The sequence below is a fragment of the Sus scrofa genome, chromosome 1 (genome assembly GCF_000003025.6).
Source record: "Sus scrofa isolate TJ Tabasco breed Duroc chromosome 1, Sscrofa11.1, whole genome shotgun sequence".
NCBI lineage: Eukaryota > Metazoa > Chordata > Mammalia > Artiodactyla > Suidae > Sus > Sus scrofa.
Genome location: NC_010443.5, coordinates 10730769 through 10874947, shown reverse-complemented (window position 1 = coordinate 10874947; position 144179 = coordinate 10730769). Strand labels below are relative to the sequence as shown.

Sequence of the window (144179 nt, the reverse complement as noted above, 5' to 3'; positions counted from 1 at the left end):
TGCATGGACGTATGTTTTAAATACCCTCCAGTCTTTACCTAGGAGTGGAATTTTTGAGTCAAATAATTCTGTTTAACTTTTTGAGGAACTGCCAGCCTGTTTCCCAAAGTGGCTGCATACTTTGTGTTCCCATCAGCAGTTTAGCAGGGTTCCAATTTCTCCACATCCTCACCAATACCTTCTATTACGTGACTTTTTGATTCTAGTGATGTGTAGTATTTCGTTGTAGTTTTGATTTGCATTTCCGTAATAACTAATAATGCTAAGCATTTTTTTGTGTGTGATTATTGGTCATTTGCATCTTCTTTGAAGAAATTTCTACTTGACTCCTTTGCCCATTTTTAAATTGGGCTATTTTTCTTATTATTATTGAGTTGTGAGAGTTTTTAACATATTCTAAATACAAGTCCTTTATCAGACATACAATTTGCAGGTATTTTCTGCCATTCATTGGATTGTCTTTTTACTTTCTTGATAGTGTCCTTTGATGCACACATTTTTTAATTTTGATGAATCCTAAGTTATTTATTTTTTTTCCCTTTTGTCCCCAGCACTTTTATTGTCATGTCTAAGACACCACCACTAGATCCAAGCTCACAAACATTTACCCTCATGTTTTCTTCTACGGTTTTTATAGCTTTAGCTCTTACATTTAGGTCTTTGCTCCATTTTGAGTTAATTTTTGTACATGCTTTAAGAGAGAGATCTACATTCATTCTTTTGCAGGTAGATGCCCAGTTGTCCCAGCACCATTTGCTAAAAAGATTATTCTTTCCCCATAAATTGTCTTAGCACCAATGTTGAAATTAATTGATCATAAATGTGAGGCAAAACTCCTATACTTTTGCTCTTATGTTTCTAAAGATTTTTTGAAGTTTTTGAATTTAAATATTTATTTCATCTGTAACTTATTTTGTGGTATGATATGAGGTAGAGGTCTATTATTTTCTAAGTCGATGGCTGATTGTGATGACGTCATGTTTGGTGAACAGATTTTCTTTCCTCACTAACTTGAAAATTCGCCTTAACTCATGCCATATTTTCTCATATACGCAGGTCTGTTTAAGAACTTTACATTGTGAAAGCTCCATGTCCACATGTTTGTCCTGGTAACGTTATTGTTCTTAGGAACTGGTAGGACATTTCAGCCTAAAAACTTGCTTCTTTTTTCAGTGATACTATTTTCTTATCTTGTTTTGTGAGTAATTTTTCTCTTACATTGTCTCTAATCTCTTCTTCAGTAAGAAATGGGTACTTTGGGATCCATCCCTTATGCTTTAACTTTTGTTTCATGTTTTCTAACTCTTGGTGCATTTCCATTATTTTCTGGAAAAATTCTTTAATTTAATAATTGCACCGATTTACTCTTCATTTGTGTGTGTGGGTGCACACATGTGTATCATGTTTTAATTTCCAAATTCTATGCTTGATTTTGTTTTAATAAATGATTTTGTTTAAGTAAATGAATATAATTTCTTCTCACGTGTTTCTGAGGGAGGATATTAACAATTGTAAAAGCCATTGGCCAAGCCTCTGTAGTCAGCTCTGTCTCTGTGCCTTGGTATATCTTCTTACCCTTAATGAAAACATGCACACAAAGCAACTGTTGGCACTATTTCATTGCCTAATGTCTTTCTCTTGCCTTTAATACCTGCATTGCTGCCAAAATCACAGGCTTGAGGAGTTGAGGAATTAACTGTGGGAGTTTCAACCAATCACTGGTGGGAAGTGGTCAGCTGGTGTGCAATTACCCCAACTCCCTCACCCTCAGGTTTGGTCACTCTGACGCATGTCTGACCCTGGATCCAGTTTCCCTGGTGGAACTAAGTCCAGTGGCCACAGTGCTTGCTGGCTTCATGTCATTCCCTGTGACTACTTTTCTGTGCTGGCTTCACTTCCTCCCTCTTCCTGCTCTTTCCTTCACCTTCCAATGAATTACTTACATTTGCATTTTTGTCTCTGAGTCTGCTTCAGGGGGAATCCAAACTAAGACATACCTTCACCATTCACTGCATATGGCTGGGCTTTAGTTCTTTTATACTCTGTTTTATGCCTCTAGTTTGGGTGGCTGGTGGTTCTTATTTGTTTAATTGTCTTTGTGTTTGAGATTCTCTGCTGCTTTATCTGTCGAGGCTGGGAAGCTTGCCTTAAAGGAAAAAAGTTATTGTATGCATTTCTTTTCTAATCGCATCTCTTCTCCCCTCGAACCCCAGGTCCCTAGTCAGGGAATACTGCTCTATTTCCTGCTTAAGGAAATGGGTGAACTCTGAAAATGCCAGCGAGAACAAGGCAGCCATTGCTCAGCTTTAGTTCCAAATGAGACTCCTTTTAAGTATAAAGTGATATCACTGTCTTGAGAACTAGGGTTTGTTAAGAGAGAAATGGTTTCTAGACTCCAAAATCTCTCTTTGGCTTATCAAGGGGATAACTTCTGGAATGATAGAGATTGGCCAAGAGAAGTTTCCATCTCACCTTAGAAAGAATGAGGAATTTTTCTAGCCTTAGATGTAGGAAAAGGAGAGGAAAAGAAGAGGTGCAGAAGATGTCGGCATGGAAGTTCTTCCTCCAGCTACAATCCTGGTTGGTGTGTGTGTGTGTGTGTGTGTGTGTGTGTGTTGGGATGGGGGTGGGGTGGGGGGTGGGCTCTGGGAAGCGGGAGGGGGGGTCCCAGAACCGTGAACCTCTACATCACCTTATCTAATACTTTCACAGATGGTGATAATATCAAAAGTCCTTATATAAGTGTTATGTCCAACAAGGTACCAACCACACGGAGGTCAAAAATGACCAAAGGGAAAATCTCGTCATAGACAGGACTGGGGGTGTGTCCTATGTGTCTCCTCGACCTCCTTGTGTGTTTCTCTAGCACACGTTTGTGTACCCAACAAAAAGCAAGGCCACACAAACCCAAACGTCAGGGTTGGGAGCAGAGAAAGTTTTACTGCAGGGCCATGCAAAGAGACAGATAGCTATGTTCCCGGCCCCAGAAAACCCAAACTCCCTGAAGGGTTTTCAGCAATGCATTTTTAAAAGCCAGTGAGGGAGGAGGGTTGCAGGGTATAGGATCGGCTCATGCACAATTCTGATTGGCTGATGGTGAGGTAATAGGCTGGGGTCACAGGGGTTACCATTATCAACCCCAATGCTCCAGGAGGCCTGGTGGCTCTGTGCGCATGGTCAGCAAGTAATTAAGTCCTTCCATCTTGGAGGGGAAGGAGGCATTCGCTTTTGTAGCACAACTCAGGAAAGGTGCGTGAGATACTTCGGAGAGGAGCGAAAGCAGAGGATGTGGGGGAGGAGCCTGTCCCGGGAAGGCCCCACTGGGTCCTGCTCAGTTACAAACACTTACCATGTTTTACGGTGGATGCGCAGGACAGGCTCCAGCAACTGCAAAGTTTTGCAGGCACTTGGGGTACATACCGTGAACTCTGAGAGCATCTCAGACCTCCAGAATGCAGCTACAAATGACCACATTCTAGGACATTTATGTGTCTCTTGGAAGTGTCTCAAAATACATGTTCTGGATTTCCTGCTTCAGCCTCAAATTCTCATCACCATTCTTTCTCTCACTAAATGGCTGAATTTTAGTGAATTTGAGTGAAACGACTGAGAGTTTCCAATGGGAAAGAAGCTAGCCTGCAGAGCTGAGGAGCAGTGGACCTGCCATGACAAGCCTGCTGGAAGGTGAACTGTCCTTGTAACAGCTGCCGCAGGCAGGTCAGCTCCTCTAGGAGGAGGATGGAAGGTGTGAAACCGTACAACTCAGATTGAGACCTGAACTCATGTGCTGGGACTCTAGCCCAGCAAGACTCAGATTGGGACTCAAACCCAAACTCCACAGTCCTTTAATTAGAATCATTCACTTGGTGTCAAGGCTTATGGGGACTCAGGTTCTTTGTGTCTCAGCACAGAAGGAATTCGGCAAAAGGCAAAGTGATAGGCAAGAAGTAGATTTACTAATATAGGATGCTTGTGAAGTATACAGGCAGGCAGGCAGGGGGGCTCTGCCCGGAGAATTAAGCAAGCTGCGTTTTTATAGTCAAAGGAGCGTGGGGAGGGAAGATCACCTTCTGCCTCATTCTCTGTAGACATCAGGCTTCCATCACTAGCTCCTCCTTCACTTTAGGAAGCAAGGACAGTGTTGACCCCATAAGGTCAAACTAGGACTGTCATGGCACTTATTCTTGTCAGCAGAAGGGTAGTAACTCATGCTAAAATGTGTTCAGTCTTCTTAGATTTCAGTAGAATGAGGGTCACTCCTTTAGACCTCCACCCTTCCCTTCTATTCCTGTCCTTGCTTCTAAGGATCATTGTCTTGCTGGACTCAACCACCAGGATGCAGGACTCATTCTTTCACTTAATGGCCAGGGGCATAGCTTGTGTTTCTACTGGTTATGCCTACTTCACTTCACCATGTTCTGATAGCTTTCTCGGGGGATCATTAACTTACAGAGGTTCCCCCCCCCCACAAAGTTCCCTCTCTATCTAGAATCCCCTAGTGGAATTTCTAAAACTACCTGTGTATCTACCCTACTCTATCCCTATCAGATTCAGCTGAGATCCAAAGGAGAGACATCCGGTGCCAAGGTCAAGGGCGTTGGTCCTGAGGAGGGAAGGGTTGTGTTCCCCAGGGAAGAAGCCAGTGTGGACCCGGCTCTGTGGCAAGGAGAGAAAGACACTGCCCTCTGGCCAGTGAGAGGCAGAGGAGGACATGCCTTCTCCCTATGCCCAGATACCACCCTGGCGAGGAGAAGGGAAAGAGAAGCCCTAAAAGCTGAAACATTTACCTGAGAGAAACTGAATTAACCCCAAGATATACTTTTAGAGGAAAGAAATCCATTTACATGTCACAGGCAGTTTTTTCCCCATCCACAAAAGGATGGGGCCCCAAGCAGAAGATAAGATAGGTTACAGAAAATTAAAGAAAACTATATTTTCCTTTGCGCTGAAAACTCATTTCAGTGTATCATCAGCCACACTGCACAGACTAATCTGTGGCAAATACCTCCAGGCATCGCATGGCTCTGGTTGGAAAGGTTTTTGGTTGTTTGTTTGTTTGTTTGCTTTTATGGCTGCACCTGTGGCATATGGAAGTTCCCAGAAGAGCGGTTGAATCGGAGCTGCAGCTGCCAGCCTACACCACAGCCACAGCAACGTGGGATTCAAGCCTTGTCTGTGCCCTATACCACAGCTCACAGCAACACACAGCAAACCAGATCCTTAACCCACTAAGCGGGGCCAGGATCAAACCTGCATCCTCATGGATACTAGTCAGGTTTGTTACCACTGAGCCTCTGGTCAGAAATTTTTTGAAGTTTACATGCTAGATTTTACTACTAATATTGACAATGAAACATTCTGTATCTTTAGTGTCCCAGACATCAGGAAATGACAAGGTGCTCTGCTTTGCCCTTATTTTCCATGTCTGCTGCAGTTACTAGCCCAGGGGGTGGAAACGTGGTTGAAAAGGGGAAAGCCCATGGTCCTTACAGACCATCAGTGACTTTCTTTAACTGTAATTAGAGTGGGAGAACAAAGCTTTTAGGCTTCTCTTAGTTCCCCTACACGCTCCTTCCTCGGGAGGCACTTTTAGATGCTGCTGTAGATGGTCTCTCAGCAGTAAAAGGCTATTAGTGGGATTGCGAGACAGCCAGTGTTGCAGCAAAGTGCATCTTCACTTGTGTGAAGGATGGGGAGGTTTCTAATGGACCAGCATTAGGGAGGCCGGCTTGGGAGCACTGGGAGTGCCCGACAATATTAACACAAAAGGCCCTCAACTGTGTGCGGGACACTGGCTCTCAGGGTCAGGAAAGGCTGAGGTCCTGTTCAGCCTGTAAGTGAAAGGACTGCTTGGGCCAATTAAGGGGAGCAGGACAAAGCTGAAATGACAGAAAGAGATAATCATGGTTACAGCTTGGAGTCGTAAAAGCAGAGGAAGGAAAGAGAAGTGGGGAGGAATACAGGGGAAAACACTATTAAGGAAAATATTGTTTCCAAAGAGCCCAGCACGAAAAGCAGCAGAGAATAAAACCAAAAAGGGCACTTCCTTCCTTCCTCACTTCTAGGACTACTGCCTGCAGCCACTTCAAAGGGGATAACAATGGGGTCCCATCCCCAGAGATGGCTCCCATTCTCTAGTATCCTATCTCTATGCTCCCCGAGTTCCGGCAGCTTCTAGAAAGTTCTCCCAGACCTTAGGCAGACTTAATGAGGTGTTGAGGATTAAGGGCCCTATTCCTATTTATAATTTTCCCAGTTGCTAAAAGTCATGAATGAACTATCTTTGAAACCCTAAACCCTCAGAAGCAGCCCACAGGATTCAATACTGAGCTACAGGGAAAAGCCAGGGATGGGCCAATTCAATTAGGCTTCTAGAAATAATGTTCTCCTAATCAGGTGCTTCCTGGCAGTTAATGACCAGCTGTGCCGACTTCTACAGCTAGTCATTAAGTTCACAGTGACCTTCCCAGTTGCTATGAATACTTAAGTGCTTTAAAAGATAATAAGCAGAATAAATAGCACATGTGCTCTAAAATTGGCAGTAGGAGTTCAACAATGATGCAACTTAATTTGGGTATATTATATGGAAACATTAAGTCCAGAACAAGTATTTCAAACCAGGAACCCTTCCTAGAGAGATATAACGTCTTAGAATGTAGCTGACTATAGCTTCTTACATATGGCAGCTTTGAACCAGAGGCTGAGTTCTTGGTTTGCACCCTGAGTCCTCGAGAAACTTTGGGATTATCGGAGACTGTCCTATGTTTTGAATGCAAAACATAGCAAGTATCTTTGGCCTACAAAAACAGAAGGGACAGGAGAGTTCAGAGTCTGCAGAAACCAGCCAGAAGGGTGCCTCCAGCATGCCCTGGGTGTGGTCCAGCTCTCCAGACCCTCAACTCACATGCAGCTAAGTATGAATTTTGTGCCTGGAACCATGGTGAATATGTACTGATGTATTATCTGATTTAATCTCACTGATGCTATGATGTAATTAGTATTTTCATTTTCCAGAAAAAGAAAATGGAACTCCAGGAGGTAAAGTAACTTACCTATGATTACAGATGTAGCGATGGGAGAGTGGTATTTCAAATCCAACCTGCCTGGCTCCAAAGCCCACACTTGGGACTCTTTCCTGGGAGCCTATGGCTGCATGCTGGCTCTCACTCCTGGATCTGAATACAGCCTGACACAGACCCTGTCACCGACCCAGCCCTTACAGTAACCCAAGGTGAAGTCCAAGGCCACATCCTGAGACCCCCACCCTAGGTACGAGGATACCCACACCTCCCCCAGAAACATTACACTGCCTGATGCTGAAATGAAAAAAGCCCACAGCATCAAATACAAAGCTGCAGCCTTTCATGAGATTCTTTATATCTTTTCTAAATTACAATATATACTCATAGGCAACATTCACATTTTATGAATATTATTTTTTCCCAAATCAGCATGGCTCTTCTGTTGATATACTGGTCACTAAAGCTGTTTGTGGACCATAGTTCCATATGATCCCCAGCTGGAAAATACCACTTATGCTCTTTGATGGTCTAATTTCATGATCACTTAAAGGACTGTGACTTTGGCACCATGGCTTATTCACACTTTCCCTGCCTGGCTATTTAGAAAGCCTCCCCTTTCATGGACAAGAAGAAAGCACATGTGCAGAGGTTTGCTCCTCTTTTATTTCTGAATATGCACTGCTACAGTTGGCCAACGAGGGTGCCACAGGCTGCTGTTGCTATGAGCGGAAGCAAACTTGCTGAGTTGCGAGATACACCATCTACATTTGATGGGGACAGATATCATCAAGGAAACGAAAAGTAAAGAAAGGGCGCGTGGTCCTTGGTGGACCCTTGGTCTAGAAGACTGGGAATCTGGAATCTTTTAAAACTTTTAGTATAAAATTTGGCAACACTTTTAGATTCATGATTTTTAAAATAAGAACCTCTCTGGACATTACCTGAAAAACACATTCTTGCAGAAAAATAAGGGGACTCTGTAGTGGAACAAGGAATGACAATGATGATAAGAAAAATAATAACCACAAAGCCTCTTTGGTGAAAGGTCAGATCACACGGACTTACTGGACACTGAGATATAAAACACATTATTAAGAGACTATTACATGGATGAACCTAGAGATTCTCATACTAAGTGAAGTCAGAAAGAGAAAAACAAGTACCATATGATATCGCTTATATGTGAATCTAAAATATGTCACAGATGAACCTATCTACAGAACAGAAACAGATTCACAGACATGGAGGACAGACTTGTGGTTGCCAAGGGGGAGAGGGAGGGCCTGGGATGGACTGGGAGTTTGGGGTTAGTAGGAGCAAACTATTACATTTAGAATCAATAAGTAATGAGCTCCTGCTGTATAGTGCAGGGAACTATATCCAATCACTTGTGATAAAACATGAAGGTAATATGAGAAAATGAATGAATATATATGTATGACTGGGTCACTTTGTTGTATAGCAACTGATAGAACATTCTAAATCAACTATAATAAAAATTTTAAAAAACAGATTATTAATTAATGCAATATGACACAGCATCAATCAGTGTCTAACCAGTGGACCAGAAAGCACTGTAGGCATGTCGAACAGAGAATTTAATATAGGGAATGAGTTACATAATGATGGGTGAATTGAGAAGCCAAACAAGGGACACTGAGGCAACTCAGACCTTTTCATTAGAGGGGAGTTATGATCATTGGAAAGACCTTGGGTCCAAAGGAGAACCCAGACTACCCTCCCAGCCTGTTCTCACAGGGAGCGGTTGCCCAGGTAAGCAACACCTCTGCAGGAGGCACCACCCAACACAGAAAGAAACGGGAAGAGATACCCCGGCTTTTCCAGGCTCCCACCCTCCAATCTCCTGCTGGCACCCCCCCCCACAGGTTGAACCTCACCAGCAACTAGAAGGTCAGGGACCCAGGAGGCAGAGATCCCCCAAATTCAGAGCCAATCAGTAAGTGCCAGGAGAGGATCTGAGAAGAAGCAGAGAAACGGCCAGCATGGAACCTGAGGGGGTTCTTCACATATCAGGAAATGTTTGGAATTGATTTTCACTCACCAGAAATGAAAAAAAAAACTTTTAAAGTAACAAATTTAGATTTTCAGACAGAAGAGTGTTGATGTTATAATCGCTGGTATTTACATTTGAAACACTGTGACCAGGCAGTACACACACCTTAACGATGTGGATACAAAACAATAATATAGACAGTCTTACCTCTTTGGAGTGAAAACAAGAACTTTTTCCACTGTGTTTCATTTTAGAGTCATAGAGTCAGCTTTACCTTGTATTTCCCTGGAGTCCTGAAATCAGACTCTACCCTTCATCTCAGAGTCCATGTCTTGTGGTCATAGCACTTGCCCTTGGGTGTCTCAGAAACTCCCTTGGTTTGGAGTTAACACAGCGCCATTCTTAGTCAGTTTAACTCTCTGGGATAGTTGTTTGTGAGACAAACTCATTTCAAAAAAAAAAAAAAGTTAATTAATGACCTTAAAAAATTAGGAAGAGTGCTGTCGTGGTAGACGTCTCCTCAAACTTACTTTGAGAGGGACCATGACAGGTACATTCACTCTGAGTAGCTGATGGTTCTTTAGCCTGAATTATTAACTCTCAGAAAGAAAAAGGGATTTTTGTGACCGAACACACACTTTCTTTGATTAATTGGCCACCAGCTCTTTCTGGGTTTCTTTTCGTGACCTGCACCCCTTAGGTTTATAGGACAATATCTTTCTGTAAGAAGGTGGCAATGAGAACATTTTTATTACCTTTTTTCCTGGAGGTGTAAGTGATTCTTATAATGCCCATTTATTAGCTTTATTAGTGATGAAACATGGCAATTATTACTGATCAGTAAATCTTAAACTTATTTTTAATTATCAGGTCACACTCAATGCAAAACCAACTGCTTTGTTAGCTCCCCGTTAAATCCTTTTATAAGCACAACTGAAATACATCAGAAAAGATCTTTAATGTGAATTTCCTGGGACCCCATGTCTACTCAGCATTTCCCTTTCTTCTGATTGTTCTGGGTCACCTGTTGCTTCTGCAGTGAGTCCCTTATGCCTTTGATCACTACACTGCTGGGGCTTTTATCACACTTGATATTTATAATCAGAGAGCTGCATGCGGGTTATTGTTACATATTCAGAATGTGCTTTTCCTTTCAATGAGAATGGGAAGTATTCCCCTGGTAACACCAGGAGCGGTAGAGGCAGTCAATGGAAAAAGTGAGACTCCTGTAGGACCACCTGGAATTTAGGTACATGGGGACAGGCTCTTGCTTTGCCCGGAATGATGGACGTTGGCTGGTATCTACTGAAGAGGAAAGTGAAATGAGATCACATGAAATGAAGGCAAACTTTTATCTACTACAGAGAAAGAACCTCCTGGGAAAATATGGGTCTGCTAGGAAATGGGACTGGGTAGCAAAGGTGATTTATGCTTCCTGTAGTCAGTTCTGAACTAATTCCCAGAACGGCGTGAAGGGATGCCAATTTGAACAGAAGACAAACTGTGCTCTATGTCCATTTGAAATCACATCACCTATAAGAGTAATACAAATGGCTGGGATTTTTTACAGTCACTTCCTTCTAAGGAGGTCCAAGGGCTCTCCACCCATGATGTCATTTACTAGCACACTGTGAACTCTACTCTCCCACGTGCAAGAGCATTGCAACGTCCCTGGAGCAGAAAGGAACTTCCTCTATCTATTCCTCTCTCTCTTTTAACCCCTGTGCCGGCAAAGAGGGAAATATGCCCACAGGGTTCCCCCAAAGAGCAGGATCTTTTGAGCCAGATGTCACAGACCTAAATCTGGGTTTACCCTGCCACTTTCCATCTGGATGACCTTGACTGAGTCATTTGACCTCTCCGGGCCTCAGTTTCTTCATCTATAAAATAGATGCAGGGATCCCTACCTTAAGGGATTGTCATGCAGAATGGAACTGAAACAGGTAAAATACCTTGAGCAGGATTTGGCATATGTTTGGTGTTCAATAAATAGTGTCATTTGTTAATATTACATATTTCGTTGACCCTGAGCCCAGCACCAGGCCTGCTTCCTTTTTCCCCTGTCCACCCTGCATTCCTCTCTTTCAGGCTTACTTTGTGATACAAATTTAGAAAGATGGCAGAGCAGAGGTCTGGATAAGCCTAGGTGAGGCCCAGGCCAGGCATGCCCCACCCCCACCATAAATGGGCACAGACACAAGTTCCTCCTCTTTACCCCTCTGCTCTTGCAGAGAGTGGGGAGAAAGTTGCATTCATCCTCCGAAATCTTTCAACCAATACTCTCATAATAATCTCCAATGATAAACATCTCCAAAATAATAATAATTATCTCCAATAATCTCCGGAGTTCCTGCTCAGTGTGTTAAGAACTGGACATGGTGTCCATGAGGATGCAGGTTCAATCCTTGGCCTTGCTCAGTCAATCAAGGATCTGGTATTGCCACCAGCTGTGGTGTAGGTTGCAGATGTGGCTCGGATCTGGTCTTGTCATAGTTGTGGCATAGGCCAGCAGCTGCAGCTCTGATTTAACCCCTAGCCTGGGGACTTTCATACGCTGCAAGTTCAGACTTAAAAAGAAAAAAAAAAAAAAAAAAAAAAAGGCAACTCATACCCATTGCTATCAGGGAGGTAGAGGAATTTCCAGAAAGATAAAAGTCAGTTCTTAAAGCCCCCTCAAGGCTAAGGATCTAGTCGGTTGTGTAAAACTGATGTGGCTTGCTAAGGGGATCTCACACATGTTAATTTCTTCGATGTCTCATTTTCTGGTGACTGCAATATGCAGTACCATGCACTGTCCTGGACCCTAGGAGTCAGAGCCCTACCCTTGAGAATATCACATATTGTGGGGGAAATAACATATTCACAAGTATGGAAAAGACAGTGACCTCCACAGAGGTGCCAGCATATCTTCATTCCTAGCCAACCTCCACTTGCTACAGAATGGAGCTGGGGGAGGCAAGCAGTGATACCCAGAGCCCTGTTTTGTCATTCAGCATTTCCACTTACATCCTAAGATTTTTTAGAGGACAATAACCATTAGCTTTGGCAAAAATAAATTACAGAGACATCATCACTGTTTTGTTTTTCCCTGACTCCCCCTTGGCATTACAAATTAGTTCTCACATCACTTAGGAAAACAGTCTGAACTTTATAAACCTAATACAACTTAATTATCCCTTCCTAAAGTGGTTTCCACACTTTCAGGAACCACTGAATGAAGATGTATTTCCAGGGTTATGCATTCACATACAAAAATAGCTATTATTATTATCATGAGTTTCATTGGGATGTTTCTTGGTACCAAAAATATTCCTTTCCTAGAGAATAAAAATTAAAACTGACTTGTTTCCCTGTGCCTTCACTGCAGACCAAACATCAGTGTTGCAAATCAGTTTGTAAAGAATGCGTTCCTAATAGACACAACCCTTTCTAGAAGTTGCCTGGGAGTATCCCAAGCCCTGCTGGAAAATTCCATAATAAAATAACATCAAGGATCCCCACACCTCCTTCTCTGTTTGGCTGCCTCTCTGCTGGATTTACCCTGACATTTTCTAAACAGACTGTATGAAAGAGGTGTCTTGTCTGGTTTTGCTGGTTATCATTCTCTTTTTTTCAGAACGATTTCAGAAAAGACCATAAGCTTGTGACAGAGTGAATTTGTGATCTTATCCCATCATCTGGGCTGTTTGCAAAACTTCAGTAGGTGGCAGCGTTTTGTTGATAAATGTTTTGTTAGCCAAGTGATCTCATTTAGTGCAACTGTTGCAATATTAATAAACTGAACTTATGATCGTGTTTGCCAGGACTGAAAAGATTGCCGTTCTATCCAGCGGGTGCTCTTATCTGAACTGACAGCAGCATTCATTGCATCAGAGGTAGGGAGGGGGGACTCGGTGCAACTGTATGTGTGCTATGATGAGGAGAAAGGAACGGAGGCAGGGGAGAAAAAGCGTTGGGAACCAGGGCTTGAGGTGAAGAAAGGGAACGTAAAGGAACGAAAAGATGAGGTTACACCCTGTACCTGGCTGGTTCTGACAAAACACTGGGCTGGCCCGTGTGTGCGCTCCTTCCTCGGTGCCCCCTTATGGTCCGTACTGACCATAAAAGTGATCCCTGAGGTCCCAGGGAAACTAGGTGAGGGCCGCTGGCTATTAGCAAGCATCTCAGGTCCCTGCAGCAACCACAGGAGAGCTCACAGGAGCTGAATCCCCTCTACATCCACTTTCTGAGGCCAGTCAGTGCTCCAGATGTGTCCCCAAGCTTCCCAGGGCTGGGACAGACATGATCTATGCTCTCTCCAAATCAGAACAACCTCTGCTAGACCGATCACGACCGTTAGGACAAGTCCCAGAGTGGCCTCTAGAAAGAGGAGGCAGCGCCTCCTTTACCAAAAGCTTCAGCCTGTCACTCAGGGCTCTGCAATCTGACCCCAACCATCCATTGTCTCACCTTTTTTCATTCCCCTTGGTAAATAACACCTTCCTTTGCAGGTTGTAAAGATCTGCCTGGTGAACAGATCCTTGGGGACTCTTGAGGAAGTGCCCACTTTGACTGGAGACCTATGGAAGCTACCATTACACTAGAAGGTTTCCAGAGCCACCTAGACCAGCATTTCAGGACTGTTCCTTGTGAGAAACCTAGACACTGAGCCCAGAATCTGCCCTACACTTTGCCGATTCCAGAACTTTGCCACTGACAATGCTTTTACCCACTTGTGATGTCTCTTATTCTCTCACCTTCATCTCTCAAAATGACAAATTTCATGAGCAGACCCAAACCCTTCCTCAGTGATAAAGTCTTCTCTGATCACCCCAGCTGGAATGTACATCTTTCTTGCACGAACACCCACTGCAGTCATCAGTGACCACTATGCCAGCTGCCTCACATTGCTTTAGACCAGGAAGAGGAGGACGTCACTGCTGCAACCGGCCTACTCTTTCTGAAAGCATGAGGACCTGTCCCACATGTTTCTATAGGCGCTCAATGAAAACCTGGTTGGTGCCTCATGTGCACTGCTTTCCATTTACATTTTTTAGGCCATTTATTTTTTGGCCTTATATTAAAATCCTAAAACTGCTCTACTTGCAATGCCCACTTTCCTCTCCAGACTGTCAATGCCTCACATGCAAAGGCCTATTGTTATCTTTGTATAACCCTAACACCCAGCACAATGTCTTACCAAAAATGTCTTTCAAATTAATTAGTGATGAAATAATGCCTCAATAGTCAAATTACCACGCCAGGCAGTCTCACTGCCATCTGAGAAGACCTCCCTCAAATCTCTTTTTTGAGAAGTCACTTCTCTAAGATCCCAGGATTGAATTCCTCAGCACGGCAAGACCCACACAGTCCATCCCAGCCTCTACCCCACAAAACCTAGGCCTCTGAACAGTTACCCTAAGGACTTCATGAACGGATTAAAAATTATAAACTGCCTTTGTCTCCAAAACAGCAGAAAGCCATTTTTTTAACATCAGTTACTAATCTTTGTTCATTCCATTCATAATTTCTTGTTTATGCTTATGGTTTCTTATTTCTGCTTGTAATTTCTAAGGCAAAACAATGACCATTCATTTCCATGAAGACATTCACCTCTTCCTTCCTTTCTAAGTCTTCCTATTAAAGCTAATCAGGAGTTTGGGAAGATGCTGGAACTAGTTGTAGAATAATTTAGATCATCCCATGGGACTCAGAAGAGCACGTCCTCTTCCCTAAGGGTATCCCAGGTTGGTACTTGGTATAAGTTATAATAAAGCCCACCCTTGCACAATGTCTATTGCCCAACAGAATGTGCTTTAGCAACACCGTTTTATCAGCTAGTTCATCATGTCAGAGTGGGTGAAGTAAATTTAGGAGGGCATGGCCTCCCATTTACAGGAGGCATCATCATTACATCCAAATATCTTCTGAGAACCTACAGTGAGCACAGGGATGTCTTTGCCAAAAGCTCTTGGACAGAGATGGAAAAGATGGCATGGTTCAGAAAATGGATTTGCGTGCTTAAGCAACAGGCATTTATAAAGAAACCATGATTTCTTGCCTTCTCTTAGGCAAAGAGTCTGAGGCAGGAAGGAAGAGAAAAGGGCTCTGGTGGCATTATTAAATCCCTCCAATATGTCTCCGGGTACTTCAGAGATCTTTTGTGATAAAACCCTCTCGAGGTTTGTGTAGGGAAACAACCACCCTTCAGCTTCTATCCTACATTCCACAGGGCTGTGTTCCTTCAGATAATATTAGAGTTCAGATAACTAGATTTCCTCCAACTCAATCCCTCCCCACAAAAACCAATCCATTGTGGTGCATGTACAAGCACACACACACACACACACACACACATATACATGCACACACAGATACATATCCTTTGATCTGTAGATGTTTCCAGCAAGAACTACGCATTCATGGTGAGGCTGAAAATAAAGCTTTGCTTTAACAAAGATGTCCCAGGTGTGCATGTCACAGAAACAAAGTAATGTGGGTGTTCCCTCTCCAGATTTAGCCTCACAGCCAGACTCCCTTGGGACCAAATCACCATCAAATATCTACACTAGCCAATTAAACCATGCTCATTCATTCTACTTAAGCTTCTAAGCTGCACTTCCCTGGAAACTTTGCATTTAAGTCAACTTGCCTGTGATTCACTTCAGAGTGTCCTTTAATGTAGTCAAATCCCATCAGATAATCAGTCATTACATTCAGGGAACAGCCCATGGCGCCATTCTCCCATGCTTCAGCCCACACAATTCCCAACTTGCTGAAGCAAATGAAGAACTACATGATGAGGAGTTCCTATCGTGGTGCAGGGAAAATGAATCCGACTGGGAACCATGAGGTTGTGGGTTCGATCCCTGGCTTCGCTCAGTGGGTTACAGATCTGGCATGGCAGTGAGCTGTGGTGTAGGTCGCAGATGTGGCTCGGATCCTGCATTGCCGTGGCTGTGGTGTAGGTGGGCAGCTGTAGCTCCAATTTGACCCTTAGCCTGGGAACCTCCATATGCCATGAGTGTGGCCCTAAAAGGTAATAAAAAATAAATAAAAAAAAAGAATTACACTATGTACTGAAGAAAAAAGTACATCACAGGGCATGTTAATCCATTCATGGAAATGACAAAAAATTATCTACATAATAATGGGATACTAAGCAAAACTTTTTCATGACTTTCCCTCATAATTGTTTTGTCTTCATACTGTTATGTCCCATGTAGTTTCACCATTATTGCTGGGGAATTAAAATTATTATATAGCGGATAGCACGCTACTCCCCTGTTTTCACATTTAACATTAATCAGCCTAATGGAAGGTCTAGAATTCACACTGCCATTGACGTCTTACACGAGTGGCCAGGGGACACAGTACAAGTACAATTCTTAATTTTAAGATGTAGCTTTATAACATGTTATGTCATGGAAAGGATAAGGGGTCTGATGGTGATTGTAAACTTGAAAATTCTCTCTATTGTACTGATTGTGCTGATTATTGATGAAATCTTAAATCTGACATCTCAGCTAGAGCCATTTTTTACTTCACAGTTAAGAGAAGTTGTGCAGTTGTCTTGAATCCAAGAAACCAGCTGAGAGATGTGCCAGAAGGAGCAGTGGGCAGGAGTTTCAAATCTGGGTACCAGCCTCACTTCCATCCCAAATTAGATGGCTTTATGCAAATCAATTTTCTTCTCTGGGCTTCTGTTGTCTTACTGGCAAGATGAAGCCAGACATTTGCTAAGGATCCTCCATTTTTAACATTCAGTGATGCTATTAGCATTCTATGATGCTAATTCTGGAAGTCACAAAGATTTTGGTTAACCACCAAAGCCCACACAATTCTTGGAAACCTTTCCAAACATACAAAGCCAAAGTTGACCAGCTAGCCAGAGTGATAACAGGGGCCACTGGAGTCATATCCACAAAGGACTCAAGTAGGTAAGTGACAGTGGTGAAGAACAAACATTCTATTATTTCTACCATCTTGGGAAAAAAACAAACAACTTTCTTTTCTATATGCTACTTCTTTGCTCTTCATTACAGCAAAAATCCTTGGAAGGTTTGTCTATACTTAACTGTCCCCAACTCCTCTTCTCTCATTCTCTCTCTCTCTCTCTCTGTCTCTACCTTTTTTTTTTTTTCTTCTTCTTCTTTTTATGACTGCACCTGTGGCATATGGAAGTTTCCAGGCTAGGGGACTATATCAGAGCTGTAGCTGCCAGCCTATGCCACAGCCACAGCCACAGCAACACTGGATCTGAGCTGCATCTGTGAATTACACCACAGCTTGCAGCAACACTTGATCCTTAGTCCACTGAGTGAGGCCAGGGATTGAACCCACATCCTCACAGAGACAACACTGAGCCATAACAGGAACTCCTCTCAATCTCTCTTAAAATCCCAGTGGTAGCCTTCACCTATGCCAGTCCACTCCACTCCTGTTGCTCTTGTCAATGTCAACAAAGACTTCCATGTTGCTAAATCCAGTCATCAGTTCTCAGTGTTCACCTTATTTGACCCTTCTGAACATCCTCCCCTCCTCCTTCTTGAAATACTTTTCTTACTTAGCTTCCATGACACCAGACTGCCTTGGTTTTTCTAACAACCCACTGTCCTTTGCCATTTTCTCTACACCTCTCCAAACATCTCTCTAATCTCTCATTTATGGTGTACTCCAAGATTCATTTCTTGAATTTCTTTATCAATAACTTTACTCTACTCTAAAGGCTATGCATATATTCTATCAGACACCATTTTTTTTTTTAATCACTAGCTGAGATAGGTCCCTTGAACTTTAGTCTCAGATGTTCATCTGCCTATTACTCTTTGGATGTTCAGTAGTATAAACAGATTCTACATCAAAAACTAAAGTCTCAATGTCTCTATTTAAATCTCCCCCATCTCAGAAAGGGCTGCTTAATTCTTCCAGATGTTCAGGCCAAAAAATCATGGTGCTAACCTTGACTTCATTCTTTCTCTCACCTCCCTCAGGCAGTCAGTTAATAATGCCATTGGTTTTACCTTCAAAATACATAAAGAATGAAATCACTTTCTACCATCTCCACCACTACAACCCTGATCTGAGTGGCCATCATGTCTTTTCCGAGTTACTGCAATTGCCTTCTGATGGATTTTTCTACTTCCACCTTTCCTCTCTACAGACTATAGTCAATATGACAATTGAGCGATTTTCGTCTAAGGTAACTCAGACCACATCATTCCTCTGCTTAAAACCATGCAGGGATTTCCCATCTCACTCAGATTAGAGATCAGAAGCTTCCATAAGGCCTACAAGCAACAAGCAATCTCCTTCATCATTGATTCCCTGATCCTGTCTCCATGTTACCTCTTCCCCATGGCTCACTCAGCCCCAACTGCCTGTCCTACCGGCCTCCTTGCTCCTGGAACACACCTGATATAATCCTGTCTCTAGGCCTTTAGCAGCTATTTCCTTGGCCTGGGACTCTCTGTTCATATCTTGTTCCTACATATCCTTCAAGTATTTGCTCAATGTCACCTTCTTAGCGAAGGCTACATGGGCTCTGACTTATAATTTATAATTACAATCCATCCATACTCCTTGCTTCATTTCCCATCCGTGGTGTATGTTTGTCACAGCGCTGGTAGCCTTCGAACATTACATACACACACAGACACATATACATATATATACACACATATATATAACATACAAACTTCTAACACATAATTACCCCCACTAGAAGGTAAGACTTGAAAACTTTCTCTACTTGACTGCTATAACCTCAGCAACTAGAAAAGTTCCTGGCACATAGTAGGAACACAATATTATTGAAGGACTGAGTCTCTTCATCCCTTGTTCCCCAATGGCATAGCATTCAGATATTACAGTTTATGATAATCTTCCCTAATATAAATTGGGGGGATTGATGTGGGAAGGGACTAACTTTTTATCTAAGTATTTTATGTATAGAAATTGGAGTTTTATTTCACTTAGTATAGTGGAAAGATGTTAAATTTGAAGCCAAGTTAGAAAGACTTCAAATTTTGATCATATCATTTGTCAACTAAATAACCTTCAGAAAAAAGTTTTAAGCCAACTGTGGAATTGATACAAGGGAGGCTGTTACTCAAGGTTTTTGAGAAAATGATATGTGTTGACCTATATAAAGCACCTGGCAAAGTGTCAGTACAGAATAGCTGCTCAGTAAAAATGGTCTCAAATGTTTGAAACTGCATGAATTAATCAGGTGGTCTAGAACTCACATAAAGTTTAGTATATAATCCTGTTCCTGCTAGAGAGTGCTTTGATCCAAAGGAGGAAATCTTACAGGAGAAATTTCTAGTATCAGAAACAATGGAGGAGATTTTTTTTTTTTTTTTTTTGGTTATGGAAGGAAAGACAAGAAAGAGAGGGATGGGGTGGGCTGAGCAATACCCCCCAGACCCCCTCACATTCCCTGGGAAATGGCTCTCCTCGGAACCCTCAGTATCTATGCATCTCTGTGCCTTAATGAGGTAAGAGATTGATTCAGGAGCACAGCCATGACTTCTGTGACACAGAGATGGACTGTCTTTGAAGATTAAAATCCTACTAGAATGTCCCCCACAGAGATTAAATGCTGGAAGAGAGAAAAGACAAGTGTGTGTGGGGTGAAACGGTAGGATAAAGAGAGAGATGAAACCCAAACTAAGAATCCTTTCTGGGGTAATAATTGCTGCATTAACACCTGAATGGCTAATGTGCACACCCTGTGGCATGTTAAATGAGAAACTTCAAAGACTGTAAATATAAGAAAAATGAGAATGCTTGACCCTAACAGTTGGTATGCACAGGCAGGCAGCAGTTGGCATATATAGACTCATATTCCCCAGCCCACACATGCCGAGAGACACTTGTTTCCAACACCCCTTTTCCTTTAATAAGCCAATAAATATTGATTCTGACCTGGTTGCCACTTGTTCTCCTAACATCTCCTTTCATTGCAAGGCTTCTCGAAACTATAAAAAGCTAATTTCCAGATTCCTAGTCTGGCCAGAAGGACTCAGTTTTTCAATCAGATCTCCCAGAGGTCAGATAGCAGTCATTATGAATGAGAAAAGGTATTTTGTATTCTTCTCAGCTTGATAGCAGATAGAGGGAGCAGAGCGAGTTACCCACGGAGGCAATGATGAAATTAAAACACGCGGTTACCTGCTAGTCACCCTGGAAGATCACAGAAACGGTGGGGCCACAGCCTGACATCCAAAAAGGAAGTCAGCTGTCACTGAAAAAGTACAGTTTTCCAGCTAAAATCATGATCAAAAGTTAAAAATGATCTCAATTTTTCACTGCCGGGATTTTATCGCAGGCGATAACAGTCCTGCAGAACGTGATATGAAGCCACAGACATGACGAGTAAATTCGAGTTTTAGAAAAACATCTTCCTGGAAGGACGCTGTGGACTAACGTTTTGAAGCAAATGATTTCATTTCCCAGAATCTCTCAGTCATCAATAAGAATCTGCTGAGAACCTTCCATATGCTCTCTTATAAGACAGTTCCCTAACGTGGAGATTTCACTAATTAGAGAGACAAGTATGTACATTCAGGGTCTTGGTTCTTGATACTGGGGGGTCATGGATCTCTGACAATCTGATGGCAGTTACAGAGGCTTGTTTAGAAAAGTTCAGATACGTATACATTTTAGAGTGTTCCCACACCCTGCGGACCCCTCCGTGGTCCAGGATGCAGTTAGATTTCCCATCACACTTTCGCCTGGCACTCTTACTTCCTCTTTGGAAACACATGTGACCTATTTGAAGCATATTTCCCATTTGTCACAAGCATCTAGCAGAGTTCTGTCACAGCACAAATATCGTTGAATGAATCAAGGCATTGATGGGTTTAGAATGCCTGCACTGGAGGGTGTAAGGCGAGGTGCTGATGCTCAATGGTCTGGGCCACACTCTTGGATACAACTGATTATAGTAACAGAGAGTCAGCCAGGGCTACAGGAAAGCCATCATGAGAGGATTTGAAATTTGACGGTGGATAGGATTGATACGGGTACAGCGAAGAAGTGAGCCGATGCCATCGGCAAATCACAAAGGGAGAACAAAGGCTTTTGGCGGTGGGAGAATGAAGTGATGCTCTGGCCCTGAGATGCAAGGTGACAACTGTCCTCTTGCCATGTGGAAAAGGGGCCTTTATTTTAAGGATATCTGGGGTACCTGGAACCATGAAAGCCACAAAGCCTGGGGTTGGAGAGTAGGCAGAAACTAAGGAAATCCAGCATCTGAGCCTTTTGGACTGAAAGCAAGGCTGCACCACTGCAGGAATTAATCTCTTCTCCCAGCATGCTTTTCATTTTGTGACTAGGATGCAAATTCTGGGGATCCAGCACTGATAGGATGAACTCCGGTCACATGTCTGCCCTAGGTATACCACAAACACATAAACCCTGGATTCCTCCCCACACACAGCTTCCGTAGTCAGACGTGGCATGAGAGGGAGACATAAGAGGCAGGCACTAAGAATTGCTCTCTCACAAGGACTACACGAAATGCATCTCCCCAGATGGAAGTCAGAGGTTAACAGGAAGCGAAGAAACAGTGGTAGATATCAGAAAGCCAAAACCAATACATTTCCAAGTGACCCTGAGAAAGGTACCTAAGGTACCTTCCCAAGCCTGTTACATCCTCTGTGAAAATAGAGATGATGACAATAAGAACTGCCTTAGTGTTCAGGGAAAATTAAAGAAGATAATTTATAGAAAGCTTTTAGCTCGATGCTTAGTGCATGTTCCATAAATGTCTATTCTCATTGTTGCTGTTGTTATTTATTATTTGGATGGATGTGGAGAACCAGATTTGGACACCCATGTGTATTTAACTTCAAACTCCAAATGTATCCTGTATTTAGTTCCACATCCTGAAGATACAGAGGGAAATGAAGAAAGTTGGTGCATTGATAAACCCTATGCAGAGCAATAACGGACTCCTTTACTTTCTAAAGAAAAGATCACCTCATCATCTCCCTGTGAAGAACTCACTCTCCCCACTCAGCCTTCCTTCCTTCTCTGCTGTCTCAGCTTTTTTCACTGTCGTAACACCAATGACTTCTCCAAACTGTACTGACTCCTAGAGCTTGGAGTTGCCTTTTTCTTATGCTTTCCCACCTCTTCAAAGTCCAGGCTGGCTGTCAGCCCTCAGGAAGACTCTCCCAGATGGACCGAAGAGGGTTCACGATTACCCCTGTTTCCTGTAATTCCCTTGCCCTCGAACCTACCATACGGGTGTGTCTTTCCCCATAGTCAACCTGAAGAGGGGGTGTGCAGGGCCAAGTACGAGTCCTGTAAAGAACTGACTTAAAATGTTAGATGTTATCTGCCTCACACTTCTAAGTGCTTCAGAGCCCCACCATGAGGTATATTTGCACATTTTCTCAAACGTCTCTTCAGGGCAGGAGCTGCCCTTTGAAGCAACCACATACACGGTGGGGATGGTACGATTAAGACGTTTCACAGGCGCTGTAAGTGGTCCCTTCCATTTCTGAGTGGATGCGATGCCCTCCCGAGGAACACATCCACCCTCTTCTCTCCTAAATCCGCCCCATCTCCAACACTGAGAGGGTGTGTGTATCCGTGAAGAATAGCATGGGATTTGGGGAATGGTGGCAAAGACGATAGGAGGTAGAGGAAAGCTTACACTGCTTCCCTTTGCTCACTGTCCATGCTTATCCCCTTTGATATAAAAAGCAGGAAGCCATGGGACTGACCAAAGACTTTGAACAGTTCTTTTCATATTCATCCGAGACCAACACATTGAACATCAAATCGCAACCATCTTCATAACTGCATATTACTTACTGCCAAGAAGTAATTACAAAGTTTTCATACATTCTTCAAAGCCTCTTTATACAGTCAAACCTGGCACACTGATGCCAAGATGCTTTGCTAGAAGGCGCTCCCAGCCAATACATAAGGTGAGAACACCTATCTTATTATTTATGGTGGTTAGAGACTTAAGCTCACAGTGTATGTTAATAATGATTTTCTGTCATCTCGGACTGCCCTTATGCAGCCTTTTCTAAACTGGCCAAGATGGACACTATCAAAACCATATGGAATGCCTTCCAAGGCATAATCAGCCAACCAAGGGATATTCTGAATGTACAAGGCTGATGATCACTCACAAAGATGTTGATGTCCTTATGTCTATTCATTTATCTGCTTAAATCAAAGGGTTAGTGGAGGAGGAGGGGGGAAGGAGAGGGGAAGCCTGGACATGATTAACAATAGGTGCAAGACAGGATGAGCTAGATTAAACCGCTCCATATGCAAATTACACAAGTCTGATTGCATCAAACCATGCACAGTTTAATGAGGATAGTAAGATGCCTTTATCTCTGCTTGGATATGTTCCTAAAAGGAAGACTGTTCTCAGATAAAGCACAGTTTAATAAGGAGATTTTTCATTACAGAGTCGATGAGCATTTGCATTTGTCTCCCTCAGCTTCAGGCCTTCTCTCTGTGTTGCATTCAGTCTCTTTCAATCTCTCCCTCCTGTTTTTCCCTCCCTCTGTCAAATTCCCTCCCTTTGCATCCACCAGCCTGTCTCTGATCCACGAGGCTATTCTGATGCCTCCTTTTTTTGTAATTGAAGTCAGTAAACATTTGCATGTTGTTGGCATATATTTTAGGAGTGTGTATACTCAGTGCAAATTAAAGAGAGTCCTACACAGATGAGATTAAAATCTTTAGAATGTGATTTGAGAAGTTATTTCTCTCAGAGGATTTTCAATTTGTTTAACATTGCCATGTTTTTAAAATTCTTTAATTGGTAATTTAAATATGTCCTGGTAATTTACGATTTCTATTTTTTAGGTTTGTTTTTTATTTTCATCTTATTGGATTGCTACGTAGATTTACAATACAAGCTACCAGCACAGGCTTTGGGGTTTGAGGCCCTTTTTCTACCTCCTTGTAACATCTAATCTTGGACAAGTCAGTCACTTACCATCTCTGCCTTCATTTTCCTAATCTGTGAAATGGTGACATAATCCTATTCATAAAATCATTTCAGGATAAAAGTATATAATGTATGTAGAGCAATCTGCACACTACACGTGCTCCATAATGGTCGTTATTCTTTGTAGTAGAGCTTCTCCAAAAGTAGTAAATATGTAATTCTGTTTCTAGTATATACATAAAGATGATCTCATGGACCAGGAAGGGAATTCTAGGACATGTCAGCCTATATTGATTCGGTTTATAGATTCAGTCAATCTATAGCGACATAATCCAAATCACAGACACACATGTATGTATGTTTTTCTGTATATGTTCATTTGTGTGTATGTATATTACATACATATACACATGTTTGTGTTTATAAGATTTAGATTGGGTCAGGGTCAGGGTAACTTCACTGAACTACATGTCCTGTCCACAAAAGACTTAATGCAAGATTTGGAAGGTCAAGTGGAGCAGCTGCCATCCTGCTTTTAACTCTTGAAAGATCGGAACAGAGCTGTCCCAAGCTCACCTATGCAGATCATCACAGCTCATCTGCACTGTCTTATTTTCTGCCTGAATAGGTCACCATGGGGCTTGCTTCCAGCTCACTCAATTTCTGAGCCATCGGAGTGTTTAATTCCATCGTGAAAGTTAAAGGCTCAGAGGTGGTGAGAGACCATCTCAGGTACCAGTCTTCCCCACCTCTGTCCATGACTACCTTCTCTTCCTGAAATACCCGAACCGGGGACTTTAAGGCTCCTGCAGTGACACAGAAACAACCATCCTGCGTGGACTGTGTCAGTTGCTCCCAAAATTGAAGGTACGTTTGAATCTCATTTTATTTTTATTTATGTGTCCCTTTGAAACATAATTATTACCTGAGATTAAAAATAATCACTCTCAAATGAGATAATGTTGTGAAAAAAACAATATTTTATAGATTAAGAAGCCCAGCACAGAAGTTGCCTCTTTATGATTTTTCCAAAACTGAAATCTCACTGAAAGCTAAATCCATTTGATTTGTTTCAATTTCCTACTCCTAACATTAAGCCTAGTACTTTCTAAGTTTTTGATAGATAGGAGTAAAAAATTACAATTGCTATGTTAGGAAGATGGCAGCGAAAGAAATTTTTGTGCATGGAAAAGATGGGTAGTTTCAATTGACAAACAATAAAATGCACATATTTAAAGTGTAAAATTGTATGCATTTTGATACATGTACTCAACCATGAAACCATCACCAAAATCAAGGCAGTGAACATATCCATCACCTGCGGCCTCCCCCTCTCCACGACCCTTGGTAATCCCTTCCTTCTCTTTTTCGGCCTTGTCCTCTCAGAACCACGATCTCCTCTCTGCCACTGCAGATAAATTTGCTATTTCTAGAATTTCATATAAATGGAATCATACAGCTTGGATTTTGGGGGTCTGGCTTTTTTCATTCAGTGCATTTATTCTGACATTTATCTACATTGTATGTGGTAGTAATTCATTGCATTTCTTATTGCTGAGTAATATTCCATAATATGAATATGTTAGAATGTGTTTATCCATTCACGAGTCTATAACATTTTGGGTTGATTACAAAGAAAACTGGTGCAAGTATTCCTGTACAGTTATTTCTATGGACATTTGCTTATTTTTCTCTCAGAATGATTGGATCATCTTGGAAGTGTATGATTAAAGTCTTAAGAAATTGCCAAAATGGTTATACCATTTCGTGTTTTCACCAGCAATTCATCAGAATTCTAGTTCTTCAACAACCTCACCAACATGACATTGTGGTCTTTCAAAATCTGAGCATTCTAATATATGCGTAGTGGTTTCTTTCTCTCCTCTCTTAAATTTTAAGCTAAGACTACTGACTTGAGACCATTTTTTCTTTTGTAATATAGGTATTCAATGCTGTAAGTTCTGCCATAGTGCTACTTCGTCATGTTTTGTTTTGCTTTGCCTTGTTTTTGGCTAAGTCCTCAGCATGTGGAAGTTCTCAGGCCAGGAATCAAACCTGTGCCATAGCAGTGACCAAAGCTGCTGCAATGACAAGGCTGGATCCTTAACCCCCTGCACCACAAGGGAACTCCACCATAGTGCTACTTTGTATACTTTGTATCCCACAAATGTTAACATGCTCTTTCCTTTTTTTTTTTTTTTTCAGATTAAAACTTTCCGATTTCACCTCTGATTTTTTTTTTTAAATTTGTGGATTATTTAGAAATATGTTATGTAGTTTGCAAATACTTGAAAACTTTCCAGAGATCTTTCGGTCACTAGCTTCTAATTTAATGAAATTGTAATCAGAGAATCTACTCTGTATTACTTACATCCTTTTAAATGTATTGAGACATTTTATGGCCCAGAATAAGATCTCTCTTGAGAAATGCCCTGTGTACACAGGAAAATAATGAAGGTAGTGTTGTTATTGGGTGGAGTTCTATAAATATCAGTTAGATAAAGGTGGGTAATGGTGTTGTTCAACTTTTCTATGTCCATATTGACCTTCTATCTGCTTGTTCTATCTAGAGAGGAGTACTGAAATTTCTGGCTGTAATTGCAGATTTGTATATTTTTCCCCATAGTTCTATCAATTTTTGCTTCATGCACTCTGTAGTTTTGTAATTGGGTGCATCTATGTTTAAGACTTAATGTCCTTTTGATAAACTGACCCCTTTGTTTTTATAAAATGATCCTCTTTGTCCCTAATAATATTCTTTGTTCTGAAATATACTTTGTCTGATAATATAATTATTCCAGATTTCCTTTGGTTGGTGTTAGTATACTATACTGGTTTCCATCTTCTGCTTTTAATGTTTTTGTCCTCATATTTAAAGTGAGTTTCTTGCAAACAGCAGATAGTCAAGTGTCACTTTCATATTCACTCTGACCATCTCTGTGTGGTGTTCAGAACCCTAATATTTAATGTTATTATCAATATGCTTAGGTTTAAATCTATCTTGCGTTCTGTTTTCTGTTCTTTCTGTTCTTTGTAGTGTCTTTTTCTAATTGATTGTTTTCACAATTTTACTTTATCTCCTTTGTTGGTTTATTCACTATAACTATACTATTAGTGTAGCAGTGGCTGTAGAGTTTATAGAGCACCTTTTTTTTTTTTCTTTTTTTTTTTTTTTTCGTCTTTTTGCCATTTCTTGGGCCGCTCCCGCGGCATATGGAGGTTCCCAGGCTAGGGGTCGAATCGGAGCTGTAGCTGGCTGCCAGCCTACGCCAGAGCCACAGCAACGCGGGATCCGAGCCGCATCTGCGACCTACGCCACAGCTCACGGCAACGCCGGATTGTTAACCCACTGAGCAAGGGCAGGGACCGAACCCGCAACCGCATGGTTCCTAGTCGGATTGGTTAACCACTGCGCCACGACGGGAACTCCTATAGAGTACATTTTTGACTCATCACAATCTACCCTTAAAGTGATATTATACTAATTTCATATATAATATCAAAACTTCGCCATAGTAGATTCTTTTTTATCCCACCGTCATCATTATGCCAGTGTTGTTAAACATTTTACTTTTATATGCATTATTATTATTTTGTTTAAACATTCAATTATACTTTAAAGACATCTAAATAATAAGAAAAAAAATCTCATATATTTACCCATGCAGTTACCATCTCTGCTGCTTTTTATCCCTTTGGATGGATTCATATACCCATCTGTTCTTAGTCTTCTGACTAAAAGACTGCCTTTAACATTTTTTAATGTTGCTCTGCTGATGTTATGAATTCTTTCAGCTTGTGCATGTGTGATGTAGTCTTTATTTTGCTTTTCTTTTGGAAAGACATTTCTACTGGGTATGGAATTTTAGGTTGACTTTTTTTTAATCAGTTTTAAAAGATGGGGGCCCTGGGAGTTCCTTTGCAGCTCAGCAGGCTTAAGATCCAGCATTGTCACTGCTGCAGCTCAGATGGCTGCTGTGGCTGGGCCTCTTCAGTCACTGACCCAGGAACTTCCATATGCCCCAAAAACGGCAAAAAAAAAGAAGAAAAAAAAAAAAGACAGTGCCCCATCATCTTCTCACAAGACTTCAAGGTCCTATCAAGCAGGGCCTGAATTAAGAACAAGCCTTCTGTGTCAGGAAAGAACACAAGCACCAGGCATGGAAATTACACACAAGCCCAATTTAGCAAACACAGTGAGGATTCAGGCTACAGGAACATCCGTGGCAGCCCCAGCATGTGAGTCACCTAACAAGACTAACGGACAATCCAGTCATATAGTGGGAATTAGGGTCCTGCTTCTGCTCTGACTGACTCAGTGCTGGGTCCATGAATGGAAATCATCCATCATTGGGTGGACCTCTGGGGAGCTTGAAACACAATAGAATAAATGTTTTAAGTCATGGTATGTATTAAAATTTAAATAGAAGATGAATGACTCATTCAGTGCATTTCTAGCTTTCTGTGGTTGACATGAGGCTCTCACTATATGAACTGAAGATGTAGCTGCCTCATACTCTTTATAACTGAGACCTTAGCAGACTCAGAGTAAATAAGAGAATATGTCATATTCCCTGTTTATCTGACATCCTATGCATAAGCTTAGTTCTACTGTTACAGGCAACTGTTCCTACAATGATATATATCAGTCAGCCACTATGCGGATGAGCAAACCTGGTGTACCAGTGTGATTATAGGACATCTTGATCAAAATCTTTTACAACCAAGATAGGAACCATTGAATAGAGATTTTAGAGGGGGGGAAAGAGTTTCATGTATTTGCAAAGCATTTGATTATTCAAAACCATTTTTTTGCTCTTATTGGCAAAGATCTTGGTGATAATTTGATTGCTGCCTGAGGTCTGAAAGAACTGAGCAAATCAGTTTCATTCCTTTGGATGTTGTCCTTTAGTTGTTAAATTACTTTAAAATTTAATTGCATTCGAAAGAGTTATTTGGGGGCTATGATCCTATCAGAGTTCACAAGCATGTGGATGGTGTCAGTCAGAGTGAAAAAATGTATAAGAAACCAAATGGCTTAAGAAGAGCAACTGTGTGTTTCAGATGGACCCTAAAGCACAGGTTTAGGCTCAGGATAGAGGGCTACTGCAATCATTTGTTCATTGAACATGTTTTTATAATCTTTCTGCCTTTCAAATAAAGTTTCTAATGGAAGTTTTGACAGCTACTCTAAACAATTCATAGTATCTTGTATATCTGTAGATTTATATTTGTGACCCAGTAGGCTATGTGGCCGTCATTCTTAGGTTACTCTCTCTTCTCTACCTTTTCATGTTTATCTGAACTAAGTCGACAGTAAGCCCTCACTGGATAAGAATCATGTGTTATAATTCTTCTGAGTCTGAGCACATAAATAGATACTTCTTAATTTACAAAGTGGCAATTGCCTTCTAAAATTAATTATTTTCTTAATGCTGTTCTTTGGTCTCTTAGAGAGTGCATTACTCAAATGAGGAATCCAACTCAGATTGCCACCTGTGAACCAAAACAAAGGCTCCAGCCTCCTTCTTAGAAGAAGCACAAGCAGTGAGCAATCCTTACCATCAAAGCCCAAAGCTAAAATTCTAATTAACCTATTTTTTGGCAAGTCTAGCCCCTGTGAGTGTTGTACATTCTTTGTCAAAGTCCTTGAAATATTTAGTAATTCCAAAATATCTAGAAAAGAGTAAGTAAAAATAAAACACATTGTCTTGTGCATGTGATGTTACTCTCTTTATGATATTTTAGACAGTTATCTAACTAATAAATTCTGGGGCCTCATGTGGACTGGTCTCTATACGGAATCTTAACCAAGACACATATCCTAGCAGCCAAAATTAAACTCAAAAAGAGATCTTTAATATTTACTCATATTTCTTAAAAAAGATCAAAAGGGAACCAATTAATAACATAAAACACTACTCAGATTTATTTCCTGCTTCCTTCAGTTCTCTTCTGGACAGCCTCTCATATCTGAAAGTCCAAAACTTCCTCTAGTTCCAGCTGTAATGATATTCCCTATCTTCTCATACCTGCCTTTTTTTTTTTTTTTTTTTTTTGTCTTTTTAGGGCAGCACCTGCAGCATATGGAAGTTCCCAGGCTAGGTGTAGAATCAGAGCTGCAGCTTCCAGCCTACACCACAGCCACAGCAACGCAGGATCCGAGCTTCATCTGTGACCTACACCATAGCTCACGGCAATGCTGGATCCTTAACCCACTGGGGGGGGGGGGCAGGGATCAAACCTACATCCTCATAGATACTAGCTGGGTTCGTAAACTGCTGAGCCACAATGAGAACTCCAATATTTAATAAGCAAATAAGCTTTTACTCTCCAGTCTTTGACCAGTAAGTCAGCCTAGTTTCTCCGGCTTTTACTTCCTGGGCCTCCATGGCCTTCTCTTTTTTATTCAACGTCAGAGAAGATCTGGAACCAGGCTACAAAAGAGTCTCTTTTAATGGAGGAATGGGTAGGGAGAGAAGTAAGGTATGAAAGACTTAACCCTTAAAAAAAAAAAAAAAAAAAAAAAAAAAAACACACCCTACTATGTGGAATTAGAATCTAAGAGAATGCGGCAATTTGGCAGATTTTGGCTACATGTGGCAGAAAATCAAGGTCTTATCAATATAGCAGTGCAATTATCTGATACTTCAGTGATACTGATATTATTACTTAATGCCCCATTCAAATCAATAATGGGACATATCCCTAAATAGCATAAATTCAACATCTGATGCCACAAAAGCCTTGATCCTACGGCTCAGCAAGTAACAGTGGACCTCACGTTTTGTACCAGCCACAAGCTAGGAATGTTTTACTCCTCCAAGTTGTCGGAAAAAATCAGAAGAATATTTTTGAGACACACAAAAAACATGAGTAATTCAAATTTCAGTGTCCACAATAAAAGTTGTATTGAAATCTCAGCATCCCATTCATCTGCATGGGTCTCCGGCTTCTTTCATGCTGCAAGTGCGAAGTTGAGTATTTGTCACAGAGATGGTTTGATCCACAAAGCCTAAAATATTTACTATCTGGCTTTTTATAGCAAAATCTCGCTGACCCCTGCTTATCTCAGAACACGCCAGTCTGCCCTGATTCAGGAGATTACACTAGTATCTGCTTCATATTTAGACAGCAAAAGATCATTGTATGTACCTTACATGAACTTTTCATCCTTTGAAAAATAAGGCACCACAGAATTATTTGCCCTGAAAAACTTCAACCCTCAAAATGGCTAAGTCTATGAAGAAAATGCATATTTATAGGAGAAATACAGACCTTCATGCTTTGGATACTATTTTTGTTTTTACTAAAACAGGGCCATTTTTTACTATCATTAACATAAAAAAATAGTTAATATCTAGTCCAGAATTCACTTACATCATTCATTCAGACTGCCTTTACTATTTCCTTTGTATCCCAAGTATCTTTCTGATGATCACTGAAGAAGGTATCCAATTATTTTCCATTAAATCGTGGCTCTAGAACCACTAGAGACGGCTGCATTACATGCAGAGGTGGTACTTGTGGGGAAAAAGGGGCACATGTGAAGTCATCTGTACTCTTTCCAGAAGAAAAGCACCATAGAGCTACTGAATACGTTAGGGAAATAAGAGGTTCGGTTGGTATTGCAGTATTGACAGGTCACATGGTGTGCATCTGAAATTATAAAATCATGCCACTGCGGTCTTTTTTTCCCTCCTCACTTTTGCTTACTTCTTCTGATTTGAGTTTGGAATATCTCAAGCCCTGTTCTTGTTTCATGTAAAAGCCAGGTGCACTCCCTCGGCACCACATCCCCACCCCCATCCTCATCTACTTAAGTCACTTGAAAACATTTACTTACCCAGCCTTGGAAGGAAACATACTCTGAGAACTTCAAGGTTATCAAATGCAGAAGCTGTCTTTTATTTATTTCACAGTCTGTATACTGAAAGCACAGAACAGAAATTTCAGTGGTACAGATGTGCCTGAGCTTAGGAGAAGTGTTAAAAAAAAAAAAAGCAAAAGGGCTTCCTAAGACATTTTTTACAAAAAATATTATTCAGTCAATAGCCTTGTTTATACTAGCATAGCAGGCAAAAATGCACAATTAAAACTGATCTTAAAAAGAAGAAAAACAAAAAGTATTATTATCAAATGTGTTAGAAAAGGTAAACCACTGGTAAAGATTAAGCGGTTGGTGCAGAAGAGGAAACATTTTATTTTTCAATTTTTTGCTTTTTTAAAAAATGTTTTTTTAGGACCACATGGAAGTTGCCAGGTTAGGGGTTGAATCAGAGCTGCAGCTGCTGGCCTAAGCCACAGCCACAGCCACAGCCACGCCAGATCTTTAACCCACTGATTGGGGCCAGGGATCCAATTGGCATCCTAATGCATACTAATCAGGTTCGTTACCACTGAACCATGATGGGAACTCTGAAGCTACCACTTTTAAATGGTGTGAATTTTGTAGTCAGCGAATGAGATTTAGAAGAGGGTTGGGCAAGACCTGACCGCTGAAGGGCCAGGAATAATTGGCGAGATCTAAGAATGAATCAGAAAGTTCTAGGGAGCACAGCTTCAAGAGGGCAGTTACCCTAAACTGAAGTTTCTCTTTTGTATAAGTAGTTTGGTCATAAGGACACACACACACACACACACACACACACTCCCCTGGCATCCTACATCAGTGTTTCTGGTCTTAATCTGGTAGATAACATGCAGGCAGCATGTTTGGGTTCTGCTAATAGGTTGGAAAAGCAAACCTATAAATCCTGACTCTCATATCCATCATCTGTGGATGTGATGTGTTATTCGGGTGTTATGGTCTGAATGGTGTCCCTCCAAATTCCTGTGTTGAAGTACTAACCTTCTCCTGCCCCCCAGTACCATAAACATGACTGTATTTGGAGAGACCTTTAAAGAGGTGATTAAGTTTAAATAATGACCTCAGAGTGGGCCTTAACCTAATCTGACTGGTGTCCTTCTAAGAAGAGGAAATTATGACACACAAAGAAACACCAGACATGACATGCATAGAAGAAAAGCCACGTGTGGACACAGCAAGAAGCCAGCTATCCATGAACCAAGGAGACAAGCCCTTGGGAGAAATCAACCCTGCCAATGTCTTGATCATGGACTTCCAACCTTCTGACTCAGGAAATATATTTCCATTATTTAAGCCACCAGGTCTATATTTTGTTGAGGAAGGCCGAGCTGACTAATATAGCAGGTGACCAGGTACCAAAATATAAGCCTCACACAGGAAGATAATTTTATCCCTTTAGTCAGCACTTTGGCTGCTCCCCAGCATGTAGTCCCTAAGCCATTGTTGAGTTAGTGGATAAATGAGTGAATGAACTCAAGTTTCCTAAGCCTCTATTTCCCCATCTGTGAAGACAGAAGCATCATAGTCCTTTCACACAAGGTCCTGGTCAGTATCCAAGATGATGCGCAGGTAGGTGTTTCTTTTATCCACAAAGGACCACATGGAAAGCATTCTTCATCATCGTCCCATCCCCGTTATCACAGCAGCATATGGCTGCAGATTATTCCAAATCTCAGATTCATTGTAAAAGGAATAGAAAAGCACTGTTTGTCTCAGAGGGGTGATGGAAAAAATGATTTATCAGTTATTGTGTGGGAAGAACATAAGACTTGTTAGATGACAGACATTTTAGAGTCATTATTATTATGACTCTGTGTATTCTGAGGCTGAAAAGACACACGAGTTCAGGATATATAGTTGTCAACACACCTCAAAGCGGTGGCGAGCTCTTCATGCAATTAGCATCTGAATACACAATTACGGAACACCCGCAACAGGAAATCTCCATATGATAGGGGTCATTTTCACAAATATTACAGTACTTATTGTACCCAAGTGTATTTTTGTATAACTCTGGTAATATTGCAAAACTGCCCTCTGTTTCATAGAAAATGCTATTCAGTAATGCTAAGGGGAAAGAAGTATCAAATTTGCAAACGAGGCATTTTTTCAGCATTGAAAATATGACCACAAGAGATTGATGACAATTTAATCGCTCCAAAATCATAGTTTTAGAAACACAGTTCATAACTTTAAAGCAATTTATCCATGTTCAACCCCCCGAATTGCTAGCCCACAACTTCTTGGACTCTGTCTTATTTTTGCCAGTTAAAACTATCAAGGTTAACTTGATTTAGAAGAGTGAGATTTGGAGACACATTTTGAGTTTCATGTCCCTCTCTACCCCTCTGGATTTCTAGTGATGGGCAAACTGCATTAAGCCCTGGGAGCTTTAGTGTCTTTATCTGTAAAAGTCAAGGTGATGATGCCAACCACACGTTTACCAACACAGCCCCTAAAGTTAGACCATGAAGATGTAAGCGCTGGCTAATGAACTAGTGAGGTCCTCATCTGAAAACTGGTCATTCACACTGTGGGAGGGGGCACTACACAAAGGCACCCAGTGAGGGAGAGCTGGATCCTTCATTTGTTGAGCTGTGTGACCTGGCACACCTCTGCCTCCCCACAGGAAGGGGGTACTTCTCTACCCACCCAGATACCATCTTCTCCCCAAACCCTGTACCCACCATTAGGAGGCACTGTTTCCTAATTCACACAATGTGTGATGCAGCCTAACTGTGCCTTGTATCTCATTTTGCATGTGCCCTACTTTGAGCATTAAATTAGATATCTGTGTAAAGGGGCCTGCCAGTACTGGTACGCTCACTCCATGTCAGCTGTCAGCTATGATACTATATTTCTCTCAGCCCATCCTCTCCTTTGCATACTCACAGCAGAGCCCAGAGTGGTCTGGCTTCTCATCATTTCTTGCCACAGATGTTCCTGTAGTCTCCCAACAGGCCCCCTGCCTCTGCTGTCATTCTAATTTATTCTAATCCACTGTGCATGTGCAAAGGCGAAGGGTCATGCCTGCCTGGAATCCTGTAATGACTTCACCTAGATCTCGGACTGGGCTTACAAGTTGATTTCCATCACTGCCTGTCCAGCCACCACCAGCCCTGGTCCTCCGCTCTGCAGCCAACTGGTCGACCCATCTTCCTGCCTCTGAGCTTATGAACCAGTGAGCATCTGAAATGCCTTTCCACCCATTTCCTCTACTGACTGGCTACTCACTCGTCAAGATTCATCTTCTACCGTGATTTTCCAGATGCTCATCCTATGCAGTTCCCCGACCCATCCCAAAATAATTTTCCCAGAGCACCCAGCTCACAAGTGGTTGAGTCCACCTCAAGCTACCAGATTCATTTCTCTTTCCATGGTGTTATCCTGTTTTCTTTTACACATCAAACTCGATTCAGATCCTTTAACAGTGCCTGGAATTTCTCTTCAGTAAGCAGTGCCGAATTGGGCTCAATCGACTTTTACTAGAAATCTGTTTTTATAATATGTAACCTATTACACCGTACTGGAATTGCTGATTTTTCTTATTGCTTCTTAGACTGCTCAAAGCCTAAGGAGGGATTATTCCTTTCCTGGATATCTGGAGTCCTGGCACAGAAGGTGCCCAACACACGGTGCGGGCAAAGGGAGGGAGGTGCCTTCCTTGAGGGACAATGAAGCAATAGATGAACAAGCATTTTATCAGCAATAAAGTGCTACTAAGTGTACCCTTAGTGGCACTTTGTTCTCTTGCTTTTCCTTTGCTCTCACACCCTCAACATTATTCTTCTTTCCCCTCAGAGCCCAGAATTATGATACACAAAGAGAGAAAATCCTGGAAGTCATCTATGCCATGAAGAGGTAAAAAGTCGCAGCTTTCCATAAACTATATTTAACATTAAGGATGTTAGGCCCATTAAACCCAGGAACTATTATCTTAGACACTTTTGCATCTTCATAAGCCCCTGATACAAATGAGGAGTTCCAAGAGTGTTGACAGTTGTTTTTGAATATCGCATAGAGTTGTACAGAATTTACACCTGAGTTCTACTCTGTCTTTTTCCCACAACTCCTAAAATAAAGATGTAGAATTAAGGACCAACTGAAACGAAACAAACACAACAAAAACAAAAACAGAGTTGCTTTTTATAATTTTGTAGCCTAGAGGCTCTGAAGCATAGAGGATGTGTGTGTGTGCCTGTGTTGGTGAGTATAAACTTGACTGCCTTTTACAGAAAGAACTGGAAAGACCAAAACTTTATATCAGATATATAACCCCCACAGCTTTTACCTCTAAGGGAAAAAATTAAGAACTTTGAATACCTTCGAATGAGAGAGAAAAACATTTAGAAAGATTTGAGAAGGACTCAAGGAATAAGGTGGCCTTGTCTTACGACTTAGTTGCCAAGAACAGGAGACATACTACTAGCTTTGGGGGAGGAAGATCTAGGGGTATAAAGAGAAAGGTCCAGTTTCATCTGTTTGCGTGTTCATATCCAGTTATCCTAACATCATTTATTAAAGATAATCTTCTTTTCCCATTTTATTCACAATAGTCCAGCTATGGAAACAACCTAAGTGTCTGTGGATAGATGACTAGATAAAGAAAAGTGGTAGGAATATACATACAATGAAATATTATTCAGCCACATAAAGGAGAAAACCCTGCCATTTGCAGCAACATAGATAAACCTAGAGGACATTATACAAAATGACATAAGCCAAGCAGAGAAAGACAAATACTGTATGATCTTACTTACATGTAGAATCTCAAAAATTCAAGCTCATAGAACCAAACAGAAGAAGGGTGGTTACCAGGGGGCAGAGAAAATGAGGAGATGTTGGTCAAAGAGTACAAATTTTCAGTTATAAAATGAAGACGTTTGGGGAGCCTAATGCACAGCCCGATGACTATAATTAACAGCACAGCGTTGTATACTTGAAATTTGCTGAGAGCAGATTTTGTGTTCTCATCACACTCCCCCAAAATGTGATGGATGCATTATTTTACTTGACTGTAGTAATCACTTCACAATGTGTATGTATATCAAACTATTACACTGTACACCTTGAATACATATTAATTTTTATTTGTCAATTATACCTCAAAAGCTGGAGAAAAAAAGAAAAGAAAAGGCCCTGGGAACCTTATACCAGGAGAGAGGTCACCAATTCAGGGCATCAGAGCTGCTGTGTTGTGTCAGGGTGAAGCTTTCCTGCCTAGTCTGGTCTTTGCAGGAAAATTGAGTCACCTGGGTGAGATTTTTCAGAACCTGCTTAGGCTGAGTAACATCTCAGCTCCAATTTCTCTGAGATGAGCTAAGCCACTTCCACTGATAGGAAATGTTCCTGCAGGATCCTAGCCTAACCTAGCCTTTGACAAAGACTGTCGTCAGGACCCACGACTGACACACCAACAGCACCCAAGAGGATGCCAGTGTGTGAAAACCAAGAATACTTAAAAGCCTTTCTCTGAGGAGTTCCGGCACGGCTCAGTGGGTTAAGGATCTGGTGTTGTCACCTCCGTGGCTCAGACCACTGCTGTGGCACAGGTTTGATTCCTGGCCCAGGACTTGCACAGGCACAGGGGAAGGTGGAAGAGGAGGAGAATTTGAGGGCTGTTAAAAATTTGCCTTCACTGCAATGCTCCATGGTAAATCTTTTCATCATCACTGCACAAATGAAGAAGCATATTACTCGGGAGGTGAGTAATTTCTTTGCCCAAAGCCACAAAGCTTAAAATAGTTGAAGTCCATATTTGGACCTCGAGTTATCTGCCTCCATTTTCATCTTTCCATTTCATTCCAAACTAGATTCTGAGTAGTTCATCTGTGACTCTGATTCCAATCAATCAATGCTGAGGTTAAATTGGGTCCAAAGTTTACTTCCAGCTATTCATGGTTAATTTACAATCTGTTGGTAATAAAGTCGGTGTTTAAAGATAAACAAAGATCCACTATCTACCATCTATGATCCCATCACTCCTATGTCGGCAGATCTTTCAACAGGTCTTTAACCAGGGCTGCATTTGTGGTTTCTCCATCAGCCTATAAAGTGTACTTGTTTCATCTCTGACTTTAGAAACTTTCCAGAGCTCATGAGCTGGAATATGAGTAAGACTGATTGCCTTCCTTCTCCTTTTAGGTCACAGTAACTATCACAACAGCAATAACGACAGTATTTTCTGATATGCATCATATTTTTGTCTGTAAGTATTCAAGATCACTTTAACTTAAGCGGTGGAGGAAAACACTGAAGAGTTGCCATGGTTTAAATAAAATTGAGTGGAAAAAAATAGCAAAAGAAACCATTTTAATTTAACATACAAAGAGCTATATTTCAGTTCTATCCAATTAGCAATGTTCAATATTATTAAAATCTGTTGACAAAAAAGTAACAGATGCTCCATTTTCCTTGATGTTAATTAATGAAGTTTTTACCTCTGAAAAATTTGGAGAAACCGGATCTTTTATAATCAAATAGCTTTCGCCTACACAAAATCTACGTCTGGAAAAACATGTAAGTGTGTCAATATTCAAAAAGGATAATTATCCCTTGAGTTCTCTAGATCTTCATTTCTCTTTCTTAGTGTTCCAACTCCAAGTATGCACCAATTTCCACTGAGATAAATAGTGATAATAATTGCATGGTGGAAATTATTAGATATTTCTGGCTGACTCTTTTATGATAGCGATAGCTCATTGGCAACGCTATGAAATTAGAAGATTGTTCTCATTCTAACAAAGAACTCCACGAATCTTCAACTTAGAGTTTTTGTGAATGTTGACTTTCTCGCTTTATTGTAGAAAATTTCAAACATAGACAAAAGGAAAATAATAAGGTGAACACCTAATTATCCATTTCCCAGCTTCAAGGATGACCAGTCCCTGGACATTCTCAGTTCACTTATAATTCCACCTGTTCCTGAAGGGAAGGTTGTTGTCTGGTCGCAGAAGGAATTCAGAAAGGAGACAGAAATTGAGAAAGTAAAGTAAGGATCTTTTCAAGTGAGAAACACACCTCTTAAAGAGAGGTGGGCAGAGAGCCAGGCAGCTGCCCCGTGTTTCTTTAGCATGCCAGCTATGAGGCATTCAAATGAGTGGGCAGAATATTTATTGGGAAGGAGGGGTTTGGGGGTTGTATTCCTTCATTTTCATCCCAGGTCCACCTTCTCGAAGGGAGGAGAGATTTTTGTCCTTATTCAGCTTTGATTGGAAGTGTCATGGCGTCAGTGCATGGTGGGTACTTCTTATCTGCATAGGCAATTTTATGATAATGAGGGCATAATGAGCAACAGGTTCCACCTGGATGCTGGAGATTCCCTCCCTTTTCCACCTCTCTTTGTCTGCCTCCAGGGCACTTATCACCCCAAATGTGTGATTTTCTGTCAGTCTGGAGGTTCCCACTTTTCTACATCTGCCCATGGACCTTGCTGTGGCTTCCTGCCACCTGTCCCCGTGCCCCCCTCTCTCTGCTCCTACCTAGCTCTCTTCCTGCTGTAACACACACACTTCCCTGTCCCCACATTGTATCACTTTATGCAAAAGTATCCCAGTGTGGATCACTAAAGATAAGGATTCTTTCCTTAAACACAAGCAAAATAGTTCTATTACATCTTTAAAAATAACACCAATTTCTTAAGGTGGGCGTACAAATTTTTCTGAGTATCTCATATATATATTTTTTTTTTTGGTTTGGTTTCTTTGAATCAGGAGCTAATGAAGGTTTATATGTTGCACTTAGTGGTGATAAATTACACTAGAATCTCTCTGGTTTTTTACCATAAACATTTATTTCTTGCTTGGGTTACATGAGGACTGAGCCAGGATGGGCTAGGTCCTGCTCCGTGAGTCTTCTCATCCTGGAGCCCACTGTTATCTGGGGGAGCAGCTATTATCTGAGCTCACTGTTCTCAGGGCAGAAGGAAGAGCCAGAAGTCAGGACCAAACTATGCAAGTATATTGAAGGCTTCTGCCAGGACTCAATGTATGTCCCTCCTACATGTCAATGAACAGAGCAAGTCAGGATGCAGGCCAAAGTTTTTTGTTCTGCTGAAGGTGGGGGAAGGAGGTTTCTGTGGCCTCTTGAAGCTTCTACAACCTAATAAATGAAGACATCCCAGAACTAGAGTCCAAGCACCCTGATTCATTCACACTGATAGAGGCCTATCTCCATCCTCCCAGCACACCACCGTCCTTTATAACCGAACTCTCAAACCTGGGATTCTGAGGTCCAGGTCCCTCAACTGCTTACTATACGATGGAGAAGAGCCCCAGCCACAGGCCACCCTGCACGGGGCTCCAGTCCCCTTCCTCCTCACCGGAGCCACGGCCTCTGAAGTCCACAGGATGTCAGTGGATGCTGTGACAATACAAATGGCTTCCACGGACAAAACCCGGATTAAACCATGTTAATTTTTTCTTGGTCACAGGCCTTTTCAGGGACACTAATGTGTGCCTGCGTGTAAGTCTCAGAGATGAGAATGTGCAAGACGTGCCATTTCTCAAGTGTATTTGACCATGGCGTCCTTTGTTCCGAGGATCCTGCGGAGGTAACACGCGGAGCAAAGTCGGTGGGAAATGCTCGTCTGTCTGAATGACGCTGTCTTTCCAGCACAGGATGATTCCCAAAGAGCCACGGATCAAGACCTTCCTTCCATGCGCTTCATCCTACCAGGGGCCTGGCTGTGTCCCTGACTGCTTGCCTACAAACCCTGTGGTCTGAACCCGGCTCAGATTTACGTTTCTGATTGAATTGGCAGGTGTGGGCCCTGGGGCACAGGCATTGTACAAAAGCTCCTCTAGGTTATTCCCAACAACCCTGTTATTGAGGAAAAAAAGTCCCTTTCACATTTATTTGCTTCATGCTACTTATGCAACTCTAGGGAATTGTTTATTTCAGCCTCTCTGGGGTCTCCATGGCCACACACGTCAGACGATCACTTATATATATATATTCAGTCACTACTTAAACCAAACAATTTAAAGCCATTCCAAGGCCTATAACTGCTTCCAAAACTGGTGATCATCAAAATGAAAGCAAATTTGAACAATGAGTGTTTCTGGGCTCCTACTCCAAACATTCCACTCTACCAGTGGTAGAATACTAGGAAATCTGTGGGTTTTGTTTGTTCGTTTGTTTTTAAAGTTCCTCAGGTGTTTCTCCCAGTTAGCCCGCTTTGGGAACCTCTGGTTTACTCCATGTGGGCACATCTCCCTCCCTGAGATTCCTGGAAGGCAGAATAACTCCAAATTCTGTCAGGCTGCCCCATGGAAGCATCACAGCTTTGAACCTATAGAGTCCATTTGCATATGCATGACATTTAAAACATGCTATGTAGTATTCTCTTCTCGAACAGTACTGTGTCAGTCATAAACAGTCATGACTGGTCTTTCACGATAACCATACAAAGATGAAGGCCTGATAGTTTGGAAAAGTTAAGGGAAAAAAGCTTTAGTTTCTTATCACCTTTTTCTTGCTAGTAGTTATATAAATGGTGAACTAGTCCTGGGTCAGTTAGAGGACAGTTCACTTGGGGAACTAATTTATTTTGGAGGTTGGGAGTTCCTACCCACATGGAAGTAACAAACACACACAAATGATTACAGTGGCATAAATAAGAGTTATCGGACTGCTATAAACCAAATTCAGAGGAGTATTTAATTTGCGCTGGGTGATGAGATCAGGAAGGGCTTTCCCAAGCAGCTGATAGTTGAAACGTATTTTTGGTGCAGGCAGAGATGAGCTTGATAAGGAGGAAAGGGCTAGCATTGTGGACACCCCATGTGGACCCCCCCAAGGTTTGGAGGCAAGAAAAGATAATGGCACAGTTAAGGAACTGCTAGAGCTTCTCCATTCTATGCCTTGATAGTTCCACCCATAAAAGGGAGCTAAACCGCTACTCACCTGACTAGGGCATCGTGAAGGTGACATTATGTACTCAATGGGGAATGTTTAAAACCATGCCTGTTACACACTAGGTGCTCCATCAGTGTTAGCTAGAGTTTATTATTTTGTTCATGTGATATTCAAATGAGTGGGGAAAGATGCAAATATGTCATCCAAACATCATTTTCAAAAAAGTCTCCCATCCAAAACTTCAGAGGATGATGCTATGAAAAGCAAAACTAAAGAGCAGGGGCAGGAAGATGTGGTCTGTACAGTTTCTAAAAATTGAACATTTTTTTAAAAAAGAGAATGACATGTTTGTGTGAGAGTTCAGATCTGATTTGTGGCATGAAAATGACATTTGACGTGCCTCTGATCTCCACCACCTAAAGAATGGGAGTTAGTGTTAGCGCTTGCAGCTGGCTCTTTCCGGCCCGGTGCATGAGGGGAGGCAGGGGAAGAGGCCAGGGCTGTTTGTGCACAGGCGGCAATTATACGCTGAAACCCAGAGCCTGACAGTCGCTGCTCCTGGGCAATCGACACCGCTTCCTGCCGCCGGCTGCTTAATGCTGCAGAGGTGATGGGACCTGAAGGCAGCGAGCGAACAGGTGGTAATTATGACTGACACAATGACGGCCCGTGCAGACATGTAACCGCAGAACAAAACACCGCAGTTAGCTAACAAGAGATCGGTGGAAGGTTTTTTGCTGGCACTGTGTCTCCTGTCTGACACTTCTGAAATTGGAGGGAGGGAGCGGGAGGCATTGTGAGCCTGGGTATTCAGAGGTATAATAGGCCAGCTGAGCTGAAGGGGAGAGTGCTTAACATTTGTTCCTTTCGCTGTGATTATATCAGCCCCTGTTTTCATGTTGATTGTCCACAGTGCTCTTTGCTGGCAGTATTTCCTTTTGAAAATGTGTCCTTTGGAGGCTTTCTTTGATTCAGTACAGCTTTCTCGCACCCAGCATTCTGAGCAATTTTCAAACTGTTCTTGGATTTCTTGATATTTCATAATATATACAAAAGAGGCTTTTATAATATAGACATCTTTTTCTCCCTCTGCCTTGAGGTACCATGGATATATTTTGTTCCTTTATAAAGATAAGGGGAAAAAATATTGGGGCATGTCCTCCTGTCATTGGCACTTCCATTGAATCTTTTAAAGTTAATGGACATTATTACCTAGAGGTATACTGACCTCCCAATCAGAAAGAAAAAAACTGGAAAAATTTCTATAATATCCAATACACGCATATTTAAATTACTTTACCAGAGTTAGTCCCCATACTAGTTTGCCTTCGGAAGTTTTTGGTTATCCCACCCCTGAGCTGCTCGTTTATCTGGTTCTGCCAAGCCTAAACTCTCACTTGTCCTCTGGACATTGTGTCACTCAATCCCTGGTTCTATCCCAGGGTCCTTTCCACACACTAGTAGCTGGAGAAAAGGATTTTTGGGTGTTCTTTAAAGAACTAGACTTAGTCCCATTTGCCTGACAACGTGACGTCAGACAGATGTTTGGAAGAAGAACAAATGTGTCTTCATGTGTGGACAAAGGTTTATTAGCCCTTTATCATTTGTTGCTCTGCTCTAAGAGAAATCCATTAAAAGTCTACCTGAAATAATTAACATGTTTTTTGTCCCAATAATTAATGAAAATACAAATGAAAGTATACTTTACTTCTTCTCCAATTCAATTGGAACTTTCTGTCCTGTGGGTACAGAACGATACAGTAAAAATATCATGTTGACAGCTTTTTGTGGGACAGTGGTGGTAAAAGAGGCCACACTAATCCCTGAGGATTGGTGAGACGTTCGGAGATCCGATCAAATTAAACTTTATTTTCTTACCTTAAACCGGAAACACTAAAAATGTCTGGTTTTTGCAAAAAAAAAAAAAAAAAAAATTCCTTGAGTTAATTTTCCCCCTAGGTTCCTATGGGACAGTGCTTTCCTGAATCCCATCCCTGATAGCTCATCCTTTTAGGATTCTTCCCTTTTACCCTTTTCTAACCGTCAACTCTCAGTTTATCCTCAACTCTGTCCTGATTACTTTAAATCAACTTGATGATCAACCTTCTATCACTCGTATAAGGATAATCCCCAAATTTCCAACTTAAACCTGAGATACAGACTGGTCTTTAACGAGATATATGCTTTATTCCAGATAAACATGTTTCCAAAATGTTCTTCCCAGTGCCCCAGTTACCACTCCGAACGTAGTTCTGAAATTAGTTTGGCCTATGGTATCACTCTCTTCCCCCATTCTTACAAGCTGACAACCTTCAGCATCCTCATTGCAGCTTTCTGTTATTTGCTTCTTCTTTTCTTAACTTACTGAACTGGAGATTTGTGGTTTGAACAAAACTTACGAGTTGAGACCAATTCTTCTACTACTGAGAAAACTGCAGCCCGAATGAAGTCAATTGTCAAAGAAGGCCCCAGCCTTCCGAGGCCTAGTGGCGGAACTGAGGCTCATTCATCCTCACAACAAGCATTCGGAGAATACAAACTTGGGCCGGGAGCTGTCCTAGGTGCTGAAAATACAAATCGAAGTATGGGTGAGTCCCCGATAGTTTTGTGCTGAGGGACTTGTTCAGGAGATAAGTCATATTGCGGTAACTAAGAATAATTTTTATAAGTGCAATGATAGATTAGGCAGGGGCTTATTCTTGAAGCTCCATACAAGGACATCTGAAGGGGGAAAAGTGAAGGGAAGGGCAAAAGAAGCAGGAATTCACTCGTCTCGCTCCCCTGACCCATCTCTCATGCCACTGCAGACAAATCTTTCTAGTTCAAGACAGTTAGTGGGATAGCTCCAAAATTCCTTAGGGACAGTTAACTTAGACAAAGCCAGAGAAGCTACAAAATAAGCCATGCCTTTACTTGTATCTTTCATTGAGGATGACTTGAAATTGCATTTTCATAGCTATTTTATTGCAGCACCAACTCTGTAGGAGGCTAACAGAAACCAACTTTGTATTTTCTATTACAGTTCTTTCAAAGAACTTCCCTGGGCTGACTCTTTCCTGACCCGGAATGAAGTGTCCATCCCTCCTTGGGGTCAAACCACTCCTTCCAGGGGCCTTCCTGGGCAAAACCCCTCTAAGCTAACTCTAGGTTGGCTCTCTCTGTAACACTCTCTGTCAGACCCTTGCCTGGCCTGGAGACAAGCCCCCTGGCCCTACCTAGGGTGGTGTGGATGTTGCTGGGAACTCAGGCCTCTTTTTCTCTGCCAGCTCAAGCCAGCATGCATCTTTCTAGAATGCCTGTGTTCCCTAACCTTCAGAAGATGCAGAAAACTCGCTGCTGGCTTCTCTTGAAGCTCCCTCCTTCATTTGGCTGCAGTAAAGCCCAATGTCCTCACTGCTGGGGGTGGTGGAGAATGTCCAGCACACTGACCGCTGTCCCTAAGCAGTCCTCAAGAGCACGCCTCTTTGGCAAGACCAGAGGTAGGTGGTGGCTGCTGATGGTCTGGACTCATAGTCTCCACACATGCAGGAAGTGGCCTCACACATAGCTTCAGAGGAGGAGGTGCTTGACAGCTATCATGTCATTCTCAGCTTTTGAGGCATCAGCTGAATGGAACAGACAGACTTCAGGACAAGCCACAAGGAGGAAATAGAGTCTGGCCAGAAATGACCTAAGGGACGTGGATCACAAGTACAATGTTTTCGTCTGTTATTTGGAGTAACTTTGGGGTGGGACTAAATCGTGTTGAGGGGAGCTAAAGTGCCCACTCCCCACCACAACCACCAAGCAGCCCTTAGTACATGACTCAAATTCAGTTCCATAATTCACCTGATGAGAAGACATACAATGCCCTTTCCTTGTCAAGAAGAAAATTTTGAAAAAAAATTATTTGGCCTAATTGCATGAGTTTACTGAATTCAACTAGACCTAACCATACAACCTTATTTCCTGCTTGTGGACAGGACTGTCCACAGTCTGGAGTTTTCTCCTTGTTGTGGACTTGAATGTAGTATAAATTGGCCAAACATCACTACCTCTGTGTCAAATCCTTAGATCCATAATGCAGACCATTTGCTAAAAAGTGAAGAAAGGATAGATTAAATGCCTTTTTCTGAACAAGTAGCCACCAAATTTTAGGAATGTATAACATGTATTTGAACAGGGTTATTATTGAATTTTTTTAGATCCAGGCACTCAAAAATAGTTGCAAGAAAGTATTTCAGGGCTAATCTTCTCAGCAGTGGGATTCCAAGGTCACACTCATGGCCTAAATGGTAAGATAACAAATAACTGGTTTAATTAGGTAGATCTACTTACACTATTAATGTTAAAGGAGAAATTGAGGATAATTGAAATCAATGAGAGACCCAAATTCCTGTTTTGTTTAATCATTTTGATGGACATGAAAAGTGGGCCAGGAAAACACTGTAAGTGAAACATAGGAATGTAATTAAAATTTTAAGCATCAAATAGACATAATATAGCCTGAAAACTAGTGAGCGGAAGAGAATAAGTTGAAATAAATAAGGGCTTAAGTCACTTCAGTTCTGAGATTCAAATTACATATTAAATATACTAAATTCCATACAAGAGAAAATCACAAAAGACCTTTTGACAAACATTATAATTCAGGAAAGCTCATAATAAAAATATGTGAGGATGTGGACCAGTAGTTCCAGGTGAGCCAATAGCCCTCTGCACCTGCCCTTGACTGCCAGCACTACATGGATGGATATGCTGCAGGTCCTCCCTCCCCCAGGCTACCAGAACCCACCCAACACCACGCTGCCAATGGCCTTCCTGCAAGTTCTAAGAAAGGCAACTTCAGATACAGAAGTCAGGGCTAGAAAAGTTTCTCAGACATGACATGAACATTCTATCAGCTCAGAGAAGCAAATCTAAATGATGACCCAGAGGAAGTTCCCTTTAAAACAAAAGAGTAAGAGGAAACAGTCAGCCTTTTAAAATCATCTTAACCAACCTCCAAACATTTGGAAAATTATCTAGATTCTTATTACTAATGGAATTTGTGCTTGTTTTTCTTTTCTTGTCTTCCTCCCCCCACCCCCGTTTTTTTTTGCTACACCCAAGGCATGTGGAAGTTCCCAAGCCAGGGATCAAACCCATGCCTCGGCAGCAACCCAAGCCCCTGTAGTGACAATGCCTGATCCTTAACCCACTGCTCCGCAAGGGAATTCCCATGTACTTGTTTTTCTTTTTAAGTGAAGAGATTGTATTCAGTCATACAAGTGGGTAAAGGAGCTTGTACTCACAGTTTTAGACGAAGGGACATTTGAATTAGAGTTAAGGAAGACAACTGAGACAAGACCATACCATAGAAGGAGTGGGTCTTGGAATCAGTGGCTTGATCTGCTCTTGATTCAATACAACTGAAGCTGGGGGCCCTACTTGACCTTCCTGCATTTCGACTCTTGGGCAAAATGGCAATGAGATCTGCCTACAAGGTTATAAGGATCAAATAATCTTTTTGGAAGTGTCTGCCTCCCAGTGGTAGGTGTCATACCTCTTAGTATTAGCATTCTTTTCCTTTGTCCTCTTAGTGTTAGTTTTTTTTTTTTTCCTTTGCCAAGTGTCTTAGTCCATTTAGGCTGCTATAACGAAATATTATAAACTGTGTGGCTTCTGAACAATAGACATTTATTTCTGCTGTTTTGGAGACTGGAAGTCCAAGATTAGGGCACCACCTAGGCATGGTCTGGTGACAGCCCTTTCCTGGGCTGCTGACTGCCCACTTCTCCTGTGTCCTCCCTAATAGCCCAAGCCCTATCTTCATGGGAACACCAAGCTCATTCATGGGACTCTGCCATCATGACCAAAGCACCTTCCAAAGGCCCCACCTCCTAAAACTGTCCGCTTAGGCTTTCAACATATGAGGTCTGAAGAGACACAAACATCTAGACCAGAGCACCAAGGAAACACGTGGAGGTGAAACCTATGTATACGAGTCAATCCTTCCTTTGGTTGTGCCTCCACCAGCCCCAGTGGTTTTCAACCAGGCTGTACATTGAAATCACTTGGGGGAGGTTTTTTAAAATACTAGTGCTAACACCCAACCACACTCCAACTAAATGAGATTTTTAGTGGCCCTGAGGCATTAGTAGATTTCAAAAGTTTCCACACATGGGACTTCCCATCGTGGCTCAGCAGAAATGAATCTGACTAGCATCCAGGAGGGTGCAGGTTCAATCCCTGGCCTTGCTCAGTGGGTTAAGGATCCGGTGTTGCCATGAGCTGTGGCATAGGTCGCAGGTGAAGCTTGGATCCAGCGTTGCTGTGGCTGTGGTGTAGGCTGGTAGACTCCACCCCTAGCCTAGGAACCTCCATATGCAGTGGGAGCAGCCCTGAAAAGACAAAAAAATAAAAATAAAAATAAAAGCTCCCACTCATGATTTTGATGCCCAACCAGAGCTAAAAATAAAAATGACTGTTGATCTCTCTAAGCTCTTTCTTGGCTATGTAATTTACTAGAACAGTCACTCTTCACTTCCTAATACAGGAGCCAGTGGCCACACGTGACTACTGAACACTTGGAATGTGGCTAGTCTGAAATCTGATGTGCCAGAAGCAAAAATACACACCAGGTCACCAGGACCTAATACCAAAATAGGAATGGGAAATAGCTCATTAATCATTACTATATCAGCCCTATGTTAACTGACAACATTTTGGATACCTTAGGTTAAGTAAAATATATTGCTATAATTAATTTCACCTGTTCCTTTTAATGATTTTATGAGGCTACTGGAATATTTAAAATTCCCTATGTGACTCACATTATAAATCTATTGACAGTGGTTCTTAAAGGAGGTTGAGTCAGCATCCCCTGGTAACTTACTAGAAATGCAGAATCGTGGGCCTCACCCCAGACCTCCCATATCTGACTCTGGTGGGGCCCAGCCACCTGTTTTAATAAGCCTGCCAAAGTGATTTTGATATGTGCGACATTTGATGACCACTGCCCTAGATAATGACCACATCAGATATTCCATGTCAAATGAGTTTCTGTATTTCTCTGCTAGGTGGTCCTCAATTTGGGCTCAAAAGAGTAGACTCTTTTCTTTAGGGACCTTCTATTTCTGTCTGACATTAGGGACAAGCATTCATTGAATCTAAGAGCAGCATCTTTGTTACGGATATAGGAAAACATTTTTTGAACTAAAAAAATGAAAGAGGTACAATCATATTTTAAAGAAGACATTAGACTCTTGACATTCTGGAGTCTCTTCATATTTTTAATATTGCCTATCTAAAATTTGTTTAGACTCAGTTAAATCCCTAGAAGTTGAATACAGAAAGCTACTTAAAATAAATACCATTCAATTTGTTTGGCACTAGATATAATCATCCAAAAGGTTGGTTTCTGTTCGGGAGGTGATGCCACCAGTCTCTGACATATTCACTTGCTCCTCGATCTGTGTATTTATGCTCGTAAGCTCTCTCTGGTTTCTCCAGAGTGTGTTAAATCTCATCTGTCAGCCCCTTTGTCAACGCTCCTTCGAAAAGGAAAAAGAAAATGATTCAAGGTCAAGCAGCTCCCTCACCACAAGCAGTTTAACCTAATTTGTCTGAAAGGAGATTTGAATTCTCAAAAATAAGCCTAAATTGGAAGCTAACAAATTAAACACTGACATTCATTGAAAGCTAAGAGCTATGTCCTTCTAAACCAAAAGAACAGGTGTCCTGAGCATCTCTGGAAACTCTCTGGGGTCACAGGAGCTCACCGGGCAGTTAGTACCAGGCACTCTTCCGAGTCCACCGTGGGTGAGACTCCCATCCTTCGGGCACTCTGATGTGGGTGGAAGCAGCTGGACTTGACTATGGATGGGGGCAGTGGGCACAACAGACCCAAAGTGAAATTCCCTGAGTGAAGTCAGACAAAAGATAAAACTCAATCCATAATTTTCTCTAGATTATAGGGTCTGGAATATTTCACCCTACATGTGAATAAACTGAGAATGGTAAACACATATTTTTGGTTCTATACCATAAGCAAGACATAACAATGCCAGAAACAGACATAATGGGAGACTAAAAACCATGGCAACAGGAAGGAGTCGTGGGCCCAATGCCGCCTACCTATTAAAATCTATGGGAATTGTGATTACAAAAAGATGGCAGGTCATGAAATTTTAACGGTGCAAAAGAAAAAACTCTCACCTGAGTGAAATGAAAATGAGAGCATCATCTATGCTCAGTACAAATACCATCACTTTAGTTCTTTCAAATATTCTTCTAGAGTATTCTAGCTAAGCAGTATAGAGTAAGGGAAAAATCAGGCTCTGGAATCAGCCTCTCCTGGGTCTGAAATCCAGTTCTGCCACTTGAAATCTTTAGAACCTTCAAGAAGTTAACTTCTCTATAGTTTCCTCTCTTGTGCAATGGTCTGGCTGCCACACATCCCACAGAACTGGGTTAAAAGAGATGTATTTTAGATGTTATATCTAGTACCCAGCACATAGGAAGTGCTCAATAATTGCTAGATATTACTTTAATCAACTATTGCCATTGCCAATAAAATCCCTATCATTATTTCCAGAATTCACAGGCTCACACATCTCAAAGAGGGAATCAACATTTTTTAATGTCTACCGCAAGCAAAGCATTCTGTTGGTATTATTTTCCCCTTATATACCTAAAGATAGATATTACTCTATGCCTTTTCTTGGTGGGAAAGGAAGCCTCAAAGATGTTAAACCACTTGTCCAGGATCACAGAGGTATAAAGATTGGCTCCAAAATCTAATCTTTCTACTGTACCATGCAAGCCACATGAAATTCTGAGCAATGAAAAAAGGAAAAAGAAAAAATATCCTACTGTACTTTTTTTTTTTTTTGCAGGGAGGAAATAATTTTTTTAATTAAAAAAATTTTTTTTGTCTTTTTAGGGCCATACCTGCAGCATATGGATTGTTCCCAGGCTAGAGGTCAAATCAGAGCTACAGCTGCTAGTCTACACTACAGTCACAGCAACACCAGATCCCAGTTGCATCTGCGACCTACATCACAGCTCATGGCAACACTGGATCCTTAATCCCCTGAGCAAGGCCAGGGATAGAACCTGCATACTTATGAATGCTAGTGAGATTTGTTTCCGCCAAGCCACGATGGAAACTCCAATTTTTAAAATTTTTATAGATTCAAAATTAAATTTTAACCAGGACAAATATAAGTATATTATGTTAAGGAATTAGTAACTTTTTTTTTCAATTTTTATTTAGGTAGCCTGAGATTTATGGCCCTTAAACTCTGGGCTAATACTGGATTCCATCCCATGGCAACAGGAAAACCAGTTCTCAAGAGATTGGATATATCAGAACAGATGCCCAGTTGCATATATGTTTAATTTTAACAAATAGTTTTTCATAACTATAGGGTTTTCTATATTTATTAAAAAAAATCTGGCACATGAGAAAATATCAAATTGTGCTATTCCACCTCCATATGTGCCAGTTATCTATAAATATAGAAATGCAATAATTATCGCTAAAACTGTTACTTGTTAAATTTTTGAAAACAGATAAATTATGAATACGAATTTGAAAAATAGTTTAAGGAGTTAAGAAATGGATAAGGATCTAGAATCACTGAGTCTCTGAATCAGATGGGACCCTGAAGGCCACCTAGTCCAGTACCCAGAGGAGGGGTTTGATTTCACTATACCAAGTGGTTTTCAAGCCTCTGCTTAAACACCTCTGGTGACAACAAGCTCACTACCTGCAAAGGTTCTCATCTGCTGCGGGATCACCCTGTGTGCTGAAAATGCTTCTCTATGTTTACGTAAATTCTGTTAATACTAATGCTACCATGAATGAAGCCACTGCTGAATGTCAGGCATCTATTAGCAGCAGTGGATTCATCACCTCATAGAATTGTTACCACAACCTTATGAGACACTCATATTCACGTGAAACACCAAACAGGATGGTTAATATGTGGCCAGTCTGTGTGACTCCAAGCCCCTTGCACTTCCCACTGCATAGCAGAGTTTATTGGTGGCAGGTCCCAGGTGGTGTTGGTACCAAACTGTCTCACTCTGGCAGCACAGGGCACATGCAATCCTGTTTCCATAGGGCATCTCCTCGAATTCATGATTGATGCCAATTACATCTCATAAATATCTTCTTCTCCAGGTTAAGTATGCTGACCTTTCACTCATTTTGTGCACACAATAACATTTTGTGCTTTTCCACCTTCCTGGAAACTTCTATGGGCACATTCTCATCTGCCCACATTCCCTTCCAAGCATGGTGACCAGAACTAGATCTGATACACCAGGAATGGTCTGAAGAGTCAAGAACAGACACCCATCGTGTGCTCACTCTGGGTGTCACCCTAGTACCATCCCAGCAAACTTCTAGCTTTTTTTGGACATCCCCATATTACCATCAACTCCTATCAACTCTGTAGTCAACAAAATCCCCACATCTTTCTTGTTTCAGACCCTCTATCAATTACCTTCTCTCATTCTAGAAAAACTGTATAACCCTGAGTTAACATAGCAAGTGCCTGATTTTTAGACACTGCCCTCTATGTCTGTCCCACTTGGCCTGGAGTGGGACTTGACTCTGGACAGTTAGCATCCTTCCCAGGAATATTTTTAACTGAGGCAAGACACTTATCTCATTTCTTTTGACTAAACCAGAAACATGTGAGAGTTGTTTGAGGCCAGAATTCCTTCTTGATAGAGAAAAACCAAAAAAGTACACAAGGAAAATCAGAAGTGGGACAAAGAGAGTTCCAGCAGCACTCAGGGTTTGCTTATAAGAACCAAAAACCTCCTTTTGCATCCATGAAAGCTGTATTTCTGTCACTTGCGACTCCAGGTGTCCTGACTAAGTCACTTCTACCTTATTTCTGCTTGAACAATTAGTTGAATTTTTGGAGCTAAGTACTGGTCCTGACATCTGTTTAATATTCTTTGATTCAAGCCAGGTTTCTAGCTTATAAAAATACATAAGAATCCTAATTTGGTTATCCTTTCCAGCTTCATGTCATCTACAAATGTGATCATTTAGCAGACATCTCATCCAAGTAATTAACAAAAATTAAAGCTGTAGGACAGGCCTGAAATCAGCCATAAGAATCCTCCATCAAAACTGAATGGATCTATCCAGAAGCAGTTATTCCTATGGCTCAGCTGTTCAGTAAGTCAAAAAGTGAGTTCAGGAATTCCTGTTGTGTCTCAGTGGGTTAAGAACCTGACATAGTATCCATGAGAATGTGTGTTTGATTCCTGGACTGGCTTGGTGGGTTAAGTTTCCAGTGTTGGTACAAAGAGCAGTGTAGGTTGTAGACGCAGCTTAGATCCAGTGTTGCTGTGGCTGTAGTGTAGGCTGGCAGCTGCAGCTCTGATTCGATCCCTAGCCCAGGAACTTCCATATAGTGCAGGTGCAGCCATTAAAAAAAACAAAAAACAAAAAACAAACTGTGTTCTTGGGTTGATACTTCTAGAGTCTGCAATGCAAGCTCCCAGCCCCCAACACAATCTTACTTCTCTGTGACTCAGAGTTGCCATCACTAAAGGACCTTCCAGGATTGTAAAATACAACAGAAACAAATGGCAATGTATTCACAAACATCAAGCATTGCATTGACTTAAAAAAGAGAAGGAAAGTCAAGACTTGGAGAGATCTAGTTCCCATTTTACAGATGAAGTATCTGAAGTCAAGGGCCTTGATTATTTGTCACTCAGTTCGCTAAGTGTTAGAGCTTTTTTTTTTTTTAATAATGAATGTGGGTAATTAAAATGCTTTTCAGCACCTACTGAAATAATCATACAGTATTCCTTATTCAGCTATGTGCTTTTTCAATAAAAGAAAATGATTCCTCTTTAATAATGCTAGCCCAGGGCTGACTTAGATGACAGATTACTTGGGGGTGCAGGAGGGGGTAGTGAGAGTGGGGGAAATGTTAAAAGTGTAAGGAGTAACCAAAGATAAACTTCATACATTTCAAAAGCGCACAGGTGTTGGCTTTCTCTAGGCCATGTCTTATGCGCAGCAAAGAAGTAGGGAATGAATGATCTTTGTGGTTCAATGTACTTGGGTACAACTCACTCCACTTTCTTCACCTGAATATTGATGCTCCAATGCTGCTGTGAGACAGACATGGTTACCATGTAAAAACTATTTATTTTTTTGGTCTTTTTAGGGCCATACCCACGGCTTATGGAGGTTCCCAGGCTAGGGTTGAATGGGCGCTTCAGCTGCCAGCCTATGCCACAGCCACAGCAACACGGGATCCATAACCCACCCATTGAGGCCAGGGATTAAACCTGAGTCCTCATGGATTCTAGTCAGATTCGTTTCTGCTGAGCCTATTTTATCTCTTCTTCTGACAATACGTTAAAAGACATAAAAGTATCCACAGTTACTTTGGAGAAGGAGGAATATAAAATTAAACTTGATGAATAAACAAAATATGACATATACAATAAGTATGTATGAGGGAATATTATACAATCTTAAAAAGGAAGGAAATGCTGACACATGCTACAATATGGATGAACCTTGAAGACATTAAGGGCAACAAGCCAGTCATGAAAGGACAAATACTGAAGGATTACACTTATACGAGGTACCAAGAGTAATCAAAGTCATAGAGACAGTAGGTGGAAGAGTGGCTGCCAGCGACGGGGGGCAGGGGGGGATGGGGTGGGGCATGAAAGAGGAGGAGTTGTTTCATGGGGCCAGTTTCAGTTTGGGAATATGAAAAAGTTCTGGAGATGGATGGTGGTGATGGTGCTACCATGGTATGAACATATTTAAGACCATGAAACTATACGCTTTAAAATGGTGAATTAGGTGTATTTTACTGCAATTAAAAAATTACCACTTGAAAATAATTAAAGTTGGTGGGGTTTTCTGAGTGTTATCAATTCTGTATTTACAATGTAACCTAGGGATTTGCAAGCCACTTATCTGCCCCTCTACAGATCCCCAGAAAGCCTAGGTCAGTGCTGTCAGGGCTCCTGGCTGGGACAGAGCACAGCACAAGCACAGAGATAGGGCCCCCACTGCCGAGAGGGGCTGAGGTCAGCCACACCCAAGAGCCTACAGTTTGCAGCAGCCAGAGCGTCGCTGCTGTCCCCAGCTCGGCGGTGCTAATCCTCCAGGCTCCCTAACGCAGACACCAAGGCTGAGAGATACGAGAAACAGCAAGATTCATCTTTTATATTTTCTCATTCAACTCACTCTAGTCCCACACTGATGATAGTATTTCTATCATCATAATAAAAATAAAATGCACATCAGCTAACGTCAGAGAATTACAGGGAAAATCTTACTGTAAACCCTGATCATTGTGGTTCACCGCCATTGCTCGCTCCTGTGAACTCTTAGCTCTGACTGTCTGCGCTGTTCAATTGGCATTTGTCATTGGGGGCTTTGTGACATATCTTTTTTTGTTCTCTTGTATTGTCATCTATCACAGAGTCAGAGTCAGTAAATTCCCTAACGAAATGTGACATCATCATTGCCTTGGGGTTGATTGTGCATCCCTCGGCTGCAGAAGAAAAACACATGCAGACCTTTCCTGTTATTGTTCAGCATATTTTCTCTGGTGTTACTGCCTAAACCAATGGGATCTAAGTTGCCACTTAAGATTTGAGACCTCTAGCCTCTCTCTCCATACCATTGCCAGAATTATCTACTGGAAATACAGATCTGGTCCTGTCACTTCTGTGCTTAAAATCATCTCATTCATCTATTTGCTTAGTCCACGGTATGTGAGCAACAGCTAAGTGGACTTTGTGCCAGGCCCTGAGTAGGCTGTTGAGGCTGTGGCTCTGAGGAGGTCCAGGTCTCCAGAAGCTCATAGTCTAGTGGAGAGACGAACATGACGCTCAATGCAGTATGATATGACGTCTGCAAGTAGACGTGCCTACAAGGCACCCAAGACAGAAAAGATCATCAGGCGTGGGGGCTTAGGGACAGTGTCACAGAAAATGCAGCTTCCCACAGGCTATGGGACTCTCCACTTCCCCCTTGGGAAATCCCTGTTCCCTTTGGAGTCTGGCACTGAAACACTGGAATCAGGCATAACTATCAGTGTCAACAGGAGAGAATCCTGGAGAGACAGCACTTTTGAGCCGACTGATAGTCTCGGAGAAGATATTTGCCATACATGTATATTTGGTGAAATACTCCTGGAATATACACCAAATTACTATAAATCTGTAAGGAAAAGCCAAGCAACCCAGTTTTTCAAAAGGAACAAAACCCTTGGACAGACACTTCCTTAAGGAGCTAGCCAAATGACCCACGAGCACAGAAAGGGAGGCTCGATGCAAAATGGTATCTGCACCAGGAAAATGCAAAGTAAAACCCCAATGAGATATCACCACACACTTGCCACGACAGCTTACATTTAAAAGACTGAAAATGCTAAGTACCGGTGACCATGTAGAATATCTAGACCCCTCCCCCTTTGCTGGTAACAATGTAAACCACTGTGGAAACCACTTTGGAAAGTTTGTAACAATGTAAACCACTTTGGAAAGTTTTTAGCAGTGTATATGATGATATAAGAATGTTCATAGCAGGTTTTTTTTTTTTTTTAATCAGAGCCAAGAACTGGAAATAATTCTAATGTCCCCCAGTAGCAGAATGAGTAAATACACTTTAGTATTCATACGGCAATCCCAAGGAACAAACTTACGCTACAAACAGCATTCTAGTGAGTCTCACCAACATAATATAGAGGGGAAAATGCAAACTACAAAAGATTTCAAAAATAGCCAAAACTAATCTATGGAGAATAAGATGGTTAAGATTCTTATTCTCTGAATAAGATTCAAAATAATGGTAGGCTTTAGGGAGTATTTACTAGGAGAAAATAGGATTGAGCCTTTTGGAATACTGGCGGTATTCTAGACCGTGATTTGGGTATGTGGGGTTGGAGGTTCACCGAACTATACACTTAAAATGTGCGCACTTGGGGAGTTCCCACTGTGGCTCAACAGTAACAAACCTGACTAGTATCCGTGAAGATGCCAGTTCGATCTCTGGCCTCACTCAGTGGGTTAAGGATCCAGTTTGCTGTGAGCTATGGTGCAGGTCGCAGATGTGACTTGGATCCCATGTTGCTATGGCTGTGGTATAGGACGACAGCTGCAGCTCCAATTCAACCCCTAGACTGGGAGCTCCCATTTGCCACAGGTGCAGCCCTAAAAAACAAAACAATAAAATAAAAATGTGTGCACTTTATTGTACATATATTATACCTTCATAGTATTGTTTACTTGCTTATGACCTTGAGTCCTGGGTATCTTAGTTGCTCCTGCCTTTTACCTGTCAGAGTCTCCGTGTTAGGGCCAATGTCCCATCTACAATTGGAGACCCCATCTGTCTACAAAAGGTTGAGAGAACTTCTAGCAAATAACCAAATCTAGGGACTCAAATTGTTTTCTATATGCATTAAAACCTTGATGCTTCTCTAAGGGACGGCACGGCTGTGGCGATCTCTCTCTGGATGTAGAGAGAAGATGCAGGCTGTGAGACATCCTCCATGGGCCACCTTTTCCCTGATGCAAGCAAAGCTGTCAGGAGAGCTTGGATGAAGAGACCCTTTTCCCAGTAGACTGGAAGGACACTCTGTTCTACACTGCACACAGTTCTTTTGAATATTTAAAATACTGGGCATCAAGTCAGGGGACACGGCCCAAATTTTCTCTTATAAAAGAATCCTGCAGCCAAATTTAGTTGGGTGGAAGTTTGTTACAGGAAGTCTAGGTCTCTGACCAGCAGGGCTTGAATGGTCTCCATCTTCTTAATTGAATGAGAAAATATCTGTAAATCTGCAAGGCTTTGGCAGTGTCTCCAAGAATGGTTCCTCACTTAAGAGTTGTCACTATTGATTGGACTGTGTCAATTCCAATGTCTGATGGAGCAGATGCAATTATAACAATAAGAGCTGAGGACAGAGCTTTTTGGTGACATTACAGCCTCATGGGACCCTTTCATCTGCATCGGCAGAGTCAGTGTAAGATAAGAGCGTCAAGTTCAAAAGATCTGAGAGCATTCAGACAGAAACACCACGGGAGGATTAAATAAGGCTGCACAATGCACCTTCAAATGTGGGTCCAGATAAAGATATTAAAGACAGGAAGGAGTTATATGATCAGTCATTTGTATATTTTATCCTTGTTTGAACTGCCTTCCCATCAAGCCAGGAAGGTCTCTGCATTCTTGGAATGACTCCAACATCCACCTTCATCCCAGGTGAACCTTGAACTTCCTCACTTCCAATCCAAAACCTGGACAGCCTGATGTGAGCTTGATCCATGTATATTTTCATCATCTTTAGACCTGATGCTGCACACATTCAAAAATAGAATACTGCTTCCCAGGAGAACAATCCCCAATGCTCTATCCCCAATGCTCTCTTAGCTGTTCATGCCACCATACACAGCAGGGTTCAGAAATCTTGGGGTAGTTTTGCTGACCCAAGAAAAAGTAGTGCAGTCATATTTGTCTTTGTGTCCTGAATGCCTCCCATTCTTGATTTTTTTTTTTACTGGCCCAAGACTGCCTATATTCTATCCCCCAAAGAATCTATGGAATGAGTCAGGTGGCCCCAACTAAGCATTGCTAAGCTAAGTTTTATTAATAATAGGTAACAGCTTAAGATGTGACCACTGTGACGGGGATATTTTGTATTTTTAAGGAGGTTGGGGAGAGGCTGCAGGGCTTTGACCCTCAAACCCTTTTCTACTGCTCTGTTCACTGGGTTTCATAAGACAGGCATTCAGGAGAACCATCATTCATCTGATGAGATCTGAGATGGGTGGTACCACCTGCGGACAGAATCTGCCCCCCCCGCCCCGCCTCCCAGAATCTTTGGGTGAACTGCAACTTGTCAGTCTCTATCAGAAGGGATAATGAACATGAACTTCAATAACTTGATTAATAAATGTTGTGCCAGGAAAAGAGCAGAACTGTACCTCCTCGAGACAGGTAACAAGGCCTCAGCAGACTACGTCCATAGCAGAATTCCAGATCTAGAATTTCCAGGATGATTATCTCTTGGCAGGGAAGTAACAAGAACACATTAAGGTACACAGAAATAACACTAAGGCTTCTAGTAATTCTCTCCTCGCCCAGAGGTCAGGCTGTTCCAAGCCTTCTGGTCCTATTGCAAAGCTGGCCAACACATCTGTTTAGACAAGAGTTTGAATTCACCCTTTTCTGTAATTACAGAATTGGTAGAGATTCTGAAGATAAGTCAGGATGGGAATTACCAGGTGGTCTCTGCCTGATTTTGAACTCTCCAGGGGAAAGGAGAATACAGATGTGACCAGCTTAGGAACTTTTCTGCTTCAGCAAGGCTGTCACATGCCAAGCACCAAGCCAGATTCTGGGGACAATAAGTTCAGTTTTTGACAAGCCTGAATTTGAAATATCAGAAGACAAGTGGAAAGACTATAAGGGAGGGAGTTCAGGCAAGAGGTCAGGGCTGAAGATAGGATTTTAAAGTCATCCACGGGGATGATGTCGGTTGAAAACACAGGATTAATTAACACTGCCCAGGGATTGCTTGTAGGATGAGGAGAGAAATAGGCGAAGGTGGTACCAAGGGGAGAATCAACTTTTAGGCAGAGGATAAAGGGAGAGGCACCCATGAGGATTAAATGAAGGAGTACCTAGAAGTGGGAGGAAAATCAGGAGAAAAAGAATTTCCGGGAGGAAAAATAAATACTGGTGTCGGGCCAGGTAAAAGGCAACAGCAGATGATTTGATAGGACAATTAGGAGCCAATCATTGTTGACCTTTCCCAGAGAAATTTCTACGAAAAGGGGTGGTGGGGGAGGGGCAGGGGGGAAATCAAATTGTGAATCAGGTTGTGTTGATGAGTCAAGTGTAGGTCAAGAAAGAGAGGCGTTGATTCTAAAGGGAGTTTGAAAAGGATAACAGCCGAGGGAGACACAGAAGTTTTTGTAGGATATGTTTATCTCCTAAGATGAAGGAGATCTAAGTATGTTTGTAGCCAGAGGGGGAAGAAGCCAGTGTAGAGGAAGAGTAATTGAAGATTTAAGAAAAAGACGGAATAATTGATGTAGCAGAGACTTCGGGGAAACGAAAGGAGATAAAATCCAGTCGACAAGTGCTGGGGTTAGCCTGCAAAGAAAAGGAAAGGATGGAAGGAGAAAAAAACACCCAAGCTGGTAAATCAGAGGGCAAGGAGTAGACAGAATTCATCCCTGATGGTTTCAGGGTAGCAGAGAAGGAAAGCAAGGAGAGAGCCGACAGGTAGCTTTGCTCAGAGTTTTCTGTTCCTCCAGGTTGAGTGAGATCCTGAAGCAAGTGAGGTGGGAGGAGAAACACTGGGGCAGGGGGGAAGGATCCCATAGTCAGAAAGCAGTGTTTCTGAGGTGATTTGCAGGGTAGAAACCTCGACCTCTCTCTGGGTATAGGCAGAGCTGTGGCCAATCCAGCGCCATGACAGACAATGAGGGCAGCAAATCAAATGTTTTGAATCAAGATTTGAAAGCAAGTAGGACATTGACTGGACATTAATATACAGATGAGCATGTTACTCATCCTGATTTCTGTTTGGTGCCGTTAGAGTTTCCCTAGACTGACTTATCTAGCCTTTCCTCTTTATCTTATTTTTATATGATTTTAATCCTTTGGTCTCACTTAAGGATGTAACTTTTATGTAACTTTTCATTTACCATCTCTCTGCAACTCTAGGCTGGTTGTTGAGAATTATCAGGCTTGGAGAGCAAGGAGAAAAAGGAGGACAGAAAAATTCCTCTTAGCTCAATCCTCCCAGCCTTGTTCCATCTTAACCCTTGATACAGCCATCTCCTTTCCCCTAATGTGCCAGTGGATGACAGAGGAGTCAATAACAGTTTTATGGGAAAAAAATATTCCCACTCATCCTTCCCACCATCTTTGCCATCCATGTTTGAATTCGTCTGCCATTTATTTTATTTTATTTTATTTTATTTTACTTTATTTTATTTTACTGTCTCTTTCCTTTTAGGGCCGCACCCGAGGCATATGGAGGTTCCCAGGCTAGGGGTCAAATTGGAGCTGCGGCTGCCGGCCTACACCAAAGCCACAGGAATGTGGGATCCGAGCTGCTTCTGCAACTTACCTCACAGTTCACAGCAATGCCGGATCCTTAACCCACTGAGCAAGGCCAGGGATCGAACCCGAAACCTCATGGCTCCTAGCCGGATTCATTTCCACTGCACCACGAGGGGAATCTGCCCTTTATTGAAGATAATATCATTTCCCTTTATTGAAGATAATATCATTTCCACGAGCTCTCTAGGGAATGCAAGGTAACAGAGAAGCTTTGGGACAGCTTTACCTTGATCCCCAGATGAATAAGACTCCAAATGATCCCAATAACACCTTGGGATGCCACGAGGCTCCAGAAACAGAGACTGGGTGGTGACAATGTATTTACAACTGCAGCTGAATCCTTTAAGGCCCCCCCAGTGTGTGGCCAATGCAAGGAGTCACCCCAGAAGGCCAGCTCTGACAAGGCAGGCGCAGGCCTTCCAGCCCTGATGCTCTCAGGCGGGAGCTGACATGGCATCTCCCCGCCGCGCACAATTTCCTCTGCGGGCTTGTCAATCTCGCACCTTTTGTGACAACTAAATTTACTGGAAAAAAATTCAAAATTATTTCAGCGGCAGCCAGCTTCTGAAAGTTTCCAAATGTATGTTTTTAGCTCTCTCTTTCCCTCAAGCCATATGATGTCATTTGCCTCTCAATCCCTGGGTGCCAAAAATTCCATTTTCACATCCTTGAAGGTTTTGCCAAACGATAAAAAACTAAGATCTTAGTTTGGGTTCTTATTACCCCCCCCCCAAGAAAAAGGCAAAAACTACTTTCTACAATTTGCCAAGAATATCAACAACAACGAAAATCACGGCTCACAAAATCCTTTAAGTCTTTTACCATGTTCCCCCCGTTTGGGTTAATGGGCTGTCCTGATTTTATTCTGAATTTTCATTTCAACAGCTTGTCAGCTGCTGTTTCAGGATACACCTAAAACTCCTGAAGCTCCAGACTTGACAGGTAACCAGGAGACTGATTTTCACACGCAGTACTTTGCTTCAGGATGTATTCATTAGCGATTTTTGAAGTCAGAACATTTTTCCCAATGATTTGGAAGTTTCGTAGGTCCTTGTTATGTATTTACAGAAGCTTTTTACTTCACCTAAAAGAGAGAGGGCTGGGGGAAAGCCTTCATTCTGCTTCCCTTTCTAATTACAGTCCCATTTCCTTAGCAAGTCCTTGAAAAAAAGAATTCCCCAAGTCTCTAATCATCTCTCTAGTCATAATCTCCATAATTGTGTTCCTTCCAGACTCCTTCCTGGCACAGCCCAGAGAATGATTTGCTCCATGTGGTTAAAAACCTTTTCTTTGATGCCAGGGAGGACTTGTTTTCACGGCTTGCCTTCTTGAGCCTTAATGCTACATCGGGTGCGACCAATCACTAAGGGCACCTTTCCCATCCCCAGTGAGTGACTGCACCCCTTGTTCCATTATCTTATTTTAGGGGATGACTAAACCCTGCCTGGCAGGATTATAACTCTGGGTTCCAGCAGGTTACTCCCTCTTCTCCACTCTCTTTTACCCATTTAGTTGGTCAGTGCATTGTGAAAAGAATTCTCTCTTCCCTAACTCCACATTGCCTAAAATAATCAAGGTTCACTGATTTTAATATAGCCTGAGACGAGCGATTTTCAAATCCGGGCAGTTGTGTCCCCTACCCTCACCTGCCAGGGGACATTTGGCAATGTCTAGAGACATTTTTGGTTGGCACGGCTTGGGGGGAGGGCTGCTACTGGAAGCTGGTGGATACAGACCAGGGATGCTTCTGAAATCCTGAAATGTACAGAGCAGCCTCCAACGACAAAAAGGTATCTGGTCCCAGATGTCAAGAGTGAGGAGGCTGAGAAACCTTCTTTCAGAAGAACCAACTCCCAACCACGACAAGCCCATGATTGTTTCTTAGGTGTCTCTGGATGCCTGGCCCCTGGAAGACTCACCCATGAGAAGTGATTGTTGCTGAGTCTATTCACTTCAAAAAAAAATCTCTCTCACAGGCATGCAAATGATGAGTAAGCTTCAATAGTAGAAAATTGTTATTTACAGCCTAACTCGAGTTCTCTCTGCTGCTCGGTAGACCCTTTCTTCTCACTCCATCCTTGCTGAAGAGGGAAACAGCTGGACACCTTCCCGTGTGTGATGCATCAGCAGTGTAGACAGCCACAATCTGAACCCTGGGAGATGGAATCAGGCCCGGAGATGGGAGTACGTCCCAGCTCTGTAGGGGAATTCTACCAAAGATACTCTAGGACTGACAATCAGGCCCTCTTATGCCTGGATTAAGACTCTCCTCAAGGAAAGGTTAAATCTATTCTGATGAAGTGCTAAGAAGGGTGCCTCGGGAGGCGGGAGGCATCTACAGCTATAAGAAAGTTAACAGACCCTGTTGCAGACAAAGGCTAAGGAGCACAGCTCAGAAGGCGTCCTTAATGCCCTTCCCAACCAGCCCCTAGAATATATGCTCCTACAAGAAGGGATTCTAATTGAAAGCCTGAGTTCAAGGGCACAAGTGACAAGACCAAGGCAGCAGCAAACAGCACTGGTGATCACCACAGCCAGGGCTGCAAGTGGGAGATAGAGGTGGGAAATGAGCTCGACACCTGTGAGAAGAAGCCAGGAGGAACAACACAAGGGGTCCCGCAGGACCACTAGGCTCTCCTGCCTTCAGATTGCTCTCTGGAAGCACGTTGGGTTTTTCACTGACTTCTTACATTGTAGAGCCTAAATGGAGCCCCAGAGCAGGTTCCCTGGGAGGGTTCTGACAAAGCAGAATCAGGCTGAAACCTGAGGGGGGAGGCGGCTGCCCTCAGGTGTGGTGTGCTTCTGCACAAACATGCTGCAATTTCTAAATTTTTAACAAGTTAGTAAATCACCAAGCATCTCATCACTGAGGAACCTGAGTGTCTTTTTGAGTCATGCAATCACTAAACTCACAGAATAATCTCCTTTGCTAACTGCTTTTGATTATTTCCCCTAATAGGAGATAAGGCTTATAAATATTTTAATTAATCACATATATAATATAGATAATTTAATAATATATAAACATTTGTATTATTCATGTATATATGTTTGCATATACATATATGGTAATGTTAAGGTACAGTTTTCACACCAAGCACTTCACAAGACCAGCCATTAGATAACTAGATTAGCTGGTCTGGACTCCACGCTCTTTTACCTACACTGATCACTCCCTAAAGAAGCCTTGTAGGGAGTAATGAAAAGGACTAATGCTGAGCTGCTTATTGGACCTCCCTCTACTTCTATGGCAACAATTTGGGATGACTTCATGCCTCGAGTGATGATTTTACTGGGTCATTGCAACAGATTTCCTCATGTGCTTAGGAATTTTGAGTGAGAAGTTATTGCTCTTCATTCTCTCTCCTCTCCCCTTTTCGACCATCCCTTTACTCCTGCCTAGAACTTCTGTGATCACTCCTCTCTGCCTCCCTCTTGCCACACCTGCCAGTATTGAGCTCATTCTAAAAATGACATTCCTGGGCTCCTAGTCCATATATACCGGGCTCTCGGCCACTCAATCCATCCCCTAGTCACAGGTTAGTGTTTTGTTCTGCTCCATCCCTGTTCCTAGTACTGTAAGTCTAGGCAGTATGTCCCAGTAGGTCCCAGGTTGGTCAGGTGCCATCTGCCCAGACTCTTCTCTTGGGCACAGGGCCTGGGATGGGCAGTGTCCTAGGCTTTTCTCAATGAGTGTGCTTTGTATGACTTGTCTCCTAAGGAGAATGTTTAGATATTATTTCCCACAGAAGTTAAATCCTCAGCCACAGATTCCCCTCTCCTGTCTTCAAGACCTGTAGGCCAGCTCAACACACCACCTTAAATTGCTATTGTTTTTTGAGCCCAGTTATTTTTTTCTATGTTCCTTTAAAAAAAATATGTTTGAACTTGCACTGCTGTATGTTTGGAGAGACGGGGATGAACCTCTATGTCATCTTGAAAGGGAGACTTCCAATAAGTGCTTAATTTGTTATTAATATTTGCTTTTTTCCTAATTAGAGGAGTAATGGCTATTCTTGGCAGAAAATTTGGGAAATGCTGAAACTTACATATTCCATAGGTCTGAGATAACCACTATTATTATTTTAGCATATTTCTTTCAAACTTGGTCTTCTATAAATTTACACACACACACTTAAAAAATTAGTTCATGCTGTACTTGCAGTTTGGCTTTCTGCTTTTATGACTGATTACAGTTTTTCATGTAGTCTAAATATAATACCAACTCACTGGTAGAAAATTCATAAAATACAGAAGTATGGAAGTTATATTTCCTCTAATTTCACAAAAAGGTAGCCACTGTGGAAGCTGTATTATTTCATTGCTTACATTTAAGAAATTTGAATAGTAAGATACACAATTTTGAACTATGCTTTTTTTACATTATGTTTTTGTAATATTAGGAATATTTTCCAGAGTGTTTCTGGTGCCACACAGCTCAAGCTTTGTTTTTCCCTTGAATGAAGGTCAGAGTATATAACTTATGAATATTGTAATTTTTTTGTAAGTTTTAGTTTAAAAAATGCATTCAACCCTCAAAAAGAACATACATTCTCAGCTTAATATACAATCATTACTTTCACCTCAAGTATATTATTTAAATTTTCTATGCCGTTGTTTATTTTTTATCTTCCAAGATCTTTGAAGATTATGTTAAATGTTTTCACAACAGTTTTCAACCAATTTATCTTTTTTCTTCTAAGAAATTTTGATTAATAGGCTTAATTTAGGTAAATGCCTCTTTAAAAAACTTTTCATAATTGATGTCTTTTATCAAAATAAAGGAATGTCTTTGGTTTAATGTTTTAGCCTTATCTATTTTGTCTGGTGTTAAGTCTGCCACCACATATGCCTTTTTGTTGTTTCCCTGAAAAACATTTGAAAAATTTTTATTTTAACTTTTTTTTGTCAGTTCTTTACCAAGAATTGACTCCTGTAAACAAGTCATAGCGAGGTTTTATTTTATGTTACTTTAACCTTTGTTCTCTATTTATTGTCATATGTGATATATGTGGACTTATTTAGATCATTTTATCATTTTTATTTTTATGTTCCTTGGGTATTATTTTGGGTTTTTTTGCTGTTTAAAGAACATTTCTGCTGCCTTTATCTTCTTTAGTAGCTGGGCAAGTATATATTTTATTTATGACTCTCTTAATGGTTAGATTTATGCTTTCAAAAACATTGTTTGTTGGGAACTGAATCCAGTTACCTGAAATAGAAAATCGTCCAGACCAGGACTTAACTGTTCTCACGAAACAGGAAGCCAGGACAGAGTCAAAATATGCAGCTGCTCCCTAGGGCCACCCCCCCACCTCCATATCCCAGGCTCCCCCTCTCTCCACTCCATCATCCCAAGCTTAAGGCTTCATTCCACCAAGCAGTGTCCCAGGGGATGGTTATATCTTCAACCTGGAGTCCACATTCCAAAGGGAAGGGGCACGAGAAGAAGGAGGAGGAGGAGGAAACAGGAGGAGTGTACAGGAAGTGGCAGTTGTCTGTTATCTCTGGAGTAAGATTTCCCAGAAGCTCCACTGTGGAGGTTCTCTCCTGCCTCCTTGACTACAGCCCTGTCACACGGCCACCTCTCGGCCACCTCTCGCTGCAAGGAGGCTGGGAAAGAGGGTTTTTATCTGGGTAGTTTGCCACTCTGAACAAAACTGAGCTTTTCTTAGTAAGGAAGAAGGGAGAATGTATTTTAGGCAAAGAGAATTTGCTTACCTATTGTTTCTAGGTTGTCAAAGTCAAGAGTGAAACAATGTTTCATCTGTCTGCTTCTTCTGCTCACCCCCAGCCCCACCTGCAGCCACACTCCTGCAGAACCACACTTTAATTCTGGGTATTCATGAATTTAAACATAAATTTTAAACTTTTTTTTTTCCCCACCACATTGTAATTTTACATTATACAACTTTCTGTTCAAAGGTTTTTAAATCACTCTAAAGTTTTGAACACTTTCAAACATTATAAAACCTCAGATTTATAATTATTGTTTCACTCTTCAGATGCTCTTAAGCCAAGACATCGTTGTTCTTATATTTTAGATTTTGGTTATTTTCTTGATTGTCTAAAGTATGTGTTGAAGTGTTTTTGGAAAATATGTGTATGTAGGTGGTGTACACTCTGTGCTCTCATATGCAGGAAATTGTCTCATATGCAGGAAATTTTCTCCCTAACTCAACATTCCAGGGCCTAACTTGTGCATCACAGTTGAAAATAGTTGACGTAAAAGGACTTCATTGAAAAGGAATTCCTGTAGGCCTCTGATTATTTTATAACCATACATTAACTTGTTCTTCTCTGAGGCCAGGCTCAACACTGTTTAATTCAAAAAAATAAAATAAAATAAAATAACATTGCCTACCATCAACAAGACTTCTAAAAAGGTATTTCTTCTACTATTCTCTTTCCTTAAAGTCTCACCCTCTTATAGCAGGCCCCATCTCACTGCACTGGTGATGCTCCTTGAATATCTGGCTTTCTATACCCTCCAAACTCTGTCCATATGTTTTTTCTTTTTTTTTTAGGGCCGCGCCGGTGGCAAATGGAAGTTCCCAGGCTAGGGGTTGAAGCAGAGCTGCAGCTGCCAGCCTATACCACAGCCACAGCAACATGAGATCCAAGCTGCATCTGTGATCTACACCACAGTTTACGGCAACACCAGATCCTTAATCCACTGAGTAAGGCCAGGGATTGAACCCACATCCTCATGGATACTAGTCGGGTTCATTACCACAGAGACAATGGGAACTCCCATATATTTTTTATTTCAACATATAACATTATGTTAGATCCAGGTGTACAACATAATGATTTGATATTTGTATATATTGCAAAAACTTATTGTAAAAAACTCCAAACTAATTGTAATTAACATCCATTTTTTTTTTATTTTTGAATTTACTCTTTCTGATATATAGTTTATGGATTTTAACAAACAGTCGCATAAACTTCACCTCAACCAGGAAACAGGAAATACCACTGTAAAAGTTTTCCATGCTTCCCTTTCATGATTAAACTCTCCCTCTTCCTGAAACCTACGACAAGCTACTGACTTGTTCTCCCTCTCTGTCATTTTCCTTTTCCCAGAATATTCTACAAATGGAATCATACATGCAGCTATTTGAATCTAGCTTTTTTTTCATTAGCACAATGCATTTCAGATTCATGCATACTGTTGCCTATAAGTAGTTTGTTATGTTTTATCTCTGAAGAATAGCCCACTGAATGGATATACCATGGCCTGTTTATTCTATCATCAGTTTAGCAGGTGAACTTATGTCTCCAAAAAGTCCCAACCCCCATTACCTGTGAATGTGACCTTATCTGGAACCAGGGTCTTGGCAGATGAAGCAAGTTAAAATGAGACCGTACCTACTAGAGTGGATCCTAAATCCAATGACTGACATCTTTATAAGAAGAAGAAAAGAAAGATTTGGGTACAGAGACATGGGCAAGAAGGCCATGTGAAAATGGAGACAGTCCAGTGATGCATCCACAAGCCACGGAACATCAAGGATTGCTGAGTGCTACCAGAAGCTGGGAAGAAACGGGTAAGGATTTCTTCCGTACAGCCTTCAAAGGGGGTGTGGCCCTGCCAACACCTTGATTTTAAACCTCGAGCTTCCAGAGTTGTGAGAAAACAAATCTGTTGTTTTAGGCCATCCAGTTTATAGTATTTTGTTATGACAGCCCTAGGAAATGAATAAAACCAGCTGAAGAATATTTGGGCTGTTTAGTGTGGAGACTAAATTATGAATGAAGCTGTAATATAAATTCATTTGCAAGTTTTGCATGAAAATAGGTTTTCATTTCTCTTTCATAAATTAGAAGTGGGACTGCTAGATCACATATTAAATGTATGTTTAGGTCATAAAAACAGGTATAATATTCACCTACCATTTTGCATTTCTACACATAATATATAAGAATTCTAGTTACTTTTCGTCCTCACCAGCATGTGGTTTAATCAGGTAATATTTTGTTGGTTTTCCTTTCCTTTTTAAGTTTTAGCCATTTCAATAATTGCATGGTAATACCTCACTGTGGTTTAATTTGAATTACTTTAATGACTAACAATGTTGAATGATCTTTTCAGGTCATTAAATGGCACCCATATATCTTCTTTGGTCAAAAATCTTTTCAAATCTTTTGCCCATTTCTTATTAAAGTATTGGCTTTCTTATGCCAACTTTTGAGAAGTGGTTATATATTTGGCTTACATACACTTCATCAGATATATGTTTTGCAAATATCTTCTCTTAATTATGGCTAGTCTTTTCATTTCTCTATTAGTGTCTTTTGAAAAACAAAAGTTTTTCATTTTGATGAAGTCTCATTCATTAATTTTTAATTTTATGGACCAACCTCTTTGTCTAACTCAATGTCACAAAGATTTTCTCTTTATTATTGTGTGTTATTAACTTATTACATTTTAACTACCCCCTTTTCCTCCTGATTTTAATCATTTGTGGCTTCTTTCTCTTTTTTTGATCAGTCTGGCTAAAAGTTTATCACTACTTTTTTCAAGGTTTCTTTCAGTTATTCTATTATTGTTATATTTTTAATTTCTACATATAAAAACCAATATTATAGTTGGTTTAATTTGCTCTTTTTCTAGTTTCTAAAGTTAGAAGCTTAGATTATTTATTTCAGATCTTTTTTCTTTTCAATTAAGCATTTTAATGCTATGAATTTCCCTGTAAGCACTACTTTAGCTATGTTTCACAAATTTTGATATATCTTCATTTTTATTTGGTTCAACATATTTCCTAATTTCGCTTAAGATTCTGTCTTTGACCTGTTCACAAGTGTGTTGTATTATTTCCAAATACTTGAGAAAATGCCAGATATCTTCCTTTTATATCTATTTTAATTTCATCATAATCAGAGAAAACACTTTGTATGATCTTGATTCTTTTACATATTTTAAGGTGTGTTTTATTGCCCATTTTATTGAATGTTCCAGGTGTACTTGAAAAAAAATGTGGATTATATGATTTTTGGGTGTAGTATTTTATGAATATGATTTACTAAAATTGATAACAGTATTATTCAGATTTCTATAATCTTGCTGATTTAAATCTAATTGTTTTATCAATTACTAAGAGATGTCTGTTGACATCTTCACGTATGATTGAAGATTTGTCTATTGCTCTTTTCAGCTCTATCAGTTTTTTTGGTTTTGTTTTTGTCTTTTTAGGTCTGCACCTGCATTATATGGAGATTCCCAGGCTAGGGGTTGAATCCGAGCTGTAGCTGCCAGCCTATGCCATAGCAACATGGGACCGGAGCCACATCTGCAACCTACATCATAGCTCACCACAACGCCGCCGGATCTTTAACGCAATGAGTGAGGCCAGGAATAGAACCTGCGTCCTCATGGCTATCAGTCAGGTTCATTAACCACTGAGCCACAACAGGAACTCCTCTATCAGTTTTTGCTTAATGTATATCGAAACTCTTTTGTTAGGCACATACACATTTAGAATTGTATGTCTTTTTGATGAACTGACTATCACTATGTAATAGTTTGTTTTTATTTTTGGTAAGTTTTTCATTCATTTGAACTCTGCTTAGTCTGATATTGTATAGCACCTCCACCTTTGTTTTGATTGGTTTTTACCATATAATTTTCCATGTTTTTAATTTGTTATCTATAATGTATTTATTATGGGTTTACTTAGACATCAGATACTTGAGACTTGAATTGCTCTCCAATTGAACAATCATTGTTTTCTATCTGGTTTATTTTAAAAAATTATATTTACTGAAATTACTGATATGTTTAAATTTGAATGAATATTTTATTATTTGGCTCACTCTACTGTTCTTTGTTATTTTGCTTGTCTCACCTCTTCTCTGTCTCCTTTCAGATTTATTTGAATATTTTTAAGTATTTCCTTTTAATTTTTTTTTTGGATTTTGGAATATATATGTATTACATATATGTACTACATGTATATATACATGTATGATATACATATATTTACTATTTATTGTTGCTTTTTCACAGTTCACTTAGAGTTAATATTTTATTTTAGGACCATTTTCTCATCTTCCTTTATGCTATCTTTATATGTATTATATTTACACACATTTAAAACCACATCATAAACATTGTAGTTTCTGCTGTCAACATTTACATATTTTTGAAACTCAAAATAAGAATAATAATCTAGGAGTTCCCGTCGTGGCGCAGTGGTTAACAAATCCGACTAGGAGCCATGAGGTTGCGGGTTCGGTCCCTGCCCTTGCTCAGTGGGTTAACGATCCGGCGTTGCCGTGAGCTGTGGTGTAGGTTGCAGACGCGGCTTGGATCCCGTGTTGCTGTGGCTCTGGCGTAGGCCGGTGGCTACAGCTCCGATTCGACCCCTAGCCTGGGAACCTCCATATGCCGCGGGAGTGGCCCAAGAAATAGCAACAACAACAACAAAAGACAAAAAAAAAAAAAAATCTATAGTACGTGCCCAGATATTTACCAGTTCTGTTGCTCTCTTCTTCCACTTTTCATGTTTCAGTCATTCCTGTAATATCATTTCCCTTCACTCTAAATAAGCTCCTTTAGCTACTGAAAATATTTTTCCTTCACCTTTATTCCTGAAGGAATTTTCCCCTGAATATAAAATTCAAAGTTTAGAGAATATTTTCTTTTGTTTTGTTCACACTCTAGATAGTGTTCCACTGCCTTCTGGCCTCCATGGTTTCTGATGAGAAATCTGCAGTGCAATTATCTCCTATATGTACATTTTCCTGGCTGCTTTTCAAGATTATTTCTTTATCTTTTGTATTAGGCAGTTTGAGCATGATGTGTCTGGGCCTGTATTTCTTTTAGTTTATCTTGTTTCATGTGTATTAAGTAACTTTAATCTGTTAACTTGTATCTTTCACCAGATTTGGAAGTTATTAATCATAAACTTTTCAAATACTTTTTTCCTGCACTTTTACTGCACTCTTTTCTCAGGGACTTGGGTGACATAAATGTTAAAGGTTTTGATATTGACCTATATATCTCTGAGGCTCTTTTAAATTTTTTTCTTCTCTGTTCTTCGATTGGATGATTTCAGTCTATCATTGTGTTCATTTACTCTTTTTCTGTAATTTCCACCATTCCACTAAGACCATACAATACTTTCATTTCGAATGTTATATATTTTTATTCTAAAATTTTCATTTGATTACCTTTTAATTGTCTCTTTTTTTCTGCTAAGAACTTCTATCTTTCTATTCATTTCAGGAGTGTTTGCCTTTGTCTCATGATGCATGTATAAAAGCTGTTTTAAAATTTTTATTTGATAATTTCAACATGTGAGTCTTTTCAAAATTGGGTCTATTGGTGTCTTTTCTCATGAGAATTAGTCATACTTCCCTGATCCTTTGTATGTTGAGTGATTTTGTATTGTTTTCTGGACATATTGAATATAATGTTATGAGACTCTGAATCCCATTAAAATCCCCCAAAGAATGTTGCTTTTTTTTGGTTTGTTTCTGAAGTCAATCAATTCAGTAAGTTCAGATTGCAAGTTCAGTCTCATCTGCTGTGGATGATGGTTCCAATGTCAGCTTAGTTTGCAAAGTCTTTACTGTGTTTCTCTGCTGTGTTTTTGGTTTTTGGTTTGTTTGTTTTTCACAAATACAGCTCAGGTATGATTCCAGGGCTTGTGTTGTTTCATTTCCTTTAACTAGAATATACTTTTCTCTGTCTTCTCTCAAAGACTCATCAGCTCTCTGGCCCCCAGAGGCCTATTTTGCCAGATCTCTGGCCAGAAAGATGAATTAATTTTGGGGTTTTAAGCCTCATTGGGTTGCACTGTTTTGTGCAATGGGGATCATAAGAAGAGAGAACAAATAAAGAATTCCAACCTACAGACTACTCAGGCCACTGGGGCCCCTTTTTCCTGTTCGTCTAACCATGTAGATGAGTTATGTCTTGGGATATAGACACCCCAATAGTACCACATTTAATAGTGCAACACAAGGACTGGGCTGGCCTCAGACACGGACAGAAAAGGGGGGAGAAATGACAACAAAACAACAGAGATCTCATCCTACAGTCTCTGACTTTCAAAGCCCTCTTTTCCTGGTCTTCCAGCCAAAAAGATGACTTTCTTTGAGATTCCACTCTTTCTACCTTTTGAATAATTCCACCTCTCAAACTGCTGGCCTTTCATGAATCAAAACGGAGACATATAGGCAGGGAAAAATAGAAAACCTACCAGCCTTGGCTGTTCTTCAAGTTTTGATGTTCCTCCCCTGCCTGACTGCTATTACTTTTCTGAGTCTTCAAGCAGTTGTCTTTTGTATTCTGTCCTGAGGTTTGAGTTTTTATAAATGAGATAGATAAGAGGTAGTAGGCTTACCCCCACCTTGTTTGATATCAGAAGTCTGTCATATGTTTGTTATGTGGAACAATTTGTCTACTGACTTCTGCCATTTTTAGTTTTATTTGCCATTTGATGTTTTTTGTTCTGTCATGACACTGACGTGCACTGATATAAAGTTAAGAGAAAGGAGTGTCCCTTCTAGACGACCTGCCCACCACGGGCTTTTGATTTTCCAGCTAATGGTGTTTTGTGTTAAAATCTTTATAAAATTAAATCAATACAGTCTTTATGATATGTGTCCATCATTCATCCTCCTGTTTAAGCCAGTCAGAATAACACTAAAACTACAAAACTTTAAATCAACTGTCTGCTCTTCAGTTAGAATTGTTTTATACAGCTAAAGGATGGGTAGTCTATAATAACATGTCTCTTCCTCTCCTACGAGTGTGTGACTAGAAAGGCACCATATGGTAGCAGTCTGTGTTTTATATATAAATGGGGCAGGGGAAGGAGGAGGAGTGAGAGAGGAGGAGATAAAGGTAGTTTTGATTGTTAACCAAGTATGGTAAGAAAAATCAAGTAGATGAAATCTACTTTTTTAACAAAACACCTACTAGGCAAGGAAGACTATATGTTACATGCTGGAGGAGAGTCAAAAAATACATGAGATAGGCTTCCCTATTCCTCAGGAGTTTAGTAGGACAGATAAATTGTACACCATTGTTTTAAGCTGACGTGTGATAATCCCAAGAGTGATTGGTATTGACTGTAAGGGGTGTTCTGAAGTGGGAGGGAGAATGGGAAACCAACCTAGACGTCTTGGAAAAGATGGAATCCTTCAAGGAGAGGTAAGACTGTGGAATGCGATAATTGGAGAAATGCAAAAAGAATAGACTGAGTAGAGTAACAAAAATATAAAGCATAGGAAGGAAATATAATACATTTCAGTTTTACCTGAATGGTAGGAAATAAAAACTGAAAAAGTAGACTGGGCTCAGATCATCAAGGATATTAAAAGCTCTGGCAAATTTGTAACTTGAGAGTTAATGAAGAGCCATCACTGAAGGTTGTTGAGCGGGAAGAGCAGTGTAACCAGAGCTATAATTTTGGAAAACCCATCTTTTGTGGGAGAACTATAGTGATGCTTGAGTGTGGAGGGACAAGGAAGAAAGGGCATCAGCTTCACTACCTCAATGACCTAGACAGGAGGTATCAAGCACCTAAGTAGGGCAATGAAAATGGGAATGGAATGGAAAGCAGATGGATTAAAGGTATAATCAATGATGGTCCTAAGTGCCTTGGAAGTAGGGGACACAGAGGAGTGATAGGTGGGGAGAAAAATGGCAAGTTCTGTTGGAAATCTTGAGTTTTCATTGCTTGGAAGACAACTTTTTAGAGATGCTTATGAGGCAGAGGAAGGAAGGCTCAAAAGCAGGGGAGAGGCATCAGCTCTGGAAAGGGGGAGGGAAATGGTAAGATCACAGTGTGGATGGAACTGCCAAGAGGGAGAGAAAAAAGGAAGAAGAGAAAGTCATGGGAGATAGGCAGTTTTCTAGGGAATGAGGCAGAGAGGAGAGAGAAGTTTTGAAAAAGGAGAGTGACAGTGTTGCAGGAAGGTTAGGAGTGTGGGCATTGAAACAGAATGCAATCAAGAGACCAAAGGTGATCGTCACAGAAGCAGTTTCAGTAGGGGAGGGAGGCAGAAGCCAAGTCTTTAAGAAGTGACAGGCAAGGAGAAAGGGGTCACAGTGTGGATGTTTCTTTTCTAAAGGAGTCTAGCAGTGGGAGCCTGGGTTTCACGGTCCAACCAGAGAGGAATCTGGCCTCTAATGGGTAGACCTAATCAGGGAGAAAACTGGGTACCAACAACGTGAGGGAGGCAACAGTCCAATGACGTCAGATGTTTTTGATCATTAAGATCAAAAATTGATGTGAGAAACAAGAGATGATGGCGCCAGGCAAAAGAAGTGTTCCTTGGGAAGAGTGGTAGGAATTTTCTTTTCTTCAAAAATCCCTCTCATCCCATTTCAGAAAAAGATCTGTTGCCCTGTCTCCCTGTCTTTGTTGAGTTAATGTTGCCACAGAAGGAGGAGAATGATGTCAGGTTCCAAAGACGCAGACTACAAGGAAAGAACATGTCCTTTCCTAGCAGCTGGAGGGGAAAAAAAAAAAAAGAAGGAAAGAGAAAAGCAATGATCTGGGAAGCTTTGATGGCAAGCAGATGTACCACTCTGGCCTAACGTTCAGACTTGATGCCAAATTATTGCTACAATAGCATCTCTGCTTGGGAATTTCCAGTGGGAAGTGAGCTGTGTCATTCTTCTCCACTCGGCTCCACTCCCCCGTTCATTTTGCTCCCAGCACCTCCTCCTCGCCCTGCTTCTCTCAGCCACCACCTGCTCCCACATGACAGTGAGGAATGTGGCAGAAAGAGCAAGAGCCTTGCAGAGGAGCTGAGCCACAGGCGCCTCTTCCTGCCTCAGACATAAACTAGAGAAGCTCAACCTTGGGAGCCCACTCCCACGCTGGGGGGGTGGTACCTGCTTCACTTGTTGCATTAAGGCTCTATAAAAACTGTGAAGGGAGAACTTGGGGGGGGGGAGTAAGAAGTTCTACAGCATATTGTTTATGGGACCTTCCCCATCAAAGTCTTAGGGAGATCATACAGTGCCCCCAGTTAAAAATCTCCCCGACCTTACTTAACACCTACTTGTAAAAATGGCAATGCAATAAATGATGACGTTGGCTTCGCCCAGGTTATTCTCACCATAGCCTTCCGAGAAGCTTTATCAAACACAAAAAATAAAAATAAAAAAATTAAAAAAAAATGAATCTTACTACTATCCATGAGGACATAGGTTCCATCCCTGGCCTCACTCAGTTGGGTTAAGGATCCGGCATCGCTGTGAGTTCTGGTGCAGGTCGCAGACGCTGTTCGGATGGGGCATTGCCGTGGCTTCAGCTCCGACTGGACTCCTAGCGTGGGAACCTCCATATGCCATGGTTGCGGCCCTAAAAAGACCCCCCCCCCACACACACACACACACATACGTGCGCCCGCGCGCAAAGCTTTCTCAGGACACAGTGGCGCCTACATGGCAAATACACCCCCTCAAGACTGACAAATACTCTCTTCCTTCTACAGGATGATGAGATTTGGATCCAGGAATGCCTTTGACCATGGAGGGGTACCAAGGGCTGGGGTTCAGGGGTCAGCTTAGAGAAGAATGAAAGGTTAGTGGTTCACGGACCGCTCTTCCTAAACTTAAACAAAGCGAGGTTTCGTTCACTAGACGGGACCAAACAGGGTAGGGACTGGACTTAAACTGCCTGACCAAAGCCCTGGCTTCTTCCCTTGTATAAACACCGCTCAGCAACCCACGGGAGGGGTTCGCAGCTAGACAGGGTGCCCGCACAGCCAGGGACAAAGCACTTCCCTTCTGCCCCAAAGCAGATGGCCCCCTCAAAGGCCTTCAGGGGAGCATCAGGAGGGAGGGAGGGGGACGCAGGCCACACAGGAAGTCCGCGGGCAAGAGCAGGACTGGGATATGAATGTGTGACCCATCTTGCGAGGAGAACCAGCGGAGGAGCTTGCTCGCCAGGGGAGCCGGGCTGTTGCTTCGCTGAGCTGGGAGCCGAGGCCCAGCCCTGCTGTCGTGGGCCCCGCGCAGGCTGCCGAGGAGGCCCCGCGTGCCCGCAGTTGCACTCAGGCAAGCCTCAACAGACATACAAAATCTGTTATTAAACATCCCTATGCTAACAGAGCGAGTCTGTATTTATCCAGCACTCTGCCAGGAGCCCCAGCCTTTATCCAGAAGACCAGAACGGTTGATCTTAACACCTTTGAACAGATGGAAACTGCACAAAAGGGAGAAACAGGAATAGCAAAGCAAACCCGGACCTCTCCCACACTAACCTGGGCCCAGAAAGGACATAATGTGCAAAGGGGAACTGTCAAGAGAAAAATTGCAATCTCTTCAGAAGTCAATGTACCTTTAATTTCAAAAGTACAACTGAGTACCATTTTCTAGACAGATGAATCCCCACTTCCTATCGCTTGCTGTTCTTTGGATAGCTTCTGTTATTTCTCTCCCATCTGTTATTTTCATTTATTTCAGCTAGATTTTTCCAAATTGGAGGATCTTATTTTGGGAACGATATATTCCAGAGATGTTACCCCATTTAAAAAGAACAATTGTTTTTTTGTTGCAGCTTGGAAGAGGATATTCTGGGTCCAGGGGCAGGTATAGTTTCTAGGTTCAGAGATGAACAGTCTTCTCTTCAGAGAAGAGCTGCTGGAGCTCCTGACAGAGCATCAGGCAGAGGGGGGGTGTTTGGCCATCCTTACGCTGCCCCTGGGGAGGGGGCTCTCCCCGCCGTATCAAGCCTCCCTGAAGAAGGCCTTCCATCAGGCGAAGGCTCCCTCCTGGGTTTTGGAGCCTAGCAGGACTGAAATAGAAATGGGTGTATCTGTGCTGCAGCCAGGGATCCAGCTTTCTCAGAAGCACCAGAACCTTCACGAGAAAAGCAGAGAAGAGAAGGCAGGGGTGGGGGTGGGGAGCAGGTAACTGCGTGGAGGGTGATGATCAGAGGTAGAAAAGGATGTGAGAGCACAGGGAGGGCAGGGAATTAAGAGCATCCTCAAGGTCACTTTAAAACCCAAAGAAAAGGAAGAGGGTACCAAGAGGAGCTGCCTTCCTACCCGTGAGGGACATGTACACTTTGAGTCTCCTCCCAGGTGTGAATGTGTGAACCGTGTGACATTTATCATGGGACCCTTCTTTCCAGTTGTCCCTGAAGTCTCGCCCCCTTCCAGGCTCCAGCCATGATGGGGCACCGCTGATTCCCAATGCGCCACTGCGCTTCCCCGAAACATGCTTTTGCATGGAAGACGTCTGCCTCAATGCCATTTGCTCTTTTCTGGGCCTGGCAAACTCCCGTTCATCTCCAAGCCAACTGAAATGTCATTGTCTCTGTGAAACCTTCTCCGTCGCCCAATCCGCAGTTTTTACGGGTTCCCCCAGCCGTTTCCCGTGCACACAACTCACATCTCACTTGTGGCACTTAGGACGTTTTATCTTAACTGTCTCCCCCTGGACTGGGTCAAGTTTAAGTGTCCCGCCCACAAACATGGATGCAGGTGAATCACAACGGGAGGGTGTGCCCTGTGCGTGGGAGCAACAGCCTCGAATCAAGCAGGGCTGCAAGCAAGTTGACTTGACCAGCTTCCTCACAGGGTGTTATTTTAGTGACAGTGTCTGTAGACATTCTCATTAAATGTCTCCACGGTTCTCACTGCGACTTGGTAGAAAAATCATAAGACTGAGACCCAAGAGACATCAGTTCTAATATCACTTCTGCCGTTAACTGGTTGAGTGTCGTCCCTGAAATCTACTCACTGTCACTTTCCTCAGCTGTCAAAGTCATTGGTGTTATTTCCTTCCTTTACCTTATCTCGCATGTTTCGAGTTTAAAAAAAAACAAAACAAAACTAGTAGATGTGACAGTGTCTAAAGGTTGTATCGGGAAATGATCATCTCATTGAATTTCCTGAAACTTTGCCTCTTCTCAACCCACCAAGCTCCTGCTATAAATATGCCCACGATAAAATAATGATAATAGTCATAATAATACAATGAAAAATATTGCATTATAGCTCAAAAGTTCTTGCTTTTGATTTTCACTTGTATGTTGTTGGTATAAAGGACGTAACCAGTAAATTCTTTAGGAATGGTCGTATTAGCACATGAAATAAAACCCTATCACATTAAGGTGTGCTTTTAAAAGAACAGTGAACTTCGGGTGTTGGGAAGGGGAGGAGCTGGAAATTTACTAGCCCAAATTTCTGTTCTATGATAAGGAAATCTAGGCCAGACGAGGTCACATGGGTTAGGTTAGATGAGGCAAGGATTCAAAGCCAGGTCATCCACTGCTAGTCTGTGCTCCATGGCCCACAATGGGCCAAGAGGGGTGCCCAGCAAAAGGGACATCAGCAGTACCACCCAAACAGGATGGGCCGGTGGCTTGCTAGGCCAGCCTGAATCTAGGCAGGCATCAGAGAGAACCAGAATTTGCCAAGCCGTAAGTCATTACCAGGAGTTGCAGGCACAAAAGAACTGACCAGAATGCATGGGCAGGGACAGAGGAATTTAGAGTCTGAGCTTCAGATCTAGCAGGTCTCAGCAGAGGCAAGACTGAGAAAGAAGACCTGTCGGCAGTGAGACCCCATCCAGGTGGGACCAGGTGTGAGCTGGAGAATCTGGATAGTTCAGTGGCGGAATCCAGAATTCAGGAATTTACTGCAAAGAACCTCTTAGCTGGGCTCTTGATGAGCTTTCTTGAGCCAAAGACAGAGTTTTAAAGGGACAAAGTTGAGCCAAAGATAAAAGACAGATAGGGATGCTTAATGAGACAACTGACTCCCCAGTTTGCCTGCGACCTTCCTCGTTTTAACACGGAGGGGTCCACGTCTCAGTAACCATCTCAGTTCCAAGCAAACCAGGGCACTCAGGCTCCCTGAGCACTGGGCTACATGGAGATGAGGGCAGAGGCAGTTCCCTCTTGGAGGCTCTGTCTCAGATGTTCAAGACAAAGGCAGCAGCTGAGAGCAAGTGGGTGGGATGCACTAAGGAGATCCATGGAGAAGGCTACAGGAGGCAACACCCTGGGCAATGAAGGAGAAAATGGTCAGACAGTGTTGAGACAGGGAGCCTGTTGTGCTTGAGGGGGCTTCTCCAAAGGCCCTGCTAAAATCCAGGTAAGTGTAGGTGAGCAAGACACCCACCCTGAGGTTCAGTCCTCTTGTAGCCTTCAGAAAGGGAAGAATAATTCTCCTTATGCTTACCTAATTTTTTTTTTCTTTTTGCCCTTTTAGGGCTGCAGCTGAGGCATATGGAGGTTCCCAGGCTAGGGGTCGAATCAGAGCTATAGCTGCCGACCTGCACCACAGCCACAGCAACTTGGGATCCAAGCCACCTCTTTGACCTACACCACACACAGACCAAACCACACCATCACAGCAATGCCGAATCCTTAACCCAGCGAGCAGAGCCAGGGACTAGACACACCTCCTTGTGGATACGAGTCAGGTTTGTTACCACTGAGCCACAATGGGAACTCCATACTTATCTAATTTAAAGTAGAGTTTAATGTGCCCAGTTCACCTTCAATGTCTGTTTTACCCTGTGCAGTAAGCATTTTGAAAGCATATTCAGTCTTCTTCAGGTCACTGCAGCAACTCAGGAGACCAGTGCCTCCTAAATCTTTGTCTGCAAATCCCTCATACTTCGTAGCATTCCAAACTCACAGATATTGGAAAATAGCATTGCTGCTAAGAAGAGAAGCAATAGCCTGTTTCCTTTGCTTTGACCTATGGCATATGAAAACTGATTAATGTTATACTTCAAATGCTTTAATACTGGTAATGTTTATCCACACTTAATAGTATATACAGTGGGGACTATTTTCCAATAGCAGTGATGGATTTTCCCTCTGCCAGTACTTTTTAATTTATCTTCTAACAGCAGATCCCTTTTATTCAAACAGAAGTGTACATGGTAGCCTGATACATAAAGCAGATAAAATTTGATCTGCTATGAGAAAAGCAGGTTGGAGAATCAGGAACACATCCTACATTCTTTGGCAGCACATGAGAGACTTCTGTGAATCCTAGGGGATCTCAGAGCATAGTTTGCAAACCTCTGCAATGACGCATTCAGACTCAGGCCACAGCAAAACAGACCAATGAATGCACAAGAGATGAATAAACTTAGGGTCATGGTAACAAGCAGAAAACTTAATTATGCACAGACAGTATCCACCTCACGAGAGCAGCATACTAACCATCTGAGCCCTTATTCAAAGGAACATGTTTAAAAGCATATGCATTAATTATAAAATAAAACTGAAAGACAGTTGAGCCTTTTCAAGAGAGAAAATATTTTGCTAAAAATATCAACAGCAATAAAAACCTATCAATAAGAACAGCCAGCTGCCAATCCTGATGGATCAGATCCTGAGTCAAAGCTGTTTGGAGTCCTGCTGTTTCCAGGTTGTGCCAACCTTGACCTTACAAAAAAATTCTAAAGACAGTCCCACAAACCAGCCTGGAATGAGCTGTTCACAGAGGTCAATCTTTGTTCTCGAGGCAACCAGAGTTCAGTCACATATAACAGTACTGATTTGCCCGTGTGTAGGAAGAATCGAGCCCTAAATGAATGAGTATAAGAATCTTTTATTTGTTTTAGGATTGCTCTTCATCTCCTCCAGAGTAAATGTAGTCAGTAGGCACTTCTCCCTGACTGCTCTGAGCTGCTGGTATCTTTTCGGTGACTATTAAACCACAAATGTTTTGTGAGTTGGAAAAATTGAGGCAAAACAAACTACTTGTTAAACTTACCATTAGGATGAGGGAATGGTTTCCTCCACTATGAGGAGTCAGTTTGTGTAAACTGTTCTTGGGGGTTTTTTTTGGGGGGTTGGGAGGGTTGGTCTTTTTGTTTGTTTGTTTTTGTCTTTTCAGGGCTGCACCTGAGGCATATGGAAGTTCCTGGGCTAGGGGTCAAATCAGAGCTGCACCTGCCGGGCTATGCCACAGCCACAGCAGCATGAGATCCGAGCCAAATCTGCGACCTACACCACAGCTCATGGCAATGCCAGATCCTTAACCCACTGAGCAAGGCCAGGAATCGAACCTGCATCCTCATGGATACTGGTCAGGTTTGATACCACTGAGCCACAACAGAACTCCTGTAAACTGTTCTTTTAAAAAAAACAGTAGTTCCCATTGTGTCTCATCAGGTTAAGAACCCGACTAGTATCCATAAGGATGAGGGCTCGATCCCTGGCCTTGCTCAGTGGGTTAAGGATCCAGCATTGCTGTGAGCTGTAGCAAAGTCTCAGATGCAGCTTGGATCCTGCATTGCTGTGGCTGTGGTGTAGGACAGCAGTTGCAGCTCCAATTCAACCCCTAGCCTGGAAACTTCCATATGCCCCAGGTGCATCCCTAAAAAGTTAAAATAAAAACCTGTCATTCCCAAGATAAATGAGGAAAATAGAGAGAACCTACCTCAAGACCATCAATGACCTACTCTATTCTGGATTCTATTGTGGTGCTTTCATATTTTCATGTATAAAATCTAATCGAATCAGTTGCACAACACATACTAAATATGAAAATTGAGATACATATTGCCCAGTAAGGAATTAAAAATCCCACCAAATCTAGGACTTTAGTTCTCCATTCACTCTGCATTAGTTAGGGTTATGTTTGTTGTATGTGACAGAAAATTAATTAATTCATTACATAAGTAATAATAATGGCTTAGAAGAGAGAGTTGTTTTCTTCCCTATGAAAGTGAAGACCAGAGGTCAGCTGGGCAGGGCTGGTTTGACCCCGGGGGTCCTTACAGCTCATGGTCCCCACCCCTCATCCTCAGAATCCAAGATGACAGCATCCATCTTCTAGGCAGCAAAAGAGAGACAGGGATGAAGAAGCAGAGAGCAAAGGTATGTGCCGCTGTCTCTTCAGAATGGTTTTCACAACCTGCCGTGGATACTTCTGATTTCATGCCCTTGGCCACAGGACCTGATCTGCAGTTGTGGAATGTCACCATTGGTGTTTATGGGGCACCTCCTTACCCTACTGGAAATGTTACATAAATGACAGAATCAGAAAAATTCCAAACTCTGAAACACACTGGCACACAGAAAGGTTTTCCAAAAAGGGATGGTGAAGCAATGCTGACAAGTTCCTATTTAAAAGTCTAGTGGTAAATAAAGATAATATTATTAGTAATATGATCTAGTTTTTTACTAGTCTCTACACCTTTCCACCCCGCTTCGAAGTATATGCGGTGGCAACACATGTGACATCTCTAACTTCCTCCGAGAGCAGCATTCTCAGATACAGCATCCCATCCTAGATGCTCGGGGTCAGAACGGGGCAGTGGGGTGGGGAGGGGGTTGGAAAGTCGAGGGGGGTGCTGCCTGTACTGGGAGCGTCGACCCCACCCCACCCACGGGAGGTTTTGACAACTTGATGACTGAAAGCGTATCTTCTGAACAGGAAACTGGGACATGGAAGCAGACGCTCCCCATGCTCCCAAGGGAATACTTCTGGAAGTCCCTTCGATGATACGAAAATGGAGTAAACATTTTTTCCTAGAATAGGGCGCTGAGATGTAGACCTAAATTTTAATAACATTGAAAAAGGCATCATGATGCATGTGGTTCTTGTTCAGAATAAAATATTTTATTTTCTGAAGCTCTCAGAGAGTTTACTGAAGTTAGTCTGAGAGGCCCTTACGAGGCAGCCATTGCCAGCATCCAGTTTTAAGGGGTTTGTTCCCTGCTGTGTACTATTTTCCATAGGTTGCCTCCAAGCCTGCAGCTAAGCATCCCAGAAGTATGGCTCAGCCTGAGAATTCAGCTCCAAGGGTGTGGATTACGACCAGAATGAAGAAAAACAGCAGGACTGGGTGCCGAACCCCAGGCCAGGATGGTCAGTGTCAGTAAGGGAGGCCTGGAGGGATGTGAAGCCCTTCTTCAGAGGGTCCCAGAAACTCCTAGGAAAGTACCTGCTAAACGTTAGCCATTTTCAAGGTGATGGAGGGAAATATAAATGTACTAGGCTGATATCTAAATGGACAAATATTGGACATTTGTCATATAAATGTCCAATCCCTGCTGGGATGGAAACTGGATACACATCTCAGTTGAATTTGATAAACCGGTAGGTAAATGGCCCCTCTTCAGTGTCTGCCCAGGAGCTGATTTGCAGACAAAGCAATAAAAAGAATCAAGCATGTCATTCTCAGCCTGGCCCCATGGACCAAGCCTGACCCCTGAAAAGAGAAAAATGCTGTCCCCATTGCTACATGGAACACAGAGACCTCTCTATGTCACCAGTGTGGCAGGTGCCACTGTGGGCAGTACAGACATTTGGGGGCCTTGAGGAGTCAGAGCCCCCACATGGCTCCTAAGCAGCAGCACCACCTCCACAAGGGAGAGGCAGTGAGAGGTGACAGGTGACTTCCTCCCTAGAGGCATTTTCAGAGGCTCAGGAACACCAAGAAGAAATTCAGGAATGCCGTGGTCCTTCCTCAGCCAGTGGAACACACACCAAACCGTTCACATAGCCTCACCTAATACCCTGGCAGGCCCAGGGAATGTTAAGGTCACCAAAGACAAAAGATTGGTCCACGGTGGCTGGGAGGGCACAGTCCAGAAGTGGAGCAAACACGTGAATGATTGCAGAACAACAGAAGGTGCCAAATGAGGCAAATATAAAACGCTAGGGGTACAGAGAGGACATGCAATGAACAACACACACGTCATGAGACCAGAGACGGCCTCCAGGTAGCATTTGAAAGTACAGTGAAATGAGAAACCAAATCTCTGATGGGAAACCGTGTGTCCTGGGGCACAAGAGCTTGAGAGTGGCAGGAAGGAACTTATCATGGCCAGGACCTGGGCTGGCCACGGACGGCCTCCTGAGTGGCTCTCGCTGTGATCACCAGCACAGTCTGGCAAAGCCGTGGAAATACTGGAGCGGGATTCCAGCAGGCGGAGAGTCTGAAAACCAGCTCAGGGCCTGGGTAAGAGCAAAGGCCCGAACTAAAGGTGATCTCCTTCTTGTTTCAAGACACAAAAGAGATAAACAGCAAGGTCCTACTGTAGAGCACAGGGAACTACATTCACTGCCCTGTGATGAACCATGGAAAAGTCCCTTTGCTGCAAAGCAGGAATTAACATGGTAAATCAACTATACTCCAAGAAAATACTTTTTTTTTTTTTTTAATGAACAAAAAAAGTAAAGACACAGAACAGAGACCATTTCCTAGGTTTCCTCCCCCACACACCCTCCTCTCCAGGAACAGCTAGGCTACGCCCTAAAAACCTTCGCTTTCCCAGCGTTAAAGACATTACGTGAAGGATCTATGCTAGCTAGCAATCCATCATTTTCATAAAGTTTTGGAGGCAGATGGGGGCAGGGGGCTTGCTGCTAACCCCAGTGGACAGATCTCCCTACAGATTAAGTTTTCTGTTGCAAGACCATTTAAAGAAACTGAAATTCATGGTAAGGAAGAGTGTTTTGCTTAACAGTTTGACGTTTCCTATGGGCCTTCCTGAGTCATCAACTGACTCATTCCACCTGCTCAATGTTATTATTAATTCAAAAAAAAAAAAAAAGCCCTGATAACAAGAGAGTCAAAATTATGCTACGTGTTTTGATTTCTTTCCCCCCATTGCATAATTCTCTCGTTTTGCCCACATTTTGGCAGTTACTCTCACTCTCCGTGCAACAATGAGAAACATTCTTTTAAAAATATTTCCAACTCCCTCACATTCACATGAAATTGTTTCAATTCTAACTTCGTTTCAGTTCTTATATAAGATCCATTGCTGTCTAATATTAGATCGTCTTATACATGACTTATTTCTACTGCATGGTGGGGGTTTGAAAGCTTCCTAATTTGAGCTCTTCTCTAGAGCCAAAAAATAAAATCATTTTTAAATGTGAACAATGAACTCTGATTTAATAATTTCATTATTTGTTAAATGTTGGTTTCTTTTTTTTTAACTTAAAATTTGGTCACTTTGAAAAGAAGTAAATTTATTATAATTATCCACATGCATATGAGTGCGTGTGTGTTTATGCTATAAATCTATAGATGGAATAATCTGATTAATGCTCAACATTCAGTAAAACTGAAACAAGAAGCCCTAGTTGCCCTCACCTGTCCTTCAGGTGTGAACTTTGAGAGTAACTTAGTATCTAAAAATAATCACAAAGCTGCAAAGACATTCCACCTGAGTGAATGTTTTCTCTTAGCCTTCAAAATTTGGGTTAAAACTGTCTTGACACTGAACACTGACTACCGTCTTGGAACCAAAAGTGTAAAATAATCTTTGTCCCTAATTTCGCCAAGTCCATATTAAATTGTCATGGTGAAAACAGTCTGAAAGATTATATGTAGGTTTGAAGTTCACACTGAAGGGAGATAATTCCTTTAAGAAAGTGGATCTAGTTTCCTTCCACATAGGTTTATTTTTTTATTTGTTTACTTATTTTTCCCTTTTACTGGGCTGCACCCACGGCATATGGAAGTTCCTGAACCAGGGGTCAAATCAGAGCTGCAGCTGCCAGCCTACACCACAGCCACAGCAACGCAGGATCCGAGACACATCTGCGACCTACGCTTATGACAATACCAGATCCTTAACCCACTGGCAAGGCCAGGGATCAAACCCGCATTCTCATGGACACTATGTCGGATTCTTAACCCCCTGAGCCACAATGGGAGCTCCCTCATACAGGTGTACAGGAGAAACGAAGAAGAAAAATGTGGAGGGCTGGAGAGAAGGGAGGAGGCAGGTTCTTCTTCCCCTGGTGCTGAGTTTTGTGTAGCTGCTGTGCCCTCCTCCCAAGGACCAGACCTGCAGTTTGCACAGGAGGCCACTAGAACCCCCATGTCTGGGCCAAGCTTCTTTACGCCATGAGAATAATCCCAGTTAAGCCAAACATAACAAACCTTCTAAAAATGTGAGTGGCTCTGACACAAAGTTTGAGTCTATACCAATTTATTTCAACATGACTTTGCAGCATCTTCAACATTTCTGCTCCAACTGAAAAAAAAAGATTCCATTTCAGCCTTCAGTCGTGAACTGGCTACGGTGGGCACAGGAGGGTAAAGGTAGCAGAAAACAAAGAGATATTCTACTATAAAATCTCGGAAAATCAAGATGAGGAAAAGTCAACTCATGCTTAGAATCACACTCTAATGAGAGCTATAGAAAGACAGACTTAAAATGAGTACAGGACTGAAGCTTTTCCCAGCTCGAGCATTCAGTTACTTTGAATCTTGGGAGAATTTTAGCAGTTGGGAGGACCCAGAGGGCAGGACTGGGAAAATATCCTAAGAATGTCAGGCCGATGCTGAGTCTCTTGGAAAAGGACTAGATAGGGGAAAAATGAAAAAAAAAAAAACACACACACACATCTTAATATATACATCTTTGCCTCCACCCCCCCAAAAAAGCCAAAGTTATAATAATCTCCTTGAAAAATCCTGGAAAGTGTCCAGCAGACAAGAGATGGTAAAAGGAAACATACAAATGTATGAGTAGTTCTTTGGTCATTTTATGTATGAGGACACTGAGGTTTAGAAAGATTAAGACACAGAGTTATCCCTCTGCTGTATGTGTAAAATGGTATTTAGGTTGTCGTTTTAGTGTGCTGTCTTGCTTAATTCAAGTAGAAACAACAATCATTACAAAGCTTTTCATAGACGTGACTGACCACGGTCCTTTAAATCCTATTTTCTGCCCAAGACTTAACATTCTCATCCTGCAACCTCTCTTCCTAGTGGGGAATCTTGGACCCCTAACCCAGGACTAGGGAGGGACCACACCTCACTCAAATCTTAACTAAAAACAACTCAATTATTCAAGGAGTATAATTATTAATAGCTAGCTACTATAATCTTCATCTTGATCCTCAAAAGATTTCTGGAAGCAAGTAAGGCAACAATTATTATTTCTAACTGAAACTTAGAGAGGCTAGTGATTGCTTCAGCTCATATAATTTATAGAGAATGGACCAAAGCCCAAATCATGGTTCTTTGTTTGCTTGTTTGTTTCAAAATCTCAAGTCCCTCTCCCAAATGCCTACTGGATAATTTAGAGTGTGATTTATAAAAATAGAAACCTGTAGAAAAGTTAGGTACCTCACTAATGATTTTCCTTATGTACTTAATTCCTGCTGAATATACCTCTGCTTATGCTTTTGTTTCTCTTTTTGTGTTTTTCCTCCTACATCTATAATTGATGCCTTTGAACTTTAAGAAGGACGCTCCAGGGGGAACTATGACAAGCTTAAGGATATCAGGAAACTTTGTACAAAAGCCCCTTTGGCATCTCACTCAGCCTTGAGTTTCTCTTCTAACAGGGCCATTTTTTTTTTTTTTTTTTTTTTTTTTTTTTTTTTTTGCCTATTAGGTAAAAAGACAAATGAATACATTTAGCCTTAACAGCATTCCTTTTCAACTAGAATGCTTCTCCTATTCCTCTCTTCCCTTTGTTTTCCCATCAGAATAAAACATAAATCCATTTATTCAGAAATGTATGTTGAGTGCATTTTATTTGGAAGGCACCTAGGAAACAGTCGACAAAGCTGGTTGTATGGAAGCTATGTTGTAGCTTAGTCAGAAGGGCTGTTTCTTGATGAGTCCAGCTTATCTGCTTTGAGTCCCACTTTGTGTAATAACCAGGACTAAGCCTTTGATAGTCCTTCTACAGAAGTCTAAGAGTGAAAATTTAGGGGGTCTCCTTCAGCTGTGGGCAAAGGTAAAATATTTATCAAGGGAACATGAAACAAATATGGAGGTAGAGCAAAAACATGGAGTTTCAGGGGGAGGTAGTGGGATGAACTGGGGGTTTGGGGTTTGCAGATGCAAACTATTACATTTAGAATGCATAAGCAATGAGGTTCTGCTGTGCACACAGGGAACTATAGCCAATCTCTTGTGATAGAACATGATAGAAGAAAATATGAGAAAAAGAATGTGTATATATGTGACTGGTCACTTTGCTGTACAGCAGAAATTGATGGAACATTATAAATCAACTATACTTTAATTTTAAAAAAAAATTTAAGAAAATAATAGAGAGTTTCAGCCAGGCAAAGCACAAAGAAGAAATATATGTGAGAGAACAGAGGCCAAAGACCAGTCTGTCCAAGATGGGGTCTTGGTGACCAGCAGGCTCCAAGCGGCCAGGAGCAGCCCACTTGCAAGTAGGCAGATGCTGGGTTCACAGGCCCTGGAAGATTCTGCAATCCCCCATGGCAGACTGCAATCAGTATAGACCAAATGCCAGCTGTTGTGATGCTTCATGTCCTCCAGGCTGTTGGGCCTGGCTCGCATGATGGATGAGCTGAGATCAAGCCTTGCTGCTCTTTGGTGAGCCATTTGGCATCAGACAAAACTATTTGGGAATCATGTTGATACAAAGAGAGGCCTTAGCTGATGCAAGAACTCTTTGTAATACAGAGAGTTCAAGGAAGGGACCAGCAGTGCTTTGGTCAGTAAAGCCAAGGTTTTCATTTCTCAAGAAGGTGAATACATTTCCTGCCTGTTCTCCATTCACTGTCTTCATGTCAACCCCGACAGGGACCACGGCCCGTTTTTCTTGATTCCCCAAAGGCTTGGCGATGGACAGGAATGAAACAGTAGCACCCCAAAGTAACAACTTAAAATCAAATGTTAGACATGCCTTGTCTTTTTCATTTTTTTCTGGTCACCACCACAAAAAATTTCTATCTCCTCAGATTTCCAGAAGGCCCCTCTTGTTCTTGCCCCTTCTCCTCCCCATCCCCCCCCTTTATGTCTCACCCGCGACACAGAGTCACATTCATTTCCTTTGCAGGGGACTTCCATTATTTCTTGGCTTCACTGTTTCTTCCCAGTCCAACTCCTGAGCCTTCAAATGTAGCAGTAAAAATTCAACTAAGATACTTTATTTAAACAAAAAGATAGCTGGTCTAAGAAGTGATGCTTCTTCAATTTTTAGCTAAACCAGTTGAAGTTGGTTTGAATAACTATCTTCTTTCCTTTTCTATTATAAACATTTGGCTATCCACCACTTTAGAACTGCAAGACTAGCCTAGAACACAAGAGATAAGATGAAAATTTAAACATATACATATATACACATACTCTTGTGCATATACATATGTGCACACACACAAGCACACACACAGACACAAGCGCACACACATACACACACACATGTAGTTAGCAATAAAGAAGGAAGCCCGATTGCCTGATGCTGTGGTGTGGTTCTGGGGTCAGAAGAGGACCAGAATCAAGACCTACTAAATCCTGAATTCAGTACTCAGTACATGGAGGGCACTGAATTAGGTGTCGTGGCTAGGACTTGTAAGTCTAAGGCAAGTCTGAATCAATAGGTGGAGGCCAACAAGGAAGCTGGCATTAAATAAATGTAGGATTGAGTGTCTAGGCTTACTCTGAGTTTGGGACCAACGCCATGCTTGCAGTAAAATGGGAGAATGGAAAAAACATAATTAATCTGAAATAAAGTGTAATGGTATTGGTTAAATAAAATCTCCCTTTGCCAGCCAGGCCTCAGCTGAATGCTCTTGGATTCAGTTATAATAAATAACTGATGTAAAGTAGATGTGATTTAAAACACTGATCACTGAGGATATCTATTTCTTGAAATATAACGTCTCCTTTAATCGCACAGAGAATCTTAACTATATACATTTCAGAAATCCCATATAAAGGTAAATTCCCAATCAATGTGGATTACTCTACATTTTGAAGTCATAGTGCAATTTCATAAACTTACAAATTAAGTTGGCAGCAGTCATGGTAAGAAAATGAGTGATAAGCTGGGAATTTTATTTACTAAAGGTAATTTCAGCAGATAGTTATGAATTGATTAGAGATGAGTCATTCTCTATTCAACAGGTTTATAGTGAGAATTTAGGACAGGTGTTTACTGTCATAAATAGGGGCAAAACACCACCAAGCATAGTAGACACTTAAATAATGTTATTTAATTAAAATAAGTTATATATCCTGGGTCTTTTCTCTGACAAACTTATAATTATGTTAGTAAAACAAGTACATGTATTTTTTAAATTTTATCTAATTTTAATTATGAAATTTGTAAATATGGGCATCATGAACAAAAGTTACTGCAACTGTATCAACTCAGGAAACTTTAAATATTGGGTTATGCAACTAATTCAATCTCACTTCCTTCTCATGAGTTTTTAACAACTGTGAACGAAAGATAAGCTATGCTGTTTTGCAGTTTCCCAATGATTTTAATGGTTAGAAGAGAGACATTTGAAAAGTGTTCAATCACGATAATACTGAAGTTTAAATTAAAGTGGCTAAAGACCATTTAAAACAAAATTTTAACTGATAAGCTTGAGGATAACAACATCGGAGGGATTCTGCTAGAATTTCCGATAGCAATCTGTATCAAACAATAAACCATCAAGATATAACAAGCACTATATTCTTTTAGAAATGCCTCTTCCAAAAAAATGTCAAAGCAAGAAAAAAGATATAGGCACCAATATTCATTGCAGTACTGAAGCAAAATAAAAAATGGAAACAATGTAAATATGAGACCTAAATAAGCGCTAAATACAAGAATGGCTAAATTATGTATATTTTGGTTGCTAAAATTTTGTAAGGTAGATTAAATAATAAGCAAAGTTTTTATAATAGTGTGGAGAAGTCCTTGCTGTATATGAGAACTATAAGACTACTTCCAAGCTACTATTGTAACTACTATGGACAAGAAATGGAAAATCAGATTAGAAGAGAAAATAAAATAAGTCTGCTGTAAGAAGTCTGTCATGAAAACTGCTCCACCCTGATCCCAGGTATTATCTGCTTGTTATTATGGGAGAGACATCTGTTGGTAGAGTAGAGCCTCCTTGAAGGAGGAAATAAAAGAATTGAGCATGTGTGTTAGAGGGAAAAGAAAGAAACCATATGAGCAAAATATTTTTCTCAATTTATTTTCAAATTAGAAGAGACAACATAATATGAGCTAAGCAGGTATGTATATTGCTGTGAGTCAAATTGTGACCCAAAAAGATATGCTCCAGTCCTAATCCCTTTTCCCTGGGAATGCGATATGGACTATGAGGAAATAGAGTCTTTGTAGATGTAATCAAGTTACTAGATTGGGGTGGACCTTAACCCAATGACTGGTGTCCTTACAAGAAGAGGAAAATTTGGACACACACACACGCAGAGGGCACCCTGTGGTGATGGAGGCAGATGGCAGAGTGATGTATCCACAAGCCCAGGTATGCCAAGGATTGGTGGCAGGCACGCAGAAGCTAGAAGAGGCAAAGATGAGTTCTTCCCTGGTGCCTTCAGAGGGAGCAGGGCCCTGCCCACTCTTAACTTTAGTCTTTAGCCTCCAAGGATGGTGAAAGAATAAATTTCTGTTGTTTTAAGCCACTCAGTTCATGGTACTTCATTACAGCAGTCCTAGGAAACCGACGCATACATGAGCAAGGCCATTAATATCCAGGCATAATCTATGCTGTGGTATCACCTTCTCACTACTAAGATTTCTGAGACAAGAAATTCAAATATTGTTCTTTATGTGTGATGCGAAATGCCCTTGCAAAACTCCTGAAAGTTACGGGGTGTTTTGGAACTGCACTGGCAGCATGGGCTGCCCTTAAGAGTGATGAATGAGGAGTGAAAAAGACTTGGGTCCCCATTCCGACTCCATCATCCACCAGCTGATGACTTTCCATGCGTTCCACCCTCTCGTTGCTTGCTCCTTGCTTTGTAAAACAGTGATAATAATGGTCTCGCTGGGCTATTGTGAGAACTACATTAGCTAATAAATGTAAAGCAATTAGAACAGTAGCTGGCCCATTATAAGCATTCAATAAATGTTCGCTATAATTATCATGTCTGACTAAACATTTTGGTTCCCTTCCCATTTTAGAATTACAAAAATTTCACAGGCATATTTTTAGAATGCATGTATCAATTTGTAAATTACTTATGTATCCCCATAACAACACTTCTTCTCTAGCTGCAAGTAATTCTTACCCAAATTGACTTTTATAACCTCAGGAGCCCTGGTCCCAGAATCACCAGAAACAGGAGTGGGCAGAAAGAGGAAAGAAAGGGACTAAAAAGAAAAGACTGCTGGTTGGAGTTCCTATGGAATTGAAATTCTATGAAGCAGCATAAGGGAAGGATCAAAGGGAATGAGAAGTTGCGATGAGGCTGTTTGACAAGCCAGGAACTTGGATGAGCAGCATCCTTTGCTGCTCAGGTAGAAAATGGGAGGTAGTTCTTCTCATGATGATCCATAATCGAGTGAGAGTTATTCAGACGTCTCTGTCACCTTTGGTCCACACTTTTGTACTCACTATGGAGCTCTCCATGGGACAGTATATTCAAGCATCATCGGGGCAGCTCTATGCATCATTCACGTGGAGGGGTGAGCTATTACTCAGGCAAATAGGCTGCACATTCATCAAGTCCAACCCTTCATCTGCACAGAGCTCACCAGCACCTGCTAACAGTTGTCACTCTCCTGCTCTTCACAACCCCTCAGATATCCTAAATATTTATTACCACCATAACCACTTGGCCCGTCTCTCTGGTAATTCAGCCACAATCTCCAAGGCTCTCCTTCCTTTCTCTTACCTAATAGGATGGTATGAGACTGGGCATCCAGGTAAGAAAAGGCCGTATGCAGGTGAACAGCTCTCACAATGGGAAATGTAGCACCAGCCAGTGTCAGAGACTGAAAGAATAGTTTGTTTTTCTCAAAGCCAGATCCCAAACTTACTCCTGTTGAGAAACCAATTAGCTATTTAAATATCCCGGACTGATCTTCTAGGATGTCTTTTACAAATTAAGTATAAAATAAGATTGCCCTGATAACTTGTATACAGTGCAATTTTTTTGTAAAAAGTGGGCCACTTGCAATCACATCCAAATGTAAGCCAAGAGGGATTTAGTCTCATGTACCAGTCAAGGCACACAGTCACCCAAGGAATAAATACAGGAGGGAAGCAAACTTGACAGATACCTGTGTTGTCAATAGAAACAAGAAAAGGGGTTTTGTAGAGAAAAGGGGAAACAGCAACGCACGTTGTGAATGGTGTCGGTGCTGACATGCAGCTGGCACCTGAAAGAAATAGCTTTTATTGGATGTCAGCTTAAGAAGAAGAAAAGAAAGGAAACGGGGAAAATTTAGCTGAATGAGTACAAGGGAAAAGATCAATAACTCCCTCTGATGTTTTTTTGGCAAAGTGGCCAAGAAAGGGCTGAAGTCTTCACTGGCTGACAATTCTGGCACCTTTCCCAAATAGAAACATTGCAGCCAGAAAATGCACTTAGCGGATTTAGTGAGACAATTAGTTGGGGAATATGTATTAAAAGGCAGAGCGCAGACTGATAAATCGACTGTCATCAAGGCGTCCAGGTCCACCCCGATGTTGGTAACTGATTGATGTCACCTGGTTGGTGAGGATTCAGGAAGCCTCCTGCCCAGGTTGTGTGCATGGCATCCAGCATTTATGATGTGACTAAGCAGTTTCTCACCTAACCCAGACACTTCAGGAATGAGAGGAGGTGCCATGAATAATGACACTGGGCCATAGGTACAAACCCAGACTGTCCCAGGCAACTCAGGGACACAGCTTTCCCAGAAATCCAATGTAGACTAGGACCCTTGATCCGATGGCTCATTTTATACCATGAGCTTTCACTCAAAAGATGTCACAGGTAAAAAGAGGAGATAATGGTAAAAGATAATGGATAAGAGGAGGTTCAATTTTGAACTGTCAGAGGGGCACATTTGTTTTGATAAAGTTTTACAAAATCAGGCCATGAAAATAAAGAAGAAGAGACACTTGTGGCATTTTAAGCACAATATGAAAAAATAGCCAATGACAGCTAGGCCTTTCTGATCACAACTTTTTTTTGTTTGTTTTTTCATTTTACAGCTGCACCTGTGGCATATGGAAGTTCCCAGGCTGCAACTGCAGACCTACACCCACAGCCATGGCAAGGCTAAATCCTTAACCCACTGAGCGAGGCCAGGGATCAAACCTGCATCTTCAACATCACTATGTCATATTCTTAACCCACTGATCCACAATGGTAACTCCTGATCAAAACTTTTAATTCACCTTGAGTGCTGGGCTGTCCCGCAGAGGCTGAGAGTTCTAGCATCTTATGATATGGCTGCCACAGATTTGTAGGGGATGATACTAAATACAGCTAGAGGAACTATGTGTAATACGTTTTACTTTCAAAGTGCTATCCAAAATAGAGGCCCATTTACCTTCATAAGAATTTTGTGAGGGGTTGTTTTAAAAAGTGCATTTATGACCAGTTAGCAGATTAGAACAGGGATGGAGGAGGAAGCCGGTCTCCCAGAGCCAAACTGATGATTTGAGACAAGCCTAGCAGTGGACACCGAGGTATCTGACTTTTTTTTTTTTTTTTTTTTTGTCTTTTTGTTGTTGTTGTTGCTGTTACTATTTCTTGGGCCGCTCCCGCGGCATATGGAGGTTCCCAGGCTAGGGGTCGAATCAGAGCTGTAGCCACCGGCCTACGCCAGAGCCACAGCAACGCGGGATCCGAGCCGCGTCTGCAACCTACACCACAGCTCACGGCAACGCCGGATCCTTAACCCACTGAGCAAGGGGCAGGCACCGAACCCACAATCTCATGGTTCCTAGTCGGATTCATTAACCACTGCACCACGACGGGAACTCCCGAGGTATCTGACTTTTGCGCTGACTTTGCTGTATCTGATTTTTGTACCTTTTGTAGAAACTCCTAACTCAATTCTGCCACCATGTTAGAATGTTAAGATTTGTCACCTTGTAATTCATACCCACCCAATCACTAAAGGACTCTGCTGTTAACATTTGTTTCTATAACACAGAATATATCATTATACATTATAAGTAACAAAGTCATAATACTTTGTTTTTATATATTTCTCAGCTGGTATTCAACCCCCAAATGCAACCCATATTTAAAACCCAAATGTGAGAGCATCTGTAACTGTTAGAGGTACCGTCCTGAATTTAAAACCTTAAAATTTCCCCCCCAAAAAAATTTCCTAACGACCTTACTTCACTCACGTATAAAGAAAAAACTATATGAACTCATGGGAGTTCCCATTGTGGCTCAGCGGAAACAGATCTGACTAGTATCCATAAGGATGCAGGTTCGATACCTGACCTCACTGAGTGGGTTAAGGATCCGGCATTGCCATGAGCTGTGGTGTAGGTCGCAGACGCAGCTTGGATCTGCTGTAGCCAGCAGCTACAGCTCTGATTGGACCCCTAGCCTGGGAACCTCCATATGCCGTGGGAGCAGCCCTAGACAAGACAAAAAGGAAAAAAAAGACAAAAACAAAAAAAAAACCACGACATGAACTCAAATGTCTGTGTGATTAAGAGATCCACTTTTGGAAAACCGTAAGTCACTCCAAATGTCCGGTTCCACATTGCCAGCATATGGACAGCCCCAGAAAATTTGATATGAATTATTAGAGTAAAAGATAAACATTTTCAGAAATACTGACTATGGTGACCATGTGATGAATTGTCCAAACCAGCAAACTGAATGCCAGGACAAGAGAGCTAAGCCAGGACCACAAGTACAAACCAGGCCTGCCCAGTTGCCACACTGGAGCATTATCACTCTAACCAAGGGCCAAAGGCGATGTGGGGAAATCTGTAAAGACCATGTTGACATAGTTCAGGTTTTAAGAGGAGATGCCATGAATGTACTTTTCCAACCACAACCTAGCAAAACTCCAACATTGGCCTCTTTTGGTCAGTAGCAATTTATGGTAAAAGAAGTTACCAGAACCAAAATAATATTCTTCCCATTTCTATTAATTAAAAAAAAATAGTTGGGATGGAAGGTTAGGGGGAAGAATGGAAAAGAAATGGTCTTTCCTTTGGGGTAAAGCCAAGGACAACCTCAAAGGAGACTGTCCTCGGAGATGGAAAGTCAGAGGCACGACTTCAGGAATGTGACCTAAGCCACGTGACGTGCGATGCGCTGCAAGAGGGTTTTAACATGAGAGGTTTGCTGAATTTGGGGCGGGGGTGGTTCTGAGGCCAGCCCCTTTGTTTCTCATTTGTGTGTGTGGGCTCCTGTACTTTGAAGTTCTAGCCAGCAATGAAGAGAAGAACCTGCACTGTTTTTAGTTTGACTGAGCTGTGATTTAGGCAAGGCTTCCCCCCATATGGATCATTGGCTGATCTTGCAGGCTTAGGAGCCTCTGTAATAATCACCTAATTGCATCTCTGAAATGAACACACAGAGGTAGGATCTTGTAAGGTAACTCACGAAGCCATCATTAGTGCCCAGCTCCACGATTCACGAACACTGGCTAGAAAGACTATTCTACTGTCATGTATCTGAAGAAGCTAAAAACATCCAGCACGCTGCCTATTAAAACGTAAAAGCAGCGCTGAGTCTTTTCATTTCACTCTAATTCCTGGCACTGGCTCCGTGATCCTGTAGGGACATTCTTGTCAGGACTTGTTGCTCCCCCATTCAATAGTATTTGTGGCAAACCGTTAGGCCAACAGTTATGCCCTGTTCTTTTGTTCTTGAAGGAAACATCTGTTCTTTTGTCAGGGAGCACATGCCAAAAACTCTGCAATTATAAGCAGAGGGCTCTTCGGGGAGCAGTCAAGGCATCCTACAGCCTGAAGCACAGACCTTGAAAACTTCCTGCACTCCTGTCCCTGCAGCCCCCTGGATATTCGAGAATCACTAGTTGGTCACAGTGAGATCTCACCTCCCCCGTCCCCCGATGCAACCAGGGTGGAGGAGAGAGGAAGACAAGTATGAGTGAGGTGTGGGGGTGGAGCAGAAAGCGAGGGTTAATCACGGATGAGGCTGCATTAAAAATATACACTTGGAGTTCCTCTTGTGGCTCAGCAGTAACAAACCTAACTAGTATCCATGAGGATGTGGGTTTGATCCCTGGCCCCATTCAGTGGGTTAAGGATCTGATGTTGCCATGAGCTTTGGTATAGGCTGGTAGCTGCAGCTCCAATTGGACCCCTAGCCTGGGAACTTCCATATGGTGTGGGTGTGCCCCCCCCAAAAAAAATCATACACTCACTTGACAAGAGGGTGAAGAGGGTGTAAGCCACCCACAGGGATCTGAATCCTCTAAGCATGTGCTGGTGGAATCTCAGCACCCTGTACTGTGTGTGCTGCTCACGGCTGTAGGAAGGAAGGAGCTAGAGAAAAGAACACACTGGAAGGTGAGCAGAAAGTGACTGAAGGGACCTCTTAAGTGTCCTTGAGTTCTGACCTTCCAGTTTCTTGAGGTGCAATGCCTCTCACCCTTGGCTTCTGGGGCTCACAGGCAGGCTGAGGAGACTTGCCTCCTGGGTTGGAATTCCACTGCAGTTCTCTAACCCTAGAGGACTTACAAGCTCTCTTAAGCCTCAGTTTCTGTATCTGTAAATACATGGATCCATGTCACATCCACGTGTACATCCATGTATCCATCCATACATCTGTAAGGTGGATAAAACAGATATCCGTACGTGTGGCACAAATTTGCTAACGTATGTAAAATACCCATAAACAAAATAACAAAAGTAGTACATCAGTCATCTAAGCTTCTATCTTCAGATGTCAGAAAAAGAAAAGTAAATTAAAACCTAGAAAAAGCAGAAGCAAAGAAATAATAAAGGTTAGAGTAAAAATAAATGACATAGAAAACAAAAAACCATAGAAACAAAGGTGGCGCTCTGAAAATACCGATAAAATTGACACATCTTTTGCTACACCTACAAAAAAACAGAGAGAGAGAGAACATGAATTCCCAAAATCAGGAATTAAAGGAGAGATAGCACTAAAATTCTTCCAGAAATTAGAGGATTAAAAAGCAAGTATCATGAATAATGCCAATAAATTTGATAACTTTAATAAAATGAACGATTTCTTTAAAAAAACACAGTGTAAAAAATTGACTAAAGAAGAAATACCAAATTTAAGTAGCCCTAGATCTATTAAAGAAATTAAAGTCACAAACACATTCAGGTATAACTGGTTTTAACACTAAAGTCTATGAAACATTTAGGAAAAGAAACATACCAATCTTTAAACAAAAACACTCAGAAAATACAGGAGGAACAAACATTTTCCAACCCTTCTCATGAGTCCAGCATTATTCTGACACAAAATTAACAGAGATAGTCCAAGAAAAGAAAACTACAGATAAAAATCCCTTGTGAATATATATGCAAAAATCACCAACAAAATATTAGATAATAGAATCCAGCAATGTATGAAGATAATATTATACCATAACAGGATAAGTTAGCCTGATATTTGAGAATCACCACATTAATTGTGTAATTGTATAATTTACCACATTTACAAGATAAATAAAAAAATCACTTCAGTATTTCAATAGATACAGAAGTTGCACGTTAGAAAATTCAATAGCCATTCATAAAAGTTCTCAGCAAACTTCCTCATCCAGATAGAAGACAGCTAAGGAAAACCTACAGTAATAGCATACCTACTGGTGGAAAAAAAAATACCTTCTACTTTCCCCTGAATATCAGAGAAAAGACAAGGATATCTGCTCTCACCACTCTCCACTATGCTCTAATACTGTGCTGAAGGTCTTATACACAGTGCAATAAGACAAGCAATAGAAATAAAAGGTACAAAGTGTGAAAGTAAGAATTTTTTTGCAGAAGACACAATTGTCTGTATAGAAAATTCTAAGGAATCTACAAACATTGATAGGTTGCTTTAATAAGGTCATTGGTCAAGATAATATACAAAAATCAAATGTATGTCTACATACCAGCGGTAAGCAATTAAGAGTTGAAAACTTTAAATCCAACAAAATTCATACTGGCCTCAAAAACAAAAGCAAAAAATGTACTCAGGAATGAATTTAACCAAATTTGTGAAAGACTTACGCTCTGAAAAATTACAAAAAAAAAAAAGGCTGAGAGAAATGAAGGATATAAATAAACTGAAATATGTATCTTCCTCATGAATTGGAAGACACAGTATTAAGATAAGCAGTCTCCGTAAATTGATCTCAGCTTCAAGGCAATCTTGATTAAAATACCATCAGATTCTGTTACAAAAATTAACAAGCTACTCTTAAAATGTATGTGGATATGCAAAGTACATAGAAGAGAGCCAAAACAATCTTGAAAAAGAATGAAATTGGAAGGCTTTCACTGAGTTCAAGACTTACTCTACAGAGAAACCAAGACATTGGGGTTTTGATGTAAGGACAGACACAGAATAATGAAACAGAATGGACTCCAGAAACAGATCCAAACTCATATTGGTCAAGTAATTTTTGACAAAGGCATCAATGCATTTCAATAAAGAAAGTATATATTTTTCAACAAACGGTGCTGGACAATGGAAAAAAAAGAACCTCTAGCCCTGTCTCACACCATTCACAAAACTGTATGTAAAATGTATTAAAGAGTCAACATGAAAGCTAAAATCATAAAACTCCTAGAAAACTATACAGGAGAAAAATCTTTACCATTTTGGGATAAGGAAAGATTTCTTAGGACACAAAAAACATTAAACATTAAAGGAAAAACCTACAGCTACATTTGATCGAAATCAAAATTTCTGCTTTTCAAAAGATGCCACTAAGAGAATTAAAAGGTAATCCACACTTTGGGAGAAAGGATAGATGATGATAGATAGATAGATAGATAGATAGATAGATAGATAGATAGATAGATAGATAGATAGATAGATGGATAGATAAGAAAGATAGATAGACAGACAGACAAACAGATGGTAGACAGGTAGGTAGAGATATATAAGATACTCTTTTGTGAGGAGATATCTTCTTTTTTTAACATCTATCATTGCTCTACAAAATTATTTCCCATTTTTTAAAACATAAAAAGATCAAGATTCTCTGGCCACAGTTCAGATAAAAGCAGAGAAGAACAGGAAATGAAGGGGTCTGTATTTGCTGTGTGGACTGGGATCCCTGCAGGCTTGTGGTACAGCCGGAGTTCATGGCCTGACCTCGGAGAAGGCTCCCAGAGAGGGGGCTCAAATCACGAGGCTGAAGACTCACCCTGGACGCTGTAGTTGAAGGTGCAAAAATAGTTAAAATCTTAATTTTTAATTTTGTTTTATTTTCAACTTTATGTAGGTATAATGGACCCACAATAAAATCCGCCTATTGTGAGAGCACAGTTTTTTGAGTTTTGACAAATGGTAAAAAGTATCACCACAATCAAAATATAGAACATCTCCATCATCTTCCCACCTCCAGCCCCAAGTACCATTCACCTACTTTTTAAAATTTTTTCAATTTTTTTTTTCCTTTTTTTGGTCGCCCAGAGGCATATGGTGTTTCTGAGCCAGGGATCAGATCCGAGCCACAGCTGTGATCTACACTGCAGCCAAATCCTTAACCCACTGTGCTGCCAGGAACGCGATCGAACCTTCCTACCAGTGCTCCAGAGGTGGCGGAGATCCTGCTGTGCCACGGCAGAAATTCCTACTAATCTAGTTTTAATCACAATACTTTAGATTTGCTTTTTAAGAATTTCATATACATGGATTAACACAGTATGTATTACCTTGCATCTGGTTTCTTTTGCTCAGCATAATGTTTCTAGAAACTTTGCATTTCTGTGTTTGTGAGAGATGGTAAAATTTGTCTATCCATTAATTTGATGGGTGTTTGGGGTATTTCAAGTTTGGGGTGCTTATAAACAAAACATAAGTTTTCATTTCACTTGCGTGAAAATCTAGGAATGGAATTTCTGGTTTGTATGGTAAGGAAATGTTTCATTTTGTAAGAAATGGCCAAACCATTTCCCATAGTGGTTGTTGCATTTTCATTCCCACCAGCAAAGTATGATAGAGACTCATTTGCTCCACGTTCTTAGTATTGTCCACAGCTTTCATTTTAGTCATTCTAGTGGCAGACATGGTTTATCATTATGACTTTAATTTGCATTTCCCAAATGGCTAATGATAATTAAGCATCTCTCCATGTGATTACTGGCCATTCACATATCTTTTGTACCATTTCAATTCAAAACTTTTGTCCATTTTTAAGTTGTATTGTTTGTGTTCTTATTACTGAGTTGTGAGATTTCTTTATGTGTTCTAGATATTTGTTCTCTATCAGCTATACGCATTGTGAATATGTTTCCCAGGGGCCAGAAGATTTATCTTCTTTGTGTCTGCCATAATGCTTGCCCTTCTTGTTTATGTTAGAGGGACAATAATATAGATATAAGTAAACCAACAACCGAGGACCGACTATGGATTAGTTCCAGTCAGAGAAATAGAATAAAAAGTTATGGAGTTCCCGTTGTGGTGCAGCAGAAATGAATCCAACTAGAAATCATGAGGTTGTGGGTTTGATCCCTGGCCTCACTCAGTGGGTTAAGGATGTGGCATTGTTGTGACCTGTGGTGTAGGTGGCAGACATGGCTCGGATCCCATGTTGCTGTGGCTGTGGCGTAGGCCAGCAGCTGTAGCTCCAATTGGATCCCTAGCCTAGGAACCTCCATATGCCGCAGGGGTGGCCCTAAAAAGACAAAATACCAAAAAAAAAAAAAAAAAAAAAAAAAAAAAAGACAGTATGAGATAGGTGTGATTTCAAGAACAACAGTATCAACATCATCTGGGAACTAGTTAAAAAAAGGCAAATTCTAGAACCCCATCCCAGATGGACAGAATCAGAAACTCAGGGTGAATCCGAGCCCTCAGATTTATCAGAGGTCATCTAAGTGAGATTTTGATAAGATTAAACTATGAGAACCACTGGTCAAAAGTATTGTCCTCTTAAGAACTGTGGTCTTGGGGAGTTCCCTGGTGGCCTAATGGTTAAGACTTGGCACTTTCACCACTGCAACCCAGGTTCAATCCTTGGTGTGGGAACTAAGATCCCACATCAGGCCGCTGCATGCTGCATCCAAAAAAAAAAAAAAAAAAAAAAAGCTATGGTCTCTCAGCGTCTATTACTTGCTTTATCAAACTACAATCTCTAAGCACTGAGCTTTTCACTTTCAATTTGCAGCAAAGGCTTCCTTTTTAAAAATTCTGCCAAAGTTGATGGAGGCCAGTGATGTGGCAGCTGGGGAAGGTGCTTGGCTGTGGCTGCACCCACGTTCTCTTTGGCACCCACATTCTTATCAGCATATCAGATTTTCTCTCTCTCTTTTTTTTTTTTCACTATAGCCAAGGAAGGTTTTCAAAGTCTTTCTGGCAGGAAAATATTCCACCTGCTTATAGGAACAACAGAAAGTCATCTATCACTATGCAGAAACAGAATGCCCTGTTACCTTCCATGTAACTTCCTTAAACATCCTCCTGGTAAAACGCCTCAAGTGGTGCAGTCAGTTGGGGCCATGACAGCTCTTCAGAGGAGGCCGGGTTGGTGAGAGTCAAGGTGGAAAAGAAGGAGCAATGACCATGCACAATGAGGGCAGGGTTTTGTTTTTAATGCTAAAACGTTTCGGTCCTGCCGCTTCTGAGCATCCAGTGGGAAGTGATCCGGGCACGGAAATAGTAACAAGAGTTCCATGTCAAGAACACAAGAACGCATATCACGTCGCGCACAGTTCATCATGGCTGCAGGATCCACAGGAAGCCCAGACATGAGGGTGGGATGGCAGGGGTTGGGGGAGTGCAGACACAGGCCCAGAGACTACAGGGCTCAGCATAAATGGCTCTTTTTAACCAAGAAATGAATAGCTTCAAGGAGAAAACAGTCAAGTTGTGGAGGTGGTTTAGAGAAGGAAAGAGGTTGTGATTACAGTTACGCTCCCGAGCAGCTGGAAGGGGTGTGAAATATCTTCTAGTACAATTTCCTGAACTTACAGAAGGAGATCAGGTCCTTCTGGTTGAAACCATGTAATTTTCCAACCAAGTCAGCTGCTCACTGGGGGTGGAGCTATAGACTCGACCTTGGTCTCTTGGCTTCAATTTGCTTTGAGTGGTTAAAGTTCCTATTTTTATGAAAAGCGGAAATGATTGAATTTCAGACAAGGGGAGATCATTATGGACTAGAGGTCCTGAGGCCCATTCAGTTGGAAAAGCAAGGCTAATTTGGGCTCTCCATGGGATGAGTATCAGAGCAAGGGTGAGAACCTGATTTCACAGGATGCCCTGAAACCTCCCAAAGTATGAAACTCTATCTACCGCCTAGGGAACAAGGCTATAATAGACTCTCTCCTAACAAGAAATCAGCTACATTTTAATTTGCTGAGACAGCGTCCATAATCACAAACTACTTTATGATCAGCCTCACAGGAAGGCACCTGTCACAAACACAACTCCAGTGCTTCTCCCCCTGAGTAAAAACAGGACCTCAGCAATGTCTACTAAGAGAGTTTCTAAAGCAAGTTCCCAAGAAAGCAAAGCGTCACTTCGGTGCTACTAGAGGATGCTGCAGTTTGGAGTTGTTTCATCAAATGCCTTAAAAGTTTATAAATAGGGTTTCTGCCCCTATTTGCATTCTAAAAAGATGGTCTTAAAAAAAAAAGGTGATCTGTTCTTGCTCCCCTCCCCAACTCAAAAATAAAACAAAATGAAAAGAACAATTAACTTCAACATGTTTCAATTATGCACCAATAAAGGGAACTAAGAATAAAAAGCAATACCTCTTTGTCTCAGCCTGTGAAAATCCATCTCATTATATTCATGGGTCTTAATTTAAAGAAAAACCGGCGCGGTGGGAGTCCAGGGCCTGTTAATGCCGCTATTGTTAACATCATGAATGGTGTGGGGCTGTTTCCTACCCAGGCACCACCTTTTGGAACAAAGGAAGAGAACTCCGTGGTTCTGCGATTACCCAAATTGGCCTCTGGCATCCACTCTGAGAATTGACTGGGGCCAGCTGCTCTTTCTCAGGTAACCTAGGGGAACACGCGCGTGCCATTAACCTAACCGGCCACTGGGTGTGACCACGCTCCACACAAAAGGAAGCCGAGCTGCTCTCTGGGGCTTTTCCCAGGCAGCGTTCAGACCCGCCGGCGCACGCGCATCGGCACACACCCACGAGGGCTTCCCCCTCAGCAGGGAAAGTTTAAATAGTCAGCTCCTGCTTGTGTTTAACTTCCAAACAGGCACTTTTAGGCCAACTTTCTCCATTTTCCTTTTACTCCAAAAAGAGTATCTCATCTATTGGGTCTCCATTAAAAAGTGAGAAGCACACTGGTTTTGTATTCCCAATAACACAAATCAAAGGAAATCACCTCGACATGAACCTGCTAAAAATGAGAAGAAAAGGGGGGGGGGGGATGAGGCCTCAGAAACTCGCACTGGCTGGGTCTACACACCCCTGCAGCAAAATCTGTCCATCCATATAGCCGGTGCCTCTGATCCCTACAGCCCATGGTGCCTGTGGCTCAATGGCTGACACAACCCTCCCCAGGTTTCTCTAGACCAGCAGAGGCAAGTGTCTTTGGTGCAGTGAATTAGACCCACCTCCACTGCAATTTTAAAGGAAACCGATTCAGCTGTGATAAGCACTTGGGTCCAAGTGACTTAGGAGACAGCTATGCTCAGTGGCATCCTGTGATGCTATTGGCAGATAAGGCTTCTCCTTTCCTTTTCACAGAACACTCTTTAAATGGTGCAGCAACCAGAGGGATAAAATCCAGTCTTGCAAAGAAACAGAAAAGGGCAACCACTCACGTGGTCTCCAACTCAACCTTCTAACCAGTCTCAGAATAGACACACACACTGACATACACCTGCACACACACATACACACACACAACCCATAGAGGATGGAGTCTATTTTCTTTCACAGTGACCCAGAGTTTAAACTGAGCCCACGCAAAGGGGTAGTCACGTGATTTATGCCACGTTCCCCCAAAGGTTCAGAATGCTTTCAAAAGGCCATATGAAAGAGTGGAAACAGACACATTAGGTCTCCATGAAGGAGCAGGGCCCAGCATTGCCCTTAAGAGCATCTTATTTCAAAGAGAGCCTTCCAGTGTGTGTGCAATGCTCAGAAAATATTTGTTGGTTGCTAGTGATGTCTGAAAATCAGTTGGAAGATGTTTGTCCAAGGCTGCCAATTTACGGAGATCAGCTAAGTGCCTGGAGTTCCTCCATGTTCCTTGGCTGAGGATATTTTTCATTATAGAAAGGTTTTTGTGGAGAGCCTGAAAACTGAACAAGAAACCACAGTCTCAAAACTCAGACTGAAAATCTTCCATGGGTCCTGGAGCCACAGTACTTTTACACCAAGCACAACAACTGACAGTTTATTTTTAAATAAAGTAAAGCTTCCTGTATAATTTCCTAGAAGAAAACTGAGCACAGTTAATGAAAACAAAATCAACCTCATGGTCCATAAAATTTTTATCCATGTCATTTCTTACTTGAATTATTTTTTTGTCAGAAAAAAGGAAAATGTGAAGTCATGCCTGTGGCCAAGAGTGTATTGATAGGTATTTTAACATCCTAGGATAGAAAAGGCAGTAGCTGCTTTCTTTGGAAGTAGGAAAATTTCAGTGTGTATTGTCCTATTGAGATGAAGCTCAGAGACCAGGTTCACTTTGCGCTATCATCTGGTACTACTCTGGACTCAAATCGGTTCTGACAGTAATGAACTAAGAAGGAACAGGGCGGTTACTTTAAAGCTATTTTCCATGTCAAACTGCAGTGGAGGTTGATAAGTGCCAAAGATAAAAATCGACTCAAAGACTACTAGTTGTTAATTTGTATCAATTAATAATCAATGGGAGCCATTAGAATTAGTACACTGGAGTCAGGATGGTCTTTCATCAATGCGTTGAAGTTTAAATGAAAAGAAGACTAAATTCTACATAGAGAACAGCACTTCCTTTATCTGACCCCTGCCGCAACCCCTATGCCAGCATCCCCTGAACAGACCTACTTTCAAACATCCGTATTTTTTGCACATGCTGTGGCTGAAGAACTTCATCCCAGACCTTACTCTGCCTGCCCAACTTAAACATCCTCTCCCCCTTTTTGCCTCTTCTAAAGAGGAGCCCTTCTCGAAATGCTCTCTCCCTTGTGTGGGCCCATGGGATTGGAGGCATACTCCCCTTCTAGAGCATTTAACTTCTTGTTTTTATGGTGAGTGCATGTATTGACACCTGTCACTGGCTGCAGGCTGGGAGCAAGACTCCTATTTTCCTATTTATGCCCCACAGAGCCTTGAACAATATGTACTACTTTGTAAGAGCTCAATGATCACTGACTAAAGGAAAGAATGAGAAGGCAGGGATGAAGTAATTAAATTAATTACCAAACAGATAAATAAAATCCAGATTTGGGCAGAGCGTTCCAACAGACCGGGGCTCGCCTGTAAATCAGGATAAAAGGAAGGTCAGAACACAGTGCTGTCTCCTACGTAGTGGAAACGTTTCCCTGGCTCCCCCGGACCTCTCAAAGGGGAAGCGGGTTCTAGCAGGTTCTGGAAGAGCACATCCTCTTACACAGGACCTGCCCCTCTGCCAGAAACGGGCGTCTCTGGATGAACCCTTTTCCAGTTCAGGCCACGCAAACCCCTGAACAGCAACCTAAGGGCCACCTGATCTGATTTTAGCTTACCCATTTCCAAACTCCTGTTTCCCTATTATTCAGTTTGAAAACTTTACTATTCTTTTTCCCTTTTGCTCATTTCTCTGACGTTTCATTCAAGAGCATTCTGTATGATTTCTCAGCAAAGAGCTTTCCGGCTGGGGCTTCATAGCCAAAGTTAAGTGGTATACAGAGATTACCACTTTTTTAATGAGCTAAATGGTGAATCGTCTTCAGTTTGTTTGTTTTTTTAATTCACCTGATTCATATTTCCATCACCTCCCATTTAGAAAGGTCTACTCTTCCTTGGTCAATCCTATCACACAAACGTATTCCGATCTGTTGCTTCTGTAACCATGGTGATGACCACAGCTCTAGCCGTCACCTGTGAGAGAGTGGGTCCTGGATCAATAGTGTCAGCCCTGGACTTTTCAAACACTAATCTCATGTGTCTAACAGTCTATGAGACAAATCTATTGGGGTGACTTGGTGGAATTTTAAATAAGATTCTCCCACAAACCAAAAGAATCTCTACCTAAACAGCTCACCAGCTTTTAGCTGTTATTCATACATCACCTTCTTCAATCATGAAGGCTGAACGCTTCCAGTTTCCTTTGCTCTCTTTCTCCATCAAAATCAGACTGGTCCTCAGGTCCTGACAACTGTGTTTTCAGTTACCTGGCAACTCAAGTCCAGATACATCCCACCCACTGAAGGCAGTCCTCCGTCCCTTCTCAACTTTGATGGCAACGTATCCGTCCCCACCCTGGTTTCCTACCAAAGGACTGTAAGTCTTCTACATATTCCATTTTTGATTCCTTCCTCTAGCCTTTAACACGGGGCTAGAATTTATGCAACTCATAAAAACGGGTTAATAGCTGATAAATATTAAATTACGATCCTCTTTACAAGACTATGTTCTAGGTTCACACTGAGCAGGACTTCTTGTTTGGATTCCTGCGTTCTCTTAACTTCTTTCCCTGCCTGTGAATCTGTTATTTTATCTAATCCATTGCATTACATCAGTTTCCTACGACATTTCCTCTTGTCCCCAAACTCATAAGGGTTCCTCCTCGCTTAATGAAGTGAGAAAATCTCCTCTGCCCAGCATTTAGGGCTCCAAAAGTTGAGACCCAATCTGTTTCCATCTTTACCACCCACTGTGGTCTTCATTTTTTCCTTTCCTTGTGTTTCCTGCCCACAGCTCTACCATTATTAGGATGCTCATTGCCCACATGTCCTGCCCTCCTGGTCCCCAGTGACATGCCCTCCATTTGTTTTCAGAACTGTGTGACCAGTGTGAAAGTTGAGTGATCCCTCTAGGCCTGGCATACCTCACCAATGGTCTGCAGAGGTCCTTCTTTTGTTCATGTTTATATGTTAAATATATATGTATTTATTTATTTTTGGCTGCACTCACAGCATCTGGAAGTTCTGGGTCCAGGGACTGAATCCAAGCTGCAGCTGGGACCAGTGACACAGCTGCAGCAATTCCAGATCCTTTAACCCACTGCACCAGGCTGGGGGTCGAACTTGTACTCTGAAGTGACCCCAGCTGCTACAGTCAGCTTCTTAACCCAGTGCTTCATAGTGGGAATTCCCTGTTTGTATGTATGTATGTATGTACATATGTATGTATGTATTATCCTTCTTTTTTTTCTTTTAATTTTTAGGGCCACACGTGTGGCATATGGAAGTTTCCAGGCTAGGGGGTCAAGTCAGAGCTGCAGCTGCTGACCTATGGCACAGCCACAGCAACATGGGGTCTGAGCCGCATCTGTGACCTACACCACAGCTCACAGCAACGCCAGATCATTAACCCACTGAGCGAGGCCAGGTATCGAACCCATGTCCTCATGGATACTAGCCAGGTTCATTACTGCTGAGCCACAATGGGAACTCCTGTATTTATGTTAAATTTGTCTTCCTTATCCCTCACTTTCACTTCTCTTTCCTCTCCAATCATGCAATATATATCTTTTTATGATATCTATGAATATATACATATATAAATATAACAGACATCTATATATGTATACACACATTTCTTTTAAAACATGAAATATTGTTTTGCAAATTTTAAACTTACGAAAATGATACTGTGCTATAGTATTTTCTCTGATCTCTTCAATTCACCTCTCCTCTTGAGTGTAACGCCTTGTAAAGCTAGGTCACGACTTCCATCTGCTGCATTTTCACTTTTACTCACCCCCTCCCTCTTATGTGGGTACCTAAGTTGTCTCCAGCTGCTTGCCAGTGAACACAGTGCTGTGGAAAGGACCCTCACAGAAGCTGAATTCTACCTACCATACATGTAAACTCAAACTTAAATGCCACCTCCACAAATAAACTGCCATCAGATATGTACTTTCTCTTGGGATCTTTCATTCATTAATTTCTTAATTCGAACAACACTTGTTGAGTCCCCATTATATTATAATCCCTGTTATAGATGCTAGGGGTCCAGCAGGAAACAAAAAATATAAAGCTCTACTGGGCCATATGCCATCAAGTACAGACAGGCAGAAACCGAATATATAGGTAAAATATATAGAATGTCACACATACTAACAAGGGGCTATGGAGAAAAATAAAGCAAAGAGACTGGAGGTCCATTTTGAGAGAGCGATATACCTTGAGGGAACAACATTCTTGGTGTAGGAAACGGCATATGCAAAGGCCCCGAGGCAGGAGCACTTTAGGCACACAATGTTTGTAGACAGCACATGGGTCACTCTGGCTGAAGTGGGGTGAGGAAGAGGAAAGAGTAGGAGATGATATCAGAGAGGTAATGGGGAGTCCGATTAAGTACTATGGCACCCACATTCTACTTATTTTGGCTTCTCTCACAGGACTTGTCCCTTTAAATCTTTGTTAAAATTTTGTGGATTATCATCTCCTCAACCAGACGGTCTCTTATTTACCTTGATATTCCTCATAGCACCCACCTCCACAAGTGGTTGCTGAAAGAATGAGATGCAAAGGTCCAATCTGGTGTGTGACATTGAGAGGAAGAAGAAGAAGGCATATGGATGTGTGTGGCACTATAAACACAGTATTGGGCATTATGCAAAGATTATAAGAGCCCTAATTTAATACAGACAATTGTAAGAGTAATAAATACAAGAAAAAATAAGAAGGCAGTTTTGGGGAGTTCCTGTTGTAGCACAGCAGAAACTAATCCAAATAGTATGAGGATTCGTGTTCAACCCCTGGCCTTGCTCAGTGGGTCGGGGATCCAGAATTGCCATAAGCTGTGGTGTAAGTCGCAGACATGGCTTGGACCCCATGTTGCTGTGGCTGTGGCACAGGCTGGCAGCTACAGCTCTGATTCAACCCCTAGCCTGGGAACTTCCATATGCTGTGGGTGTGGCCCTAAAGAAAAGAAAAAGAATGCAGTTTTGTGAGAACATGAGTAGAAACACAAACACAAGAACTAAATCATTAAGAATGTTCCTACTGCTTGTAGAAATTTAATGTCTATTGGGCTCAAATTGTGTCGCAGATGATAAAATCTCTCACCATACAAAACTGAAAGTCTGCCATATTAGAATTAGGTCTTGGCTCAAGTGAAAGAAAACCCAGTTAACTATGCATTAAATATATCAAGTTTTATTTTCTCATGTAGACAGTATGGAAGCAGACAATGCAAAACTCACGATGCCACTTCATAATCATAAGAAACTCAGACTTCTCTACATCATTGCTCCTCAGACTATGCTGTTGATTCATGATCCAAAATGGCTGCTTGAACTCCAGTCATTGCAGTTACAATTAGCAAGAAGAGAAGTAAATAAAGGTTATTCCCTCCATTTTAGGATACTTCCCAAAATTCACCCACTGACACTTTCAAAGATTGTTCTTGGTCAGATATGACTCCAAAACCACACCTTGCAAAGAAGATCAGATAATACAGTCTTTATCCCAAATGACCATGTATTCCATTGAAAACAAGTCAAAGATTCCATGACCAAGTGAATGGGAGAGACAAGACCTGGAAAGACAAAATAGTTTCCTAAATAACAATTTATGCCCCTACTTTGTTTCAGATAAGATTCTAGTGGCCTAGAAAGATGTATAAATTACAGCAAGAGAACATGTCTTAAAATACATGAGAAGGGAGAAAGCAAAACACAGGTGGAGATATTAAAGTAACCCCTAAATGAGGTTAATATAATAATGCCCATGATAGAATCAGGTACTTAATACAGGAAATTCATGAACTTAGTCCTCACCTTTTTAACGGCTAGCCCAACCAAGAAAGCCTGATAAGTTACACAGTTCACTTTCCACAAGATAAAAAGTCTGATTTTTTAGGAAAAGCATTGCTATCCGGGCAGGAGAGGAATTTTTCTCAGAGGAAGCATACCTATTAATTTTCCCTTGGAAGGAAGCATTTTTTAAGGGAAGAAAGATTGGTAAAGTGGAGAGGAGGCTCAGAGTGGAAGACCTGGTGAGAGAAGACAGTGGACAGTATAAAAATATCTCTGAGTGCAGGGATGAAAGTGGAAGGGGATGGAAGTTCAGTAAAGTAAAATCAATGGATTTAAAGCTGGACACAGTAGGCCAGGCTTGTCAAGTTAGCCCAAGGACATGCACAAAGAGAGCACCATTCTGCCCTCTCCGCTCTCAGTCTAGCCCTTAGGTTACTCAGAATCCCCATAGGAAATGCAAAGCAGATGAGTATTTAACAAGGTCAGAGCCAGCTGTTGACAGGAGAGAGGAAGAGGGGAGAGGGTTTTCATTTACCATCACAGTCTACCGACCGAGGGGGCTCTTGGCCACCATTTCGGCATCCTTGTCCCAGAGAGAGAGGACACAGGATAGGCTCACCCAGTCCATGGCTTGTGGGGCACAGGGATCTTAAGACTCACCCAATACTTAAGTCCTGGCAAGTACCCCTGTTCTCAAGGTGCCACCCTGTGCAAACAGCACAACTTTCTGATCCTTCATTTCTTCATCCATTAGAAAAAGAGTGTAACAACCTTGCTCACAGAGTTATTTTGAAAATCAATTGTGAAAACACAAAATTTAAAGTTGTCACACGGTAACAGGGACTAACTAGTCAGTAGACTTACCTCTATCCTCTTAGAGCAAGTTCCTCAGGATAATACTAAATTGGGGGCATTTCACTCTGCTGATTGTTTCCTTTGCTGTGCAGAATCTTCTGAGTTTGATGTAGTCCCATTTGTTTATTTTCTTTTTGTGTCCTGTATTTCTGGTGTCCTATCCATGAAATCATTGAATCATTGCCAAGACCAGTGTCAAAAGGCTTTTTCCCTGTTGTGTTCCAGGTGTTTCACAGTTTCAGGTCTAAAGTCTTTAATCCATCTTGCGCTGATTTTTGTATATAATGTAAGATTAGGATCCAATGTCATCCTTTTGCTTAAAATAGCCTTTTTGACACTTGTACATCGATTTACTTCTGGGCTCTCTATTCATTCCACTGGTCCATATGTCTGACTGTATGCCTGTACCACACTATTTTGATTATTGCAGATTTGTAATACAGTTTGAGATCAGGAAGTTGATGCCTCCAGACTTGTTCTTAAGATTATTTGGCTACCCATAATCTTTATGGCTCTAAATGAACTATTTATCTATTTCTGCAAAAAAAAAAAAAATATATATATATATATATATATATATATATATATATATATGCCTTGGGATGGGATTTTGATAGGGATTGCATTGAATCTGTAGATAGTTTTGAGTAGTATGGACATTTTAACAATAGTAAATCTTCCAACTCATAAACCTAGGATGTCTTTCTATAAAAGGCAACCTATGAAATGGGAGAAAATGTTTGCAAATCATGTATCTCAGAAGGGATTAATCTCCAAAATATATAAGAAACTCCTTTAACTCAACAGCAACAAACAAATAACTCAATTTAAAAACAGGCCAAGGATTTGAATAAACATTTCTCCAAGGCAGACATGCAAATGGTCAATAGATACATGAAAAAAAAATGCTCACTGTCACTAATCATCAGGGAAATTCAAATCAAAACCATCATGAGATACCACGTCATACCCATCAGTTTGTCTATTATTAAAAAAAAAAAAACACACAGCAAATGTTGGTGAAGAAGTGGAAAATTAGAACTTTTTTGCACCTGTTGGTGGGAAAGCAAAACGGTATAGTCACTGTGGAAAGTAGTATGCAGCTTCCTCAAAAATTAAAAAGAATTACCATATGATTCAGCCATCCCACATCTGGGGATTAATTTAAAAGACCTGAAATCAGGATTCCAAAGAGATGCTAGTACTTCCATGTTCACTGCAGCATTAATAACAATATCCAAGGTGTAGAAACAATTTAAATGTCAACAGATGACTAGATAAGAAAATGTGGTATATACATACTACTCAACCTTTACCAAGAAGGAAATTCGGCCCCATGTGACAACATGGATGAACTTGAAAGTCATTATTCTTAGTGAAATAAGCCAGTCACCAAAAGACAAATACTGCATGATTCCACTTAGATGAGGTGTTAAAAATAGTCATATTCATAGAACCAAAGAATAGAATCACAATTGCCAGGGGCTGTGGAAAGAGGGAAATGAGGGGTTATTGACAATGGGCATAAAATTTCAGTTACACAAGATGAGTAAGTTCTGGAGATCTACTATACAAGTGCCTCTAGTTAACAAAGCTGTAGTGTACACTTAGGAATTTGTTAAAAGGATGGAAAACATATTAAGTGTTCTTACCACAATAAAATAAAATTTTAAAGGGAAATGGGGGTTGGGGAGATTTAGGGCAAGAGCAGTGAGCCTTAAGGGGGGTATGGGTTAATTTGGAGTCCACAAACATCCATTTTATCATCTGTCCCTAAAGATCCACCCACCTAATAAAGCACCCTCTTTATTGCTGCAGCTCTCCAGAGCAAAGGGGCGCTTATGCTCAGTATGTAATCTTACTTGGACTCTTTTTTCTCAATATGATGGGGCCAACATAACCGCTACTGGAAGCTCATCAATGCACGCAAATTCAGGCAGGGCAAATAAGGCTGTAAGCTACCTCTGCATGTAAATAATGTTTGTTTCTTCACCACTCTATTCCCAGCACATCGAACATAGTAGGTGACCAACAAATATTTGATGAGTGAATAAATATGGTAAAGAACTCTGGGAATTCAGGCTTTATTCCACTTACATATATAAGTGCATGTGGTAAACAAACAAAAGATATGCATGCATATATATATATATACACGTTCCCTCAAAATTCATATGTCGAAGCCCAAGCCTCCAATGGGATGGGATTTGGAGATGGGGTCTTTGGGAGGTAGACAGGTCATGAGAATGGAGCCCTCATGATGGAATCGGTGCCCTTAAAAGAAGAGACAGGAGCTCTCCCTCCCTCCCTCCCTCCCTCCCTCTCTCTCTCTCTCCCTCTCTCTCTCTTTCTCTTTCTCCTTGTCTCCATCATGTAGGGACACAGGAAGAAGAGGGCCATTTTCAAGCCAAGAAGTGAGTTCCCATCAGGATCTGAATCTTAATCTGCCTGCACCTTGACCTTGGACTTGTCGGCCTCCAGACTATGAAAAATAAGCATCTATTGTTTAAGCTATTCAGTCTACAGCATTTTGTTACAGCAGGCAGAGCTGACTAAGATATATTCGAAAGTTATTTGAAGGAAGAGTAAAACAGGCAGTAGAAAGCTGGTTTTCACCAAAAACGTCCAGGAATGTTGCAAAAAACAACATTGAATTTAACCCTAAATGAGTATATTAAATAAATGCATGGTAACAAATGAGAAAAAATTACTAAAATTATCCAACAGTTACTGTTTGTTATTTTTCAGAACATTTTTTTTTTTTAATTTCTTTGCATGGCTCTTATAAAGTGCAAAGACTAGAAAGCTTTGTTTTATTTTTCACACACATAGGAAATATGCCATTCATCCATATTATTTCCAATAAACAATTATTGTTTGTCAGTTAAAAGCTCAAGCCCTATGCTAGATAAATGAGAAAATTAAATACTTCTGCCCTCAGAGGCTTTACACTCTCATGAAAGTAGCAGACACCTGCCTAGGTAATTATAAAACAGGGGGTTAAGTATTACGGTAGATGCAAAAAACTAGTTTGCAACAGCAGCACATAGGTTTAGTGCCTGGTCTGCAAAGAGTGCAGAAAAAGGGTTTCTCTAGGAAGGGTTTCTCTTGAAATTCAAATAAAACTAACCTGAGGGAAGAAGTTGGGAAAAGGATGATCCAAGTAGAGAGACAGTAAATGCAAAAGCCTGGAAACAAATGTTGTCAGTTTAGGAAACTGCAAGAATTTCTGTACTGCTGAACAGGAGAATATATACTGAGACACAGATGCCAAGACGAAGGTCTGACTGTGTACACTGAGCATGACATATCCACTCCTGCTCCTCTTTCCAGATCCACGGCAGGCATGGCTAATTGATTACAGCATTCCCACAGAACCCAGATGCAGCCTCCGAATCTTTCTTGGCCTGAGACCCTAGGGAGTCCTTTTCACTCTATCAGAAGGCAAGATGAAATCTCCTGGCCATGCCTGCTACAGATGATGAGGAGCCTTTGAAGGTTATAAACAGGGGAAGAATAGTAGCCAGATTTGTGATTTAAAAGATCTCTGTGGTAAAACTGTAAATAGTAGATTTGGGAGGGGCAAACAAAAGTGAAAGGATATCATTGTGTCTTATATACGAATCACTATAGGACATAAATTTTTGCCATAACCTGTGTTCAAAAGAAAATTAAAAGCAAACGGTGGAGTTCCTATTGCAGCTCAGCAGGTTATGAAGCCAACTAGTACCCATGAGGTTGCAGGTTCAATCCTTGGCCTTCCTCAGTGGGTTAAGGATCCCAGCTTGCCAGAAGCTACCTTGTAGGTCACAGATGCAGCTCAGATCCGGTGTGGCTGTGGCTGTGATATAGGCGGGCAGCTGCAGCTCTGATTTGACCCCTAGCCTGGGAACTTCCACATGCTACAAGTGTGGTGCTTAAAAGCAACAAAATAAAACAAAACAAACAAAAAAAAAAGTGGTACATAGAGACTGGGCTGGCACTATGTTTGGCCTTATAATGAACATATTCCAAAGGCAAAAAATTTTAGAACTTTCCCTCAGAAGTTTCCACATCTCAGCTATGCTAACATTTGCTCCTGGAGGATGAAGGTGCTAAAGTTTATTTAGAGAAAAAAAAAAATCATCTCATAATGAATGCTACCACCTTACGAAGGAGGAAAGGATGTTATTTGTAGCTACTGTTTTACCACCAGAGAGCAGAGAGCTTCAATAAGAAAAACTCAACAAGAAGGGAATAATAATAACTCAATTTGGTCTACACTGCTGTTACAGTCAGAGCACAGTGGCTTTCAATATAACATCAACTGTGGGCTTGTTGAATTAAGAGACTGAACCATATTTTTTTCACCTCTTTTTTTTAATATCCCAGCAGAACTGCCACTTGTCAGTCGATTTGTTTTTAATTCCCAGGTCTCTCTGGTTTGTTTGTAGCTACTACATTTTTTTCTCTTTTTAAGTGCATGAAGAAGGTTAGAGTTTTGATAATCCATGTCCACCCAAAGGCTCCAGGGAAACAGGAAAGGCAAACAGAGCTAAATTGAGAGGGGATGTATCAGCAGGGAAAAAAAAAAAAAAAAAAAAAAAAAAAACACAGATAGGAAGGCCTACTCTCATTACCCAGGTGACGTTTCCCCAGGAATGCTGGGGAGGTGACAAATAGAGCAAAATCAGATATTCAACACCAGGCATTTAGCAAGAGGAGACAGGAAGAGGAGATTCCTGCCGTGGTTTTATATGGGCAGTGTTCTGCAGGCTGGAAGCGCCTAGGCCTCCAGCAAACTGACAAGTCCAGCCTGGAGGACAAAGAAGCCACAGGCCTCAAGGGGGCAGGGGTGCAGGGAAGGGGAAGCAGAGCACAGGGAATGAGGAGGGAAATTCTTTTCCCAGGGGACTCAATACCAAAGTAAAATGGGGAGACCAGAGCTCTGCTGTTTCCTGTAAAGAGAGAGGGAGGAAGAAAGGGGGTTGGGAGGAGAGGGAGAGACAGAGAGAGACAGAGAGGAAGAGAGAGAGAGAGGAAGAGAGAGAGAGGAGGGAGAGAGAGAGATGTTTATTTTAAGGAGTCAGAGGCGGTTGGGCATCTGGGAACTCTGCTCCCACCCTCCGACTCTCTAACTAAAATGCATTTATATCACCATTGTTTTCTATTTGTTTTGTTTGTCTGTGGGATGGGGCTTCAAGGGAAACTGGGAGACACTGCTAGGAAGTTTGATTTTATTGCATTATGCTTTCATCTAGAAAACAATTAAGAGGAATTTTAATGGCAAGATGTGCTCCCCCCCAACAAATATTTATCAAAACTTGTGGAGTCACTTTGCTTTCAACACCGAAGACACAAACCCTTTGATGAGACTGTTCTTTCTCTCAAGAAACAGTTGTTACAAGTCCAGAGACACGGGAGTGAAATCGAAGGAAGTGAGGCCATGAGGATTAGGCCTTTGGTCAGTACAAATTCAGGCCATTTCCAGAGGGCAGGCTGTTCTGGAAGTCAGTCATCAAACAGGCAGGGTCTACACAAACCTGTGTATCATTCGAAGTGAGTCTCCCCAGGGCAGGCACCCGAGAGCTCCCTTTTCACCTGCAGTCTCTCTTCCACAGCACCCCTCCCCCACAGACATTCATGATTCTCCCCCGCCAGCGTCTCCACAGCAAGATTCCAAGCAAAGATCCCTATGATTCAGATAGTTTGGAGCAGAGCTTCTACGGGATAAATGTGGTTTTTTTCTGACTCATAGGAATCATCACTCCAACAAAACCTTCACTGGGTATGTGCTGTTAATAGAATGACTATGTCCATTCCTAGTCATACTAAATACTCTTTTCCTGGAGGGAAGGAAGGAAAAAAAGGAACAGGTAACGAGACATCTCCTCTGCCCCAGGTCTCCCTTCTGACGGTGCAATATTGCTACAAGCCTTCATTTCCACATCCGGGGAAAGGAGCAGTCGTAAGGCAGGTAAGATTTTTCTTTCTTTTTCTTTCTTTGGGTTCTTGATGGTTTCTGTTTTGACAAGACCTCTTTAAAGACCTGCCAGCTCAGCTGTAAAAATTTGCTCTGGATTGAAACTTGGCATTTATAGTTGCAGTACCAGAGCAGGCTTTTTCTCTTATTTTTTTTTTTAACACTAAATTTGGACTAAATCTGTTAAGACTCTTCTTAAAATTGTGAGTGTAAAAAAATTCGGGAGCTTTCTGAGTTCCTTGATATTTTGTGTTCCTACTATGTGAGGAAAACAGATTCTGATTTCTAAAAAAAGACAAACTGCCAGTCTGTGATTAAAATTTCTTCTTTGGGTGTGCCTACGTCTGTGGGTGAACTTGTTTAAATATACAGTATATTCATTCATGGATCGCACGTGCACGAACTTTAAGCCGTTTCAAATCAGGAAAAGTTAAGCAAACGCCGGGCCCCCATCTCTCAATCCCCACTGGGAAGCTGATGGGCTGTCCCGCCCAGAGGAAGGAGGAAAGGCCTGGAGCATCACTGCCTGCCTCCCTTTCTCAGACCTGAGAGGGTGGAGCAGGTGAGGAAGACGGGAGCCTGTGGTCCCAGCAGAGCGCGGCTACCTCCACGGAGCAGTGGAGACCCCACCCCGCTGCTGACAGACGCTGCTCCGCTTGTCAAGAGAACATTTTGGACTCTTCCATCTGACCTGTGTCTCTCCCATCTGTGACCACCCACCAAGGGGTTAAGGATGGCAAGGCTGTCACTCAGCCTCCTCACAGCTTTTCTCTATTTCTCAGCCCAGAGACTTAGGAAATTATTTCTCTTATCAGCCTGTGTTTTGCCCTCCTTTTTTTTTTTTTTTTTTTTTTTTCCTTTAACTGCTTTTCTTTTTTTTAAACTATATTAAAATGGTCCCTCAAGTAAAATGTACTGAGTGAGGGAGTTCCCACTGTGGCTCAGCAGGTTACAAACTTAACTCATAGGATCCATGAGAATGTGGGTTCGCTCCCTGGCCTCGCTCAGTGGGTTAAGGACCCAGGCTTGCTGCAAGCTGCGGTGCACGGAGCTCAGATCCAGCATTGCTGTAGCTGTGGTGTAGGCTTGTGGCTGGGATGTTCCATATGCCGCAGGTGTGGCCCTAAAAAGAAAAAAAAAAAAATGTATTGAGACATCTCTTGCCAACCCCTGTCCTCATTCGCCCTGTCCTGTCGCTGTCACCCTGAGGAGAAATCATCTGGGTGGGTTCCTCCTAGGTCCCTCCAAGGCTTCTTTCATGCAAAAGCCAGAAAAGGAAACTGTGCTTTGATATTCTCTCCTTTCATTTCACACCACCCTTCACCCCGCCTTTTTCAGTTAACAAAATTGTTCTGCATTCGTACCTAGAGATCTTCCTCATTCACGTCTTAGGCCTCCGGCGTAACCCTGTGTGAACGTGGTCAGCCATCCTCTTTGTTTTCTGGGCTTGTGCTGTTTCTGACCTTTTTTTTTTATTACAAATATTGAAGAAAGAGGAACATGTTCTATTTCTTTATTATCAACCCTTATGTATGTTTCTACCTTTGTCATTACCTCCCTTTGCTTCTCTTCTCCAACATTTTTTTTTGTCTTTTTAGAGCTGCACCCATGGCATATGGAGGTTCCCAGGCAAGGGGTCGGCCTACACCACAGCCACAGCAACGCAGGATCCGAGCCGTGTCCAAGACCTACACTACAGCTCACGGCAATGCCGGATCCCTGACCCACTGGGCAAGGCCAGGGATGGAACCCATGTCCGCATGGACATGAATCGGGCTCATTAACCACAGAGTCATGACGGGAACTCAGGGCTTCTCCAGCTTTTTGAGTCATGCAACTTACTTTGTTTCATCTTGTGTTGACCTAAGCATTTTCTGTCACGACTTTTTTTCTTAGCAAAATGACTGATATTCCAAAATTCTGCTGTGTTTCATCATTATGAAATGCTGCATTTTTGGTTTATACTCCCTCTTTGACCAGAGGATTGTTTAACAGTTTTGTTTTGCTTGCGGAGTGAAGGGGCCTTGCTCTGAATCAAACTGTAGATTCATTGTATTGCTACCAGACAATTTTGCTGTGCTATTTCTATATTTCTATTTCATTAGAATATATTGAGATTGTCTTTGTGGATTCACTGGCATGTGATCAATTTTTGGTGAGGGATGCATAAGCACTTAAAAGGTAGGGGGAGGTTTGTGCAGTTGAAATCTATACAGAAGCGTTAACTTACTGTGTTGTTTAGGTCTTTTTATTGTTGCCTCTCCCCCCAGTTAAATAAGATCACGTACTGAGAGAGGTCAGTCGGAGCTTCCAGTTATTAGTAGAATTTCTTATATCGGCTGTGGTTTCTGTTTCATGGAAGTTTCCACTTCATTTGCCATGTAAATATTTTTAATTATTGCATCTTGTGGAAATTGTAGCCTTGAGCATTATAAGGTTTCCTTTCTGTCATTATTAATGTTCTTCGGCCTGAATTCTACCTTGTCTGAAACTAAGATTATGACCTTTATTTCCACTTCTGTTGACATTTTCCTGGCATGACTTTATTTGTCCTTTTATTTAACTTTTCTTTCTTTCCTTTTTTTTTTTTTTTTTTTTTTTTTTTGCTTTTTAGGGTCTCACCTGCAGCCCTATGGAAGTTCCCAGGCTAAGGGTGAAACTGGAGCTGCAGGTGCCAACCTACACCACAGCCACACCCATGTGAGATCCTTAACCCACTGAGCAAGGCCAGGGATCAAACCTGCATCTTCATGGATACTAGTTGGATTCTTAACCTGCTGAGCTACAACAGGAACTCCCTTATTTAACTTAATTGCTTTTAGTTTTCTCTCTTGTATGTAGAATAGAGTTGTGTGTGCTTTGTAACCCAATTTGAACCTTTTTTTTTGTCTTTTTGCCATTTCTCAGGCCGCTCCCATGGCATATGGAGGTTCCCAGGCGAGGGGTCGAATCAGAGCTGTAGCTGCCAGCCTACACCACAGCCACAGCAACTCGGGATCGGAGCTGAGTCTGCAACCTACACCACAGCTCACGGCAATGCCAGATCCTTAATCCACTGAGCAAGGCCAGGGATCGAACCTGCAACCTCATGGTTCCTAGTCAGATTCATTAACCACTGCGCCACGACGGAACTCCACAGTTTGAACTTTTTTAACCAGTGAGTTGTCTATTTTTATTTACTCATATAACAGATATGTGTATTCTCAGTCTGTAATATCAATTCATATTATGTTTATACATGTGTATATATACATGAACATGTATGTATAATTTTCACAATGTGATCTCTTTGCTCGTTTACGTTTGCTATTGCCAGTTATTTTTCTAATATTTATAAAGTTATTTGTTTTGTCCTTGGAATTACTTTTATGTTAAACTTTTATATAATGTTCTTAATTCCTTCTTTGCTTTAAAGATTACGTCTTCGTTTCCTATTATAAGCAACAATTAGTTTGTAAGTTCCTCCTCCTTCACCACCTTATTTTAAGCAATACAATTAATGCCTTTTATATCTGCCTTGAACTATACAATAAGCTAAAACATTTACCACCTGATTTGGGAGCTTTAGAGGATAATATCTGACTCCCAGCTATTACCCATGAAGCAAGCGATGATCTTACACAACTTTCCACCTTTTTATTCCATTCTTCCCTTTTTGTTGGTACATTTATTTCTGCATTTGCAGAACTATAAAATGTACATGTTATTTTGTTACAATTATCTGTAACTTTCCTTTGGTCTGAATTTCAAAGTTAAGTATATTTAATATTCACCACTAGTCCTTTTCCTAAACCACCCCACACCCCTGCCAATCTCCCCTTGGTTGGCCAAAGTTTATTCTCTAGTACCTTCCCCAGCAAGATATGTTCAAAACTGTTGGTCTGTATAACTGTGAGGAACTTGCCTGCATAGAAAATAGTCAGCTCACACTTTTCCCCTTCAGATGCTGTGTAAATTGTTTGATGGCTTCTGCTGTGGGACACTGCCATTGAGAAGCTTGGTGCCAACCTGATTTTCTCTTCCTTAAAAGGGTTTTCCTTTACCTGGATGTCCTTTCCCTTTCCCTCGCTTTATCTTCACAGTCAAATACTGTAATCAATTATGAGTCAGTGTTAACAGTTTGGGGTCAATTTTCACTTTCAGTATACACGTTTAAATCTGTTTCATTTCCAGAAAAGTGTCATGAATTATAGTCTCAAAATGTGTTCTTTGTTTCACTGTGTTTTCTTCTTTGGGAATTTCAATTATAGAAATGTTAGATTTCCTTTGCCTCTCCTCTATATCATTTTGTCCACATCCATTTTTTTAAATTTATTTTTTTCCTATTGTCTCTGTTCTAATCGTTATGTTCCCAACTATACTTCAAACTATAACTATTTTATTTTGTTCGGCATAACTCTGTCTTCATTTCTGAAATGGTCTTCTTCTGTGAGCGTGTGTGTGTTGTGAGAGCACCATATTAACGTGGCATTTTTTTTTTTTCCCACTGTACAGCAAGGGGGTCAGGTTATCCTTAGAGGTATACATTGCAGTTACAGTTTTTTCCCCCACCCTTTCTTCTGTTGCGACATGAGTATCTAGAGGCATTTTTTTTAATGTTGAAATTTGGCTCTTACAAGTGTGGGGAGGCCTATTTGTCTAAAACAATAAAAATTTTTAAATTATAAAATAATAAAGTAATAAAAATTAAAGGTTCACCATCCCTTTCTGCACCAACCTAAGTATTTAGCTTTAGGAACGGAAATGGTATTATGGGGACGGATCTAAAAATCCTACCTGTCTCACAGGTGACTCACGCAGGAAATTTAATGAAATACTGTAGAATACCATAGTCATTTAATCAAAGCAGCTCATTAAAGCAGAAAATAGTTTTAAAATTATCATATATGTGAAAATAATAGTATATATAAAATACATGTGAAAATATACTTGTGAAATAAATATATACATACACACACACACACACACACACATATATATTTTACTATTTTGTTTTAACTAGAAACATTTACTCACCAATCCTTTGATTGGTCAACAGTCAATCCTTGCTTTCAAAATGGGTGACCAGTGAGTGATTAGAGCTCCACATCATTTTACCATTTAGTTTTTGTATGATTCACACTCAATGCAATGTCTATGACTTCTGATTTCAGTTTCTTTAAAGGTGACAGAATACAAGAACCCTTGGGGAACGAGGGTTGCTCTCTCACAATTTTCCCTATATGTTACAATCCTCTTATTCCTACCTACCACAGCTGCAAAGTTTTAATAATTTTTTAAAATTCCTATTGAATTCTTAACTTTCCTTTCATAGGCATAGCCACACTTCCCTCTGTTATATTTCGTTAGCATCACATAATATTGAATTAAGGTATATTATTATAATAACAAAATCAACTAGCATAAACCCAGCTGACTCTTAGATCTGGAGGGACCAGACATGGGTGGGCATATTAAAAGCAGCCTATGCCATTCTCTAGGTGGGGGCATCAGTCACTATGTTTTAAAGAAAAAATTAAGAGCATTGGTTAATTGGGTGAGTCATCTTTGGGTGTGTCAATTAAGAGAGTTTTACTCCTTTGAGAGTTTATATTGCTATTCTGGGGCATCCTAGGCTTTCCAGAGCTGTTCTTTTGTTTTAAATGTGGAAGGCACCATCCCCAACGAAGAGAACAGAGGTAGATCTCTTTTTACTTGCTGCTGGGCAACAAAGATTCTGGATTCTGCTATTGTATCCTCGTGTTACAGGAGTATGACACTTCCCACCCCACCCCTCTCTTCTTGCTGAATACTGAGTCTTTTCTCTGTCCAATCCATTTTTGTGGTCATACCATCACTACCTGCCCAGCCTCCTTATTATCTTTTTAAAAGAGTTTGTTGTGTTCAGGACCTGCTAACAGCTAAGAGATGCTGTTGCAATTTGCTTCCTTGGCTTTATTTCTCAGCATCAAGCCTACATGCAAAATGCCTTCATTGCTAACCTTCCATTTTATTTCTAATGAGGCAACTGACTTGCACTGATGAGTTTCCTTCACCAGATCATTGGTTTGCATTAAGATTCATAGGTTATCATGGAGTTCTGACCTTTAAGTGTTAAGAAAATGCTATGGGCTGAATGTCCATGCCCCTGTCCTAAATGAATTGTTGAAGCTCTAATACCCAATGTGGAAGTGTTTGGAGGCGGGGCCTCCAGAGGTAACTGGGTTTAGATGAGGTCATGAGGGGGGAGTTCCCATGCTGGGACTAGTACCATCACAGGACAAGGAGAGGCTTCCTTTCTCTTTCTGCCACGTGAGGACGCAGCAAGTCGGTGGCCTTCTGCACACCAGGAAGAGGACCCTCACCAAACCCAACCCTGCCAGCACCCTGTACTCAGAACTGTGAGAAATAAACTTCTGTTCTTTAAGCCACCCAATCAATGACATTTTGTTGAAGCAGCCAGAACCAACTAAGACAGAAAATGGTGGAAGAAAGTCACGTGAATAGCACTGAAACACTGTCCCTTAGCATCATGGGAAGAAGTAAGAGGGTACCGAGGCAGAGGGGTCTGACTCAAGCCATTGCATAGGTGGGTAGTCACTGGGGGAATTTCTGTGAGAGCAGGTCACTGCATCATGAGGTAACATCAATATAGTTAAATCAGCTAACGTTGTGTAAAGAGCACCCAAAGAACTGGGATCTTACAACTCTCAAAACACAACACGACTCATCTCCATTTCCAAAGCTACAGACAGTCTCTTCCTCCTTTTTGATTTTTACACTCTTGCTTTCTTTCTCACTGGGCTCCGTATTTCCATTACTCCTTTTGGAGGTTTTCACTTAAAGATTTATAAACTGTGCCTTGCATTCCCTTAGTAAAAAGATGTTACAATATAGTATATAATAAACACAGAAAAGCCTTGGAAGGAAAAGGTGTTTTGATATTAGACAGCAGAATAATTGCTTATCAAAAGACCCAGTGATTGTTAAATGAAAGGTCTCAGTGGCAAAATCAGGTTAAAAACCTATGCATATTACAAATGCATTTTTACAAACATAAAAACTCTAGATATAAATATATATGTACATATTGTGTTTGAATGAGTGAATGCTAAGAAAAATAATCTGGAAGAATATATACCAAAATGCAAATGTTAATCTCCAGGAAAAAGAACTCAGATGAATATATGTTAAAAGTACATCAAAACACATTTTTAATGCACTATGGAGTTTAATGTCAGCCAGGTCTCTCTTGTGTACCCCTTCCAAGGAAATTTACTCACCAAAACAACATGAACCTCTTGGGTGTGGTCTTGAGGACTTGAGAATCAGTTTTCAGTGTGTGCACATTCATAGAGCTGGATAATGGGGAGATAAAAAGATATTAGAGGAAATCATTAGTCAGAATGAAAGTTCACAAAATGGGAAATACCATATTTGAAAGTCAGAACAAAAAAAAAAAAAAAAACTATATGATTACATTCAGCAAATACAAGGACCACTAAAAAGCACAGGACTTCTTCATCCTACTCATGTGTCAATCAACTACAGTGTAACAGAGGTCATATACACAGGGTACCAATCTGCCTGGAGCAAATGCTACTCAAACACAAAAATCTTCTTTGTCAGCACACTGCCAAATTCAAAGAGTAAGGAATTCTTAATACAGGGAAAATTCAAGGGGCTTTTATCGATTCATAACATTTTGCTCAGAAGTGGGACGAAAGCAGAGCTTGGAAAACAAGAAGTTCAAGGGCCCCTGAAAGTGTAAACTGAAGTGAAACTGGGAATATCAAGAGCCAGACTGGCTGCATGGCCCCCTTGCTGAGTTATAGTTCAGAGTCCCAGGACATTCAGTACTGCAGGGAACTGGAAGGAAGTGAGAGAAACAGACGTGAATGATTTCTATTTATTTCCAAAGTAAAACATCAAAAAGAGAGTATCAAACCCTCCCTGCTGGTCTTGGTCCATTGAGCCCAGGCTGAAGGAATTCGTCCTCCTTGTTGATTTGGGAGGAGTGAAAAAAAGCATTGCAAGAGGGATGAGAATAGGAAAAGAGAAGAGCAGTCTGCCATGAGGCTGACTTAGAGATCACAGGGACAATTAGAAAGCAAAGTACTGATTTACCTGAGTTTTCTTTACCTGTGATCTCCCTGCAACTAAAGGGAAGGGTGGAAATTCATCTGATTTAACAATGCTCAACTAGATCACAATCAAGCAGCCATGCATTCATTTATCCAACAAAATTCAGTGAGGCACTGCCATGTGCCCAGCAACGTGCCGAGGATGTAACTGGGTCCAAAATGAAGTCTTTATTCACATGGAATTTCAGTTCAAGGAGGAACTAATTAAAGACAGTATTTCTGTAAATGTCATTTTTCTGTTTTTCTCTTTGAGTTTTACTGAGATGTAATTGACACACCGCAGCCCTGTATAAGTTTTAAGGTGTACTGAGAATACCTTGACCTACATACGTTGCAAAATATTTACCACAGTAAGCTTGGTTACCATCCCTCACCTCACATGGTTACAAAAAAGAAAAAAAAAAATGTTCCTTGTAATGAGAACTTTGGGTATCTAATGCTCGTAACAACTTTCAAATATACCATGTAGCAGTGTCAACTGTAGTCAAAAGTATAGCCTCAGTACTTATTTATCTTATAATTAGAAGTTTGTATCTTTTGACCTATTTCAAAATTCACCCATTAATGAAACATTCTTCAGGTTTTCTATAATAGGCTAGGTTCTGTGTCTAGAAATATAGAGATAAATAATAAAACCTGATTTCTGTCCTCCAGCACAGGATTCTGATATATTAACAGTCAAACAAGCAAACAAACAAAACATAAACCTCTAGATTTTATAATTTGACATTATAGACTCAACCTCTGTCCCTCAACTGCAAACATGTTGAAATACTGAATAAAATAAATCAAAGTTTAAAAAATGAACTCAAAGGAAAGAAAGGGAATTCTGTGGTTACCAAAAATTATAGAATGAATTGGTCTCTTCAAAAATAAACAGAAAATGTATAAGAGCTAATCACCTATTTGCCTTGAAATCCATGCCAAGGGAATTAATGGGATTTTAAAATTTTTGTTTGTTCTTGGTATGTCAATGAACAGATTCTGAACTCTAAAATCTGCAGAGGGTTAGAAATGAGTTCCTTGCACAGGTAGTTTATATTCATCTGAGCTCGTTTTTATCCCCAATAAATTATAAACAGCTCCATTTTTCTAATTAAAAAATACATATTCACATTTCAAGTTAAGAAGATACAGAAGAATGCAAAGAAAACAGAAGAAGCCTTTTTATATTCCAGAACTTAGGGATACCTACTATCAACTTTCTGGTATATGAACTTCCAGATTTTTTTTTCTTCGCATTCATTCACTAAAACACTTACATTTATACATTCCTTATATTTACAAAGATTTAGTCTCATGTAGACCAGTGCTTATTAAAATTAGAAATCAAACACTATGCATTTTGAATTTTAAAATTACCATTAAATTATTCATCAGTTTCTGGGAAAATCATAATGCAGAGATTATAGAATATCTGAAACAGAACAACAAAAAGTAACAAAACTCATATGATAATTTCATATTAAAATTTATAGGATGCAGCTAAAACCGTACATGGTGGGAAGTACTAGTTTTATGTATTAAGAAAGGAAACAGTATAGAAATGCAATGAGCTAAGTATTCAAATTAAGAAGTTAGAAAATGAACCATTGAATAAACCCAAAAGAAACCTGAAGGAGGAAATAAAAAAATTAATAATAAAATAGAAAAAATAATTTATCTAGAGGATCAGCAAAAAGAAAAATTTTTTGAAAAGTCTCATAAAATTAATAAACTGTTGGTAAGACTGATCAAGAAGGAATAAAATGGATGTGACAAATAATCACTGTCAGAAATTTAAAATAATAGTATCATACAGAGAAGCCATTTTAAATGGAAAGATTTACCAAATGTTTAAGAAAATATATATGCCTTCTGTAAAGCAAAACTTTCTGAAGAATAGACAGGTCAAGCTCTTCAGCTCATTTCACATAGAACAAAATAATTTTGATAAAGAATAGACAAAGATAATAAAGTGATAATCGAGTGAATATGGCATCACTGAGATGGATCATATTCTGGATTATATATATATATAAAAACCTTCACATATTTAAAAGAATAGAAACCACCCAAAATATCTTTGCTGTCAATAGCAGAATTAAACTTGAAATCAATAACAGACAGCTGGAAAGTGCCCACATATTTGGCAATTTAATATCACACTTTTTTTCGAAAATAATTTACAGGTCAAAGTAGAAGTTATAAGTGAAATAGAAAGTATCTGGGCTTGAATGAAAATGTCAAAGCAAAAATATTAAAACATGTAAGATGCAAATAAAGCAGTGTTGAAACAGATATTACAGGATTGAATACTTACACTGTAAAATAAGATCTGAAATCAATGATCAAACTTCCATGTTAAGAAATTAGAAAATGAAGAATGAATTAAACCCAAAGCAAGAAGAGTGAAGGAAATAATAAAGATCAGAATGGAGATCAATGCATAATAATAGGAAAAAGCAATAGAGAACATCGATGGGAACAAAAGCTAGAAATCAATAACGAAGACATACACATTTCTATTTCTGGCTGCGGTGGACTGACTTGTACCACACTAATCATCCCACCAAAAGCAACAAAGTAAACAAGTAAAATACAAATTAAAATTTTTGAAATATATGAATTAGCAGAGAAATACCAAATTATCCAGAACCTGAGAGGTCAAGAGCTGGAGAAAAGGGAATTACATCCGTATCATCCTGCATTCTCTGCCACTTTCCCCTCAACTCGTCTAACAATATGAACGTGGTGCAGTGCTTAGACTGAGAAATACACCTGGAGCATGGAAGTTGATAGATAAAATTATCTTGCCTTACTGTGTGTGAGAGTGGAAAAATTCTGAAGAATGTGCTACATATTATATTCAGAGAGTCCCAAATAGCATTACATCCTCATTTTCAAGGTGGTAACCAGGTTAGTATATGCCCTTTATGGATTTTTCTTTCCTTTCCTGTCTCATTTTCTCTATTTCCTTCTTGGAATTCTAGGATTACCACTCAAAAATAGTCCCTGGCCCACATACTTTTTCAGTGTGATTTTAATGGAACCCTAAGATAACAATAATTTTTTAGTAGCAAAAAGTAAAAATACAGATTTTGAACAACATAATCAATAAATTTAAGCTAACTGAAATGTATAGAACACTGTACCCAGAAACCATAAAGACAAAGAGTATGATTGAGAAATGTGTTTTTAAATTTCTACACATTAAAGAATTTTTGTCTTTGTTATTGATTTGTACCTTAATTTCATTCTGATTAGAGAACATATGCTTTAAATCCTTCAAAATATTCTGTATTTTGCTTTATGGCCTAGCATATGGTCAATTTTGCTAAATGTTCCATGTGTATCTCAAAGGAATTTGTATTTTGTGTTTTGTAGTGTGGTATTCTGGATCAGATAAAGCACATTAGGTAAAAATTATGGGAGTTCCCATCGTGGCTCAGCGGTTGGCAAATCCAACTGGGAACCATGAGGTTGCAGGTTCGATCCCTGGCCTTGCTCAGTGGGTTAAGGATCCGGTGTTGCCGTGAGCTGTGGTGTAGGCTGCAGACACAGCTCGGATCCCGCGTTGCTGTGGCTCTGGTGTAGGCTGGTGGCTACAGCTCCAATTAGACCCCTAGCCTGGGAACCTCCATATGCCGCGGGAGTGGCCCAAGAAATGGCAAAAAGACAAAAAAAAAAAAAAAAACTCACATCTTATACAAAAATTAACTGAAAATTGATCATAAATTTAAACGTAACACTGTAAAACTGTCAGAAGAAAACACAAGATAAAATATTTGGAAACTAGGGCTTATTTAAGAGTACTTACACATGACACCAAAGACACAATTCATAAAAGAAAAAAAATCAACAAATTGGAGTTCATCAAAATTAAAAACTTTTGCTCTGTGAAAGATCCTTTAAAGACATGAGATGACAAGCCACAAACTAGAAGAATATTTCTGCAAACCACATATGTGACAAAGGACTGGTATCTATAATGTATAAAAATTCTTAAAACACAATAGTAAAACAAACAATCCAATTAGAAAAGGGACAAATCATATCAAGCGACATTCCACCAATAAAGATACACAAATGGTGAATAAACACAAGAAAAAATTTCACCATCACCAGGCAATACAGAAAATGCAAATTAGGACTATGATCTGTTATCATTACACACCTATTAAAATAGAGAAGATAAAACAGTGACAACATCACATACTGGTGAAGATGCAGAGAAACTGTGTTTCTCATAGTTGATGGCAGGAACACCAATGGTACAGCTACTCTGGAAAATAATTTGGCAATTTCTTTAAACACTAAAATGTGCTTAAGCTCCAACCCAGCAAACACTCTTATGCATTGTCCCAGAGAAACGAAAACTTGAATGTTCACAAAACAATCTGTATGTGATGTTCAATTAATCCCTATCTGGGGAAGTCATTTGGCTCCCCAGATAATATAGCATTACTATGATGGTAGCTAATCAACACCAAATACGGGTTCTAGTTTGACTTGATGTTGCATAGCTTAGATGAAACTTTCCATTCTACAAGACTGGTCATCATGGATAGAATTCCCACAGGTCTGAATTGAAGATTCAGTTCATGAGAATTACAAGAAAAATTTGGCTTTAACATGAATGATGCTTGTAAAAAAAAAAAATTAAGGAGAATAAGATAAAAAATATTTGGAGAAACAAAAATGGCAGCTGTTCTTAGAGAATAACATTCTAAATATATTGGCATATTACCTTCCAAAATAATTCTTTAATGGCTGCTGTCAGTTAGTACTATGCAGTCTGAACTTTTGAAGGTTTGTCTAGGGTAATACCATCTGAGTGCCTCCCCTTTTCTCATCAAAATGGTCAGAAATATAACAGCATAAGAGGGAACAGAAGATTTAGCAAGGCTGCAAAATATGTCATTTATTCCATGTTTCAAAGGCAGTAGTAGAAAGGAAGCCAAGAAGATGTCTTTATTCTTCAGTGAGAATTCTATTGTTCATCATGTTCTAATTATGAAATTTAAACTTAAAAGGATGAAAAGGAAGCTCAATCAGCCGCACAGAAGTATATCTTCTCCGGAAATAGTTCTTAACCATTTAAATGGCAGGCTTATCTACCCTGGACTGACTGACCCAATAGTTAAAGCAATATTCTATAATACTCAAAACAGTCTGCAAAGCCACATTTCTTGATTCATTTGCGCTCCAAATTATAAAGCTGTATGGCAGAGAAAGAAAACACTGCTAATCTTTCATGACTGTTAGGTGGTTTTACTGAAATGTAATTGTGAAAACAAATTTCTCAGGTACAGAGGAAAAAAAATACGCTGTGCCATTTCCTCAATTCAAAATGAATTCACTTAGTCCTTAATCACTGAAAAGAAAAAGCTCTTCAAATTGAACAAAAAGAAATGTAGGGGATTTCCACAAAAGAGAATTTTAAAATAAAATGAAAAAAAAAAAAAAAAAAACAAGACTTCAAGAATACTTTCATTCCTTAGAGGTCCACAAGGGATTCAATGGAAACTGTGGTCACAGCTATCCAGAATTAATATCTTACATTTGGAAAATCAACATATTTGGGAATCTGAAAAGAGGAAAGCTACATGAAATGAAACCATCTTGGGTAATTATGCGCCTACAATATTCGCCCCACTCAGGCACCCTCAGACATATGTTAAAGACATAACTGTCTCTACTTCCATTTGAGACACTTTTCAATAAATGAAACTCCAACCACAAAAGCAGTTGACAATGTGAAATTACAAAAAAGCTGTCAGAAGGCCTGTGTGGGAGATACATTCACCATAAAGTCCAAGGGCTAGGAATCTGAGAAGCTTTTAAAATGGATTCAGAGACCTTTGAAAAAAAAAAGGTCTCCTTCTCCAGTAATTGAATTTGACACCAATGTTCTTGGGATGCTAGGGCTGTACAGGGTATTTTCCCATCCACATCTAGGCTAAATTGGAGATGGTGACCTCTGATAGACTAGAGCCATCCAGGAAGTAATAGAAACCTCACTTCATAGAAACTAGTGACAGGTTGGGATTAAATGCTGGGCCGGCCAGGAACAGTCAAATTCCTTTTCCGGGAGCCTACAGGCTTCCAAAGGAATGGAGATTTTTTTAAAATCATTCTATCAGTGCTTCTTTTTCCAGCATGCTTTAACTAAATTGAACATTCAAATCTAAGGTCACCTCAGATTTGGGACACAAGCAAGCCTTAAATCCAAATGAGATGTCCTAAATTCAATCCCATTTTACAAAATTCAGTAACACTTGATGAGGCCTGAGGCATGTAGACAGAAATTTATGTATAAGGATGTTCCTTGAACTATCGTTTAAAATAGTGAAACAAAAACCTAAGTCTTCAAGAAAAAGGAATTGGTTAAGGTAAGGTATATTATAGGATGGAATTTTATGCTATAATTAAAAATAATCCTTTTTTTTTTTTTTTTTTTTTTTTTGCTAAATGCATAGCATTATAGTTCAACTTCTGTATATACTACAGAGTGACCATCACCAGAACTCTAATTACCATTAATCACCATACAGGTGACCCCCTCCACCTGTTTTGTTCACCTCCAACCACTTCCCTTCTGGTAATCACTAATTTGTTGTTTTTGTTTTATTTTGTTTGTTTTTTTTAATTCCGCATATGAGTAAAATCATATTTGTCCTTCCCTATCTGAATTATTTCACTTAGCATAATATCCTCAAGTTTCATCAATGTTGTCACAAATTCATTCCCTTTTTATGGCTGAGTAGTATTCCATTTTGTGTTTTTGTGTGTGTGTGTGTGTTTACCACGTCTTCTTTATCCATTCATGTATCAATGGACACCTAAGTTGTTTCCATAGCTTGGCTATTGTAAATAATTCTGAGATGAACATAGGGATGCATACATCTTTTCAGATTAGTGTTTCCATGTTTTTTCAGATACATACCCAAAAGTGACGTAGATGGGTCATATGGTAGTTCTGTTCTTAATTTTTTGAGGACTCTACTTACTGTTTTCCACAGCAGCTGCACCAGTTTACAATCCCACCAAAAGAGTTCCCTTTTTTCTACATCCTCCCTAACATTTGCTATTCCTTGTCTTTTTGATAATAGCCATTCTAGCAGATGTGGGGTAATATCTCATTGTAATTTTGATTTGCATTTTCCTGATAATTAGTGATGTTGAACATCTTTTCATGTGCCTATTGGCCATCTGTCTTCTTTGGAAAGATGTCTATTCAGATCCTCTGCCCATTTTTTAATCAGGTTGTTTGTTTTGCTGTTGTTGAGTTGTATGAGTGCTTTATATATTTGGGATATTAACCATTTATCTGGCATATCATTTGCTAATATCATCTCCCATTCTGCATGTTGTCTTTTTATTTTTTTGACAGTTTCCTTTTTGTGCAGAAGTTTTTTAGTTTGATGTAGTCCCATTTGTTTATTTTTGCTTTTGTTTCCCTTTGGAGTCAGAGCCATAAAATCATCTCTAAGACTGATGTCAATGAGGTTACAGCTTATATTTTCTTCTAGGAATTTTATAGTTTTCAGTCTTACAGCAAAATCTTTTCTCCATTTTGAGTTAATTTTTGTGTATGGTATAAGATTCTGGTCTAGTTTCAGTGTTTTGCACATAGCTGTCCAGGTTTTTCTACACCATTTATTGACAAGATTATCCTTTTCATTGTATGTTGTTTGCTCCTTTGTCATATATTAACTGTCCATATATGAGTTGGTTTATTTCTAGGATCGTAATCCTGTCCCATTAATCTATGTGTCTGTTTCTGTGCTAGTGCTGTATAGTTTTTTATTACTATAACATTGTAGTTTAGTTTGAAATCAGGGAGCATGATACCTCCAGATTTATCTTTCTTTCTCAAGATTGCTTTGGCAATTCAGGGTCTTTTGTTATCTCATACATATTTTAGAATTATTTGCTCTAGTTCCATGAAATATGCCAGTGGCATTTTGATAGGAAGTATACTGAATCTATAGATTGCATTGGGTAATCTGGACATTTCAGCAATATTAATTATTTCAATCCATAAGCATGGAATATCTTTCCAATTTTTGGTATCTTTTTCCATTTCTTTTATCAGTGCCTTATAGTTTTCAGTCTACATAAAGTATCTTTTTAAAGAATTTTTAATTAAATTTCTCAAGCTATATTATTATGAAGGCAAAACTGGGAATGATACATGTAATGGATGTACATATATGTATGCACATATGCACAGGAAAAAAATCAGAAATTACTGCGTGATCATAACTAAGCATAAGATTACACATAGTTCTCACTTTTTATATTGCTTTATATGTTTATATGTGTATATAGATGTTTCTATATGTGTGTGTGTGTATAATATATATATATATATATATATATTTCTCACTTTGGCCATGACAGCTTAACTGGTACTGAACTTGCCTTTCCAACGATTATAAAACTGTTCAAAACATATGAAAAAAATTGTTTCAGATGCTGACAAATAGGTATGATCCTTGAGAGAAGTCCTACATTTGCTCCACAACTGCCCTAACTTTGTACCTAATGATATTTTCTGCTATAGATCAGGAAGGTGGAATCAAGCAGAGCAACAGTCTTTTTCAGTTGAGAAGGCAGACACTGGAGTTCCAGTTTGCAGAAGCAGGGAAAATTTTCAGAGCAGAGTACATAAAAAAAGAGAGTTGTGTGCGAAGTGGTGGTGGGGAGAGTCTTTGGGGGATTAAGTAGAATTCTAAGCTAAGGATGGGACTGATCATTAATAGGGTGAGATTTGGCAAGACCACACAAGTTGGCCTGCTAAAAGGATGAGCGCTACCAATGATACATAAGACTGTGCAGTATTAGGAGATGCTGGAGTTTCATCTCAGCCATAACATAGAGACTATACACTGAGTACAGTGAACATTCAGTTGACAATAACCATGTTCTGGAATAAAAGGGGATACTATAGAATTTGGCCCCAATCTGAAATAGACCAATCTTTGTGAATAAAAAAAAAAAAAAAAAAAAAAAACCTGACAGGATCAAAATAATTTAACAGAATTTAAGGTCTTCCAGGAAAAAAAGAATTCAACATCTTTTATAGCAAGATGATATAACCCATACTATCTATGACATAACATTTACAATTCCAATATATACTCCAATATTAGTAGAAATGCAAAGAGACAGGAAAATTTGACCCAAGAGCTAGAGAAAAAAGTAGTTAGTAGTAGTAAGTTCCCAAATAACCCAGAGGTTGGAAAGAGCAGATAAAACTTTAAAGAGCTATTACAAATATATCTAAGGTCCTAAGGTAAATACGAACTCAGTGAATAAAAGGATCTAAGTTTAGCATAGAAGTACTATAAAAAAGGAATCAAATGGAAATTGAATAAAACAAAGCCACAATATCTGAAATGAAAAATTCACTGGGTGGGTTTCCTAACAGATTTGGAGCATCAGAGGAAAGAGGAAAGGGTTGTGAACTTGAAAAAAGATCAATAAAATTTGTTGAATGTTAAGGACATAGAGGAAAAGAATCAAAATAAATGGGCAGAACCTCACTAACCTATAAGAGAATATTAAGAATGAAAATAGAGCAGAACAAAAATTGAAGGAAGTAATAACAGGGAATTCCCCATACTAGGTGAAAAAGATGAACATACAGTTCCAAGAAGCTAGAAAAATGCAAATAGGAAAAACACAAAAAGAACTACACCTAGGAACATACTAATCAAACTGCTGAAAAGAAGATAAAAAGAAAATCTTAAAAGTAGCCACAGAATAACAATATATTATACATTCAGGAATAGGAATATAAATAACGTCTAATGCCTCATCAGAAACAACAGAATCCACTTTAAAATATTGAATGTTGTCTTAAAATGCTGAAGGAAAAACAAATAACATCCAAGAATTTTATACCCAGAGAATGTATCTTCCAAAAATAGAAGACATTTTCAGATAAGAAAAACCAAGAAAATTTGTCACCCCCAAACCTTTACTAAGAACATTCTAAAAGAAGTTCTTCAGGCTGGAGAAAAAATGATATGACAGAGAAATTCAAACCTACAGAAAGAAATGAAGAACAATGAAAGTGAGAAATGTGAATCTATATATAAAAGACATTTATTTTTCCCTTAATATCTTCAAAAATCATAAAACTCTTTAAAGCAAAAATTATACTAACAGTTTAAAAATGTGTAAAAGTTATGTATTTATAATACAGGGTATGAAGAATAAATAGAACATAGGTATATTGCAAGGCTATACATTCTGAAAAGGATAAAGTGTTTACTCTAATAAGATACTGTAAACTAAGATGCATACCAGAATTCTTTAAATAACTACTAAAAGAAAAAGTATACTTGGAGTTCCTGTTATCAAGCAGTGGTTAACAAATCCGACTAGGAACCATGAGGTTGCGGGTTCGGTCCCTGCCCTTGCTCAGGGGGTTAAGGATCCAGCGTTGCCATGAGCTGTGGTGTAGGTTGCAGACACAGCTCGGATCCTGAGTTGCTGTGGCTCTGGCGTAGGCCAGTGGCTACAGCTCCAATTTAACACCTAGCCTGGGAACCTCCATATGCCGCAGGAGCGGCCCAAGAAAAGGCAAAAAGACAAAAGAAAAGAAAAAGTATACTTAAAAATCCAAGGAAGGAATAAAACAAAATAATAAATTGTTTAATAATCACAAAAGAGGTCTTACAAAGAAAAATGGAACAAAGCACTGACAAGACAAATAGAAAAAAAAATAGCAAATAGAATTAAATCTAACCATATCACTTTAAACGTTACGGATCAAACACTCTAAATAAATGGCAAAAAGTGTTGAACTAAATTTTTTTAAAAAGCTATTCCCAACTATGTGTTGTTTACAAGAGAGCTCTTTTAATAACAAGAGATATATGGGTTGAAAAAATTTTGATGTAAGAGGACATACCAATCAAAGAGTAAGTAAAAGAAACCTAAAGTGGGTATATTAACATCAGATGCAACGGAAATCAAGATAAAGAGAATTATCAGCAATTTTTTTTTTAATCTTTTTGCCTTTTCTAGGGCTGCTCCCTCGGCATATGGAGGTTCCCAGGCTAGGGGTCGAATCGGAGCTATAGCCACAAGCCTATGCCAGAGCCACAGCAACTCAGGATCCAAGCCGAGTCTGCAACCTACACCACAGCTCATGGCAACGCTGGATCCTTAACCCCCTGAGCAAGGCCAGGGACCAAACCTGCAACCTCAGGGTTCATAGTCGGATTCATTAACCACTGTGCCACGACGGGAACTCCAAAAGGTATTTCTTAATAATATAAAGATCAATTATAAGGAACAGAGGTCATAAGCATGCATGAACCTAATAACTGAGTTTCGAGATATGTGACAAAAAAACTTAAAAGAACTAAAGGGAAAATAAGCAAAAACATACTAATCGTGGGAGATTTTAAACACCATTTTTCTCAGTAATTGATAGGATAACTAGGACAAATTCAGTAAAAATATAAAGGCCACTAGTGACCTAATTGATATGGATTAAAAAAATATATTCAATAATGGCAAAATACACTGTCTCTTCTAGGACACAGGGAACATACAACCTGGATCATAAAATAAGTTTTGATACATTTCAAAGATTGAAATATCACAGAATATGTTCTCTGATAAAAATAAAATTGAATTTTAGAAATAAATAATAAGCCCTAATTATCTGAAAGTTAACAATATGCTTCTAAGTAATCCATGAGTCAAAAAAGTTATGAGAAAAATTCAAAAATATTTTAAATGAAATACAATGAAAATACAACACATTGACATTGGTGGGATATAACTAAAGTACCAATTGGAGAGAGATTTAAAACTTTATATTTAAAAAAAATAAAGAGCACTTTCTATTCTAAAAAGTTAGAAGAAAAATTAAACCCAAAGTAGTTTGAAGAAAGGAAATAATAAAAATAAGAGTGCAAGGAGTTCCTTTGTGACTCCGTGGGTTAAAGATCCTGCATTGTCACTGCTGTTGGTGCAGCTACCGTGTGGGTTCAGTACCTGGTCAGGGAATTTCCACATGCTGTGGGAGTGCACCCCCCCCCCAAAAAAAGGAGCACAAGTCAATGAAACAGAAAACAAATAGCAGAGAAATTTAACAAATCCAGAAATTGGCTCTTTGAAATAATAATAAACTTGCTAAATATCTAGCAAGACTGATCAAGAAATATAAGAGCAGAAATCATGAAATCCAAAGCATACAATAGAGAAAATTTAGTCAGAAGCTGACTCTGAAAAGATTCATAAGAAGGATAACTCAAACAAGACTGATGAATTCTTAAATAAAGAAGAGAAAATACAAATTGCTAAAATTAAGAACAGCAAAGGGGATATTCTCTATATTCCACAGGCATTAAAAACCACCAAGGGAATACTGTGAACAACTTTTATGTCAATAAGTTTGACAACATAGATGGAATGAACAAATTCCTTGGCAAACAGCAGATGTAAATTAAAACAAGATGAACCAGAAAATCTACATACACTCTATTTAAGAAGTTCAATTTTTTATTAAAATCTTCCCACAAAGGAAACGCCAGGCCCAACTGTTTTCACTTGTGAATTCAAATGTTAAGGAAAAAAAAAAATGTCAAATTCACACAAAGTCTTTAAGAAGACAGAAAAGGAGGGAACCTTTCTCATCTTATTTAATGAGGTGATCATAAACCCAATACAAAGACATGATGATGACATTACAAGATTAGAGAGATTATAAGATGACTACAGGCCAGTTCTTTTCCTGGACATAGACACAAAATCCTGTTAAAAATATTAGCAAGTAGAATCCAACAACACACCCAAAAGGATAATATACCACAACCAAGAACAGTTTATCTCAGCAATGCAAGGTCATTTTACATTCAAAATTCAATCAACGTAATCCACGGATTTAATAGGCAAATAAGCAACCAAATGATCACCTCAGTAGATGAAAATAAAGTATTTAACAAAATTCATCATAACTAGTCTTAGCAAACAGAATAGAAGGGAACTTCCTCAACCCGAAAAGGGGCATTTGTCAAAAAACTTGCAGCTATCATATTTAATAGCGAAGACTGAAAACTTTCTTCTTGAGATAAAGAAAAGGCAAGAATGTCACCAATTCTATTCAATAATGTACTAAAGGCCTTAACTGGTGCTAAAAGACAATTAAAAGCTTTGAATGGAAGAAGCAAAATTGCATCTATTTGCAGGCTGATGACTTGTCTTCATTTAAAAAAAAATCCTAAGAAATCTACAAAAAAACATTATAACTAAAATAAATTTATGAAGCTAAATATATAATAACCAAGTATCTTTCTATATACTAGCAGCAAAAATTAATAAGCAAAATTTTACTAACAAGTCTACTTGCAATAGCATCAAAACTACTAGGGTTAATAAGTGAATGCAGCAATATTATAAGGATAGGGAATGAAGTCAATCAAACAGAATTGAGAATCCGGAAACAGACCACACTTACCCAATCATTAATTTTTGACAGTGGCATCTAAGCAAATACGACAAGGAAAAGACAATCATTTCAACAAATGGGGCTGCTATAACTATATATCCTTATGGGAAAAACATTGACCTCAGACCCTTACTTTATACAATATACAACAATTTATTCAAGTTGAGCCACAGACCTTAAGCTTCTAGAAAAATTAAAACAGGAAAATGTCTTCACAACCTGGGTATAAGCACAGATTGCTTAGACAAGACACCAAAAGCAAGGACCATCAAAGAAAAACACCGATAAACTGGACTTTATCCAGTGAAAAACTTTTGCTCATCAAAATACATCATTCATAAAACTGAACAGGCAAGAGTGAGAGAAAATATTTATGAATTATCTGACAAAAAGGTTGTATATAGAAAATGTTAAGAACAACCCAATAACAAAGACAATTAAATTAAAAATAAGCAAAAAACTTAGACACATTACAAAGTGTTCAACATCATTAGTTATTATAAAAATGCAAACTAAAACCTCTACATACCCACTAGACTAGCAAACATTAAAAAGACTTTCAATTCCAAATATTTGTGAGAATGTAGAACTTGAACTCTCATATACTGTTGGCAGGAGTATACAATGGTGTGAGGCATTGGCAGATCATTTGGCAGTTTCTTATATAAACTATTCTACCCAATGGCTTAACAATTCTACTCCTAAGAATTTACTCGAATGAAATGAAAATATTAAACCATAGAAAGACTTGGAGAGGAATGTACACAGTATCAACTTTCATTATAGCCCCAACCTGGAAACTGCCCAAATGTCCATCAACAGGAGAAGGAATGGTTTATTCATGCAGTGGAAGACACTAGGCAAGAACAGTGTCTGTTGAACAAAATAAGATGGACACAAGTACTATGTACTATATGACCTTATTGATATAAGGCTCTGAAGAAGGAACATGATGTAAAATTGAAAAGAAAAGTGGATGTCTTGGGGAGCTGTGTTGGCAGGAAGGGACAAGAGGGAACCTTCTGGGTGGTGATCCCAGTATGGTGGCATCTCCAGAAGTACCCTTGAGACACGACCACATCCAAAGCAGAGCAGACACTGTCTTTTCTCAGGGTCTCTTTGACAAAGTAAAGATTGATAAATTGATACTTTTTAATTATGTTGTAAAAAAATCATCATAAATAAAATCAAAAGAAAAATGGCAAACAGAAATGGATGATTTGTAAAACATGAAATATACAATCAGACCAATACTCAGAGACTTTCTGCAAGTTTATAAAAAATAAATCTCCTAGAAGAAAACATAGGAATTACACACTTTGACATCAGTCTTAGCAATATTTTTCTTTTTTTTTGGATCTGTCTCTTCAGGCAAGAGAAACAAAAGCAAAAAATAAGCAAGTGGGATCTAATCAAACTTAAAATATTTTGCACTATGAAGGAAATCAACAAGATGAAAAAGCAACCTACTGAATAGAAGAAGTAATTTGCAAATGACACGTCTGATAAGGGGTTAATACCCAAAATATGCAAAGAACTCACGCAACTCAATATCAAGAAAAAAACCTGATTGAAAAATGGGCAGAGAATCTGAGCAGGTATTTTTCAAAAAAAAAAAAAACATACAAAAAAAGACACACAGATGACCAACGGGCACATGAAAAGATGCTTAACAACACTAATCATCATGGAAATGCAAATTAAAACCACAATAAAATGCCATATCACACCTGTCAGAATGTCAATTCTCAAAAAAACAACAAATAGGGGAGTTCCCCTCATGGTCCAGTGGTTAATGAATCCGACTAGGAACCATGAGGTTGCAGGTTTGATCCCTGGCCTTGCTCAGTGGGTTAAGGATCAGGCATTGCCGTGAGCCGTGGTGTAGGTCACAGATGCAGCTCGGATCCAGGGGTTGCTGTGGCTCTGGCATAGGCCAGTTGCTACAGCTCCGATTGGACCCCTAGCCTGGGAAACTCGATATGCCATGGGAAGCAGCCCTAGAAAAGGCGAAAAGACAAAAAAAAAAAAAAAAAAAAAAACCAAATAAGTGTTGGTAAGGATGTGGAGAAAGGGGAACTCTAAAACACTGTTGATAGGAATGTAAGCATTTTTTCCACTGTGGAAAATAGTATGGAAGTTCCTCAAAAAATTAAAAATAGAAATAACATATGACCCAACAATTCCATTCCTGGGTATATATCCAAAGAAACTGAAAACACTAATTCAAAAAGATACCTGCACCCCAGTGTTCACAGGATTATTTACAACAGCCAAATGTGGAGGCAACCAACTGAGCAGATTAATGGACCAAGAAGATGTGGTACATATATACAATGGAATATTACTCATCCATAAAAAAGAATGAAATTTTGCCATTTGCAACAACATGGATGGGCCTGGAGGGTATTATGCTTAGTGCAGTAAGTCAGTCAAATACTGTATGTTTTCACATGTATGTGGAACTAAAAAATAAAACAAATGAGCAAATATAACAAAACATAAACAGGCTCAAAGATACAAATTCGTGATTATTAGTGGGGACAGGGGGAAAGAAGGAGCAAGATAGATGAAGAGAATTAAGAGGTACAAACTATCAGGCATAAAATAAATAAGATACAAGAATGTAGTGTACAGTAGCAGGAATGTAGACAATATTTTAGAATAACCTTATTTGGAGCATAATCTGTGAAAAAATCAAAACCCTATATTTCATACTTGAAACCAATATGATGTTGTGAAGTCAGTTTTACCTCAATAAGAAAAAAGAAAGAAACGAAATAAATATCCCAACAGAAAAACAGGCATTGCTCACAGTAAGAAACTCAAGTAGGAAAAAACAAACAAACATAAAAAACCTATATATATATATATATATATATATATATATATATATGGGAAATGTCATCACTCACACAAGCAAAAAGTGAAAATCAAAACAAAAAGATACAAATGGTACATCCAATATACGACTCTGCCAAGAATTATAAGCATAAGTGTTGGTAAAGTTTTCTAAGCTATGTTAAGTGGAGGGAACATGAAAAAATACCACATATAGTATGATTCAATACTTTAGAAATATTTATCATAATAATAAATAAACTGTCCAGGAAATAAATGCACAGGGTTGGGTGGTAAAAACCCAAAAGTACACTTTGGAGAGCTGTGCCTCTGCAAAGCAGACAGTGAAAGCTAATTCCTGTGGAAAGGCTTGTGGTCTGGGCAGTGGTGACGTGGACTGAAGATTAAATTATGAAAAACTTTGAAAAACACTTAAATGAGAGGAAATAAGCAAAGACAATGAAAAACCAAATTTTATTGGAATATAAGGTGGAAATTTCAGAGTACTTGTACTGATGCTCATTATCACCCAATTAGGCAAGCAGGATGGACAGGATAAATTACACAGTCCATTGTGTGACCAGGGCTTAACAATCCAGATCTTAATCACTTTATTGTTTGGATTTTTTGGACAATCCCCTGGGTTTGGGTCTCAGGAATTTTTTTAAACAATTTTTTTTAAAGAATGACGTGTATTTTGTCTAATTACAATGTGCTCATCATTGAAAAGGACAAAATATAAAAGTAGAAAATAAATCACTTTTATCACTGCCTTTAAAGAAAATCACTGATAAAATATAGGATTCTAGGGACAAAAACATCTGAGTGTGATGCACATTTCTTAATAGTTTCCCAAAGGATTAGGCTAATATATATTCCAATCAATAATTTATGTACCATGAACATAACCAATTAAAAAAAAAACTATCCTTCCCTTCAATATGCAATGAACAAAGTCCTAGCCCCATTCTGTGTGACAATACACATCTCCTCTTGAGCTCATTTTCCTTGTTTCTAAGATTCTTCAGGGTACTCTTACAGTATCCACCAATCCATCCCAGGAGCTGGCTGTCCTTGCCTTCCTACCTAGTGCACTGCACTTCTCCTCATGTCACTGGTGCCACCAAGGACTTTCTTTCCGTTAAAGCTAGGCCTTATCCACATCTACATCATTTCAAGTGTGGATACAGCTTGGACACTTCATTCCCTAGCACAACTAAAATGAAGGCAGCACATACAAATTTACTAGGAGCTGAGTTAAGAAAAGAATAGAATATAAGTGAAAGAAAACATTCCTAACTAATTCTTTAAAATTTCTTGTTCCTTGTCTTAATCCATTTGGCCTGTTGTATTGAAAAACAAACAAACAAAAACAAAACAAAAAACCCCCATCAAATGGGTACTTATAAACAATAGAAATTTATTTCTTACAATACTAGAGCCTGGGAAGTCCAAGATTAAGGTAATGGCTTTCAGTCTAGAACCAACTGCT

General features: G+C 40.5%; 1 long non-coding RNA gene across 1 annotated transcript; it reads right to left on the bottom strand.

Moving 5' to 3' along the window:
- LOC102161179 lies at positions 30196 to 126245 on the bottom strand. The gene is made up of 3 exons (XR_309353.3): positions 125527 to 126245; positions 31794 to 31877; positions 30196 to 30910 (listed from the first exon to the last, which is right to left on the bottom strand). It is a non-coding gene; the product is annotated as an uncharacterized LOC102161179 (long non-coding RNA).